Consider the following 144,179-nt stretch of genomic DNA (forward strand, 5'->3'; position numbering starts at 1 on the left):
TGTTGGATTGCAGTTACATAGGATTTACTCAGGGCTATCCGATTAAAAAAAGAACTTGGAAAATAAAATCCAACAATTTGGATAAGACTAATCTGTTAATCTGGAATAATAGAATGATCAGAAAATTGATCCTGAATAGGAAAGTTGGCTAGAAAAGGATAATAAAAACTAAATATACCTAAGGGTAAATTCAATTAAATCAAGGGAAAAACAGTTGCAGTTTCCAAAACATATATCCAGAGCCACCCTTCTGTTCATCACAAACTAGTACAACATAATCGAAAGTATATTTGTTTCATAAATATATTACTGTTTATATACATATAGATACATCCATCAAAGACAAGTTAAATAATTATTTGTATAGTTAATACTACTTAAGTTTTTTGTGTTTTAAAATTACACATTCTACTCAAATTATCAAAATATTTTAAAATACCAGGAATAAAACCAGTGGAGTTGCTTTCTTTTCAAGTGTTTCTAAATCTTATCATTGCTCATCCAAAACTCAGAGAAACATCGTTCATTCAAGGAAAGTTAACTATCAAAAACTTAATGACCTCCCCAATTTTAATACTTCATAACAAAGACGCAGGCATGTATGTATAAATAAATGTTTGGTTATATTACATAGTCTCATAAATGAATTTTTACAAAACATAAAGTTCAAGTTTCCACCAGTATCAAATATCTTATACCAGTGTGCAATTCTTTAGGTCACTGACAAACTATTAGGTTATAGAGATTTGAATAAAAAAAGGAGACTAAAAATTTCCCTATCACATGCATGTAAGGAAGAGATACTAAGGGCCAGTATTTGGCCAGCTGTGTATTATTCTCTCTGTAGCATGACACAGAGACAACGAACTGGCTAATTACTGTGTAAAGTACAGTCAATAATCACTTATTCAGGGGCAAAATTCCAATCCGATCCATTCTTTTCTATCATTTGGCCACTTTTGACAATTTTATCAATTGCTTACATATCTCTCTCCTGTTACTAGGAAGTCTGGTAAGACATAGGATTAGGGATAAATTTTTAGCTAAAAAAAGGTTTGGGATCAGCTTTGGATTTTCTTTTAATGATGGATTCTTTCACTTATTGCTTTAGGATAAGTTATGAGCTCTTTCTACCTAAAGTCTGCCAAGTAGCAGGTTAGGTTCATAAGCTTGAAAGCAACATTGGTGTTTTAAAAAAAAAAAAGAAAAGGAAAAAAGGAACAAATATCCACTTGGCATTAGAAAAATGCTATTTTTAAAACTCAATGGTACTGAAAAATTTCAGCAAGGGTTGTTCAGAGTTAATCATTTCAGGACAGGTGGCAGAAAGCTATGCTATCTCTCCAGAGTCTAAAATCCATGAAACAATGACAAACAGCTAAAAACATGAGGTCAAATCAAAGGTGTGATATACATTTCACTTAGGCTCTCATTTAAATAACTTTAGTGATGTTTGGCAGAATCTTTCATTAAAATGCAAAAATGAGAGGACATGGAAATGTTAAAAACCTTAAAATAATTTACACTAGAAAATCGTCTTAGAATAACTCTACTACACATTTGTAACTCTATTTGGCACTGGGTTAGCCCATACATCTAAACTTGTTCTACAGATAGTGAAGACAAAATCAAGAACAACTCCCAAGTGAGTAGGGTTTCTCTCAGACAACACTCAGATGGGTTTGTGCGGCAACCTCTGTATTCTCTGTGGGTACAGGCTGAGTGCCACACACACCTCAAAAACAACAGCAATAATTGTATAGAACACCACTTTCCTGAATTAAGTTTGCTGAACACGGTTCAGATTATTGGATATGTCAATATGCACAATGCCTTTTAGAAGCATTTACTGTATACCCAAATCCTACTTCATGCAACACACGGTGTCACATAAGTAGTGAAAATGTTATCCTAGTCAAAGGTGCTTGAACATTATTTTCAGGCAGCATTTTACCTTTATTTTAAGTTAATACTAGATAAATTGGAGGGGAAATAAAATGCCAATCAATTTATTGAATGTAGTTTCATCTAGAAAACTAAGACAGACACTTTTCTTTACCTACATTTTTACTTTTATTTTCTACCCTAGTCTAGACTTCAATTTTACTTCAAAAATTTTTGTATTTAAATAAGGGATAAAATGTTGCCCAAAAGTCTAATCATAGTTACACGTGTGTGTTTTAACTAGATCTACAAATCAAAATATTTCTTAGAGTTAAAAAGATACAATTTGTATCAACAGTAAAAGGTACTTTCTGGTATTTCAGGGCTTTACTTCAAACTGTAGCTTGTAGAATAGTCATATTACCAGGGCGTCTAGGCAGACTACAGAAACATTGAAGTGTTTCTATGACACAAAGTGAATTCAAAAACTGGAGGCAACAGTGAAATTATGTCATTCAACTGTCTGCCATTGATTGAAATATCTGTCTAACGAAAAGGAAATCGCATCTAGCAAAACCCATGACTTTGAAACCAGAAATATCCCTTACTAATACTAGAACAGACTTTAGTCTGCATCTAAAACTACACTATTTGTGGCAAGAATCTGGCCTTAATAATATAACAGGCCCCAAAAAAACTACCTTCAGGAAAATGGAAAATATACAGTATCTTACAAAAATTTTAAGTTACCATTTATACAACTCCTCCATTACCATTTCTATAGTGCAGTATCAATAATGTTGCATATCCTCAACACATAAAACCACTGCAGGCCAGCCTTGATAAATAGCAGGAAAGCTAGAGTATATTAAATATAAAAGTTGCATTGAGAATAATTAGATTCATTAAAAAACAGGCAGGTACTGTGAAAGGGTGATTTTATCCAGTATTTTTTGTGCCCCCAAACAAAAAAGACAAACACATAAAAAATACAAGTTAATGGGAATCTAGGAATTCAATTCCATTTCTATGGTCAGAAGCACATCATAGCTGGATAACAAAGCTCTAAACTGTAACAGTTAACGGCTTTTGCCTTATTCACTTAAAAAAAAAAAAGGAAACAATTTTTTTTCCCATTGATTGCATCTGCTTTCCTTTAAATCAATCATCTTAAATTAACCAATTAATTAAAAAAATTCAAACAAAAAATAATGAAAAGTGCCATATTATAAATCATCCTAGAATATACTGTTACCCATTTCAGCATTAACTGGTAACTTATATTTTGTTTAAAATATAAAGTCAGTGCTGTAGTTTATCTTTGTTTCTATAAATAATGATTAGAGCACAAGGAAGCCCACTTCCCCCAAATAAAAATAACTTAAAAAGCTGTAAAAGATTCCAATGAAGCTTGGCTTGAAAAAATAGTTTGCTAGGTCTAGTAAAATGTCCAACATTCTGAAGGTACTATTAATTGCTTGCTATTGATAGACAAACACCAAGTTAATAAAACAGGAAACAAAGATAAAAAGTGCTGCATTATAAACCCCTGATGCACCAAAGATTAATATCAAAGATCACAGAAACATCTATTAAATCAAACTGGAAAAATTTCCAGCCCAGGATATAGCTTTAAAAAGGAAATGTTAAAAAAAAGTTTGAATGTAAAGCAATCCGTGATACTTCGGCCATGTGGGGCTATACATACAGATTCCATGATACAGTATTTCACATAAATGGATACTATAGAACCTCCTTGCTGAGAAGGAGATCACATGTGCTATTGTAGCAAACCTCCCTCAGCATTTGAGCTGAACAAAAAACGACTAAACACCACAAAGATGCATCATCTTTCAATAACCCAGCTGTGATTTCTCCACTAAAATGGCTGCAGCTAGCTGCTGGGCGTCGGTCATGTGAGGATTCCTTTTCATGACAATTCTCACAAGGTCAGGTGGGAAGATGTTACACAAGTTGATATAGATCTTTTCTCGGTTGTCTTGATACCTCGGAGGATCTTGTGGCATTCCACAGTATGGTATTCGCCAGGTTGGCTCCTGTTGCTCAGGTAGGCTCTGGAAGGTGAACTGTTCATAACATGGCTGGGTGGAGTTATCGGGCAAGGAGTATGTCTGCCGATAGCCATAGGCATCAATCCCATAGCTCTGCCTATCCCAACTTCCCAGCCCATCCTGGCGGGAGTAAGGCTTTCTTTGTCTCGAAGGAGAGCTATCATACAGCCGAGAGTCCGAAATGCTGTCTATTCTTGTAGCCAACAAGGACCGCCCTAAATGTGGCGCCTTAGAGTGTGTGGAAATTGGGGGAGAGGGGTAATCGCCAGGACAACTGGACCGGGCGCCCACAGCTGGGTGCTGTAGATGCATAGCCAAATGTGGAAGAGGAGGTTTGTGATGGTACTTTGGTTCTTCATGACTGTAACTTTGCACTCGAGTTAAGGGGTCGTGGAAATTCTGCAGGAAGGGTTGGGAATTAAGGCGGCCGTGAGGGTGCATGTGTTGACACTTCAAATTCTCTTCGAGTTGTGGGTCAGGAGAACTGACATAGGACCGATCATTATACCCTACATATGAGTCACTACTCCCACAGCTCATGCTCCCTTCACTGCTGCAGTCAGAAGCTACAGAACTTATCCTATAGTCTGTGTCTAAGGAGAAACGCCTTTCAGGACTTCGTGGGCCTGAGATACTCATACTGGAGTATGCATTCAACATGGAGTAATACCCAATGTCAACAGGCGAGTCACATTTTGGATACTGTTCATAAGGCATTGGCGTTCCATGATTTTTGGTTGCCATTATCATTGGAGGATATTGGCCCTGTGGTCTTTGATCCTGAGGTGGGAAATGAACTCCAGATGGAAGGCCATTGCTTAAAGATGTAGTGCTTTGGGGTTTTGCAGTAGAAGTAGCCGGTATACTAACTAAAGAAGGTACAGACCTGGTTTCCAATTTGTTTTTGGTGGGAAGCTTTTCCTCGAGGTCTTGGTAGACTTGAGTCCTTATGCTTGGATCCGACTGCCTCTTTGGAGCTCCACGTTTAACATCAGAGGTGCTGTCTGCCTTTGTACTGCAAGGAACACTGTTGCTTTTTACGAGTCCTCCTTCATTTGAAGTTTTGGCTGCTGTGTTTCTAGACATGGCACGAAGTTCATCAGCCACTGACCGCTGAGGCTGACTCCCCCTTTCAGGATGATAGTATTTGCACTTGTGTCCATAGGTACACTTCTTTCCTATGAAAAGTAATATTAATTAGGTAAGGGGCCATATTCATAGATCCCCCAAACTCAGTTTAGTATTACCACTTTAATTTGGGAAGGAAAACACAGGCAGAAATGGGAGATATGCTGTGATATGCTATTTCTACACCTTATTTATGGAAAACATCACATCATTTGGTACTAGAAACAAGAATTAAAAACTGACTTAAATGCTTAATATTCACCTCCTGAGATGTTTGACTAGTACCTAGTGTTCTAAACTAAATCTTCCTTCTACTGGGAGTTTCTATTTAGGTAATATATAATTGGATGTAAGAAATTCAGTATTTTTATCTACCAGGAATTTAAATCAATCTAGCACAACTAAGTTTTTAAAACCATATTTTCATCAAGGGAAATAATTTGCATCAAGCCCAACTAGATAAAAATAATAGTAAGCACATATAGGTAAAAATGATTTTTTTCATGACCCAGACATTTTCTTAAAATTAAGCACAACCAATATAATTATATACCATGTTTTAAAATTATGTCTTTTTATTGACAAAGGATTAATATGTTGTGTTACAAAGGCATTACTGATATTCATAAAGAAAATTACCATATGGACAAGGCTGCTTTTTGTGTTCAGGAATAATAGGCTTCTTCCTCAGAAAATTATCCAGGCTTGGGCCATGTCTGCCGAGGGGGTCATCAGGGGGCATGAATCTGTCATATATAACACAAACTTATTAGTAGGTTGACAACTGAATTAATAAATAGGGCACAGAGATTCATTAATTATGAACATTGTTTTGAAATTTTAATCCGAGTGTACTTATTTATAACATTTATAAGATTAAAAAAAAGATAAGTCAAATTTGCTCCTTTTTTGGAGGTGGGACCTATACCTAGTGATATTAGGACTTCTTCCTGCCTACTCTGCTCATGAATCACTCCTGGTAATGATTGGGGGACTGTGTCAGCTACCAAAAAGGCAAGCACCCTTCTCTGTTGTACTATCACTCTATTTCAAGTTTTCGTTTCTTTTTTTTCTCTCTTTTCAATTTTTGGGCCACAACTGGTGACGCTCAGGAATCACTCATGGCAGGCTTGGGGGACCATATAGGATGCTGGGGATAGAATCTGGGTTGGCTGTGTGCAAGACAAACACCCTACCTGCTGTACTATTGCTCTGGCCCATCACATTTTTCGTTCTTAAGAAAACAAATTGAAATGTTCTAAATTGAGCTTATCTTTGCTTTAAATCAAATTAGTTTTGAGTTCAGCATATTCTAATGAATTCTTCTCAATTTTTAGGATTTAGTAAGGGCTTTAAAAAAGATCACAATGACATTTTAGGTGAGCTATATAAACATTCATCTTATATGTAGTATGAAGCAGCTGGGGTGAAGAGATAGAAAGTAACAGTAAGATTGAAATAGCCTAATACTATGTGTGAGATGTCTTTTCATTTTATTCTAACAAGTATCAGAACGGAAATATTAGATCTATTTTACTAGTTAATAGAACTATACTAACTTAAGTTTAGATGAAGTTATGTTATTTTTACTAAAGTTCACATTGTAAGTGAATATTCAATTAGGTTTAACTCCATAGTATACTGTTAGAAGAAACCTGCTATAGTTCTGGGCAAAATGTAGTAGCTGAAAGACATATTTATTTTTATGAAAGCAATATTACTGCAAGCAAATGATTTCACTTACTTGTCATTGACAAATGAATACATTAATAATCGCTCATCAATAAACTTCTTCCATTCTGGCTTTTCATTAGCCAAATCTCTGTAGTTATCATTGGACACAATTATACCATCAGATTCAAAAGCCAGCTTCACGATGAATCTGTCATCATAGCACACCACTCTCCTCCCCTGAACTCGTCGGGATGGCGTGAACACCAGGATTTTTTCCTTTTCCAGTTTCCGTAAAATTTCTTGATCTGTAAGAATAATCGGGGTAAGATTTATTGATACATATACGTGTATGTATGTGTATATATATATATACATTTGTGTATTATATAAACAAAACAGTAACTTCCATACAGTAGTGAGCTTTTGTAACATTAACTAGGTCTACTTAATTAGGAATTATAATTTACAATTTACAGAGAAAGCAAATTAGTAACTCACAATATTTGTTTCTCTAGAATACTCAATAAGAGACTTTAAAAGTAGTCAGTAGCTAACTCTGACACATAAAACGCTTAAAATTATCCTGAAACACAGCAAGTATATAAAAGTGTTGAATAAAACAATATAATTCTAAATCATTTACTTTCAGCAAAACTCTCGTTTGTTAATTCTTCGCTTAAGTATGATCTACACTATAGGATCAACCTTAATGGTGGCCTCATAAGCAAAGCTTTTCATCTATATAACTGTGTATGGTTTCCCAAACCCTGCCAGGAGTGATCCTTTTTGCAAAGCTTGGAGTAAATTCTGAGCACTGCTGGGTATGGCCTCAAAGAAACAAACAGAAAAGAAAAGAGAAATGAAAAGAAATGACTATCCTTGTCTCATATATATATATTTTTTAGTTTGAAGTCTATGTTGTTTGATATAAGTATGGTCACCTCACCCCCCCTTTTTTTTCACCTCACCCTTTTTAAGGGAGTTGTTTGCTTGTCTTCTAATCTTTGGCTTTGAGCCTGTATTTGCCCTGTTGTTCAAATGTATTTCTTGTTGGCAGCAGAAGGCTGAATTTAGTTTTCTAATTGACTCTGCTCCTCTGGTCTCTTAATTGATATATTTATGCCATAGCATTGAGTGAGATAATTTGCATGGATTTTTTTCTGCCATATATTTGTAGAAATTAGGTTGTTTGTGAGATGTCTTGTCTTAGGCCCCTTTAGTGCTTCATGTAAAATTGGTTTCAAGTTTATGAAGTTCCTGAGCTGTTGTTTATTCATGAACCTTCAAATTCTACATAAATATTTCAGTGCATTCTATCATATCAATATATATTAGCCTAAGAAACCATGTTTGTAATGAAAGTATATTTTGAATAATATTGCAGTGTGGCAATGAATCTTTGCTTATTTTTATAGATGTTCTAAAATTTGTTGATACTAAGGTTGAATCATGCATTATGCCTGAGTCTTCCATTTTTATGGTTTTTATAGCCCAGGGACTATTTATGTCTATGGATTTCACTATTATTCGAACTCTGCCATTACTAGAGTATCTAGTTTTTTTGTTGGTTTAATAATGATTTAATGACTATTGATAAAATTAAGTCTTAAAGGAAAATGACCTTTCCATTTGTTTTTGGTTAGAAATGTGGTGAAGTTTTCTTTCCAGATCCCTTTGTTTTTGTTACTGTTGAAATAGGATGCTGATTAATAACCCCTTGTACAAAATATTCAGCAATTATTATTTTTATAAATATATTCTCTAATCACTGTGATTACAGTAAAAGAAAAAGATATTTGTGATATACAATTATAGAGCTGTTCACGATTGAGTTTCAGTCATACAATGTGCAACTCCCTTCACCAGTGCACATTTCCTACCACCAATGTCTCCTCCCCCTTCCTGCCCTTTCTCAAACTTGCCTATGTGGTCAACATTTTTTTTCTCTTCCTTATTTTTCTTCTTTTTTATTTCTGTTTTTGGGCCATACCGAGTGGCACTCAGGGGTTATTCTTGGCACTGTGCTCAGAAATCGCTCTGACAGGCTCAGGGGATCGATCATATGGGATGCTGGGAATTGAACTCGTCTGTCCTGGGTCAGCCTTGTGCAAGGCAAATGCCCTACAGCTGTGATATCTCTCTGGCCCCCTTCTTTTTCTTTTTAGACACCGTGGTTTTCAATATTATTAGTGAAGGGATATCCTGCATATCACTTCTCCTTCCAGTACCCAGTTCTTGTCCAGAGTGATCATTTTCTACTATTATTATCATAAGGTCCCATTCTCTGCCCTAACTGCACCTCTCCTGCTATTTGTGGTAAGTTTACTACCATGGACTGGTCTTCCTGGCCCATTTCTCTATTGTCTTTGGAATATCATTATCATACTATCTTTTTAAAAAAAAAATCCCACAAATGAGTGAGGTCATTCTATATATATTCCTCACCCCCGACTCATTTCACTCAGCATAATACTCTGCATATTCATCCACATATAAGCAAATTTTATGAGTTCATATCTCCTAACAGTTGCATAGTATTCCATTGTGTAGCATACCAGTTTTTTTTTTTTACCCAATTCATCTGATTTCAGATGAATTTCAGATGAATTGGGTTGTTTCTGGCTATTAGTGAATAGTGCTGCAGTGAACATAAGAGTGCAGTTGGGGCCGGGCGGTGGCGCAAGAGGTAAGGTGCCTGCCTTGCCTGCGCTAGCCTTAGACGGACTGCGGTTCAATCCCCCGGTGTCCCATATGGTCCCCCAAGCCAGGAGCAACTTCTGAGCGCATAGCCAGGAGTAACCCCTGAGCGTCAACGGGTGTGGCCCAAAAACCAAAAAAAAAAAAAAAAAAAAAAAAAAAGAGTGCAGAGAGTTTTTCTGGATTGTGTTTTTGGGCCCCTAGCATATATTTCTAGGAGTAATGTTCATCAACAATTATCAATAATAACTGAGTTCCTTGCTTAAAATTCATATATTTAAAAGTTAGAAAATAATGCAAAATGTAGACACTTTATTGGGATTGTTATATTCTTTTACTTGATACCAGATAGCATATGACAAAAATTTCAGAGGGCTTAATGTTGGTTATTAAACTTTGATTGTACTTAATTTTATATAAGATAAGAAAATCTGAGTCTAAATGAGTTTGTTTTTTTTTTTTGTTTTGTTTCATTTTTGGGCCACACCCAGTGACACTCAGAGGTTACTCCTGACTATGCACTCAGAAATTGCTCCTGGCTCAGGGAACCATAGGGGATGCCGCGGATTGAACCCAGATTCATCCAGAGTCAGTTGCATGCAAGGCAAATGCCCTACTGATGCGCTATCGCTCCGGCCCCAGGAGTTTGGTGTATCCATTGGAGTTCTATGGTTAGTAAATGACAAAACTAGAATTTACGTTATTTGGGGGTGATGGTGGTGATGGCTCCTAAGCAATGCTGAGGGAGTCATTGGCAATTTGATGCTGCTCCAGTCCAGTGGTACTTGGGACCACTAGGACCATACCCAGTAGAGTGTGAGAGGTCCTAGTGATTGAACCTGGTGTCTCATTAAACAAGAAATGTGCTCTAGTCCTCTGAATGATCTTTTTATCTCCCAATGCCAGAATTCTAATGTAGGTTCTCCAACTCCTTGTATCTAACAGTCAGAACTTGACAAACTAGGAATTAAACATTCCCAGTCAATGAAGGCAAACTCCCTGAAATATGACCACTAGTTAGTTTTTCAAATTAGAAACCAACAGTAGTGGCCCCATTCCAGAAAATACTGTAGTCAAACAGATTGAGTCAACAGAGAGACATTAAGATATTGTTTAAACAATGCCTGATAGTGCAGGTAACTGCTTTAATTAAGAACTAACAGGGCTCACCTGTAATGAGAGCATCAGGTCGGGATTGCTCTTTTCTCCAAGCAGGAACAAAAACTGTTATGTCTTTGTGACCTCTTTCCAAAAACCAATCCACTGCTAATTTTATTCCTCGGCATGAAAATACTTCTTTGTTTCCATGGCTGAAAGATTATTTTAGAACACATAAAACACAGTTGACATTTGTAAAGAGAAATGATCACATAATTATAACAGTTAATAGGTTATTATTGAAGATGGAGTTGCATATGTCAGTAAAACAGGATAACCTAGGAGTTGAAAATGAAAATTTGTGAGAAAAATAAAAAAAAAGAAAATTGAAATGTTATTGTATTGAAAATAAAGAAAGGACAAGTTGTTCAATGTTAAGTTAAAAGCATAAGACACAAACTCTTTATGGTTAGATAGTTAAATATAAAAAGAACTCTACCATGTAAGAATTTCAGGGGCCAGAGTGATAGTACTGTAGGCAGGGTATTTGCCTGACATGCAGAAGATCTGGGTTTAGTTCCTGGTGTCCAATATGGTCCCCAAGCCTACCAGAAATAGTGATCCCTAAGTGCAGTCAGAAGGTAAGCCTTGAGTACTGCCAACTGCCCCCCACCCAATTCAGTCAGAATAAAAAAGTAACCAAAAAAATCTATAAAAACAGTGTATTGGACTACTTGAGATTTATAAGATTTCTATCTCAAAAGTTCTTATGTATGTATTCCAAAACACTGCTGAATGTATGGATTTTATTAGGTACTAAAAGGAGCAACTTTGATCTCTTCTTTCTTTTCTTTTCTTTTTTTTTATTTTTGGGTCACACCCGGCGGTGCTCAGGGGTTACTCCTGGCTGTCTGCTCAGAAATAGCTCCTGGCAGGCACGGGGGACCATATGGGACACCGGGACTCGAACCAACCACCTTTGGTCCTGGATCGGCTGCTTGCAAGGCAAACGCCGCTGTGCTATCTCTCCGGGCCCTGATCTCTTCTTTCTTAAGAGAAACTTCTTCCATGTCCTTCAGTGAAATGATACCTGGTTTCTGTTTACCAATATTTTGTTAGATAAGGATTAATGGTTACAAAAGGTATTCAAAATGAAAAAGAAAAATTTAACTAAGTGCATAGTCTAGCCATTCAATAAATATTTATCTAGCATTAGGATGTATCTTACACTTTAACATGATAATTCAAAAGAACATTTCCTCTATTTTTTTGAGCCACACCCTGCTGTGTTTGGCAGGGTACTCATTACATGTGGCTATGCTCAGGGACCACTGCTGAGAGGCCCAGGGAACCTTATTTGGTACCAGGGATCAAACCGGGTCAGCCTCCTGAAAGGCAAGTACCTTATCTTATCCACTGTGCTATCTCTCTGGCCCTAATGCTTTAAATGACACAGCTTCCTTCTCTGAATGTGGTAACTACATCCTTTAAAGAGTGAGATCTCTGTTCTTTTTTTTTTTTGTTTGTTTTGTTTTGTTTTGTTTTTGGGCCACACCCCGCGGTGCTCAGGGATTACTCCTGGCTGTGTGCTCAGAAATAGCTCCTGGCAGGCATGAGGGACCATATGGGACACTGGGATTCGAACCAACCACCTTTGGTCCTGGATCGGCTGCTTGCAAGGCAAACGCCGCTGTGCTATCTCTCTGGGCCCTCTGTTTCTTTCTTTTTTTTTTTTTTTTCATTTTTCATTTTTTTTTTTTGTGGTTTTTTGGGTCACACCGGGCAGTGCTCAGGGGTTATTCCTGGCTCCAGGCTCAGAAATTGCTCCTGGCAGGCACGGGGGATCATATGGGACGCCGGGATTCAAACCAATTACCTCCTGCATGAAAGGCAAACACCCTACCTCCATGCTATCTCTCCGGCCCCACTGTTCCATTTTTTAATCTATATCCAAAATAGATATTCATTATTTCTTGGACTGGAGGGTTAAATGGAAGTTAAACCAAACACAGGTGTATATTTTAATGGCCCTCCAGAAAGCACCAGTATCTCATAAATAAGGCTAATCACTTTAGAGAAAAACCAAAACAGATCAATTTGTATTGCAGTTAATGAAGACAAAGTAAACAACAGAAGACCCATCTTACTGTCTGGGGCAAAATTAGGTGAAATCTAATGATGCACTGGAAGTTTCACTGAAAGGAGATAAGAGTTGCTTGAGGACAGTTTTGTAGGTAAAAAGGTATACCTGATAACTGCCAGGAAATGCTACGAAGTAATGTTAGATTTCATGGAAAATACTGAAATTTAATGTTTCCTGAAAGACTATATAAAATGCTGGTATATACACTAGCTGTTCTAAACATAAAAACTTAGCTGTCCAAACCTAAATATATTATTCCTTTTTACTAAGGTTTTGTTAGTTGCTAATGATACTAGTTTATTGAGAATTTAACTGTTTCTGGCCTTATGAGAGAAAATATATAAGTATTTTCTTAAGATGATTTTATTTGGAATAGAAAGATTGACGATTCCAATTTCTCATTAAAGAAAGTACATACAGCTGAAAGTATGGTGAAGTAGTAGGTTCTTCTTGCTACCCCATTACTTCCTTTCTTTCACTTATGTATTCTGGGATCAAGGGTGAATCAAGTTATCCCCCTTTTATATTTTTCTTTTCCCTCATTCAGTTATTCTGTATATCACAGATCAGTGAGATCTGTATACTACAGATACGTTTTTCTTCTGGCTTACTTCATTGAACAAAATAAATTTTTTTTAATAAAATGACAAATATTATTAGAGACTAATGTGCTATTACATTGGCTGGAGTGATAGTACAATGGGCGGGGCGTTATCCTTGCATGCAGCTAACTCTGGCTTGATCCTCAACATTCCATATGGTCCCCTGAGCACTGCCAGGATTAATTCCTGAGTGCAAGGCCAGGAGTACCCCTGAGTAATGCCAATTATGGCCCCCAATGAATAAACAAAAATGCTATTTTACAGGAACAGGAGAAATACCATGTTGCCTCACACACAGCAACCCTTCAATCCCTGGAGTTGAATATATTTGTCTGAGCACTGCCAGAGTAACTCCTGAGCACAGAACCAGGAGTAAATACCAAGAGCACTAATAGATGTACTCCATCACAGAGGTAGTACATAATAGTGAAAAGGAAACAAGTTACAAGAAACCCAGTAATTATAAATTTACTTCCCATATGAGTAATGTGAAATATGACAGAATTATTAGAATAAACAATTCTTCAATCATACTGACAGACGAAAAGGAAAACATTTACCAAGAAAAAAATTAGTACAGTCAGCTAAAAGGTTTACCTAAAGGACATATATAAAATCCTGTACCACATTAGAGAAGAGGAAACCCACTCTACTATTATTGCTCCAGTCCCTGATGAAGTTAATTGTAACTTCATCACCACCACCAAAGTGCCCAAGACCCTCATCATTTTCAATTCTAGTCTTCATCATCCCTTCCCCCTTACTATTTGATAATCTGTTTTTCTTTGTTTTTGGTTTTTGGTGATGCTCAGGGGTTTCTCCTGGCTATGAGCTCAGAAATCGCTCCTAAGTTGGGGGACCATATAGGACACTGGGGATCGAACCCAGGTCCATTCTGGGTCAGCCCTGTGCAAGGCAAACGCTCTACCACTGCGTTATCACTCCAGCCCCTATAATCTGTTTTTCTATCAAGGGCCAGGATTTGTTTTCATTTTATATAGTCTACTCCCACTATAAAGGAATAATTTTAAACTTAAGGGTTTTTTGGGGGGCCACTCCTGACTGTTCTCAGAAGTTACTCCTAGCTCTTCGCTCAGAAATTGTTCCTGGCATGCTTGGGGGACCATATGGGATGTCAGAAATCGAATCCAGGGCTGTACTGGGTTGGCAAATGCCCTGCCATTGTGCTATCAATCTGGCCCCTTAAACTTAAGGTTTTTTTTTTTGAGGGGGGAGTGGGGTCACACCCAGCAGTGCTCAGGTTACTTCTAGCTTTGTGCTCAGAAATTGCTCCTGGCAGGCTCAGGGACCATATGGGAAGTCAGGAATCGAACTGGTGTCCGTCCGGGGTTGGATGCATGCAAGGCAGATGCTCTACCGCTGTGCAATCCCTCTGGTCCCTAAACTTAAGTTTTTTGTAATATATAGCATCACTGGTTTATTTTATGTTATTGGGGGGGGGTTGGGTCACACCCAGCAGCTCTCAGGGCTTATTCTTGACTCTGTGCTCAGGGATCACTCTGGGCAGCCTGGATGGGACTATATGTGGTGCCAGAGATGGAACTCAGGTCAGCTGCAAGCAAGGACCTTCCCTGCTTTACTTTCTCTTCAGTCCCTAAAAGGTAAATTTTGTTTTGTTTTGTTTTTTGGGTCACACCCGGCAGCACGCAGGGGTTACTCCTGGCTCTATGCTCAGAAATTGCTCCTGGCAGGCTCAGGGGACCATATAGGATGCCGGGATTCAGACCACCATCCTGCAAGCAAGGCAAATGTCCTACCTCCATGCTATCTCTCTGGTCCAGTGTCACATATTTTTAAAATTATAACTATGTATATCTTCAATAAAGATCAGAAAAGCAACCCTAAGGTGACATACAAACACACAAAGAAATATGTATAATGATAAAAGTAACATTCCAAATTAATGAGAAAAAAATGGATCCACCAACAAAGTGGTTCTAGAAAAACTAGTTATATGGAAACATTAGTTTTTTTTTTTTTTTTGGTTTTTGGGCCACACCCAGCGGTGCTCAGGGGCCACTCCTGGCTGTCTGCTCAGAAATAGCTCCTGGCAGGCATGGGGGACCTTATGGGACACCGGGATTCGAACCAACCACCTTAGGTCCTGGATCCGCTGCTTGCAAGGCAAACACCGCTGTGCTATCTCTCCGGGCCTGAAACATTAGTATTTTATCTCGTGCGACACATTAAAAAAATATAGAACAAATGTTTAAATATAAAAGCAAAGAAACATTGTAACTTTCAGAAGAATATCTCAAAAACATTTATATCAAGAAAGGAAAATATTTCTAAAGAAGAAATGCAACCAGATGCTATCAAGGAAAAGACATACATTTGACACACAACTTTTCTTTTTTATGTGAAAGGCTGGGCAAAGAGAAAAAATTACTAAAGATTGGAAGGAGATATTGCAAACAAATAGGATAAGACAGGATCAAACAATAGTACAGGTACATCACCAAAAGTTAGAATCTTAGAACTATAAATACAAAACCCTCTTTACCAAAAGAATAACTAGGGATTTTGTGTTTTGGGGGGAATGTTTGGGCGACACAGGGATACTCTGTGTCCAGGGATTTACTCCTGGGTATACTGGGAAACCAGGACTGGTCATGTGCAAGGGGAGGGCCTTATCTCCTGTACTATTTCTCTAAACCTACTAGTTTTTTTTATTAATATCTTTATTTAAATACCTTGATTACAGACATGATTGTGGTTGGGTTTCAGTTATGTAAAGAACACCCCCTTCACCAGTGCAACATTCCCATCACCAATGTCCCAAATCTCCCTCCTCTCCGCCCCACCCTGCCTGTACCCTAGAAAGGCTTTCTACTTCCCTCATTCATTCACACTGCTATGATAATTCTCAATGTAGTTATTTCTCTAACTGCACTCATCACTCTTTGTTAAACCTACTAGTTTTATTTTTATATTTAAGGCAAAAGATATATATGAATAGTGAGATGTTCAGTAGTGAAGAAATGTAAATTAAAGCCAAGTGAGGCACCACGTCACACCCATGAGAATGGAAAAAATAGCCTGCAAATACCAGATGTTGCCAAGGATGTGTGAAAGAAGGAACTCATACGTTACAGGTGGGAGTGTAAATTGGTGTAACTATTCTGGTATGAAATAGATTTTAGAAAAGTTGAAGGCGTGCTTTCTCTAAAACATAGTAAAATTTCATATCCAGGTGTAGTAAAAACCCCTCAGCAAGTTGAGATGAGATGAAATGCAATTAGCAATTGTTTTCATGCTCAGCAAGCCTTGATCTGGAAGGTGATAGCCTGTAACCAATTCCTATAGAGGGAGGAAAGTCAGGCAAATGGCAACGGGCACTGTGAGTCCCTGAGCCTCCAAAACACCTTTCCCAGCTTGAACTTGGCCAAATAAATGAATGTTAACAAGGAAATTCCCAGAATGGTTATTGTTGACTCAGAAGTCTGCCACTTAGTAGGGCTTAGAAATACCTTTAGTAATAAAGGCCTGAGTATATGTTATCAGGTAGCCCCCAACACTGCAGATAAGACTTGCACAAAGTAGGAGAGATTGTGGGAGACAAGTCATTTGAACCTTACAGAAGACTGGTAGAGGATGCTACAAATCACAGGGTAGGGTTTCTGATAAGTATAAAAACATCGAGCCTGATAGAAAAATTATGGAAAGCAAGATGACAAAGTAAATGATTTGCCCACTGGTATCAATTAACCATAAAAATGTAGGATGATGTTTAAGCATTGTAATTTTGGTCTCAGAGGTGTAGCTTAATAGCAGAGCCTTTGCCCTCCATGCCCAAGACATTGGTTTGGTCACAGGTTTTGATACAGGTAATACAGGTAGTGAACCAATGGGCACAATAAGAGTGCATACCCAAGTATATTTCAGGTAAAGTTATTTATAATATTATTTGGGCCACACACTGATACTCTGTGCCCAGGGATTACTCATGCGTATGCTGAAAAAACAGGACTGGTCATGTGCAACGTAAGGGCCTTAACTCCTGTACATTTCTTTAAAACTACTAGTTTTATTTTATTTAAGGCAAGAGATATATGAATAGTGAGATGTTCAATAGTGAAGACATGTAAATTAAAGCCAAATGAGACACCGCTTCACACACGAGAATGGAAAAAATAGCCTGAAAATACCCCTCTCCCATTAGCACTGCAATCCAAAAGGTGCAAGAAAGGTGTAGAAAGCCTGTTGGTGTGGAGTGAGGAGGAAGGACACTTGGGATATTGGTCATGGGAATGTTGTACTGGTGAAGGATTATATATATATATATATATATATATATATATATATATAAAATAAAAAAAAGAAAAGATAAGACCTCCCAATTCTTACCACAGGCTGTGTTCTTGACACTGACTGTATAGAAAGAGGAGGTACAGTAAATACACCCCATATACACCTCAACCCAAGCCCTTTACCTGGTCTGTATTGTGAATTGGGGGACAAAAAAAAGGTGCAAGTACCTTAACAAGATAGCCTCCTCTCACCACACCAACAAAGGGAAGGAGAAAATAATTTAAAAAAGTATAACAGAACTATACCAGTCAAGAATAAAATCAACTACATTTTATAGCCATTTATGTATTCAATCTTTTTGTTTTATTTCCTTCTCACCAATAAAGTTATTTTATATTCCTTTGGGTCTTAATATTTTTATTTTTATTTTTCTGGGGGATAACACCCTGCAGAGCTCAGGGATTACTCTAGGCTCTGTGCTCAGAAATCACTCCTGCATTATTGTAATAATGCCCAGAGACAATAGATAAGGGCCGGAAGGACCGCTCACAATATTTAAGCTCACCACAAACAGTGAAGAGCGCAGTTAGGAGAATGACTACACTAACGGCTATGATGACGATCTTTTTTTTTTTTGGGTTTTTGGGCCACACCCGGCAGTGCTCAGGGGTTACTCCTGGCTGTCTGCTCAGAAATAGCTCCTGGCAGGCACGGGGGACCATATGGGATACTGGGATTTGAACCAAACACCTTTGGTCCTGGATCGGCTGCTTGCAAGGCAAACACCACTGTGCTATCTCTCTGGGCCCTATGATGACGATCTTAATGAGTGAGGGAAGTAGAATGCCTGTCTCAAATATGGGCAGGGGTTGGGGAAAAGGGAGGGGGGCATTGATGGTGGGAATGTTGCACTGGTGAAGGAAAGAGTTCTGTTTATGACTGAAACCCAACTACAATCATGCTTTAATCATGGTGCTTAAATATTTTATAAAGAAAAAAAAAAAAAGAAATCGCTCCTGGCAGGCTTAGGGAACCATATGGGATGCTGGGAATCTAACCAGTGTCTATCTGGGGTTGGACACATACAAGGCAAATACCCTACTTATTGCTCTGCCCCCCCTCCCGTCTTAATATTTTTTATTCTAACAATTATTGATTATTAATAAGGAAGGTATAGCTCAAGTGAGTACTTTTAAAAGTTGAATTGGTTTGAAGAATTTTGGTTAAGTAAAGTAAGATTTTGAATGTTTGCTAAACATGTCTTTATTCACTTATGCCCAGCTCATTGGATTTGAGTTCCCAGAAAAATTCTATACTCTTAATGAAAATTTTGAGTTACTACTGAGCAAAATGGATAATTTTACTAGAAGGTCATCTGTAATTTACCTTTGGCTTTCAGTCTTTTCTTAAAAGAGTTATATATATACATATATATACACACATATATATGTATGTATATAAGATTTATATATATATACATATATATGGAATAGTTATACTTAAAATCCTGCTTTGCAGTAGTCAGAGGGAATTCATTTGAAGTATACAAATTTTTTATAAAGACTTTCAGAAACACCTATTTTAAACTAAAAGGATGATTAAAGGCCTACTATCAGGGATGTTGTTCATTGCCCAGCAAGCACAAGGATATGAGTTCAAACAGTGTTGTTGTTCAGCCAGCAATATCTGCTGATCTTCTAAGAAAAAAGGGCCCGGATGATAGCACAGTGGTTTAGAAAGCACCCAGAGCAAGTGTAAAGTTCTGAGCATAAATTTCAGTGACTCATATTCACTCCTGACACCCTCTACCTAGTGAGGATGTCACACAAAAGGGAGTAAAAAGACCCTTACCATATCAGTATTATTGGGTTTCAGAAAATGAGATAAAAGAACAGATTACCACAAAGAATCCATTAAGGGTCAAGAAAATTGCCTAGGATGTGCAGTGCCCAAGTTTGTTTTCTAATATCACATGGCCTGAACACTACAAGATGAGCAATGTAGAAAGTGGTTTCAGACCCCTCATTTGATTCCACTGGAGGTAGTACTTTACAAAAATTCAGAATCTGAAAATGCCTTTCTCTTTGACCAGTTTCTTAACCCAGGGCCTGCTTTTTCTCCTCTGGTTCCTTCTACTCCTAAATGATTCACCTGAAATATTTTTTTCCACTTTACTGGAATTAGACTAATAGATTATTTCTAACCATAACCTTCTGAGGTGGTTCTTCATTTCTCTATCCTGATATAATTAGGCAAAGGTATTATTATTATTTTTGTTTTGTTTTGTTTTTTTGGGCCACACCCATTTGATGCTCAGGGGTTACTCCTGGCTAAGCGCTCAGAAATTGCTCCTGGCTTGGGGGGACCATATGGGACGTCGGGGGGATCGAACCACGGTCCTTCCTTGGCTAGCGCTTGCAAGGCAGACACCTTACCTCTAGTGCCACCTCACCAGCCCCCTATTTTTTTTAATTAATCTTTTTCTCTTAGAAATTGTTCACAATCTAACCTCTATTTCTGATATAAGTTGATCTCCTTGTGTTTTTATAAAATTCTCTAGAGAAATCTTTATTTTTGTTTTGTTATCTCTACCATCTTTGGTGGTGCTCAGGGGGACCATGATGCACCAGGTATCAAATCCAAGACTTCCAGTTGCACCGCATCCTCTCTTATCTCTGAGTCACCTACCAACCTCTAGGCAGGGATTCTAAAACTAGGACTACTTGCAGCCTGCAAGTAGCCTGGTCTGCCTGGTGTTTTTGCCGCAGCTCTTAGCAGCAGACTCATCCCAGGCCTGCAGTGTGCATGTGTGGGATGTGTGCCCTAATCTCCGACTCCCCTCTTTCTATCTCTGGACTTCTCCTCTTAGTTTCGGGCAGGAGTCCTCAAAACCATGGCCACTATTGTTCACAGTATTTTTTTTTTTAAACTACAGTCTGGCCTTCCAATAGTCTGTGAGGGGCAGTAAATTGGCTCTTTATCCAAAAAGTTGAGGAACCCTCCAGGAGTGATTATTTCTTTTTCTTTTTCTTTTTTTTTTTTTTTTTGTTTGTTTTTTCGGGCCACACCCGTTAGATGCTCAGGGGTTACTCCTGGCTACGCGCTCAGAAATTGCCCCTGGCTTGGGGGGACCATATGGGACGCCGGGGGATCGAACCGTGGTCCTTCCCTTGGCTAGCGCTTGCAAGGCAGACACCTTACCTCTAGCGCCACCTCGCCGGCCCCTCTTTTTCTTTTTCTTTTTTTTTTTTTTTGGTTTTTGGGTCACACCCAGCAGCACTCAGGGGTTACTCGTGGCTCTATGCTCAGAAATTGCCCTTGGCAGGCACAGGGGACCATGTGGGATGCCGGGATTTGAACTACCGCCCTTCTGCATGAAAGGCAAACGCCTTACCTCCATGCTATCTTTCCTGCCCCAGGAGTGATTATTTCTAAATGTAAATTGAATGAGCAATTCTTGCCTGGCTTAAATTCTTTTGGTCATTTCCCCATCAATAAGAGACATGATACTTGCTTTCTTTTAGCTAAAAGTGGTTCACCTAAAATTATTAGCAAAGAAAATACTTATCCTAAATATTTTCATAAAACCAATCATTAGGAGATTTAATCTAGAAACTTGATTTACAAACAAGCAAGAATACTTGAAAAGATGGGGGTGGAGAGACAGCAAGAGAAAGGTGGAAGGTGGCTTTCTAATTGTTCATACTAAGAAGACATTTCTGTCAAAATAGAATTTGTACTTTCAGCATGACATAGAGATAGTGATAAAAGTTTGGAGAAGGGTCAGAGAGATGGCCCAAAGGGTTGGAGTATATGCTTTGCATAGTGGAGCCCTAATTTAGTCCCTAGCACAGAGTGGTTCTCCAGTCATAGGTAGGAGCAATCACTGGGTATGCATCTTCCACCCCTCAAAAAAGGATACAGCATGTTTTCTTGCTCATTACACTTGCTTTATGTTCTAATGGAGTTGAGGTGACTAGGTGATAGAAACGTCTGATAGTCAAGTTCTCATAATTCTTTCCCTGATGGTTTACAAGACCATACTCGATTATTAGTGGCATGATGATTCAAATGAACAACCATCATGGGGAAATAAATAGAGCACTGGATTTCATTAAAAAATAAAGAGAGAAAAAAATAAAGAGAGAGAGAGGAGAGAGAGAGAGAGAAAGAGAGAGAGAGAGAGAGAGAGAGAGAGAGAGAGAGAGAGAGAGAGAGAGAGAGAGAGAGATATTGGTACCAGAATGGGTAGGTCGCTTGCATTGCAAATAGCTGACTCACGTTCAATCCCCAACATCCCATATAATACCCTGAGTCTGCCAGGAGAGATTCCTGAGTGCAGAGTCAGGAGCAACCGCTGAGAATGTCTGGGGGTGGCCCCAAAACAAATAACCAAACCAAAAAAAAAAGTATTTTTAAACTTCTGGATACATGTGAATAGAGGAACATCCCACTGAACTACTTTAATGGAATCAGAGTTTGAACAATTGCAAAGCTTCTTGGATTAAAAAAATCACAGTGTCTGGAGCTAGAGAGATAGTACAGAATGTAGAGCACTTGCCTACAAGCCTTGGCTGGCTTGGGTTGGATCCCTAGCATCCCACATGGTTACCCAAGCACTGCCAGGAGTTATTCCTGAGTGTAGAGCCAGGAATAATCCTTGAGCATTGCCAGGTATAGTTCAATGCCCCCTCCAAAAAACAAAACAAAACAAAAAACCCAAATCTCAAACACAATATCAGTATCATAAAGAAAAACATTCAGAAATATGATATTATGACTTATTTCTGAATCTCTAGAGCCTATACATTTCATAGCATAACTGTTATTAAGTGTCTAATTAAAGAGACCTACTTGCATAATGAACATTTGCTAAATTATTGAGCTTTTTAAAATATAATTCAAGTTAACTGCAATTTTGGTCAGAATTTATTGGCCCAGCTTTACTAAATACGTATTTTATTTTTTTATGTATTTCAGAATCAGTACTTTCTGAATGCATAATATTTTTTGTTTTGTTTTGTTTTTTTGGGCCACACCCGGTGACACTCAGGGGTTACTACTGGCTATGCGCTCAGAAGTTGCTCCTGGCTTGGGGGACCATATGGGACGCTGGAGGATCGAACCGCGGTCCGTCCAAGGCTAGCGCAGGCAAGGCAGGCACCTTACCTCTAGCGCCACCGCCCGGCCCCGTGAAATGTATAACATTTAATATACATAAGTTTAGTGCTTTCTCTAAATTTGTTTTGCTTTGTCACATACTTTGTTCCTCTTTGCTCCTATATGTAACAGTGAAATATCTCTCAGAGATCATACTAGATTTTCAGTTATTTTTTTTAATCAATTTCTACTGAACAACTAAACTTGAGGAGTGTGCTCAGTGTTCTGTTAGTATGGCATATATATATATAAAAAAAAATGATACGGGCCGGAGAGATAGTACAACAGATGGTGCTTGCCTAGTGTGCTGATGACCTGGGTTCGCTCCCTAGCAACACATAAGGTATCCATGAGTGCAGAGCCAAGAGTAAACCCTGTGTGCAGCTAATTTTGGCCCCAAAATCCAAAGAAATACAAAGTGATACCATAGAAACCAAAGGGCTGCTAATGTCTTGTAGATCGAGGTACACTCACTGCAAAGAAGCACCAAACATGCCAAGTAGAAATGTGCTCAAAACTGTTATGTGGCTTTTTCCTATGCAGTTCTAGGGTTTACCCAAATCTAAAACTGTCTTTTTGTACTTTTGGTTTTGGGGTCACACATGGTTTTAGTCAGCACTTATTTTTGGCTCTGTGATTAGGGGTCACTCCTTGCAATGCTTTTGGAACTCAGGGATGCCAGAGATTTTGGGGAGCTAGTAGTTCCAGGAATTTGAACTGCAGTCATTTATGTGCAAAGTAAGCAAGCACCTTAATGCTAACTCCCATAGATCTCTTCGAACCATCCTAACTTGGGTTGAAAGAAGAAATGTTACAGAAGAAATCATTGTGAACTGCTGATCAAACTGAAATAAAAACTTAAATACAAATCATAATAAGATGGGCTTCCAGACTGCTATTTGTTAAATAATAAAATACTGGCTAAGTTTTTAGTATGTTAGTTACTATATTTGGTACTTTAATGTAATAATAACTATAATTTACTAAGTAAGTATCTACTGTATAACAGGCATTTGGTGTTAATTATCTCTAGTTCTAGTAACATGTCTTGCAAGAAAAACATTTCCCTTATTATAGCTTAGAAACTGAAGTTGGTGAGTTGAAGCAACTTATTCATTATTACAAAAATATTATGTAGGAGCCAGAGTGGTGGTACCAAAGGTAAGGCATCTATCTGTCTTGCAAGCAAGCGCCATGTAGGATGGACCCTGGTTCAGTTCCCCAGGCATCCCATATGGTCAACCCCAAGCCAGGAGCGATTTCTGAGTGCATAACCAGGAGTAACCTCTGCGAGTCACCGGGTGTGGCCAAAAAAACCAAACCAAACCAAACCAAACAAAAATATGTAGGGAATGAAACTTTTTTTCCCCTTTACTCTTCCCCACCCCATTACTTGGAATAAAACGTTTTTAATTGTTTGTTGGTAATGTGTTTGTTTTGGTCCACACCCAGCAATGCTCAGGGGTTACTACTGGTCACTCCTGACAGTGCTTAGAGAACCATATCAGATACGAGGGATCAAACCTGGGTCAGCTGTGTGTAAGGCATTACTTACTGTATTATTATTCAGGCCCTATCTATTTGGTAATTTTGATAAAAATGTCTTTGCTTTCCTTCTTTTAATTTACATTGAAAAAATCATTTATAGCAGTTCTATGGACAACATTTAAGTGAAGCTAAAATTACCTTATATCTAGGAATATGTGAGAAATTAGAGAAGAAATAAAATAGCATTTTATTCTTAGCCTATGCCCTCTTATTTACATTTGCAATTATACTACAGAACATTAATTTCAGATGTTAAACCATGTTTTATGTAACATGATTATTTCTTCTTTATTTATTAAATTAGGATTGTAGATCTAAGCAGATATAATTTAATTTTTTTGGTTTAGAACTTACAGATAATATTTTTATTATGAATTTTCATGAGTCCTGGCACTTTCAAAAGTTATAGATGTGGCACACCTTTTTTTTGTGATTGCCAAAAAATGCTGCTAAAAATTTTTCCCCTGTCAACTTGTTCTATTCTGAAATGCCTGAAACATTTTAGTTTGAAAGTCAGAGAATATTTTACATCCTTCCATATTAGCACCAAGGAAAAGAGGATAATGCAAAGTAGTGTGGAAGTAGGAATTGTTTTCATAATTATGTTAGATTGTTGAAATGCATTATTTGTTCAGTCTATTATTGTTTACAGTTTTCTTGTAAATAAATCTCAACACATGGGATAGTAGTCTAGAATCTTGGTTATCCAAATATTTTACAGTTTGTTAACTGGGTTTCAAATTATAGGGGAGGATGTGAGGTTGACCCCACTTTATTATTTTTCTAATGATACCCACCTTAACAATTCTTTTCTAAGAGCTGACAATTTTATACATTACATACTGTTTTCCTCCTCCATGAACTGTTTCTGTCCATCTGAAAATGCCAATTTATCCATGTGAACTTTTCTTGTTTCCTCCTTTAGAATTTTGCTTCAAAAATTAAAACTTATTACTACTCTTTTTTCTCTCCTGTAGAGACTTTCCTGTCCCCTCAGCTTATGTAGTTTCTTTTTTTTTTTGTTTGACCCAAGTATTATTCAGAAATCAAATGCTAGCTTTTGGAACTGATACCTAGTAGTTTGAATGTCTTGCCAGATTCCCTGAAGAATATAGCATGCCATTTCTTTGGTGATAGAAATATCTCAGTATGTTACTATATGCATTAGTAACAAAACATTCCAGGCAGCAGGCAGGCCATGCAACCTGAGGCCTGGGAATACAGGTTTTCTCATAGACTGTCACCCAGGGTGATTCCTGCAGCTATGTTTATACAGAAAAGTGTTTCTGTTTTAATTTACTACTGTTGTGTGGATGATACTCTCCTCTTTTGGAACAACTAAAATGTAAAATGAAGCCTACATATTGCTCTGTAATATAGCATCTAACTGTCCCAGAAAACAAAAATTGGGGAATTTCTTCTATGAAAATAAGGAATGTATTATATACTGCTGCTCATGAAGAGGCCTGTGGGAGTTCTGGGCTGTAGCCTCAATTTTATTTGTAAATATGTAATCATGTCTTAGCAGCTTTAACATTGACATACTAAACCAAATTGAAAATGAAACTTTCTAAGTGTGCATGTCATCATCTAAATTTCCAACTTTTGGAGAGTCAAACTAGGGTGTGATTAATAATAAATTTGGGCATTAAGCAAAAATTGGGGCTGTCATAGGCCAACCAGATGATATTATCACCCTATTCTGGTATTCAATATATAATGAATGTTTCTTGGGATTCAAGTGCAAATGAGTAATTGAGCATGTAAGTGACTTATTCACTGAGCAGACCAAAGTTTCTTGGCATGGCTGTTGGCTTTTGTTTTTAATTTATAGAACTTCCTATTTATACCTTTAGTTCAAATCTGACAAGAACTTATATCTTAGGAAATATAATGAGTACAACCAGACAATTTCACTAGAAAGTGGAAGATGTCACTGAGAAAAGTCCAGAAAGATAACCTGTGCTTGAGTATAATAAAGTTGACCAATATCATGGGCCATTAGATCCACTCCACTAATTTTAATCTAGTGAGGGTGTTTGTAGTTTCATTCTTAAAAAGAAAACTAAACAAAGTATGTTCTTTCTCCAACTCTTTCTCTTGTTTCTTCCTTTATTCTGTTAACTTTCTGGAACAGTCAAGTTCAATTCCTTTATTTCTTAATATTATGCAATTGAGTTTCTTTCTATAATATGATATGGCATTCTTGAAGATAGGACTTCCTCACTCTGGTCATCTGATCTCTTTCCAGTAATTTTTTTTTTCTTTTCAGTACAATTAACACAATTTTTCCCTTAAAGACTGAGACTGATGGTTTTTCTAAGTTTCTTGATTTGTGCAATACTATGCTTTGTTCTACTACTAGTATTTTCCACATCACTCTTTCCCCGAATTTTCTTTCTTCTGACTTGCTTTGATCAACACACTTCATGCTGAATAAGTCTCTATATCGTCATGCATTAGGAATATGTATTGTTGGGGATGGAGCGATGGTGCAGTGGTAGGGCGTTTGCCTTGAACGCGGCTGACCCAGGACTACCGTATATTTCCAGCGGATAAAACGACTTTTGAAACGAAAAAAAAAAAAAAAGTCAACCGAAAATCGGTGTCATCTTATAAGCTGAGTATATCCTGAAAAATGTTTCTATATGCCACTAAACCAAAATCATCTGGATACTGCCATGAAACGAATTTTCCAACTCGATCCTGCACCAGTCACTGCAAAGCAGCTTGGACCGCCTCTCTAACTCAGTCAATCCAAGCAGACTGGATTTTATGCATGCAAATTAGACAATGTTCTGGACCCGAATCTATACTGTAAAAAGCTTGCTCAGATTGGTCAGAGTCAGAGAGGAAGTCTATTACTGTATAATCTTTGAACTTTTGTTGTGATTGGCTCACTGTGATACATACAGTTGCAGCACAGGATAGTTCTGTCTTATACAGCGAATATAGGCCTAAAACTATGTTTTAACTGTAAAATTAGGGGGTCCTCAAACAATGTTCCCAAACATACAATCACCTTAATTTTGACAAAGAACAAGAAATCCTAAGTGGATCAGGGAAAACCTTCAACAAGTGGTGCTGGCAGAACTGGTTAGCCACTTGCAAAAAAACGAACATTGACCCCCAGTTAACATCATGTACGAAGGTAAAATCCAAATGGATTAAAGACCTTGATATCAGACCTGAAACCATAAGGTATATAGAACAACATGTCGGTAAAATACTCCATGACATTGAGACTAAAGGCATCTTCAAGGAGGAAACTGCACTTTCCAAACAAGTGGAAGCAGAGATCAACAGATGGGAATACATTAAGCTGAGAAGCTTCTGCGCCCCAAAAGAAATAGTGCCCAGGATATAAGAGTCACCCACCGTGTGGGAGAAACCCAACACCCATCAGATAAGGAGCTAATCTCCAAAATATACAGGGCACTGACAGAACTTTACAAGAAAAAACATCTAATTCCATCAAAAAATAGGGAGAAGAAATGAACAGACACTTTGATAAAAAAGAAATACAAATGGCCAAAAGGCACATGAAAAAATGCTCCTCGTCACTAATCATCAGGGAGATGCAAATCAAAACAATGATGAGATACCACCTCACACCACAGAGATTGGCACACATCACAAAGAATGAGAACAATCAGTGCTGGTGGGGATGTGGAGAGAAAGGAACTCTTATCCACTGCTGGTGGGAATGCCATTTAGTCCAACCTCTATGGAAAGTGATATGGAGATTCCTCCAAAATCTGGAAATTGAGCTCCCATTTGACCCAGCTATTCCACTCCTAGGGATTACCCTAGGAACACAAGAATAAAACACAAAAACCCCTTCCTCACACCTATATTTATTGCAGCACTATTCACAATAACCAGGCTCTAGAAACAACCAAGATGCCCTTCAACAGATGAATGGCTAAAGAAACTGTGGTACATATACATAATGGAATATTATGCGGCCGTCAGGAGAGATGAAGTCATGAAATTGTCCTATACATGGATGTACATGGAATCTATCATGCTGAGTGAAATAAGTCAGAGGGAGAGACAGAGAGAGACACAAAATAGTCTCACTCATCTATGGGTTTTAAGAAAAATAAGTCATTTTGCAACAATCCTCAGAGACAATGAGAGGAGGGCTGGAACTTCCACCTCACTTCATGAAGCTCACCACAAAGAGTGGTGAGTGCAGTTATAGAAATAACTACACTGAGAACTACCATAACCATGAGCATGAGTGAGGGAACTGGAAAGCCTGTCTAGAGTACAGGTGGGGGTTGGGTGGGATGGAGGGAGATTTGGGACATTGGTGGTGGGAATGTTGCACTGGTGAAGGGGGTGTTCTTTACATGACTGAAACCCAATCACAACATATTTGTAATCAAGATGTTTAAATAAAGATATTATAAAAAAATTAGGGGGTCATCTTATACGCCGGAAAATACAGTACAGCTGTTTGATCCCCGCGTCCCATATGGTCCCCGAGCCAGGAGCAATTTCTGAGCACATAGCCAGAAGTAATCCCTGAGTGTCACTGGGTGTGGCTCAAAAACAAAAACAAAAGTTATCTCGAGTCTTTTAAAAAAAAAAGGAATATGTATTGTTGTATTGCAGTTCCTAAAAGTGCAGTTATTTGGGCACTACTACTGCCTCAACTTAATTTAACTCGTCCAGAGTAGAAATTTGGAAGATGAATTTTTAAAATATAACTCTGATGATTTTAATATGTAGTATTGTAGTTGTAGTTATTCTTTCACATATTTTCACATATTCTTTCACATATTCCTTTCCCTGATCATTCTCTCAGCACTTTCATGGTCTTACATGTTATCACACTGCTAAAATAATCGTTCAATAATTCTGGATTATAAAATAAATAATTTGTTGGCAAATTTGGGCAAGATTAACCAAAGAAGACAATATTTAACTAAAGGAATTCTCAGTGTCAGACGCACACTTCATACTTTTATGATTAAGGACCATTATATTCAAGAATGATAGTCTGCATCTAAATCAATCTCCTAAATCCTGTAATCCACTTTACATACCACTGCCAGATGGTCAGTATAAGGCATAGTTCTATTCTTGATATTTTTTTTTCTCTTAAAAACCTTGAATAGTTGTCATATTAGAGCCAAGTTCACATTATCCAGTTTGGCTGTCAAGGCCTTATAGGCTCAACATTTTTTGATTTGTTTAGTATTTTATTTTTATTTTATTTGTTTAGTATTTTAATTACATAATGAAGTGTGTAGAAATTATGTCAGAAATATTTGGGTCTCCATTATGTTTTGTTTTGAGCAATTTAATTTAAATCCTGCCTCATTTGCTCATGAAAAAGATAATACCAGGGGCTGCAAGGTGGCACTAGAAGTAAGGTGTCTGCCTTGCAAGTGCTAGCCAAGGAAGGACCGTGGTTCGATCCCCCGGCATCCCATATGGTCCCCCCAAGCCAGGGGCGATTTCTGAGCACTTAGCCAGGAGTAACCCCTGAGCATCAAACAGGTATGGCCCAAGAAACAAACAAACAAAAAAGATAATACCAGGTTGACTTAAAAGGGTTATTTTGAGGATTACAAATTGGCCTTCTCATAATCAATGAAAGAACTTGTAAAAACAGTAATTCTCAAATTTCAACATGCATCATACCAGCTATTCATTATAAAATATGTTTTTGGGGGCCCGGAGAGATAGCACAGCAGCGTTTGCCTTGCAAGCAGCCTATCCAGGACCAAAGGTGGTTGGTTCGAATCCCGGTGTCCCATATGGTCCCCCGTGCCTGCCAGGAGCTATTTCTGAGCAGACAGCCAGGAGGAACCCCTGAGCACTGCCGGGTGTGGCCCAAAAACCAAAAAAAAAAAATGTTTTTGGGCTATACCTTTTTCTGGGAATTTTTACTTACCTCATTGCCACGTTGCTGCCATCAATAACTATTGGCCTGAGATTTTCCCCATCATCTGTTATATTCTCTTGCTTTGGAGATTCACACCTCTGAGATTCCAGGGAAGAAGTTTCCCGCATTATATTATTAATTGTAGTAACTGTTTGTTCAGCCTCACTTTTATTTCCAAGTTTGACAAGTTCTCCCAAAATATCATTGATTAAAGCATCAGTACCAAGTTTGTTTAACACCAGCTGAACCTGTTCTTCAGAATATCCTAGTTTAAGTGCAAACTCCAGTTTTGTTTGGTATTCTCGCACGACATCAGGGGGTTTCTTCACTTCCTTGGATGAAGTCTGGGACTCTTCAGGTTTAAAGTCTTGTAAAATTTCACTGCGTTTGAGTATGTGAGTCTCTAGACAGGGAGACCTACATAATTGTCTGTGAGTCTTGGTTAGTATGCATGGCTCTGCTGAAACAGTACTCAATTGTTCTGACTCATTATCAGAATTTGTGCTTTCTTCAGAGTCACCAGAGCTGGCATTTTCTTCACATACCTCTTTTCCTTCCTTCCCAGAATGAATTTTATCCATTGTTGGCTTTTCTACCATTGACCAAGGTGCGGATATATTTAAATGTGGGTCAGTGCTCTCCATATAAAGGTGGCCTAGGTCATGCCCCAGATGATTCTTCAAGCCCATGAAGCTGTTGCATGTACTTGACTCCACTTTGCCATTTTTTCTGTATTCCTGAATGCAGAGCACCCCGTATTCCTAGAGAAAAATAGAAAATGTTGAGGATTTTCTATTTACTGTTTCATTTCTGGTTTGGTAAAGAGGATGGACATGAATGACCAATTACTAAATACCTACTTTGTATTTTGTTTACAACCTTTATAACCTCCTTGCAAAATAGGATTATGCCTTACATTTCAGAGGAAGAATATACATCGCCATATTCCTACATGGCAACATTTAATTGTTTTTGAGTAAAATAAAGAAATGGTAGCACTGCCTTTTGCACCCAGTTTTCTCTAACTCCAAACCATGATCTTCCACTGTTAAGATATATAGGTTTTGAGGCTGAAATGACAGTACACAGAAGGCAGGGCATTTGCCTTGTATGTGCTGACCCAGGTTCAATCCCCAAGCACTACCAGGAGTGATTGTTGAGTGCAGAGCTAGTGGTAACCTCTGAACATAGCTGGTTGTGGTCCCCAAACATATATACATATCGTATATATGTTTCTAGAATCAAACAGAATATTTATCAGTCATGTTTTCCATATGCTGTGACCAATGAACTTTCATTTTTTTTCTAAATTAATTTGTAAAAATTTTTTGGGGGTTGGACAATTTAATAATTTAGATAGTTTAGATACTGTGATGAGAAAGCATATCACAAGGAATAACCAGGTATCAAATAGTTCCAAAGTAAATTATATTTAAGAGAGGAATTACTTTGTCCTAACTTTATTTTATAAATTCTATACATAGGGCCCGGAGAGATAGCACAGTGGCGTTTGCCTTGCAAGCAGCCGATCCAGGACCAAAGGTGGTTGGTTCAAATCCCGGTGTCTCATATGGTCCCCCGTGCCTGCCAGGAGCTATTTCTGAGCAGACAGCCAGGAGTATCCCCTGAGCACTGCCGGGTGTGGCCCAAAAACCAAAAAAAAAAAATTCTATACATAGTAATGATACATTTTTAGCATTAAAGTACACCATCGGGGCCGGAGAGATAGCATGGAGGTAAGGCATTTGCCTTGCATGCAGAAGGATGATGGTTTGAATCCTGGCATCCCATATGGTCCCCTGAGCCTGCCAAGAGTAATTTCTGAGCATAGAGCCAGGAGTAACCCCTGAGAGCTGCCATGTGTGACCCCAAAACAAACAAACAAACAAACAAAAAATAAAGTACACCATCATTTATGGAGAGAGGAAAGGGGGAACTATCCTTTTATTCTCTACACATTTACAGAAAGTAGAGAAATATTTCACATATAAGTAACAACAAATACACTGAATCTATCTTCATTTTTTGAAGTTTATGGTAAAGTATATGTCTGTTTTCGATCAGATTAATTAATGGTAATATGTATTTTGTTAGGAAGTCATTTTTTTATACTATAGGAATGCTTAAACTATTTAAAATACTTCTGTAATTTTAATATTTTACTAACAAGTATACTTCCAGGAAAATATTTGCTACTTCATTACCAGAACAGGTTAGCAAAACAAATTTTTCTCTTGTGCTCCATTGCAAGTGTTATATTCATAACAGTAGTTTACTTACTAAAGCAATCCCAGTGTTCGGTCCATAGATAACATGACTAAGCTAGTGCTATTTGAATTTTAAATCTGTCATAAAATATCTAATTAAATAACCTACAAAAAGAAAATTGGGAAAACATTTTATTCTAAAGCTCTTCAATATCTTATTTATACTAGAAAGAAGCTATTATATTAATGTTAAGAGATAATGGTAAGTAATTTCCTAAGATGTCACATATTTGAATGCATACCTGGTGAATTTTTATTAGAGAACAATATTTCTACAAAATAAAATGATTATATTAATGATGATAACTACTAGGAAGAGAACATAGACTCTTTAACTGAATAACAAGTCACTTTACAGCGGGTAGGGTATTTGCTTTGCAGATAAATATGCCAAGTTTGATTCTCTGCAACACATATTAGATGTAAACCCTCAACCCCGTTCCCAGCTTTAATAGGAATGAACCCTGAGTTAAGAACCAGGAGTAAGGGCCCGGAGAGATAGCACAGCGGCGTTTGCCTTGCAAGCAGCCGATCCAGGACCAAAGGTGGTTGGTTCAAATCCCGGTGTCCCATATGGTCCCCCGTGCCCGCCAGGAGCTATTTCTGAGCAGACAGCCAGGAGAAACCTCTGAGCACCGCCGGGTGTGGCCCAAAAAACCAAAAAAAAAAAAAAAAAAGAACCAGGAGTAAGTCCTGAGTATAGCTAGCTGTGTGTAGCCCCAAAACAACAACAACAAAAAACAAAGGGGGTGAAGAAAAACAAAAACAAACAGAAAAACAAACAGAATTCCTTCAGTGTGAACTCCTAGACACTTCCACAGCAGTTTCTTTAGTTTTTATTTCTCGAGAAGACAACTATATCACTGTTCCAAGATAGGACGGAGGAGTTACAAATTCTTCTTGGTCCTGATTGCACAACTATTAGATATATTCATTAGGAGCACTCTCTACATATCTACTTCATTATGAAGTGGCATCTATTTCTATTTTTTTTATTAATATGGATATGCATGAGTCCAATTATTTAGAATTAATTTTTTGAAAGCAAATCTTTACACTCAAGTGATTTATTAACTACTATAATAAACTGACATTATAATGCAAGTAACAAATCACAACAGCGTCCTATTAAAGGGATACAGTTAAAAGAAAAACCAGCACTGTGGCCTTCCTAGAGCGTCTACCAAAAGTGTCTTAAATAAGGGAAACCTATTGGAAGCTAGGCTGCCTGGCAACCAGAAGCTGGTTGCTAAGCTGCACTCTTTTAACATGCCATCATGAATGCTAGCACAGTGAAAGAATAATTTGGTATGAACAAAAGCCTATAAAAGAGAATGAGACTTAAGTGCGTCTGGTTTACCCTCCGAGAACAATGCAGCTGCCAAACCAATCTGGAAGCTCCAACATCATTGTTCTGTAAACCCCACAATCTGCTCTGACTGCAGGAAATATATGTAATGGCCAACATTTTTTATCTCTTATGAAAAATTTGAGTTTTGTGATATTTAAGATAATGATTCACTGACCAAGTCCCTAAGCTGAACTAGGAAATACTTCTTGAATACCAAAATACAATGTTTTTCCTTTTGGACTACTTCAGACACTTTATGAAGATGAATGAGCACTTTCCAAAAAGTACACCCAATGGGGAACATTAAAATAAAATGTTCTATTTCAGGAATAAGTAAAAAGTTTCCTAATTTCAACATTTTTCAAAGAAAAACCAAGTACTGTAAAGTTTTCAAGCTAAAAACTATTCGCCTTACAGAAATACTTTAATCTATGTCACTTCCAGTGAAAAAGAAAAGTAGTTGACACTTCATAAATAAATCTGCTCTGTGTGATTTTATTATATGACTAGCAGGAAGAAAAATTATATCAGGTGTTTATTTTATTTAGTATTAAAGCACGTGAAGTCATTTATATTTTAATATTAATAACATTAAATACATTATATACAAGTACAGTTAATAAACACCATATATCTTTAACTTGGGATAATTCATATATACACAAATTAAATTAAAATTTAAAATAGTTTGCCTAATTTGATTTTAATGCTAAAATAAATGTAAACAATTTATCTTTCGACTCGTAAAAGAGCTAATATATCATTTTGTTAGATAAAATATATTTTTTAAATGTTTCTGGTTAAAATGTTCCACACTTGGGGGCCAGTGAGGTGGCGCTAGCCAAGGAAGGACTGCAGTTCGATCCCCCGGTGTCCCATATGGTCCCCCCAAGCCAGGGGCAATTTCTGAGCACTTAGCCAGGAGTAACCCCTGAGCATCAAACAGGTGGGGCCCCAAAAACAAAACAAAACAAACAAAATGTTCCACACTTGATAGTTCTTTGTTAATTTTCCAAATTTAATTGGTTAACTCAGATAAAGTTATCCAATGGCTTGTCTAAACTAACAGTTAAATAATTTTGAGTTCCTATTATTCAATAGACTGAAAAGAAAACCGTATACATAAAAGAAAATTAGTTCAATTAATAGGTCTAAAATTTATATGTTCTTCATACATACAAATTTTAAATTAATAACTTGTATTGAGCCAGATGGTAAAGATTTAAGTTTTAATACTTTAATTTCCAAAATACTTTATTACCCAATAACTTGAGCTACTGTGACACTTAAAAATAATTTTGTTCTATCTTGAAATCACTTAATAAGAAAGCAAGTGCTAATCTTAAGATTTAAAAACAAAATATTTCACAACTGTTTATTTAATGTACTAATTTCGTATGTGAAGAATTAGTGTAAGAAGTTTTCGGATAAAAATAACATATAGCATGTAATTTCAGTACCTTAAAATGTTATTATATATAAAAATAGTAAAAACTCTAATAACATCAAAAACTTAATTTTACATGGAAATAGAAAATACCTTTCTCCTTATCTAAATTATTGGAATTTACATCCATTAAATGCATACATAAGTCATCTTTAGTTAATTTTTATATATTGGTAATTTTCTCAGCTATAATATAAAATTGGTAATTTATGAAGATCCAGCAGAAGCAAGTATTCACAAATAGATCAGAGTTTGTACTCTCATAACATCAAAAAAATTCCAGGAAATATGGTTTAACTTTAAAATTGGTATCAGAGATTCATTATAACTGACTTTTATATGCTATATTCATGAATACAAAAGGTATTGGGCACAATCCTAACACTTTGAAAACAGGTTTCTAGACTTAATAGATCTATCTAGATTTTCTCCAAAATAAGTACTGGAAACAATGCTTTTCTTACTAACGACCGAATACATTTGAGTTTATACTATTGATTGCATTTTTAAAATTTGTGCTAATTTTAGATGAAACGTAAATATTTTAATTGCCCAAAAGAAACTTTAGCAGACCTGTAGTGTTTATTTACTAGAAATTTGAGATATGCACATAAATTCCCTTTAGTGAACATTTTCTGAAAGTTCTTATTAGATGACCTGGAACATCCTTTATATCTAACAAGTCAAAAAGAAATTATATTGTAAGTATAATATTAATAGAAATTAGTCAGAACTAATATTGAAACTACTCAGATTAGGCTATTCACATGTTAAATCAATTCATTTATTTATAATATAAATTACAGTGCTCTAAAGTAGCTTATAGTTATACAAATGGTAATATTATGAGAACAATGAAAAAATGAATATGTAATAAATACCTACTTTTGTAGTCTCTGTGTATTTAATTACCATTGTATTTTAGCAAGTGCTGTTGTCTGCATCTCTCTAGCTAACAAAGAAAGGATGGCCCTTTGAACAGATTGGTTAATGCTCTGGGGCAACAGATGTCTACTGGAACTGCAGGAGACCAGCAACTGGTGGCCTGCCCATCTTCTGAAAACTTTCAATAGACTTATGCATATGTTCACACAATAGGCCATGTGAGAGAAATGAAAACTCTCTTTTTAACCCTTTATGTTCTTTCTTTCTTTCCCAACTGATAGTCTTTGTCTCTCCCTCCCTTCCTCATTACAAGGCTCTTGAAAGCAGTCATTCTGGAATGACATATTCAGTCTAATATTTGAAACTAATAACTGGAAGAAAAGTGGGAATTAGAAACTACATAAACATTAAAATACAGACAAGTTAATCAAATGCTTGTCATTTTAAAAACAAGTTGTTCAAAATGTCGGCATATATATGTACATATATAGACATATGTATAAATATTTGGTTTTTGGGTCAGGCCCATTGGTACTCAGAAATTACTCCTGGCAGGCTTGGGGGACCATATGGGATGCTGGGGATCAAACCCAGGTTGGCCACATGCAAGGCAAACACCCTACCTACTGTGCTATTGCTCTGACCCCCAACTTATAGTTTTAACCCCCTAAGTTAGCTTTTTAGGACAATGGAAAACTATCTGGCCTTACTATCACTTTGCAATCTTTAATATGAACAATGACATCATAAATACAAGAATTTGGCACGGTGAAATCTTATTGTTTATATAAATATCAGAGCATTCTAATTTATTTTTAAGTACCAAAGACTATCTACCATGACTAATGTTTTGCAAATGTCCAGAAGCTCTATTTAGAAACTTCAGACATATTTTACAAGAAAAATTAAACTTTCTGTTATTTTGGTATATGCAATAACTTGAAGTCTCTAAATTGAGTTGTTTTATTTTATCTTTAGAATTCAAATTAATACTCTATTTTTAGGCAAAGTTTAATTGTCCAAGGCATTAAATAGCACAGAGATACTCACGCTAGCAGGAAAATACAAAGACATTGGTTTCTGTAGCAGGGTCAGCAGTAACTCCTTAACACGGTTTTAGTTGCAGACTTCCAGGCAGGCAAGAAGAACAATGAATGGTAGAACAGATGGAATGGCAATGTCTTTGCTTAACCTATTACAGAGTGGGGTAACAGCCAATCATAGGCCAGAAAGCTCACAATTAGTTGATCAGGCAGATGCAAGCCAACCTCAGCATCCTGCATCAGGTTCCTAGGTTTCTAAGATAAGCAAGTTGATGTCATTCTCCAGTATGCCTGGGGCAGCATGTGCATTTAGGAGGGGGTGTGCAGCAACAATAGGCCATACAAAGCTGACTAGTAGGCAGCTGCTCTTTGAGAGCGCAGTCATTAGGGAACAGGCTGCCAACAAGAAACACCTGGCTTTGGCAGACTTCAGCTTTTCCTCCTTGTTTTGAATGCATGAAACAAAGACACCAATTATATCTTGAAGTAGTAAAAGTTACATATTCCAAAAAAGTTGAGACTGCAGTCTTAGCTTTTTATATAAGGGGGGGGGTAAAGAAAATGAGGTATATTCGAGTAATAATTAACTGCAGCAATCCCTTCTCTTTAATAAAGGGATTGGGAAAATGAAACAAAGTTATAGTGAAACTATTTCCCTGGAAATATTGGGTAATTGAAAATATTTGAAGGTATGGGTTACTCTGCTGTAAGAGAATTAAATTGAAAAATGATAAAATTAAAAATTAAAAAATATATAACTTGTGGTTTTTAAAGTTCTTTTAGAAGTATTACGAAGACAAGAGTCACTACAAGTCATAAAACAAGTCCAACATGAGTCATTTAAGCAGTACATGTACATAAAACTATTTAAGTTCACCTGAAAATTGCTGTAATGACTTGTCTAAAATAGTCTAAAAGAGTAGCAGTGTAAGATTCTTGCATAACATATTGTGTAATTAAAAGCAAAATTTTTCATTGTTTTAAATTTACAGAATATTATTTAAATATATGAATTTCATAAAATATGCAAGACGTTATGCTCAAACTTTAGTTTAGAAATATGTTACTTTTGGGGCCAGAGTGATGGCGCAACAGTAGGGCATTTGCCTTGCACACGGCTGGCTGACCCATGACAGATCAAAGTTTAATCCTCCCATGTTTCATGTGGTCCCCCAAGCCAGGAGCAATTTCTGTGCGCATAGCTAGGAATAATCCTGAATGTCACCATGTGCAGCCCCCCCCCAAAAAAAAAGTTACTGTTACAAATAAGATATATGGAAGGATGCTTTCAGCAGGAACACCGTGTTTTTTACCGTGTTTTTTTACGCCAAAAGTATTTTCTTATTTTCCCCAACTTTTGCTGCATCTATGTAAAAAAAAAACACCACCTTGTTTGTTTTATCTTTTAGATAGAGGTTCCTGCCTTTTTAATAGAACCTTGGGATACAAATTACTTTGTTTTACCTCATATTTCTGCATTTTTCTTTTTTTTTTTTTTTTTTTTTTTGCATTTTTCTATAAACATAAGAAGAGGGGGAAGAAAGGATGGGGGCCAGGGACCAAGAGGTCTCAGATCCATTGGTGGAAATTAAAAAAAAAAAAGAACAGCACTAAATATCCAAGCCAAAGTCAACACAACAGTGGCATCAAGAGACCCAAACTGGGCCCGGAGAGATAGCACAGCAGCGTTTGCCTTGCAAGCAGCCTATCCAGGACCAAAGGTGGTTGGTTCGAATCCCGGTGTCCCATATGGTCCCCTGTGCCTGCCAGGAGCTAGTTCTGAGCAGACAGCCAGGAGTAACCCCTGAGCACCGCTGGGTGTGGCCCAAAAACCAAAAACCAAAAAAAAAAAAAAAAAAAAAGAGACCCAATCTAAACTTAACATGGGCCTATTTTAATGGCAGGCCAGGGGACAAAGGGTGGTGTGTATAGGATGCACTGTGGGAAAATTGGTGGAGAGAGGTCAACACTGGTGGTTGGATCGGCCATGATACATTGTATGTCTGAAATCCAACTATGAGGAACTTTGTAAATCACAATGGTTTCAATAAAATAAAAGAGGATATACTGTGACATAAGTGACTGCTGTCATGGAAAAATAAATTTAATCCAAATTGAAACTTACTAGTACCATGGCTGAAAGAAAATGGAAACTTAGAGTTGACCTACTACCTATATATGTGACCTTGAAACATATACCAGCGGCATCCCTGTTGCATTTCACTAAATATTAAAAGAGTAAAACAAAAAGGTATTCTTAAAAAATAATTTTTTTATAAAAGCTGATTTATGTAGAATTTAGACATCTCCATTGTAATCATAAACTCAAAATAAAAACTTGGTAAAAACCTCCCAAACAATCTGAATCAAACCTTTTTCCACATACAATTCCAGAGACTACTCACAATTTAGGATCATTTCTGAATACTTGAATAAAAATATGGGACTCTTGGCCATATCTTTATTGTGCCCACTCAAATGTAAATGAGATATTTCTGTTTATAAAATGGAAGAAAGATCTATCCTCTGTGGGTAAATGTTTTCAGTTTCTCATTGAAAACATTTCTTATGCCTATTAAAAAGTCTACAAATGACTGCTTCCAGAAAACTAAATATAAAATATGATATTCTAGCATACTCTTTGCCACAATTAGTCCCTCATATCATTTCAATAGTGTATGAAGTATATCATTCCAAAAATGTAAGAAAATTTAAAAATCAAAAATATTGTTTATTGAGGGGCTGGAGCAATAGCATAGCGGTAGAGTCTTTGCCTTGAACATGGCTGAGCCAGGAGCGATTTCTGAGCACATAGCCAGGAGTAACACCTGAGTGTCACCGGGTGTGGTCCATAAAGCAAAAAAAAATTTTTTTCTTTCTGTATGCAGGTCTTAGGTTCATAATATCAAACTAATTATTTAAGTAAGAACTTTTTCTTTCCTGTCAAGATTTATAATACTATTTCTGCAAGAATCTTAATTTCATAAGCCCACCAGAAATCAACATAAAGCACTTTAATAGCTTATTGGAAATTACAAATTGAATTACAAAGGACTCATTATTTTAGTCTTGGGTAAGCTTATGAACATTATAGAAACAACAAAAGTTAGAATTTTTCTATGTATGTGTGGTGTGAGTGGTGCATTTTTAATTGATCAGTTAATAACATAATTGAAAAGTATTAGCCCTAAAAGGAGAAAGAAAGAAAAATAAGGACCCCTAGTATGACTCATAAATATACTTTGCCAGAAGCAAATAGACTTTACTAGTGTAAATAATAAAACTCTTTAAGTTTGATTAAATAAGAGAAAAAGACAGATCATCCATACAGAGTACTTCAACTAAAATCTAATAAAATTGAATTATGCCTATTGAACTATGCATACTGAATTCCAGAGGTCAATATTTATGAATTTTTTTTTGTGGTTTTTGGGTCACACCCGGCAGTGCTCAGGGGTTACTCCTGGCTCCATGCTCAGAAATTGCTCCTGGCAGGCATGGGGGACCATATGGGACGCTGGGATTCGAACCGATGACCTTCTGATGAAAGGCAAATGCCTTACCTCCATGCTATCCCGGCCCCTATTTATGAATTCTTTTGCATATAAAAAGGAAATGCCATAGTATGAATAGCCTTCTTTTTCTGTGGTTTCTTTTCTTCCTTCTCTTTTACCTCTTACTAATACTAGTTACTACTTTATGACTTTAATTTGGGAGGAGGAAACATCTCACTAATTCCTGCCACAGTGAACACAAAGAGTGAGAAAACTACCTAAGAACAACAGGAACCGTAGTGTCTATTACTAGATTAAGCATTTTTTTTTGCAAACAGCAAATAAAGTCAGTGATCTGAAAAAGTTAATAGTTCCTGCTGTGGATATTTAGATTATCTTGGCTGCTAGTATTGGAATAAAATTAAGCACATTAAAACATCTGTAGGTGAAAAGCCAGCCCTTGTCTGCTGTTCATAGTCTTAGGGAACAAATCCATTTCCCATTGAACAGCAAATACTTCCATGGTTGCTCTGCAATAAAACTGCCTGAGATTGTGTTGGGATCTCATGCTGTATTTCAGTTTTATAAAGCCATTTCTGTTCCACTCTTAAATCTTTTTTCTATACTGATGTCCATTGCAGTTTTTTTTTTTTCTCAGTTGGTTCAAAAAGGAAGCAGGAAAAAAAAAAAGACTTCCTTCAAAACAGTATTCAACAATATAGAGTTTTGTTATATGAAAATGAAAGAAAATTAAAGAAAAAAAATGATTAAGAGGGGCCAGACAGACAGTACAGGAGTTTAGGTGCTTGCCTTACTGGCTTACCCACTCTGGTTTTCTCCCCAGTACTACATAGCACTCTCCAAGCACTATCAGGGGGTCACTCTTTAACAAGGAGCCAGGAATAGTACTCAAAGATGAAGGAGGAAAAGAAGAGAGATAGTGAGAGGAAAGGGTAAAAGGGAGAAATAGAGAGGGTAAGAGGAAAAAGGGAAGGGAGGAGTGAGGAGAGAGATTAAAAAAACCCTAGAGTCTTGGGAACTGGAGTGATAGCAGAGTGGCAAGGCATTTGCCTTGCATGTGGCCAACACAGGACAGTCCCCGGTTCGAATCCGGCATCCCAAATGGTCCCCCGAGTCTGCAGAGAGAGACTTCTGCATGCAGAACCAGGAGTAATTCCTGACTGCCACTGGGTGTACCCCCAAACAAAAGCAAACAAACAAACAAAACCCTAGAAACTGATTATGGTAATATTTGTCTTGTTACTAATCAGACAACATTCAGTTATCTTTAGGCTTCAGAGACAAATATAACATTAGGGTCCTGATCAAAGGGCACATGAAAAATGCTCTACATCACTAATAATGGAGATGCAAATCAAAACAACAATGAGGTACCATCTCACACCACAGACACTGGCACACATCACAAAGAATAAGAACAATCAGTGCTGGCGAGGATGTGGAGAAAAAGGAACTCTCATTAACTGCTGGTGCCACCTAGTCCAGCCCTTAAGGAAAGCAATATGAGGTTCCTCAAAAAACTGAAAATTGAGTTTCAATATGATCCAGCTATACCACTCATAGGAGCATAAAAACACAATACAAAAATGCCTTCCTCACACCTATATTCATTACAGCACTATTTACTATAGCCAGACTCTGGAAACAACCAAGATGCCTTTCAACAGATGAATGGCTAAAAAACTGTGGTACGTATACACAATGGAATATTATGCAGCCATCTGGAGAGATGAAGTCATGAGATTTTCCTATACATGGATGGACATGGAAACTATTATGCTGAGTGAAATAAGTCAGAGGGAGAGAGATAGACACAGAATAGTCTCATTCATCTATGAGTTTTAAGAAAAATAAAAGACATTATTGTAATAATGCCCAGAGACAATAGAGACGAAGGCTGGAAAGACCGGCTTAAGATATGAAGCTCACCACAAAGAGTGGTGAGTGCAGTTAGAAAAAAAATTACTTTAACAACTACCAGGACAATGTTAATGAGTGAGAGCAATAGAATACCTGTCTTGAATATAGGCAGGTGGTGGGGGAGGAGGGAGATGGTGTCATTGGTGGTGGGAATGTTGCAGTGATGAAGGGGTGTGTGTGTGTGTTCTTTTTATGACTAAAACCCAACTACAATCATGTTTGTAATCATGGTGTTTAAATAAAGACATTATTTAAAACATAAATTCGGGACCTGAGGAAATAGTTTATGTGGTATAATACATGTGTAGTCGAGTTCCATTTCTAGTACCTCATGGCTGCCTGAGTACTTCTGGGTGTGGCCTCCATAAAACTGCATCATATAAAATTGGATCCATCACTAGACCTCTTTATCCAGAGAGAGTATAAATTCAGGAAAATTAAAACATGGTACATAGCAAATAAAGCAAAAGGAACTACAAACTAAGATTCAAAAAAATTAATTATAAACCTGACCTAAATACAAGTTTGTACTAAAGTCCAATTCTGTATTTTCTTTTGGAGCAATACAGTCCAACATTTGTGGTAACTTGACAGAATATAAATACAAAACAAATTTAAAAAAACACACACACAAAACCAAGAATTAGCCACAATTTCTGCTTTCAAAACTTAAGAGATCTTGTCTACAGCCTTCCATATCAGTTCATGTAGCAACTGTGTACACTCTAGATACCAGATGGTGGGGAAATAACAAGAACAAAGTCCATTTCACTGAGCTTAATGTTGTGCAGGTCTGGAGAGGGAAAGAGAATTAAAAGCAACAAAAACTGATGCCAGGTAATGGTAAGTGCTATAAATAAATTTGAATGACAGAAAAATTCTCCAAAATGGTGACAGATGTGCATATACCTAGTAAGTGTATACTAGGGAGACAAATGATTAAATACAAACTTCAGAGACGAAAATGTGATCAGGAAACTGCTCAATGGCCACTTTGGTGGCAAGTGAGCAAGGAATGGAGTCATGGGTCACAGTAAAGAGCTGGCTTTTATTCTGACTTAGGAAATCTCTTAGGGTTTAGAGCTACTAGTATGAAAGAACTTGATATCATTTTCTCTGCTCAAAACTGTTTAGCTTCAACATTTTCAGTTGTTTCATTGATCTTTGTCTAGTTCCATGCTCTACCATATATTATGTTGATTATAAAACAGATCTCCCTTGACTTATATCCCCATAATAAATTGAAAATATCATAAAATGAACGTACTATTGCTCAGGCCCAATATGATTGTTTTTTAATATAATGAGGTAATGTAAAACAGTACCAGCTATGAAATTATTTGTTTATTGTTAGGTTACACCTTATTTTACCTAAAACAAAGATTGTCCCTGGTTTCTTTGTAAGTTTTGTTTGTTTGTTTTTTGTGTTTTTTTTTGGGTCACACCCGGCAGTGCTCAGGGGTTATTCCTGGCTACAGGCTCAGAAATTGCTCCTGGCAGGCACGGGGGACCATATGGGGTGCCGGGATTTGAACTGATAACCTCCTGCATGAAAGGCAAATGCCTTACCTCCATGCTATCTCTCTGGCCCCTGTATGTTTTGTTATACCTTGGATTTACCTCAAAACAGAGATTGTTTTATTTGTAAACCTGGGTGGGACTGGCTCAGGATAACCTGAGATATCTGTCCTTACAGCCCCACCCAGAGGTGGTCTCTGTACTCAGTTAAAAGAGCAGTTCATTCAGGCAGCAGACACAATGTAGAAGACTGCAGACTACACATGTTTCACCTTTAGCCTGGTTTGGATTGTTTCATGTGTGACCCTGATTCAGACTCGTTCACCTGGGGTTGAAGATACGGTTGAAGATGGGGTGATTTTACAGTTTATATTTATACATACATACCAGCTCAAAGATAATATCAATTACAATTTTTTAAATTAATGACTATATATAAAACATTAATGACTATAGACAATGCTAATTTTATTAATATTTAATTTTTTTTTTTTTTTGGTTTTTGGTTTTTGGGTCACACCCGGCAACACTCAGAGGTACTTTCTTGCTCTGTGTTCAGAAATCGCTCCTGGAGAGCTCGGGAGACCATATGGGATGCCAGGAATCAAAGCTAGGTTTGTCTTGGGTTGGCCACGTGGCAGGCAAATGCCCTACTGCTGTGCTATATCTCTGGCCCCAATATTTAATTTCTAAGTACATTATTTTCCTGAATAAATTGGTATATTATTAGTTAGCTTTCTTCTAATATCTGTATAATATAAGTTATTTAAAAATTAAGGCAAATAATCTTGACTATTACTTAACAAAATTATTGACATGAAACATTTCTATAACTGAAGAATTTTGATGTTTATAATAATTTAAATATAGAAAATACCTTAGTTTTTAGATACTTTTACCTGTTAGCTAATTAACCAGTTTTTATTTTAGATTTGTGTAAAATCAAGGGGTGGAGATACAGTAGAGTTCAGGATTTGATTTCCAGCAACACATGGTCTCCCCAGCACCACACGGCCTGAGCAGTATAGCATCTTTGGGTCCTGGGGTCCCAGGTTCAGGTCTCCTGAGCACCACTCGGAAACACTCTCCAATAATAATGATTAATTTTGTACAATTAATAGTTTGGTCTTAGGACCATATGCAAAGAGGCTGCTTTATCTATTTATTTTATTTTATTTATTTAAAATAAAATAGTTTGTTTTGGTAGGTTATTTGTTGCACAGTGTTTGTGGGTTGACCCCAGAGGTGTTGGCAGATCATAGGGTACCAAAGATAAGAACCAGGGCCACTGCATGTAAGGTGTATGCTTTATCTTTTTGAGCTATTGCTCTCTGGTCACTACATTTTAAAGGCACTGAACTGGAGAGAGCGTACATGGGTTAAGCATTTGCTTTGCACAGAGTTGACCTAGTTCAATCCCAAATGCCACATATAGTTCCCTCTAGCACCAGGAGTGATCCCTGAGCAAAGAGATAGGAATAAGCCTTGCACACAGCTGGGTGTGGTCCAAAAACCAGTCCTTCTCACTCCAAAAATAAATAAAAGTATTCTGATGAAAAGAAAGCAAAATAACAGCAAGATCATCCAATTTAAAGGAATAGTTAAGCCAGTACTGAATTCATATATTCATGCAAGAAACAAAGTCAATACCATGAGAAAATGGTAATGGTAAGAGGAGAGTTCTGATATGTATATAGCTGTTCCCTTAAAGAATATAAAAATTAATATTGAAATTATATAAACAATAACACAATAAAAGTCTGTCAGAATTAATGCTATTGAGATAAAGTGAGATAGGCTTTGGCTCAGATTTAAGATAGTTTGAAAATATAGCATATGCACTGAAAAGTCGAATCAAAATGGATTAAAGACCCTGATATCAGACCTGAAATCAGAAGATATATTGAGGAAGAACTCTCCATGATATTGGAGGTAAAAGCATCTTCAAAAATGAAATACCACTGACCAATCCAGTGGAAGCAAAGATAAACAAATGTGATTACATTAAGTAGCTCCTACACCTCAAAGGAACTGGTGACTAGGATTCAAAGATCACCCATGGAATGGGAGAATTTATTCACTCAATCCCATCTGGTAAGGGGTTAATATCTAATATATATAAGGCACTGGTAGAGTTTAACAAGAAAAGAACATTTAATCACATGCAAAAAATGGGAAGATGAACAGAAATGTCCTCAAAGAAGAAATGCAGATGGCCAAAAGTCACATGAAAACATGCTCCACATCATCAGTCATCAGGGAGATGCAAATCAAAACAACAAGATATCATCTCACACCACAGAAACGAACACACATCACAAAGAACAAGAACCAGAGCTGGTGCAGATGCAGAGGAAAGACTTTCATTTATTGCTGGTGGGAATGTTGATTGGTCCAGCCTTTTTGGAAAACAATATGGATCTTCCTCAAAAAACTAGAAACAGAGCTTTTATATGGCCCAGCAACACCACTCCAAGGAATATATCCTATGGACCCAAAAACAATGTAGAAAAGCCCTCTGCATTCCTATGTTCATTGCAACACAAATACAGTAGCCAGAATCTGGAAACAACCCAAGTGCTCGAGAACAGATGGGTGAATAAAGAAACAATGGTATAACTACTAGAATACTATGCAGCTATTAATAATGTGAAATGATGGAATCTCTTATACATGAATGGACATGAAGAGTATTATGCTGAGAGAAATGAGTTAGAGGGAGAAGGATAACATAGAACGATCAGAACCATGTGTGAGACATAAAGAAAGACAGTATGGTAATATTATCCAGAGACAATAGAGATGAGGGCCAGGAGGCCCAATCCAGGATAGGAAGCTTGCCACACATAGTGGGAGTGCAGTTAGGGTACAGAAGGGTCCATTATCACAATGATAGTTGGAAATGATCAATCTAAATAAGAACTGGATATTGAAAGGAGATAAAGTGATATGTAGGATACCCCTTAAATAACAAACAGTATTGCAAACCACAGTGCACAGTGTCTAAAAGGGGCAAAACATGGGGCCAGAAAGGTGGCACAGCGATAGAGCTTTTGTCTTGCACGCGGCTGACATAGGACGGACTGCGGTTCAATCCCCTGGCATCCCTTATGGTCCCCTAAGCCAGGAGCAATTTTGAGCGCATAGCCAGGAGTAACCCCTGAGTGTCACTGGGTATGACCCAACAATCAAAAGAAAGGGGCTGGTGGTGGAAGAGAGAGATCAAACATGAACAACTTTGTAACTATATCTCAAAGTGATCCAATTATTTATTTGAATTTATTTCAAAAAAAGAAAAAGAAGAGTAAAAGTGCACCATGATGGTGATCACATCTCTTACGTTGGTGTACGTGTCTGTTATAGAGAAAAGATAGGCAGAGTAGGTAAGGTAAGAAAAGGATTTCTACCAGAGAAGAGGATCAAAGGCACAGATGTTTGAAAGATGATCAAGAAATGGACATAAACAATACTGCTGCTGATGAAATGTACTAATCACACAATATGAGTAATACAATGTGAGTAATACTGGGATTAATCAGAGACCTTCATTTAAAAAATATTTATTGTAGTTTAGGTAAGCTGATTACAATAGTGTTAACTTTTATGGTTTTGATGAACAGTTACTTCACCTCTAGCATTACCAAAGTGCAGAAAATCTTCCACCACTCTTGATGTTACTTTTTTTTTTTTTTAGCCAATTTTTGTTGAGGTAGCTTGATTTACAATAATAGCTCCATGAATACATCATTCTGCCAATGTTATTTTAGTCGGCCTCCCTTGGAAATCTCAGTTCTGCAAGCAAAGGCTAAGGGTTTGTCATCCTTCAATGCTTTCCATTCTCGTTTCTCTCTGCATAACACAGATGAATGAGGTAATCTGGTATTTGTTCTTCTCCCTCCATTTCACTTAACATGGTATAGAAGAGGTTTCCAAAAGCCATTGTCAAGTTTCAACTTTGGTACTAGAAGGCTATTGAAATTTTTTTGGAAAAGGGAATGATGTCTTCCTATCTACATTTTATGAGAATTCTAAATATTATGTAGACATACAAAAATTTATCTCAGGATTTTGATCAAAATGTAAATTTGATCCATGTCAAACTACCCTGATTATATAAGGTATTTCTCATCAAATTAGATTCCAATCTGAAAAAGCCACAAAATTTATGTACTCATTTGCTATCAAAGTAGGAAATACACAGTTAGATTTTCCTGTTCTTTTTTTTTTTTTTTTTTTTGAGGATCATTCAAGCCCAAGACTCAGCACCTGGTGGCATACTTGCCAAATTAGCATTCTGGCTTAGGGCTGTCACTTAGGAGTGCCAAAGTGCTCTCTCTGCCTGCCACATCTTCACTCTCAGGTGCTCTCACAGCATGGGATAGACTCAAAGCTAAGTTTCAGCCGCCAACCTGGCACTTGCTTTCCAGCCATTCAGGCCAAAAGTAGTAAAAACTGTTTGTCTCCACCAGATGCACAAAATTAGTTTTGTGAAATTTCTCTTACATCATTTAAACACTTATCACCTATAATTCTAGTTACTCTCAGTACATAAAAACTTCCTGATTCACGGATCAGAATTTGACTTCAAACATGAGCTGTATCATTCCCTTCTGCTGTTCTAACTCAAAAGGGGCATTTTAGGGGTGTTTAAAAGATACTAGAGCCAGTCAGTAGAGCTCTGTCTAGTGTAATCCTACAACCTGAAAGAACACTGGGGAAAAAATAGATTTAATGGGAATAAAAGGGCAGTGATCTGAAACATTTTTTCCTTTATATTAAAAAATATTCTTTCCTTATAGGAAATCACTAGAATTATCACCACTTTCAAAATTATGAAGTAATAACTATAAACTTTTAATCTTGGCTCATTTACCCTACTCAAAAGTCGATCCATTTAAATGATTTTATTTTTCATTTCCGAAGTCTTAAAATTCTAGGGATAAATAGTAAGTATTGAAAAAAAGCTTCCTGAAATACCACTAAATGGGTAAAGAACACAGTGGGAATCATTTTTTTCCCCCCAACTGTAGTTTCTCCAACTGTATAGGCTAGATCAACTTCTGGCTCCTGGGAAGCTCTAGAAAATACACAGAAGAGAGTAAACCAGAGCAAGCAGTGTGAAGACAGGAGGTGATACAGATACTAGGGTCCAAAAAGGATTGGGGCTCCAATCTTTTGAGCTATCTGTAAATTAGAATTCTCTTCCAAGTAATTGTGATTAAAGAAAAAAAAACTATTGTGAAATAAATGGCAGGCCAGTGAGTTCTGCATGAATCCATGTATCCACAGCAGCATCAGTGCAGCCTCCCTGCAGCCTCCAGCCTCCAGGCTTTGCACTGAACTGATAGTCCAGTTGGGCAACTAGTAACAGGAGTAAGTCCTGGGTCTCTTAAGAACTGTTTGGAAGGCCCCATTATAAATAAAAATTTGCTTCAAATAATGAAAAATTAATAAATATGCCTCAAAGATACTCAGGAATTTAGTAAAGTGAGGTAACTTCCTACAATGTTAGTTTATTGTTTCAGATTTCTCTCTCTCACTATTTTTAATTTTTATTGTGGTCAAAGTGAATTACAATTATTTCACAGAAATATTTAAGGCACATAGTGACAATGAATGAGGGGCATTCCCACCCCTAGTGTTGTCTTTCTCCTACCCCTGTTCCCAGCATGCATCCCATATCTCTCTCCTTTACCTCCCATGATGCTAGTGTAACTGTTCCCCACTTGTATAGCTTGTTGTAAATTTCTATATAATATTTTACAGATATTTTCTGGAAAAGGTGTTTATAAACCAGGACACCTCTGTTAGAAAACAATAGCCATTGGCTTTTAGAAGTGAAATGGTGGGCCGGAGAGAAAGCACAGCGGTAGGGCATTTGCCTTAGCACATGGCCAACCCACCCAAGACAGACCTGGTTTTGATTCCTGGCATCCCATATGGTCCCCTGAGCCTGCCAGGAGTGATTTATGACTGCAGAGCCAAGAGTAACCCCTGAGCAGCACTGGATATGATCCCAAACCCAACCCCCCCCAAAGTGTAAAGGTTGGGGGGAAAAAGTGAAATGCTGAAGAAGTTCCATTAAAATTAGAGTAAAACCCAGTGCCTAAAATTAATCAACAATTTTTTATTTAGTCAGAGCAATAAGGGGAGAAATGGAAAATTGGAAGATTGATACTAAGATTTTCCACTATATTTTCAAAATCAATAGTCTTACAATCTGACAGTACATACATAGAAGGGTCAGAGTTAGGTAGTTAAATGCTTAGATGAATGACCTACTTTTATACTAGCACTGTAAAAGAGTTATTCCAAGAGCAAAACTAAATCTCATTTATAATAAATAATACTAGCTAACTTATCTCTCAAGGACATTAGTGCTTCATTATTTGTCATCAGTTAATTTCTTGTAACACTAATTTCTTGACACTAATTATCAGTTGATTTAATCATAACAGATACCATTATCACTACTGTACAAAGAAACAAAGTTTAGGAAATTTGCCAAAAATCACATAGCTAGTGTTAGAACAGGGGCTCTCTGACTTTGCAGAATGAATTTGTATTACTGTGAATTTCTTTTTGTGCCAACTGAAAAGGCGAGCAAGTGATCTGCCACATCCAGCAGAAATCACTCATCACTTCTGGTGGGATGGTGGAAGATAGGGTCAATCTGTGGTGCTGGGGTGCATACAACTAACCTGAGACCCTACAACTATGTAAACACTAGCCCAAATACTGACTTTCTTAACTCTATCTCATACTCGTCTATCAAATTATAAAGGTTGTTTAAGAAAACAGTGATAGTTCCAGAGGATGGACACTCAGAAGTATTGCTTGGAATTAACTGTGCAGTTTTTGTAGGGAAACCTGATCACCCACTCAACAACATGAACTTAGTTAAATTTCAGAACTTAAATGAATATGCTGTATACTATCTAGTTAATACAAATAATTTTCAAAGATATTTACTGATATAGGAAAATAGGATATATTGAATGAAGAGAAAGATAAGCTATCCAGCATACATTTTTTTTCATACAAAATTTTTTGTTGAAAATGCTCAGCGCTTACTCCTGACTGTGCCCTAGGGCTCATTCTTTATTTATTTATTTTTTTTTTTGGTTTTTGGGTCACACCCGGCAGCACTCAGAGGTTACTCCTGGCTCTACGCTCAGAAATCAATCCTGGTAGGCTCGGGGGGCTATATGGGATGCCAAGATTCGAACCACCGTCTTTCTGCATGCAAGGAAAATGCCCTACCTCCATGCTATCTCTTTGGCCCTGGGGGTTCATTCTTGTGGGCAAAGGGGACTATTATATAGAATGCAGGGGAACTGAACCCAGATCAGCTGTATACAAGCACCTTATCTGCTGTACTATCACTCCGGCTTCTAACATATATCACTGTTAAGAATGTGTTTTACACACATGACAAACTTTCATAAATGATTTTCACTTATGTTATATAAGTATAATATTTTATACTTTATTTTAAAAATGAGACGAAACAGGTGTTTAAACACTTGTCTTGTACCCCAGTTTGATACCTGACACTGCTTGCTGTCCTCTAAACACTTCCAGAAGTGAACCCACCCTCCTCCAGGGAGCTGAATATTACCTGAGTATTACCAGGTGTGACCCAAACCAAGAAAATAAATTAAAATGTGTTTCATTGAATGTTAACATCAAACTCAAAATTTAATATTGTTTATTTTAACAATGACATCCATGATTAAAAAATTTAGACACTGATTTTCAAAGTTGTTACATATATGCCCACAAATTTTAAAATTTTTTTAATGCCTACAACATTATAAAGCACCTTTTAGCAAAGAGAAATAGTTCCTTGCTATAATTTTTTAAATGTACTGATCTTTTAAAATTACAGGAAAATTTCTGAAAATCTTTGATATATAAAATCACAACCCTAGTGGGACAATAGAAGATGACTTAAGGATAAACACTAAACAAAAAATCCAAGTCACACTGCTAAGTTGGCTCTGGTAATTTTATACTTATCTTGAATCAGTGGGAGCAACTCTAAAGGAGATAGTGTTTTATGGATAATAAATCAGAGAAATTGAATTTTGAGCTCACAGCCAGTTAAGGGTAGAACTGGGATTCAAACCCTGGTTTTGCTGATTTCAATGGCCCTACTTGCCCACTCTACACAAGAGCGATTTTGTAGTTCTCCAAAGTAGACTGGCAAAGCATCCTACAGGCCTTAATTCCCTGTGAAAATTATTTTATTTTAGATTATCAGATAGTATTGCCATTCAGTTTAGAGCAGTTATATGCTGCAAATTAGGAAGGAACAACAGTTTTAGCAAGAATAAACATTGAGGAGAAAAGACCAAAACTCATTTGTCAATAGAAATCAGAGTCCTGCTGCCTTGATTCTAAAAGCTCTTAGTTTAGGATCAATGAGAAATCTAATTAACCTTGGCTGAAATTTTACAGCTCATTTATTATCTGGAAGGTAGGTAAACAACAATATATATGGGCCACAACAGCAGCACTTAGGGTTTACTCCTGGCTCTTTGCTCAGAAATCGCTCCTGGCAGGCTTGGGGACTATATGGGGATGCTGGGAATTGAACCCAGGTCTGTCCTGGGTCTGCCGTGTGCAAGGCAAACTCCTTACTGCTGTGCTATCTCTTTGGCCCCATGACAACAATATTCTTTTTATTTATTTATTTATTTATTTATTTATTTATTTTTAGGATTTTGGGGCCACACCCAGCAGCACTTAAAGGTTACTTCTGGCTCTGTACTCAGAAATCTCCCCAGGCAGGCTCAGAGGACCATATGGAATGATGGAAATCAAACTCAGTCTGTCCAAGGTTGGCCTCGTGCAAGGCAAACGCCTCACCGCTGCACCATCGCTGGGGCCCCACAATATCCTTAATAGATCTTTACAGAATTGTAGTAAAGTAAAATTGATAATGTACATACATTAATACTGTGCATAGCTTAGAGGCAGTGCCCAAAAGGTTAGTTATTACACTTCTTTATAAGAAAATGATAAACTATATATTATTTAAACAATTTGTATTCAGGGTCTGTGATTTACAATATTGTTAATGATAATTTCTCATGAATAGAAGTTCAAAATAACATCACTAGTAAGCCACCATTTTTTCCCCAAGGACCCCAGTGTTTCTCCCTTTCAAATGCATCCCCAACTCAGCTGTGTGGACCAGTTTTCCTGTTGTGTTGCCTTTGAGTCTTTTTTGATACCTCGTTGTGTACCTTTAAGTCTTATTTAACGACAACTTGAGAAAAATAATTCTGTATTTATCCCTTTTCTTCTCACTTCACTCATAAGTTTAATATGAGTTTAACATAAGTTTAACACTGCCAGTGTTAGATGCCTATCTGAAGGTATAAAATGGTGGGGCTCAGGAATCTAGAGGTGGGAGATGAAAGGATGCCTGTACTGGGGCCTGGCCTTGCACTTGGCCAACTTGAGTTTGATCCCTGGCATCCCATTTGGTCCTCTGAGCCTGCCAGGAGTGATCCCTGAGCAAAGAGCCAGGAGTAAGCCTGAACAACACCAGGTGTGGTCCCAAAACAAAACAACTCACACTGACAGACAAATTTGTTAACATGCATTAGGTTACAGATGGCTTAATAATTAAAATTACTAACTAAAATAGGTACTCTACCCAAGTTGGCAGGGCTATGGAGTCGGAGGAAATTTTGAGTACATGGAGTCGGAGTCCAATTCCACAGCCCTGCAACTTGAAGTTGGAACTGGTTTCTACCATGATGAACTATGAGACCTGAAGTGAGTGAATGATTTGGATATTGTGGTTCAATTTCCCCATCAGAAAAAAAATGGTGCTGGCATACTTCATAAAATAACAAGTATTAATTGCATGAGTCCAAGTTGAGCATTTAGAAAACCATTTGCACAATAAGGGTGACTTACTGCTAATCAATCTTAAACCACAATAGAGTAAGACAAGATTGAAGTTGAGTCTAAGAGAATTGTGCACCAGGCAAAATGTTGAGAAAATAGGAGAAAATGGTCTAGGCAAGCAGAAAGACATTGGCTTGGGATTTTCTATTTCCTATCCACTCTGACAGACTTGATAATTATCTTAAAGACAGGTCACTTGGAATCATCTGCTTATAGATTTTTGCTTATAATTTAACACTGTACATTTAAATCTGGTGATTAAGATTACTGGTGTTTTAAAGTTTTCATATTTCATATATTTTAAAGTTTCATAAAACTTAGAAAATTACAACAAAGTACACTACATTTCTATAGTCAAGGATAGGACCTGTAAAAACTAGCAATTATTGGGGCTGGAGAGATAGCACAGCGGTAGGGCGTTTGCCTTGCAAGCAACGGACCTAAGACCTTTCATGGTTCGAATCCCGGCATCCCATATGGTCTCCTGAGCCTGCCAGGCGCGATTTCTGCATGTAGAGCCAGGAGTAACCCCTGAATGCTGCCAGGTGTGACCCAAAATCAACCAACCAAACAAAAATCAACTACCAATTACTGATCTTAGTAGATTGGAGTGCCTTTAGATTTATCTTATCGACCTAATAGCTTTAGTAAAAAAAATGTAGTGCTTGCCTTCAACCTTTCTATCCAGGTAGGATATCTGCATTGTCTAGTTATTGGAGGACTTTTTCAGGGACAATTTCCAGGGGGTGGAGTTATTACGGGTTATTGCGCTTCACTTGCATGCTGCTGACCCTGGTTTGATCCCTAGCACAGCATATTGCTCCCTCAGTATTCCCTGAGCACCTTGGGATGTGGCCCAATCCGCCCCCAATGTATAATTTCTATTAAACACACGGGGTCCAAATTGACAGACAGATGTAATCCTTGAAAACGAATCTCCAGAGATGCCATTAATATAAAAGAGGATATTTTTATTTGCCTGGTAAATTAAAAATAAAAGTAAAAGGAAATGACTAATAAACTCCCATCAGCCTGCTAACATTCCAAGGTTCTGTTTCCTATTCTCCAGCATTTTCCATTATAAGAAAATAACTTCATTAGTCTTTCTATTATTGAAGCAGATTTAAAAAGTACTGACCTTTTTCACTGGTTTCATTTAAAATTCATTTTAATTTGCTTATGATAGTTCTTTTGTGATAAGATGCTAGAGGTAGAGCTGTAACTTATTTTGTGAGTAAAATATTTTAAAAAAATAGTCTAACCTTCCACATTATAAATAACAGCTATTAATCCATCCTAATTATTGGGGGAATGTAATTAGGTAACTTAAAATAAAAATGCCTACTTGAAAGAACATGTGAATTGAGAGGGAAGTCTGAAAATGGTTTCTCCCTGGATTATGACAGTAAGAGAATTTTTATATTTGGTCCAACTATTGTTGTATTAAATATTAGATAACACCAACGTTGAGTGACTGCTAATAAAATCGTCTAGTTGATTAAAATGAATTTTGTTTTCTAACCCCTCAATACAGTAACACTTAAAATAATAACACATTGGATTTGTGACTTAAGGTTTGTGCGAAGTCAGAAACTGTTTGAGGCATATCCAATGTTTTCCGCTTATAATCATTGGTACTAGAAAAAAATTAAAGGAGGAAGTAAGCAAGCGAAGGTCTGAAAAACTTTCCCAAATTCCTAAATATAGTCTTTGCTTCTATTCTAAGATGATTAAAAAAAAAAAAATCACTAAGTGCCTCATGGGTCTGGGACTACTCCAGCACGGCCAGGCAACCAATGGGCAGGAAACTTTCCCTCAAACTGGATCAGTATCTCAAGATCCCCAACAGTACACAACAAACCAGGATAGTTAACGGTTATCGCCCAAATAGCCAGAAACCGGTATTCCCGATCTTTTTCTTTCCTCTTAGAGGGCTTTAAGGGGTGCAGAGAGGGTTGGGGGTAGGCAGGGGATTCATTTTCTCTAAGTTAAACGTGGAAGAGAAGAGCCCTTTGTGGGGATTTTGGGGGAAAAAAAAATAGGTCCCAGCAACGCTGAAATAAATGAAGGCAGGGTGAAAATGGGGTTCTATCTAGATGGCTGGGACCGGGCAGAGAAGAGTGGGGGAGACGAGGCGGGCCTGGACCTGGGGAGGAGGTTCTCGCTAGGGCCACCCCGGAGTGGTGTGGGGGGCAAGGGAAGTCTGGATGCAGGAATGGATGGGAAGAGCTAATGGCAGGGGGCAGGATCCGAGATGTCGGGGGATGCCTCACCCCAAGATCGCGCGATGGTCCGAGCCGCTGGAGCGGGGCGGTGGGTCGGTTTCTATCGGGGGGCGCCCGCGCTCACCTCCAAGTTCAGCAACAGCAGCAGCAGCCTTTGCCCCGGGGCCGGCCGGAGTGGCCGGGCCGTCCTAGTCCTAGGCCGCGGGTCTGAGCGATCGGCCTTCCCATTCCCGAAATGACGGCTCTGCCTGGCCTCGGGGTGGGGGTACACCGGGACTGGACACTGGGCCCGATCCGCGCCCGGGAGCTCCACCACCGGCCTCCAAGGGGGTCCCCACCCTCCGGGGCCTGTAGATCAGCCGGCTGCGCCGGGCCTCAAGGGCACCCCCACTCCCCAAAGACACCAACCAACCTGGGGGGCCGCTCCCCGGCGGGGCCCGCAGTTCCAGCGCCCAGCACGGTCCGGAGCCGCACCCAGTTGCCCCGCAGGCTCGCTTTGAGCCTCGCCGGGCCTGCCTGCTTGGCCCCGGCCCGGTCCCCCGTCCCCGGTCTGCACCACTCGCACCCCGGCCTGGCGCGCGCTCCCCAACCGAGCTGCGGCTCAACCTACTTGCAGCCTCTTCTCCGCAGCCATCACAGCCTGCCCGGAGACCGATCGGGCAGCCCCGGGGCAGCCTCCTCCCGCGTCCGTCCTGTCCTGGTCCTGGGCCGCCGCTAGGGCGAAGGTCCAGCTGGAGGCTCCCCCATTTTGCCCAGCCGGGGGCCCTGGGGTTCGGCTCCAGCGGGCGACAGCGAAGCCGGCTTGGCCGCCCGCAGCCCAGTGGCTCGCCCGCCCGCAGCCTCCACCGCCGCCCCTGCTGCAACTGCTGCTGCTGCTGCACCGCTTCCTCCTCCTCCCCTTCCCGCTTTCCCTTCGCCTCCCCGGGAGCCCAGGGTGGCGAAGCAGCACCTGCTGCTGGAGATGGCCGAGAACTGAAACAGGAAACCCCGGGCCGAGGGGGGAAAACCCGGGAGGCGTGGATGCAGCGAGCGGGCTGGGCTGGGGAGACCTGCTGGAACCTGTCGACCTGTCTGTCCACCGCGCCTCCCCACCAGATCTTCTTTCCGATTCAGGGGCGCAGCCTAGCTTGGGGTCTCCACCTTCCCCTTTCACCCCCACCCCCGCACCCCAACCCCTCGGCACTACCCCAACTGGGTCCTGGAGGGCGCCCGTCGACTACACCGGGCCACCCTAGGGAGCATTTTCCTCTTCTGGGCAGGCATTCAAGAAATCGTCAGGGCGGCCTGGCCTTCCCTGGATGAGTTTCCCGAGGTTATTTGCTTATTATCCATCTCCAAAAAAAAGCCACACCCGACCCTCCTAGCCAGACCTCAATCAGGGCATTTAAGCAAATGAAGCTGTTTGGGATTTTACCTAGGAGCAGGACTGATTTTTTTTTTTTTTCCTGCCTGCAAGGAAAACCAACCGGCTTTGTTGGAAATGGCAAGATGGCCAAGATGTCAACATCGACGTTAAGCCCAGGATGAAGCCAGATCTCTCACTCTCTGGGAGGATTTGGAGGCTGAGTTAGGCCCCTGCGTGGCCAGGGTGCAAAGCAGCAAGAAGGCAGAGCCTTTTCTTTCTTTCCACTTATGCAAAATTCACAGCATCCAACACCAGCTAGGCCAACTTTTTCTGAGATAGTCAAATAATTTCATTCAACCTGCGTGGGGAATTGTCACAGGCCCCTCTTCTCAGAAGGATACAGCTGCTTTTGCTCTGGGAGTGAGGGGAGATCACCCCCATCTTTGTGAATGGGGTCCCTCTCTGTGCCACAGGCTTAGCGTCATGCTTTAAATGAATGGTCTCATTTACATGGCCCCACAGCCATGTGCTTTGGGGTTTTATAATCCTTTGTGTCTATCGGAAAAAAACAAGGTTGCACGTTTTCCAAAAGGACACAGTTAAATATGAAGGATTCTGATCCGTCTGCCTCCAAAGCAGCTATTTGTTTTCCTGCTGTGGATGACAGTTTTCACTTTTAATAAATGTGTTCCTTGCCTCTCTGAACCACAGTCAATAGGAAACATATTGTGTTTGCCTCGATCTGTTGACTTGCCTGGCCTACTCAGTGGTGGTAATATCCATCATGTTTACCTGGCTTAAATCTTATCTTTTCCAGTGCAATATTCTTTTATTTAATAAATGGAAAATAGGGTAGAGAAATAGTACAAGGGTTAAGGCACTTGCCCTATGTGGTCTTGACCTGTTTTGATTCTCTGGAATCACATGGTCCCCTGAACATTGTGATAGAGCCCTGGTGTCCCCTGCATGCCCCTGCTTGTGACTTTGTAGTCCCCCGAGGGCCAGGATGGCAGGGGTAATCCACACACCCACAATGGGATTATGCAGACACTGTGAACTGGCCCAGTTGGTTGAGAATTGTTGGGAGGAGTCCTAGGAGCACAGCCTTGGAAACTAATAAGTAATAATAATAACCTAAATAAATAACCTGTTATTGGGGCTCAGCTGAGCAGTACAGCTCTCTCAATCTCTTTGGTGAGCATTTGTTGCTAATAGAATCCAACCTAAGTCACTGGTGCTCCTGGGCACTTTTGCACCATGAGATAGCAGGGGTGCATTGTTCTGAGTACCTGCTTTCCTTCAATAGCAAGTGTAGGCCTAGAAAAGAAAGTAGTGCCAGGTAGGTTTCCTTTGGGGCTTATGAGTGCACTGTTTCATACCTTTAGCACATCTTCAGAACTTTGGCAGCTTTCACCCAGGTCACTTTTATTGGTAGGAGGGAGGAATGCTTTGATAAAACAACTCTTATTTATAAAGCCAGACCCTTCAAAGTCTGTTGAGCAGTTTTAGGGAGTGTCAGGGACTAAAAAGAGCCTGGCTGGCTGACAACAAGAAGTGATGCCATCGATGGCATAATTTTAGTGATGTCAGGAAGTTCCAGGTTCACAATATACTGCCCCCCCCAGTCTTTCTTTTTTCATCAATTGACTCAACCAAAGTACACTCAATATAAAGCATAGTAATAAGTCCAGGTCCTACATTATGTTGCAAAAAAATTTAAAACCTGAGTAGTGGTGTAACTGCTAACACTTGGTGATTCTAAGCATTTTGCTTGTGTTCTTTCACATAACACTCACAAAACCTTATGGAGGAATAACTATCATTATTTCCATTTTACAGATGAGAAGGCTGAGACCAAGAAATGTAGGTGGCTTGGTTTCAGAATTGGGCCAATCAGCTGAAGAAGATACAATAATTTACTTTCATTACCTTCCCATGTATTTGATGAGATAAAAGCAAAATGAAATAAAACTAAGAAGAGGCGGGACTGTACAAGTGCTAAACACATGCAGTGGCACGTGAGAGGACAGAGAAATAACTTTAGGTGGAATACTTGGGATAACTTACAGAGAGGATTATTTAAGAGGTTAGAGAAGTAGTTCAGTGGTAAAGAACATGTTTTGCATAGGTGAGATCCTGGGTTCTGATCCCTAGCACCACACACACACACACACACACACACACACACACACACACACACACACACACACACACACACACACTCTTAATCTGGACAATGATTATCAGTATTTTAAAAGGCAAAGAAAGTGATGAACAGTATATTAGTAGAACCACACAAAGAATGCTTAGAAAAGGTTTGAGAATAAGGATTTTGTTTAAAACTAGAGAGAAAGAAAAAAATGGACCTAATAAGCAGAGAGCCTTTCAATATAAAAGGGATAAATACGGAGTGCAGAGAGTGGAAACTCCATGTATTCTCTGTGGTCAGTGGAAAATCTGTGAAAGATTATTGAACATAAAGTAAAATGGATAATACCTTATTTTAGGAAACCTAATTTTGGTGATGTTATTGGATGATTTGGAATAGAAAGGGATTGCAGCACGAAAACAAGTTTGAAATTCAGTATGGGAGAACTATGCAATAGATGGAATAATGAAGTAAATAGTGAAGTTTGAAAAGTAAAGAGTGGTTTTACATTGCATACAATATACTCAATGATGAGTCCAATGTAACAGTATGACTATTATAATACTGTGTAATAATAGTGACTGAAAAAATGGGGAAACTTTAGGGCAGGGGTCTCAAACTCGCGGCCCGAGGGCTGTTTGTGGCCCTTGGTACAACACTTTGTGGCCCGTGGCCGGCCTTCAAATATCGCAGTATTCGCGATTATTCGCTTACCAAATAATCGCAATAAAAATCGCATTAGTAAGAAAAAAATTGCATTAAACATTCGCATACTCTGAGCAGTTTTGTTCGGGGTATGCAAATGTTTAATGCGACATTTTGCGATTTTTTTCTTACTAATGCGATTTTTTTATTGCAAATATTAGGTAAACAAAATCCCTTATGCCGCTCTGCCTCACCCTGACTTTGCCTCCTGCGGCCCCTAGGTAAATTGACTTTGAGATCCCTGCTTTCGGGTAAAGAAACTACTTGTTTGAGCAAATGTTTAGAATTTAGGCATGTAGCTGTGTAACAGTGGTATATGCGTGTAAAATGTTTTTAGTGAAAAAGGCAAATAAGTATGTAAATGAAACTCTTACCTACTGATGTAGTAAGATCAATGAAAAGAAAATTTATACAAAAATAAAATTCTACACTTAAATAAATGAAACATCTCTGGGAGAAATGAACGTTAAGGAATTTCTTTTCTATCAATTCTCACATAGTTAATAGGAAAGACAGCCATTCAGAGGCTTAAAACAATGATATTTATGTAACATGACTATTTTTTTTTATTTTGCAATGACATTCAAGTGTCTAATATTAAAACTTCAAAATGGCATTAGCAAATATGACATTCAACTTTTTTTTTTTGTTTTGTTTTTTGTTTTTGGGTCACACCTGGCAACGCTCAGGGACTACTCCTCGCTCTATGCTCAGAAATCGCTCCTGGCAGGCACGGAGGACCATATGGGATGCTGGGATTTGAACCAATGACCTTGTGCATGAAAGGCAAAAACACCTTACCTCCATGCTATCTCTCCAGCCCGACACTCAACTATTTAGAGTAGCCAGTTTTATTTTCGGTTTTTGTCTTCAAGCCACACCCAGTAGTGCTCAGGGCTTACTCCTGACTCTCTGTTAAGAGATCATTTTCCAGGGCTGGGAAGATGGCGCTAGAGGTAAGGTGTCTGCCTTGCAAGCGCTAGCCAAGGAAGGACCGCGGTTCGATCCCCTGGCGTCCCATATGGTCCCCCCAAGCTAGAGATGATTTCTGAGCACATAGCCAGGAGTAACCCCTGAACGTCAAACGAGTGTCCCAAAAACCAAAAAAAAAAAAAAAATAAGAGATCATTTTCCTCAGGGCTTACTCCTGACTCTCTGCTAAGAGATCATTTTCCTGTCTAGGCTCAGGGAACCTACACAGTATCAGAGATCAAACCAGATTCAGTTGCATATAAAAAAAGTGGCTTACCTTTTTATATCTCTCTGGCTCTCCAATAGCTAGCTTGTATTTCAGTTACAAAACCTAGTCTGGAACTCAATTTGTGGCTTTGAATTATAGAGAATGAAAAAATTCCAATGACTGCATGGAGACTTCAAAAGTGATGCTCCACATTTGGAGGTTACTCTCAGGTTCAAAATGGGCACCCTTTCCCACTTGCCATTACTTCTACTTCTATGCAGAACTTTCATGGTGCTATTCATTGGGATTTTTTCATTGAGAATGGGCAGTTAAGGGACTACAGTTGGGGGTGCAAAATAATTTTCTCTTGCTTTTGCATTTCCTGCCAAAAGACTCACCTTTGGTGAAATGAATGCCACTAGTCCCAGTGATTCACCTTCATTCAGCTCTCTGACCAATGCTTGAGTTCCTGTAGTTGAAGAGCTTCCGAGCACAACCAGGGTACCAATGTGATTTTTCATTCACAGTTTCTCTTTTAGAGAAGTTCTGGTTAATTTATGAAACTGACATGCTGCCTACTGCGCTAAGGAGGCAACTAAGTTCTGGCTAACTTAAAGCCTCCTTAATATTACTAGCCCACACATACAATAAATTAAAAAGGACAGACACTGAAGGAGAAAAAATTGCTCCTGTGCTTCAGTGACTTTTAGGACTGCCTTTTTTAAGACAGTTTTAGGGAAAGGAAACTGGAGGGCATGAGATATGTGATGCTGGCCCATCCCAATTGCTTCTTCCTTTGTTGAGTTACCACAGGAGTCTATCTCAGTATGACTTTGTTTTTTCAGCAGTATGGGAGGTCACCAGAGAGCTAGATAGCAATATGCTTGTGTTGTATTCTCATGTGCTTCAGTTCTACCTAAACCAGACAGTGTGACAGCCCTACATTCACCACGTTTTCTTGGTACAGGAATCTTGAGAGAAATGCTTAATAGAGAATTAAAAATGTACTTAGGGTGGCTATTTGCCATCTTGACAAAGATTATACTTGTTATTTCACTTCATAGTGCCTAGAAATTTAAAAGTTTTGTTTCAGCATGAAATTTGAAGTCCTCCTAAAACATCAAGTCTGTAATTGCTTGTTGTTTTAAAAGCAAATTAGTCAATGTATTATAAAAATACAAAATGGAGATAGTTGAAAACTAGCATACATTTTTATGTTTAAAAGGCGATTACAACCAGAATATTAATTGCAGTTTTATTTGCACAGGCAAAATATCATAACCAACCTCAATGCCCATACATATCAGACTGTTTACATAAGAGTATCACCATATATTAATATTATACTTATTAATTAAATAGTGATGGCTTTCTATATATTTCTTTATATATAAAAACTCCAGGGTTCATTTTTTTATGATAAAAGTAAAATTCAGATCCACGTTTATAGCATGATACTCTGTGTGGGTAAAAAATATATTACACATTTGCCAATTAATGCAAAAATATTTTTTGAGAAACATATAATTATGATAATGTGATTGATGATGGTTTTCCCAGGTCAGTGAAATTGGATGACCAGGAAAAAAAGGTGGAGGAGGCTCACATTTTTATTTCAGCATTTAAAAATTTTATAGATTTTGGATTTTAAATTGGGTCCTTGAGTTAGAATCACAAAAAATGAAGCTACATTTTTTTTTAACATTGCTATAATGCATGCTTTTCTATTTGCGTCTGCAAATAAGCAGATACTTCTTTCCTGAAATAGAATACCAACTACCAGGAAGAGGAAGTTGAGGGAGTCCTATGAATTGCACATGTGGAGTCTGGGGCTTCCCAGTCAAGGGAAAGATTATTTATGATCATGTGGAAGGGGAGATCCCATAATTACTAATAAATTCCTGCATTAAAAAGAGTAGTCATTGTTTTTTACAACCTAATTATCAAATATCTAAACTTAGACTTTATGAAGAAAGTTTTGATGGGAACTGCTTTGACTCAGGGAGCATTCAGCCGCAGATACACATGAAGTTCATATAGACATGGTAGGTAGGTAGCAGGTCAGCAGCAGGCACAAGCAGATGAAGTAGTTCTTTTCATACATACCACCCTGGTATTATGTTGCTTGCTTGTTTCATTGTGTCTCTTCCTCAGAATGCCAACCTCAGGAAATTAGAAGCTCTCTTTTGCTACCTGCAGATCTCTCAGTTCATCTGTGTCATGTCTGTAGAAGTCATTTAGGTTGACTCAGGACTGGATCATTCAACCTTAAGTTACTGGAACTGGGGAGTACCACATCTAATGACTATTCACTATGATTTCTTATCAGTTGATTAAGGATAGGGATTTATCAGGGTTGAGAACGCTAATCATTGAAGTTATGAACAAAGTAAGTATTAAAAAAATTTTTTTTGCTATACCTGGCATTGCTCAAGGCTTTCTTCTGGCTCTGAGTTCAGGGATCATTCCTGGTGAAGCTCAAGGGACCATATGAGATGCTGGAATAGAATCCAGGTCTACCACATACAAGCAATAGTATCCACTGTATTATTGCTTGGGCTCCATAATTAAAATTTTTTTTTAGTATTTTACTAATTTTGATGTTTAGGTAGCATAGTTATAATAGTGTTAATTTTCATGGTTGTACATTGATTTATATTGGATTTTGGCTACATCCAGCAGTGCTTAGGACTTATTTCTGGCTTTGTGCTCGATCTCTTTTCAGGGCTCAGGCTATAATATTTGGTGGTGAGGGTTTTAGCAGGGTTGGCTGCATATAAGTCCTCCTTATCTACTTTACTATCTTTCTGGTTCCAGTTTTCCAATGAGTTTAATATTCAAAGTTACTGTTCTTTCACTATCACTCAAGTACCATAGGCTCTCCATCACTATCTTTATATCATTTATATCATTTATAAAGTCCTGAGCACTTAATGACAAACAGAGGGAAAGAAGACAATGAGCCAACTAGCACAAGGTGTGTGTTTTAATAACCAACTATCAAACACAGTTACAAAATAGAAAAGATAATAACACAATTAGGCCTGTAGTTTCCTGGAAAAAATTATCCCCAGAGTCAGTATAATGATACAGCAGAAGAGTTGGGTGAGTGAGAGGAGCAAGCCACATGGATTTAGAATCTAGGCATCCTCAGAGTTTGAGACGGAGAGATAATCAAGCCTAATTGCTTAGGTGGCTTGAGGTACTCACTTTGATCTTTTATTTATTGATTTTTTTGATAACACAAAATAGTTTTTATCGAAACTTTTATAGGAAGATGGGGTGGGCGAGAAAGAGAGAAGTATGTGCTTGAGAGAAAACAAAGGCTTCTCCAGAGTAGAACTAAACAAAGACACACAGAGACAAGCACCAGATAGCATGCTCAAGGAAGAACACGGGCTTGAAGAGCAAGCCCTCACTCCCATTTTTATAGTGAAAGTCTTGGAAAATTTACACTCTTGGATATTATTTACTTATATGCAGAAATACTGATATTGGATATGAGTCCAACCAGGTTGGAAAAGCATTACTCAACGTCTTGGGTATCATAGCAAATGCTACAGGTCTAGGTATGAAATAATTGAAGTTAAAGTGATAGAAAGGAACTATCTGAAGGCTTTTCATGGTTTATATAGGGCAAAGATTCACATTCAGTGGAGCTACATCCTGATCTTAGAGAAACAATCTTCCCTTTTAAACTGTCTTAATTTGTCAGGCTATAGGGCAGAAATATAAACTTGTAGGCAGAACAAACAGTAGGCCATGCTTGAGATCCTGTAGGTACAGTCATCAATTCCCTTTGTCTCTTGGCCTTTCATTTTGGTCAAACCATTTACCTCTTCTTTAAATTAGAAAAAAATTTTCTTTTGGTTTGTTTTTTAGACCACACTTAGTGATGCTCAGGGCATACTCCTGTCTCTGTGCACAGGGATTATTTCCTGTGGCATTTGAACCGTATATGGTGCCAGAGAACTGATCCAGGCACATGGAAAGCACCCTTCTCACTGTATTATATCTCTCCAGTGTCAACATTACCTATTTAAAACAATGTCAGAAAACCCCTCAAATGTCTCTCCAGCTCATTAATTGTCATGTGACATTTGATTTAGAATTTTAAAAACATCACCTTGACTAGAAGTGGTAGGCCTAGGCCTTTTGGGTTATTATAAATTTCTTCTTTTCGGGCCGGGCGGTGGCGCTAAAGGTAAGGTGCCTGCCTTGCCTGTGCTAGCCTTGGACGGACCGTGGTTCGATCCCCCGGTGTCCCATATGGTCCCCCAAGCCAGGAGCAACTTCTGAGCACATAGCCAGGAGTAACCCCTGAGCGTTACCGGGTGTGGCCCAAAAACAAAAAAAAACAAAAACAAACAAAAAAAAATTTCTTCTTTTCCTTTTTTTTAAGTGAGCATTATTTGTCTTTGGAAGTTTCTGCTTTCTTTTTTGAGGGGTGGGTGGGGAACTTTCTACTTTCTAATGGAGATTTTGCTAGAGAAATTCAGAATCTTAATTGTTTTATTTTAGATAATTAATTACAAAACCAGTTACATATTCAGTAAGCTTTGACAGGGAAAACTTGCATTCAGGAAGACACTGTCATGATCACATGAAATGATCACATTTCAGGTTTTTGGGGGTTTTTTTTTGGGGGGGGGGTCACACTTAGTGATGCTCAGGGGTTACTCCTGGATCTGTGCTCAGAACTCACTCCTGGCTAAGTGGATCATATGGGATGCTGGGGGATCGAACCGTGATCCGTTCTGGGTCAGCTGCATGTAAGGCAAATGCCCTGCCACTGTGACATTGCTCTAGCCCCTCAGTTTTCTTTTTTAATGATGCTAAAGATTGGATCCAGGGCCTAGCACATGCAAATTATGTACCCTACCACTTGACTCATTTTCCTGACCTGCATGGATCTTGAATTAGGTGGCTTTTATTGACTCTAATATCTAGTACCTCATGGTATTCTAATGAGCTATTTTAAATGAATACATGTTCTTACAATATAAGGCATCAATAGCATTTTGTGCCATTTGGTAGAGACAATCCTGAAGTACCTTTCTGAGAGATCTGGAAAGAGCACACCATGAAATCTGTAATCACCAACTTGGAGATGCTCTCATTAGTGTCCACAAGAAGTGGTATTTAAAAAAGACTTCCCCAAAGCAGCTAAAGATGATTCAAAGGTTTCTGGCCAATAACTATAGCTCTGGACCTGGTAATTTTAGTTAAGTAGATTGACTTGTGGATGTTGACCAAGATTGGAAAGATTGGATCATCCCAGGAATCAGAACTGAGATGAGCTGGTGCAATGGTCAGGGAAAAGAATCCAATGAATCCAATTAATTTTGTACCCAAAATTCATTAGGAGTGAAGTCTACCTGAAGTGGAACTGGAACATCTATGCCAAGTTTTCGACAGTGCTAGGCTAATTGCTGAAGAATCTGACTTTAATTTTTGAAAGCACAGAGGTTAGGAAGGTTCAAGAAATGGTTCAGGACCTTCTAAAAGGCAGGAGAGATAGTGCAGCAGTAGGGCATTTGCCTTGCATGCAGTTGACCCAGAACGGATGGTGGTTCCAATCCTGGCATCCCATATGGTACCCCGAGCTTGCCAGGAGGGATTTCTGAGTGCAGAGCCATGAGCAACTCCTGAGCACCGCCGAGTGTGACCCAAAATAAATAAGTAAATAATAAATAAATAAAATGAATAAAAGAACCTTCTGAGACCAGTATTATAGACAAATGCATAAGGCGCAGCAGTCATGCTTCTTGTGGACTTTCAAGCTGCCCTCCATGGCCTCCTGAGCCAGAGTGGACACAAAACTTGGTCTTTTCCATGAAGGCATGGGAACACAGAAATGTTCAGACATGGTTCATTTCTCTACTATATCATGACGCATTGTTCCTGTCTTTCTTCTTTCGCTACATGTGAGCAGCATTTCAGCTTTTCAGCACTATTTGCCATCATTTGGTAGGTTATTTTGAAACTGGACATGTCCACAAAATTTTATTTTTCTTCTTTTGTTTTTGGAATATAATTGGTGATGCTTGAGGATTAATTATGTTGATGCTCAGGACCATGTGGAATGCCAGGGATTGAACCAGGGTTGACTGTATACAAGGCAAATGCCCTACCTGTTGTGCTCTGCCCCTCCACAATTTTTTTTTTGTACATTAATGGTCATTGCTTTTTCATTTTATGCCAACCTGGCTTTGTTTCAGAGGAACTTTATACTTTTAGACCACTGAAGAAACCAATAAATTCATTCACAGATTCTTAGGATGCATGTATGAATGGAAAATTTTTTTGAAATTTGAGGTGCAGGAAAGTTTATTTGAATGAAGAAAACAGAGATATCACTATTTTTTAAAATTTGAGGTGCAGGAAAGTTTATTTGAATGAAGAAAACAGAGATATCACTATTGAGGCATCTCACAGGAAACCCAGGCATACAGTAGATACTTAGGTTAGGTTTACTTTTTTAAGTTCTCAAATGGTCTCAACAGTGAGATAAAGTAATAGAAGTCTAAACTACCCAGGTTGCTTTGTTTCGTAAACAGCCAGAAGCAGATTTTCTATAGGTTGCAATGTATAGGTCAGGGACTCTGAGCACCTTTATCTCCTATTAACCACTTTTCTTATGTTTACCATTTCTTCCCTCTTAAATCCTGGTCAGTCTCTTCAAAAATTCTCTTATTTTTTTTTTTACTCCATCAAAAATTATCTGTAAAAGAAAGAAACTAACATGTTTATGGGTTTGTTGTAAACCTAGATGAGATAATTTGCTTAAAACAAGGCATGGTAGACACTGAGACTAATAGTTATGTTTGAGCAATGGAGTTATGTAGAGGAAAGTGTGAGGTTTGAAATCTGTGGCCTAGTTTTGAGTCCCAGAAATTAAGGGTTTTCTTTGGGATGTTTTACATAAATTGTAACCAACACGAATCATCGAGATCCTAAATAAATTTGTTATTCAGTAGAAGAGATGATTTTTATTGCATTTTGAAGTCAATTGCTAAAACTTTTGTAGGAATATGACAAAGATTTAATATAAATAAAATATAAAATATAAATAGGGGCCGGGCGGTGGCGCTGGAGGTAAGGTGCCTGCCTTGCCTGCGCTAGCCTAGGACGGACCGCGGTTCGATCCCCCGGCGTCCCATATGGTCCCCCAAGAAGCCAGGAGCAACTTCTGAGTGCATAGCCAGGAGTAACCCCTGAGCGTCACCGGGTGTGGCCCAAAAACCAAAAAAAAAAAAAAAAAAAAAAAAAAAAATATAAATAAAATATTCTCTTCTTGGGGCCGGAGCGATAGAGTGTTTGCCTTGCACGCAGCTGACCCAATGCTGACCTCAGTTTGATCCCTGGCATCCCTAAGCCAGGAGTGATTTCTGAGCATATATCCAGGAGTAACCCCATAGTGTCACAGGGTGTAGCCCTAAAACGAAAAAACAAACAAGAATATTCTCTACTTTCAGAGTTCTTGGAAGAAGAAATGTATTAATACAGTTGAAAGACAACTTAAAAGTAGGCCTTAAAAGTAGGATAAAATGGGGTGAAGGGAGAATTAATTTAGGTTGTCACAGAGGAATATATCATCATAAGAAAATATAACAGCAATGTGAAGATGATGACAATGAATAAAATAAAGGTAAGTCCAAAGGAACAAGAAATTTTTCATAGATGATAATTACCCCCCAGTCAAGTACTCTCAATGTACAAGTCAGGGTGAAGTGTACAGACTGAAAACCATTGTATGGTGTGACAGTCAGAGAAAACCTACTAAATGACTCATATCACAGATCCATGTACAGTCATTATTGCCTGAAAAGTACATTCTGAAATTTAAAGTCAGAGAGCCCTAAATTAAGAGCAAATATTTTTGCAACAGCAGCCAACTACTTTGTGGCACTTATGTTTTCTATTCTCTTCTTTCATAATATAGAATAAATGATGTCTCTGCTCAAACTACAAATTAGAATAATGTATCCATAAAGTAAATAAATGCAATAATTAGGATTCTTATCTCATAAAATACATTTATAAAAGAATAGTATATAGCTGATATAATCTCTAGAAGGGCTTGAAAACTAGACTTGGAGATTAGCTTGCCCAACATTTACCACAGAGGCATCCTAGGTCAATACCAATATCTTCTGTTGATAGGTGTGAACACTAAAACATGTCTTATCTATAGCTCTATTCGATTGCGTTACTAGATGTCATTGCTAGAATCTGTGTTTGCTGCATCTGGAAAACAAACATAACCTCTGTCCCTATCACATCTTTTGACCAGAATGGACTCTTAGGGACTTACTCTTCCTTTGTTCATTAGTTCTTTAATGTCTGGCAAGTGTGCCTAGTTAGAGGAGTCTAGAAAGGTTGGGCTGCAAACTACATGGAAGTTAGGCAAGCTGGTACCTGGTTTCTTTGGCTTCTGTGTGCTAATGTGAGTTGTGTTTCATAAGGTTTCTTAGGTATAGAATAAACATCTTGCATGCTAGGGAACTCAAAACCCTAAAAAGCACATGAGATATATAATCTAAAATTGCTTGATTTTTGGTTAACATAGTCTTTATTTAATTTTTACTTTTTTTTTAGTTTTCGGTCCACCCTGGGTTGTGCTCAGGGATTACTCCTAATTTTGCATTTAGGGATCTCTCCTAGCAGGGATTTTGATCTAGAAATGTTGGATCTACGTACGCAAGGCAAGAGTCCTTCCCATTGTTCTATCTCTATGGTCCCAGCATTGCTTTTATTTAAAGAGATGTTTTAATGTGCATTTCCCCATGTTAGAGATATGTCTGTTTAGTTCCAAGTTCTTGTTGATAATTCCCAAGAAGCCACAAGAAAGTGATGGTAATAATGATTCATTACATTCTTTGCTTAAGTAAATTTTTCTTTACAAAAATGACATGTTTTTGTTAATAACTTTAAATATTGACTAGCTTTAAAAATCAAAATATTTTTGTTGCACAAATATAATGAGAAATATATTTTTTGGTGGAGTGCACACCCAGGGATGCTCAGGGGTCACTTCTGGCTATGTGCTCAGAAATCACTCCTGGCTTGGGGGACCATATGGGATGCTGGGGATTGAACTAAGGTCTGCCCTGGATTGACTGCATGCAAGGCAAACACCCTACTGCTATGCTATCGCTCTGGCTCAATGATTAATATATTGAATAATGATGGTGCATCAAAATAATAAGTTAGCTGATAATTTTATGATTATGTGATACTGTTGTATTTCACACAAGCTGCCAAAATTAGGTATTATTACATGCTTGCGATAATAAAAATGATGATGACGATATATAATGAAGAGTAGCATACTGACTTTTTGGGGGGTGGGTTTCCTCAAAGTAGCACTTAAGTGATTTGGGGGCTACTCTTAACCAACCAGGCCAGTGATTCAATGTGAGGAACCAAAGATGCTAAACTAAATTTTTTTTTTTTTTTTGGTTTTTGGTTTTTGGGCCACACCCAACGGTGCTCAGGGGTTACTCCTGGCTGTCTGCTCAGAAATAGCTCCTGGCAGGCAAGGGGAACCATATGGGACACCGAGATTCGAACCAACCACCTTAGGTCCTGGATCAGCTGCTTGCAAGGCAAATGCCGCTGTGCTATCTCTCCGGGTCCTAAACTAAATATTTTTAACCTTTTATGTTTTTAGATTCCTGTTCATACTTCTGACATATATATTCACATAAAAAGTTCCATTCTTTTTGTCACCAGCATAATTATTTTGTTTTTAACCAGACTATAAATAACAAGCTCTTTTTGTAAAGCTAATAATTATTTTATAATTGGTTTAGCAATGCTCACCATGATGCAGAGACATGTCCCATTTAAAAATTTCAATCTATCCATTGATCCTGTACCTCTTTTCCCCCACTCCTCCCAATTCTTAGTGCAGCTAATTTAGATATTAGAAAATTTATAAACCAGTTTGTAATCAGACTATTCTTAAAAGCCTTGGAGACTTTTTTTTTTGTCCATATGTTATGGCTGTCTCTCAGAGTGACTTCATATTGTCCTAAATGATGTTACTGAAGGGATGAGTGGACTTTCGTTGGTGCTTACTCAGCTCTTTGTCTTTCCTGTGAGTCATTATTGTTTTCCAGCAAGCTGCCGTGGCACCAGCCTGGCTTCAGTGTGTCATTTTTATTCATTTGGAAACTAAAGAGCTGTGCTTTGCATCACACGCTGAATGTCAGCAAAAAGCCAGCTCTCAGTTGAATTAAAATGCAGAAATGTATTTGCAGCTAGTTCAAAGTGTTGCAGCTGCCCATTTGAGACAAGCAGCCATGTGGAGCCTGTTCAAGGCCCTTCAGAAGGACTTGAGAACTGGATGCCTGGGGCTAATAACATGTCAAGGCCATCCACGGTGAAAAACTGCCTTTGTAACTGCAGATTCAGAATGGCACGTAGGGAGTTAAAGGCTGATAGAATTTGCTATAAAGCTGTAAAATGGTCACATAATATTTAAAGTCTCCTATGGTTTCTGTGCATGGGAAAGGTGCCTTGTAAGGAATAAATATATGACTATTATATATTATACATTTGTACATGTATGTATATATGGGATATGTATATATGTACCTAAATGGCTATATATATTTTTTAGAAGATACTTAAATCATACATATATCTCATTTGGTTTTTACAACAGCTCTATTCAAATTAGAGAGCCAGGTTCAGAGATACAAAGTTACCTTTGAATCACAGAAATCTTGGAGCTACAATTCAGATCCAATTCTATTTGACTAAAGAACATGTAAACATTACCAGTTAGCTCAAATTCAATAACTAGAATTATATTCTGTTGGTAACAGGGAAAAAGTGCTAAAATCCATTAGAAAAAAGTGTGAATTAAGAGAATTTCCCTACTGTGGTGCTTAGATAAAAGACCCAGACCCCTCTAAACAGATGGTAAGTTCTAGAATAAAGTCCCTCAAGCTAGCTATAGCTAGAAGCCATTTAAAGCTATAATGAGGGATTCTGTTGACTTTAATATTTTTTCAGTGTATTTACACTTTCCTCAAATTACCTAACTATAAAAAAACAAACCCACAGGTGTGGAAAACTGAGTGTATAATAATAAAAGGAGACAGAATTTAAAATGTCAGGATATGATAACCCCTTAGTGGTAATAATTATGGTGCTCCAACAGATGTGCAGTGGAAGTCCTTAGAGTTCATCTCTGGTAATGCTTTTTGTGCAGAGCACAGATTACCTGCAGCAAATAATTTAGTTCTTTCTGATCACAATAAAAAAACTTTATACATGTATGGTTTTAACAGGTGTTTAGAATAAACCCGGATCCTTCAGGCAGAGACATGTGGTTGTAGAAAACAGACTTACGGCAGTGAATCTTAGGATACTGCAGATAATATGGCCTCAGGTATCCATGGTTTCTACAAGACATTTACATTGAACTAGATCAGCTTCTAGGACTGCAAATATTTTAAAGAATAACACTGCCAGGGAATCTGAGTTTGCTCAAGACACTTATGTCACTTCTCTCCAAGAATGCTTGGAGTCTGTTATTAATGGTACTAGGAAGTTGCTTCTGAAATGCTGATTCATAATTAATTATGAAGGTTTTAGGTAAATCCCGTGCCTACCTGATCTTCTAACTTCAGCCAGATAATAATCTCACTGGGTACAAAAATTGCATAGGAGACTCTCCTTAAAATTTCACATGGCATATTGTTTTGTGTACTATTACCTGTGACCACACATAGATTTTATTTAGGGTTAGATAACCTGAGGAAAGGTTTTTTTTTTTTTTGCATTCCACTGCTTCGCATAATGGAAGCACTTCTTATTGTTGAATTATGAAAGTAAAGTCATAAAGGATAGCAAGGTTTCTGTTTGTTTGATTGGTTCTGGGGATCAAAGCCAGGGTCTTATGCACTTGAGGAAATTTTTTTAGAAATCCTCAGTGGAGTGGCTGGAGCGTTGGAGCAGCACTATGGCGTTTGCCTTGCACATGGCCGACCCAGGAAGGACCGAGGTTTGATCCACGACATCCCATATGGTCCCCCAAGCCAGGAGCAATTTCTGAGCACATAGCAAGAGTAACTCCTGAGCGTCACAGGGTGTGGCCCAAAGCAAAACAAACAAAACCCCCCCCCCAAAAAAAAAACCCCCCAACCCCCCCCCAAAAACAAAAACAAACAAACAAACAAACAAACAAAGAAAATTCTCAGTGGAACCATATTCCTGTCCTCAAAGAATGAATGAGAAGTGTTTAAAAGAGGACTTGGGAAGGTTAGGGCTCTAATTGTAATCAGTGCCTGTATGAATTATTTAAAATTCTTTTTAAAATAATAATATATTTATTTAAGCACCCATCATTACAAACATGTATGTAGTTGGGTTTCAGTAATAAAAAAGAACACCCCCTACACCAATGCAACATTCCACCACCAAAAATAACAATACCCCCCCTATATCCCTCCTTCTACCTTTCCCCTTGCCCTTCCTGTATTTTAGACAGGCATTCTATTTCTCTCACTCTATTACCATTGTCATGATAGTTGTTAGTGTAGTTATTTCTCTAATGCACTCACCACTCTTCGTGGTAGGCTTCAATTTTATGGGCTGGTACTTCCAGCCCTCATCTCTATTGTCTCTGGGTATTATTACCATACTGTCTTTTATTTTTCTTAAATTCCAAGATGAGTGAGACTATTCTGTGTCTATCTCTCTCCCGATGACTTATTTTCACTCAGCATAATAGTTTTCATGTCTGTCCACATATAGGACAATTTCATGACTTCATTTTTCCTGATGGCTGCATGGTATTTCATTGTGTCTGTAACACAGCTAAGAAGCCACTCATCTGTTGTTGGGTATCTGGGTTGTTTCCAGATTCTGGCTATTGTAAATAGCACTGCAATAAATATAGGTGTGCAGAAGGCATTTTTGTATTGTGCTTTTTGTCTTCTAGGGTATATCCCTAGGAGTGGTACAGCTAGATCATATTAGAGCTTACTTTCCAGTTTTTTGAGGAATCTTTATATTGTTTTCCATAAAGGATGGACTAAATAACATTTCCACTAGCAGTGAATGAGTTTCTTATTCTCCACATCCCTCCTAGCACCGATTGTTCTTGTTTTATTGTTTTTTTATTTTGTGGTGTATGCCAGTCTCTGTGGTATGAGATAGTACCTCATTGTTGTTTTGATTTGCATCTTCCTGATAATTAATGATGCTGAAATTTTTTTTCATGTGTCTTTTGGACATTTGTATTTCTTTTTTGAGGAAGTGTCTGTTCATTTCTTCTCCCCATTTATTAATGGGGGTTAGATTTATTTTCTTGTTAAGTTTTATAAGTACCTTGTATATCATAGATGTTCGACTCTTATCTGATGGGTATTGGGTAAATAGTTTCTCTCATTCTGTGGGTGACCTTTGTACTCTAGTCACCCGTTTTTTTTTTTTTGAGGTGCAGAAGCCTCTGAGTTTAATATAGTTCCATTTGTTTGTCCCTGATTCCCCTTGTTTGGACAGTGGTGTTTCCTTCTTGAAGGTGCCTTTAGTCTCAATGTCATGAAGTGTTTTTTCCTACATGTTCTTCTATATACCTTGTGGTGCCAGGTCTGATATTAAGTCATTAATACAATCGCAGAAGTTTTAGCAAGATTTTTTTAAAGATAAGAGATAAAAATACAATATAAAAGGTGTGTGTGTGTGGGGGGCAGTTGTGTTATTTGCACAGGCACAGCAAAATATGGGGAAATAGAAAGGAAATACCTTTGGCCTGAAACAGAGAGAACTTACCTGTGATAGTATAAATTGGCATAAGACCAACTGCAGACTCTAGGCATACTAAATTGTCCAACTTCCAAAGTCTTGCTCTGTTGGTTCCAGAAAAAAGCTCTTCATAATCATGGTTGTTGACAGTCAGGTTTCTGTACTTAAGATCCTGATTTCTGTACAGATCCTATGTCGATGTCAGGGTGATGTGGAAGTGTCTTTTGGTTTCATCTGACCATTAGATGACAATGCAGATAACCCTGCCCTGAAAGCAGGTTGTTGCTGTTATCAAGTTGTCAGGATGCATAAGAAACCCACTCTAGAGTAGTCAATGCCAGGACAGCAGTAGGGCCTGCCTACTGCTACTGGTAGAAGTCTGATTTCTGGTGATGGTGTAGAAAAAAAACCATTGTTGTTTGCATAGATGTGATCCAATGTTCAGTGGTGAATGGTCCCAATGTCCATTCTTCTGACGCCTAAGCCAGATCACTATGTCAAGTGTTCAGGGTGTAAGGCCCCACTGCAGTATAAAATGTATGTATTCCTATCTCTATTAAATAAAAACTTGTTTGCACATGTAAGATTCCCCATTGTAATGTGCTGATGCAAAAAGGAAACAATTCCACAAGGTGGTGTATATGGGGGCAAAGATAACAAGCTCAACAAGCCCTCTAATCTGGTTCTAGCACAAACTCAAAAACACTAAAGAAACATATCTACTAGAATTCCCTACTAACAGATCCCATGGGGGAAATTTATGAGGGAAATTGCTGCTACATAAGAAGATAGACAATAAAGGTATACCTATTAAGGAAATACAGCTAAAGAAGTATTCAAAGGAGATAAACAAGTCCCCTTTAGTCTTTTGAAATAGACAGGGGAGGGTATTTAAAACCAGGCACACAACTTCAGCCTGTGATTTGGCCTTGTGGAGTCTAAAATATTGAATCCTATCAACAACACTGGTAATGGAAATACTGCACTGGTGAATGGGGGTGTTCTTTACATGACTGAACCCAACCACAATCATGTTTGTAATCATGGTGTTTTAAATAAAGATACTAATTAAAAAGTCTTTATATATTTTTCTGTCTTTAATTAGATGTTTTTTGCAAATCTTTTCTCCCAGTTTTTAACTTGTCTTCTCAATCTTTTGAAAGGTGTTTTGGAGAAGTGGATATTTATATTATAAATAAATAATAGTTTAGCAAAAAAAATGAATCCCAGAGTTACATATCAGATTATGATCTGGAGCTGGGGGATTCTCAGAAACTGAATCTTATAGCAAGCAACAATCCACAGCAAAAGGAGGTGAGGAAAAAAGGGCCATGAGAAACAAATCATTATCAGCAGCAGTGTCTGCTTGTTCTCAGGTTGAGAATCTGTCTTTTTACTTTGGGAGCTGGTTGGTAGCTGTCTCGGGTGGAGATAATGTTCTGCTTCATGATGAGTTAAGAACTCAGAGTAAAAAAGGATTAAATGGGGGGAATAACAGATTGGAGTTGAGAGAGTGAAGGATTAGAAAATAATTTGTTTTTTTTTTTTTTGTTTGTTTGTTTTTGGGCCACACCCGGTAACGCTCAGCGGGTTACTCCTGGCTATGTGCTCAGAAGTTGCTCCTGGCTTGGGGGACCATATGGGACACCGGGGGATCGAACCGCGGTCCGTCCAAGGCTAGCGCAGGCAAGGCAGGCAACCTTACCATTTAGCGCCACCGCCCGGCCCCAGAAAAGAATTTGTAAGGTGGTAAGCAAAAGGGGGATGGGAGGACCTATATATAACAGGGGGAAGGGCAGTATACAACATAGACAGACATTATGTATATTACAGATGGCATTAGACAGACATTGAGGTGGCCAACACATACACTCATGTGCAAACATAGATAGGCACTGAGGATTCATCCATGGGTTACAGTTGAAAAGCTGACCCTGGGCTTAAAAATTATAAAGCCATGGTGCCAGAGCAGTGGCGCAGAGGTAGGGCATTTGCCTTGCAAGTGGCTGACCTAGAACGGACTGTACTTTGATCCCCCAGCATCACATATGGTCCCCCAAGTCAGAAGCAATTTCTGAGTGCAGAGCCAGGAGTAACCCCTGAGCATCACTGGGTGTGGCCCAAAAACAAAAAACAAAACAAAAAAAAACTTGTAAGGCCGGCAAGTCAGATGGAAAGTTTTTCCATTTTCTAGGTCAATCATGATTGGTGAGGGTAAACTTTACTGAAGAAAGGCTTCATGGATTAGATTTTGTACACAGCATTTTTAAAAACAATTATAATGTTCAAGTCTAGAAAATTAAGTGATATGGTAATGAGCACTGTCAGAGGAGTCTTGTCAGCATTGTCTGTGGGACTTGGGCATCCACCTTCCTTTCCTGAAAACAATCTAAAATCATGAGTATTATGGTATAATGGTAAACTACCTACAATTGAAAACAGATTACAATAATATATTCAATGAATGAGCTCGGTAACAGGAGTTTATGGCATGCAGTTGCGTATTCCATTGCTATTGGTGGACTTAAACTTTAGATTATATTGGCAGGCATAATCAAGTAGAAAATTAATAGATTAGAATTTTTGTCATGACATTATCATAATGAGTCGTTTCTTCTGAGTCTAATATCCATTGACATTTAAGGAAACTACTGACAGAAAGGGCTGTTGTGCCATCGTATTGTGTAGGGCTGTTGTTCCAATTGAGGATCTGGTTTTTTTTTGTTTTTGTTTTTGTTTTTTTTGTTTGTTTTTTGGGCCACACCCGGCAGATGCTCAGGAGTTAATCCTGGCTGTCTGCTCAGAAATAGCTCCTGGCAGGCACAGGGGGCCATATGGGACACCGGGATTCGAACCAACCACCTTTGGTCCTGGATCGGCTGCTTGCAAGGCAAACGCCACTGTGCTATCTCTCCGGGCCTGAGGATCTGGTTTGTGTAATTGCTCTTTGAGTAGCTCATTTAGGGTCGGTTTGGTTAGCACAAATATTGTGAGTTCTTTTTTTCTGAGAATAATTTTAACTCTCCCTTCCATGTAAATGAGAGTTTGCTGGGTAGTGGACTCTAGGTTAAAGTAGTAGTTTGAATATGTCATTCCACTCTTCTCTTGCTGGATTGTTTCAAATGGAAAATCTTGTTTGATTCTTATGTTGTTTCTTTTATACTTGAGGTTTACTTTCTCCCTACTGTTTTAAAGAGTAGATATCTCTTTGTTTTTTTGCCATTTGGATTACATTTTGTTATGTTCTATTTTTGTCTGGCACTCTTTTTGCCTCTTGCATTTATAGAGAAACCTCTTTCTTTAGGGTAGGGAATATATCTACTATTTTTATCTCACACTACTTGTTCTTCCCCTTTCCTGTTTTCTTTCCCTTCTGGAATTCCTATAATTTGGAAATTATTTTTCTTGTCTTTGTTCAGTAAGTACCTTATATTTTTTCCAGGTTTTGACTCTCCTTTCTTTTTTTGACTTCTTTATCACAGCTGGCTTGTAATTTGTCTTCAAGTTCTGCTATGTGAATCTCCACCTGAGTAATTTTACTATTATGGCTTGTTAACATGTTTTTTAGTTTCTTGAAACCATTTGTGTGGATTCTCTCATCTTTTGAAAGAGTTTTTTTTTTTTTGAGTTGGTTGCACTGTTCATCTATAGATTTCTTAATTTTGCAGGCTAGTGACTCTTTGATTTCCTTTGCTAACCCATTAAGTGTTGATTCACATCCTCTATCAGATTCAGGTGTTTCGGTGGATGTGGACATTTGCCAGAATTTCTCTCCATATCCCCCACAGTAGATGTCTTCTTTAGATTCCCCATTGATCTTTGCATTTAGTGGTTTGGAGAGCTAGATTTTCAGGGTGGTGTGTAAGAAGTGCTGCATAACAGTTGGAGTATTGCTTGCTTTTTTTTTTTGGTTCACACTCGGCAGCACTCAGGGGTTACTCCTGGTTCTGTGCTCAGATATCGCTCCTGGCAGGCATGGGGGACCATATGGGATGCCAGGATTCAAACCACCATTCTTCTGCATGCAAGGCAAAAGCCTTACCTCCGTGCTATCTCTCTGGCCCCGTATTGTTAGTTTTTGATAACCCCCAAAACCTTTTGTTGAACTATATAGTTAAAAAAATAAGATTAGAGGGACCGGCAAGATAGTACAGTGGTAGGGCATTTGCCTTGAATGTGGCCTATCTAGGACAGACCTTGGTTCAATCCCTGGCATCCCATATAGTCCCCCGAGCCAGGAGCAATTTTTGAGCACATAGCCAGGAGTAACCGCTGAGCACTGGTGTGGCCCAAAAAGAAAAAAAAAGATTAGAACATAGGAGAATAGCAGGAGAGTTGGGAAAAGTGGCTTGTAAATTTGAGGACAGTAAAGACAGTAAAGTGGCACTCTTACTTGGTAAATGACTAGTCAGCTACTGGACATTATTCCAGAATAGCCAAAACTTTTAGAATTTTTTTTTAATTTGTGCCCCTGTTAGTAAGGACTAGATTTAGAATCTTATATAAGCAGGTCTTTTACACTGAGGCAAAATCCTAGTTTGATTTTTAAAAACATTTTTTTAGGCCACACCTGGTGTGCTCAGGGGTTACTCCTGGTCTTCTACTTAGAAATAACTTCTGGAGAGCTCAGAGGTATATGTGGGATACTGGGGATTGAATCCAGTTATGGTCAAGTGCAAGACAATGGCCCCACCTACTGTATCTCTCTATCATCATCTTCTTCATCTTCATCTTCTTCTCCTTCTTCTTCTTTTCTTCTTCTTCTTCTTCTTCTTCTTCTTCTTCTTCTTCTTCTTCTTCTTCTTCTTCTTCTTCTTCTTCTTTTGAAGATAAAGACTACACATGAATCTTTCTGTTAGGGATGCTCATCAATGGTCCTAAAGACTTTTAAAATAGGAAATAAAATAATGCGTTTACTATAACTGGTTTTTTTTTTTTTTTTTACAAATTTTGCTGATAAATAATTTGTCTGATAGTTTTGCTTCAGCACTATAAAATAGTATCTAGAAGAATAGATGCATTTCATATCATAATATATTTCTAAATAGTATACTCAGTGAGGATCATGCAGGAAGTAAATAATGCTGAGATTGCCTTATCTGTCTAGGGTCTGATGCATCAGTGGTCTTCATGGCTAGACAAGATCAATATATGCTTTGAAAATAATAATTACCAAGGTCAAGTTGTTACCCTATTATTAATACACAAGCTTCTTCTATGCACTCTTGGCTGATCATTCCTATCTCTACATGAAAGTGGACCACAAAATAATAATAAATACATTAGCTATGAGATATAGAGGGTAGAGGATAGAGCCTATTCTTTACCAACCAATATTTCAGGATTAAATATAAATTTAAAATATAATAGAATCATCAAAAACACACATAGTTAGCAATGTAACTTGTAAAGCACATCTCAGGGTTATATTTATTCTCATTGACACAAAAAATTTTATCTTGCCCTTCATTAAGATAGAAAATTATAAAATCAGAAACATCTTGCTACAACTATACTAATAATGACAAGTCTAGGCCATCATCACTTTATATTATCCACTTATATATTAGTGTGGTATTCTTAAATACCACATTCTTAGCATTTCGTACAGAGCTTGCACAATTTTCTTCTCTTTTAACTTGTATAACATAAGTTGGTTATAGTTTCTTTCCTAGTATCTCATAGACCTGAAATACTTTTGAAGCAAAACTCTTTCTCTTTCTAACATAGCAAAGAAAAATGATCTCTATTGATTTTTCCTTGTATGATTTTTCCATTGCAACATTTGTTTAAGAATTATTGGAGAACAGGCAGAATCTGATACTAGAGACTAGATACTAACAAAAATGGACAAATCGTGCCCAAAATATAAGTATATATATGTATATACTTATATATATCTTTTTTCACAATGAAAAAATCCAGCCATAGAGGCTAGATTGATAGTACAATAGTTAAGGCACTTGCTTTGCCCAGTTCAGGTTTAATTCCTGGCATCCCATATGGTCCTTGAATATTTCCTAAGTGCAGAGTCTTAAACACTGCTGAATGTGCCCACTCCTCCAAATTCAGTGATATTATTCAACTCTGATAGTTTATACATCTAAAAGGGACATTAAAATGTTCCCTTTAAAAGTATTTTGACCTACTCTGTTTCATTAATTCATTAGATCCTTTATTTAAAAACTTATTTGGGGCTAGATATTCTATTAAGAAGTAGAGATTCAAAGACTAATAAAAGACAAACTCCTTTGGAGTTCATGATTTAGCTGGGAGATACATTAAAAACAAGTGACTTAATGAAATAAAATAAAACTAGTACTATGTATTTCAGGGCTGGGGAGAGTATGGCTCTATTTCTGCTCAGAGAAATTAGAAAAGGCTTTGGAAAACAATTCTAATTAAGGACTGAGAGTTCACTTGGCAAACAATGTAGTGAAGAACATTTTAGAAACGAGCATATCAAGAGCAGGAAATTATGGTACAGAGGAAGAAGGCAGATATATCAGAATGGTTGGGTAAAAGATAACTATACAGGGATGTACCTGGAATCTATTATGCTGAGTGAAATAAGTCAGAGAGAGAGAGAGAGAGAGAGAGAGAGAGAGAGAGAGAGAGAGAGAGAGAGAGAGAGAAAGATGGAAAATGGTCTCACTCATCTATGGGTTTTAAGAAAAATTAAAGACATTTCTCAACAATTTTCAGAGACAAAAGAGAGGAGGACTGGACGTTACAGCCCACTTCATGAACCTCACCACAAAGAGTGATGAGTTTATTTAGAGACATAACTACATTGCGAAATACTCTAACAATGAAAATATATGCGGGAAATAGAAAGCCTGTCTAGAGTACTGGTGGGGGGGGGGAGGGGAGGAGGGATATTTGGGACATTGGTGATGGGAATGTTACACTTGTGATGGGGGTGTGTGTCATCTTATATGACTGAAACCCAACCACAATCATGTTTGTAACCAAAGTGTTTAAATAAAAAATATTTAAAAAAAGAAGAGTTGTAAGTCAGAAGTTTGAAAAAGAGGGTTGGGGTAAGTGCATGAAGGAATTTATCTTATCTGCCATGAGATGAATGTTCAGACTCATCTTGAAGACCATAGGGAGTCATTAAAAATTTTAAGCAGAAAGAAAGAAATTTCATTTTAGAAAGACAAATCTGGCTTTAAATTATCAATTGTCTTCATGAGATATTTTCCATGATAAACTTATGATAAAATGTATCTTTGGATCAGGGGTGAGGAACTCTTTATTCTGTCAGTGGCCACTTGGGTATTAATAACATTGTCTGCCATACAGTACAGGCAGAAGGCTTCAGGCTGCCAACAAGAAGCATATGTTTGTCCCTTCATGCCAGACCTCAGATTTCACAAACCTTATATGGCCCAAGGGCTGGATGTTCCCATCCATAGTTAAACTGTAGATTTCAAAGCCATATGGGTTTGTGTAACTGAATGTGGGGGTTGTGAAAATTTTGACAACAGTAAAAGGTTTCTGAGCACACAGTGACTAATAATTAATTCAAATCAAACATTAAATAAATTTAAGGTACTTCTTTCTGACTGTACTCATCCATGTTATATTTCTGGGACAAAAGAGGTCATAAGTGGAAAAGTTTTAAAAAGCCATATTATTTATAAAAAATCAAACAGTTCGGGGCCGGGTGGTGGCACTAGAGGTAAGGTGCCTGCCTTGCCTGTGCTAGCCTTGGATGAACCGCGGTTCGATCCCCCGGCATCCCATATGGTCCCCCAAGCCAGGAGCAACTTCTGAGCCCATAGCCAGGAGTAACCCCTGAGCGTCACCGGGTGTAACCCAAAAACCAAAAAAAAAAAAATCAAACAGTTCATGATAAGTGTTTATTTAATGTTAAATTTTGGGCTTAATTTTAGAGACTGGTAGACAATGCATTTTGCTTGAGCACAATTAATTATGAGCCTTTCTTTATGGAAAGATTCAAGAACCAGTTGCTTATGAATTCACCTACTGGTTAATAATAAAAACTTATAATAGAAGCTAGATATCAGTAGAAGGGTAAGGTGCTTGTCTTGGACATGGCTGATTGTATTTGGTCCTTTGAACAAAGACTGGAGTAGTTATCCTTGAACGCTAAATCAAGTGTGGCCTCAAAACAAAAAACAATAACTTGTAGGAGGGTGAGTGCCTTCCTAATATATAAGGAAATGGTCATTGTCCAGATCACCTAAAATGATCCCAATTTAGAGAAATTAAAAGCAAGTGGATTCTGAGTGCATATGCCACTGAATGCCGTCTGACTAGTCAGGAGACCACTTATGCCTGTCTTTTGGTGTGTGATAAAATAACAAGGGCTTAAACTAAACTCCTCTAACATGGCCCAGAGATTTCTTTTGCCTCCAGAAGGAAAGCCTGCTGTAGCTTCAGAGTGCAAACATGGTGCTCGTTACACTCGCTCTTCTTGTGTTGGCTTAGATGGAATGAGAACCTTTTTGGGAAGACCCATATATTCTTTTTTTGGGAATAAGACCCACCTATGGACACATTGTCCCCTTTTCTGTCTTTTCTGACATGGGCTTCTGACCTCTCCTCTAAAAGTGGCCACTCTAAGTCTTTGCATTCTCCTTAGAGCACCCAACTTTAATTCCGACTGTTCCTTCATGGTCCAAGGGCAGCAACACTAATATTTACCCCTTCACAAGGGTGTTCACATGGAGAACGAGAAGGGGAAAAGTACTCATTTATTCTTAAAAAGCCTCCACACTCCTACATTTTTCTTCTTTCATTTCTTTATATGAGAGCATAACAGTCAGTGGTGGAGCTGAAATTTAATGGCTCCATGACAAAGGATAGACAGGAGTGTGTTCAGATGAATTGCAAGACCAGTGACCCCGTCTAGACTGACATCAGTGTTGAATAAATGAAACTTGGGGAACCTGAGATAGAGTCAATTTAGGACTGTAAAGTTGGAAGAAATAGGCTTTTTAGAACTTAATATTGGTTTGTGTTTCCTATACATTTTCCTGATTTCCTACAGTAGAAATTTAATAATATCGTATAAACATCTTTGTAATTATTTATATAAACCAAGGATGGGATCTCTTAGCTTGATTTACTATCTTATGAACTATTAATCAGAATTTTTTATTTATTATGTGCTAATATGCAGTTAGTTTGACTAACTTTTTCAAGTTACAAAGACCTTGTAAAGACTAACTTTTTGGGTTTGCTCAATGGGCCTAAAAATTGATAAAATAATGAACAGAAATTCTGCTATTGTGGAGTTCCCTCCTTTGTTTACTCCCTGACCCCAATTTTACACTCCAATCTTGAATGTTTGTTTATTTTTATTTTATTTATATTTTTGGTTTCTGGGTCATACCCGGCAGCGTTCAGGGGTTCCTCCTGGCTCTACACTCAGAAATAGCTCCTGGCAGTGTCGGTGGACTATATGGGAAGCCAGATTCGAACCACCAACCTTCTGCATGCAAGGCAAATACTTTACCTCTATGCTATCTCTCCAGCTCCTGTTTATTTTTATTTTTATTTTATTTTTTGGTTTTTGGGCCACACCCGATGACAGTTACTCCTGGATATGCTCTCAGAAATCGCTCCTGGCTCGAAGGACCATATGGGACTCTGGGGGATAGAACTGACCTCCTTCCTAGGTCAGCCGCATATAAGGCAAACAGCCTACCACTGCGCCACCGTTCCGGCCTGGATATTTGTTTATTTAATTAATAAATTAGTGACGGCTGCCTTAGAAATGCTCAGAGAATACTTGTTACTTTATGCTCTGGGGTCACTGTCAGTAGTATTCAGGGATTTGTGTGGTCCCAAGACTAAAACCTGGGTCTACATCCTGCAAAGCCTATCTCAGTCTGTTGAACCATCACTCTGACTATATTTATTATGCATGCATGTTTATACTATGCCAGATATCTAACCCAGGACCCCATATATGCTGAGTATATGACCTACCCTTGAACTACATCGCTGGTCCTGCTTTCACCTCTAATGCCTTTAATGAGTAAACTTGGGGCAAATGACTTGACCATGATGCATATTGTATTCTCCCTTTTGCCTGGCTAATCAGGTTAGGTTCACGTCATTGTCTGCTAGTCTTTTCCAGACACCTGTATAAAGAGAATATGATTAACAACCCTTCAATAGCAGGAAGGAAAGAGCATAGTAAAACAGGAATTTAAAGCTCTTCTGATTAAAACAAAAAAATTTTAAATAAAAATACAGCACCATTTAAACTTAACTTTTTTTTTGTTTTTGTTTTTCGGGCCACACCTGTTTGATGCTCAGGAATTACTCCTGGCTAAGCGCTCAGAAATTGCCCTTGGCTTGGAGGAACCATATGGAACGCCGGGGAATCAAACCGCGGTCCTTCCTTGGCTAGCGCTTGCAAGGCAGACACCTTACCTCTAGTACCACCTCGTCGGCCCCTAAACTTAATAACTTCTGATGTTTACTAGGGCAGTGGTCTAAGTTGGTAAAGGTTGTAAGTTGCTCAAAAGGGTAGAGGATTTACTTTTAATTCACCTACATATTTGTTTTTTATTTGTTGCTTATATCATTTCATTAACTTTAATGTAAAATAGAAATTTGTGATTTTATATTCAATTTTTTACTCTAAGTATAGTTATAAAGCATAGAAATATATTCATAAATAAAATGTGAGAAACTGAATTACAAACAATAGCACACCCATATCTCATTTCTCAAAGTAGAACTCTGACTTACAATCTGTAACACTCTTTCCTGGGAACCAAATCTATAGCTGTCAGTTCAGGAAGCCAGGATGTCATAAATCATATTTGCAAATAGATTGCTATCTCTAATAACAAGTCGGGAAATTACAGTAATAACTTCTGGAATGAGCTGATTTTTGTCTCTAATTACAACTTCAGAACAGCCAAAGAAAGCCAAATTGTGCAAATCTAACCCACAACGTGGATGTGTACTTGAGCCAACCTGCCTATTTCAACAGCCTCGTTAGGCCATTGAAGCCTGCTTTAGACAACTTCCTCACTTGCTCCTGCCTAAAGTTTTGCTGAAATGATAGTAATGGCGCTTACTCCATGTCTCTTGGAATTGGGAATAAATAAGCTTTGCTTTTCCTCATTTTGAAATTTAGACCATATAAAACCAAAACAGGGCGTAAGAGCTATCTAAAATTATACAACCCTCAGATAATCTTTGATAGTTATTATTTTCAAGTATCCTTTCATAAGTCTTAATATAAATATCTATGTGCATGCATTATATTATATATTCTTTTTAAATCATGTACACTTATCCTACCCTATCTATATTTTATATCCCATTTCCTATCCTTGACCTTTCCAAGGGACTCATATTTATACTTAATATGTCAATCTTTTGTACATTTTATCAACACTTATGCAATTCTATATGTCTATTATGCCTACTTATAGGTTTTTAATAATAAAAAATTGGGAACAAATTATATCATACAAGGGTTCTTTTAGGGGGAGGACATCTACTTTAACAACAGTCTGTGAATTCTTCCCTTCCATCTTGTCTTGCTCTAGGTTATACTTTGTAATGGCTGTGTCACACATTAGTCATCTCCCCATCTTGATTGGCTTTCACTTTATTCTTGGTTCCAATCTCTTACATGGCTTCTTTTTTTTTTTTTCCCGGCCACACCCAGCGGTGCTCAGGGGTTACTCCTGGCTGTCTGCTCAGAAAGAGCTCCTGGCAGGCACGGGGGACCATATGGGACACCGGGATTCGAACCAACCACCTTTGGTCCTGGATCGGCTGCTTGCAAGGCAAACACCGCTGTGCTATTTCTCCGGGCCCTGGCTTCTTTTTTAAACATAATTTTATTACCAAAGAATAGATTTCTAGAAATGGGGCTGCTGAATTAAATATTATGTGGAATTTTAATTTTTATAGGTGTTACCAAGATATTTTCCCAGAAAGCTGTAATACTTACAATTTTATCTGTTAGATATTTCTGTAATTTTTTCTCTTTTATCTCCCCAAATGTTAGAGGATTGAAAAAAAATCAGTGAAATTTAACCAAGACTTTTGTTATCAAGGGACTGCCATTTACTAATATTTGGTAGAACTTAGCAGATTTGGTGGAGGATATTTTTCATTTAGGTTATGAATAATTCTTTTTGGGAAAGTGGTCCATGAAACATAGAAGCAACTCTCTTGGTCCTAATTGTATTTTGGAAAGATCTTGGCAACCCAGATACCAATTTTTAAAACTACAATATTTAAACATGATTATCTTTTATTCAAGTCCAGGCCCATGAACAATTAATCATTGTGTGTCCTAAAGGGGGAAAATTGAACATGTTTATCTTAATGAAGGACAGAATCAGATGGGGGAGAAATGGCCCAACTGTAGGGTATTGGGAAGTGAATGACAGACTGCTGCACTGACTGAAGTTAAGTCAGTTAAATTGGTTCTTTCTTTGTCATTTTCTTCTCCAAGCAAATTTAAAAGACCAAAATTCCTGGAAATGAATTTTTCTATAATTGAAATTGGTCAGTAGCAAGCGAGAGAAAAACACATAAAGTCTCTGATTATATTTTAGGAGGTATATATTTTCATTTGTTGGAATGCTAAGGACCTCCTGAGTCTGGGGATACAGCCAAGAACCCTGTGAAGCTCAGGGATGAATGGGCCTTTGCTACTGGACTGCAAATGTAGGTATGTGGTATGTTGTCTCTCTCTCCTTGGTCGAAAGGGACTTCTTTTCAGTCAAATGTTTAATGCAAAAATGAGATAGTAAGACTGAGCATAACAGACTAGTAATAAGATAAAGAAAATCATTGACTGTAGGATGGTATGCTAAAAACAATGCAATTAAGTCAAAAGATTAAGAAATTTACAGTGTTAAAATCCTTTAAATTGAAAGTGAAAGAAAAATGAGAAATAAAGAAAATGTTTAGGATTAACATCTAAATATAAGACACATCTATGAGTTTCAGAGATGAGATCATGAGTAAGGCCTCTGAGAACTGAAGGTGAATAAGCTATGGTCTTGAGCCTGCCCTTGTCCCAGTGGTTCTGTAGTGTCTGCCCTGGTCGCTGCTTTAGTGCAATGGTATAGCTGTGTTTATTTACTGTACACAGTACCTGTTCACTGCCCAGTAATTTGGTGCATGGTGCACTAGTAACAACAACCTTTGGTACTGGACAGTGTTGACAAAGATTTAGTTACAGAACATATTCTAAAGATATCAAAGAGATAGAAATAATGCTTTAAAGGGCATTTAAGAGACTTTAGGGTTCTTAATTCATGTTATCTATTTGTGTCATGAAGTTGTCAGACCCAATTGGTAAAATCTAGTAATGTCACTAAGTGTACTCTAGGCCTCTAAACATGTTTTCTTTCTTTAGTAGAAGAGTGGGCTGAGCTATTACCAGATAGAAGAGCTTGAAAAAATTCTGGGAATTTTATGTTCCTAACCTTTAGAGAGGCACAGCAGAAAACTCAGAAAAGCAATTGATGGCTGGAAATCAGTGTGTAATTCAGATCTTTCAAATATATTCCAGCTCAGTCTTTCTTTCTTTCTGTTTTTTTTCTTATTTCTAGATACATTTATTTTTTTGCATTAGTACTTAATAGTTAATGCATTGACCTAAATTTAAATGATTTCCAGTAATAGCTATCTGCCTGAATCAAATCTCAGTTGACTTCAGAGAGTTTACTTCCAGTCATGGAAAAATGCCAAATAATGTCACTTCGTTTGTACATGTTTTTGTACTCAGATGGCTTTACATATGCTGTATGCATAAAAATATTTTCTGCCAGTTTTATTTTGGATACACATCTATAGTTACAATTTTAGCACATTGCATATTTTTGAAAATTTTAAGGATTGTTTATTGGTTTGGGGGCCATACCTGGCAATGCTGAGGGATTGCTCCTGCCTCTGCACTCAGAAATCACTCCCAATGGTGCTTGGGGGACAATATGGGATGCCCAGGATCAAATCTGGGTTGGCTGTGTGCAAAGGAAGTGCTTTACCCTCTGTACTTTCTCTCCAGTCCCAATGTATGTATTTATTTTTGAATAAAATAATACAAAGAAATGCATTTTGTTTTTGAATCTGTAATTCCCAAGTGATATTTTTCATTAAAATAAAAACCAAAAGCCTTTTGAGTGAGCTTCTGTGATTTAAACAATATTGTAAATGATAATTTATACATAACTATGCACATAATTCCATCATACACATCCATCATCAGTGTACTCACCTCCCTCCCTCGAGGACCCCAATGTTCCTTCCTTTCAACTTCACCCTCCTCAACTTCAATTGTGTGATAAATTCTCCCTCAAGGGATTCTTTAAAGATGCATTCAGGTTTTTGGACCTGAATATTGAAATGACTGTTACATTACATTTGTAATGCCCCTGATTTATTGTCATTCCTGGTTAGTGATCTCGCTTTGTAATTCCTAAAAAATTGCTGCAGATGTGAAGGGGTATAGCAAACTCCTCCACTCCATTTACCTCCTTAACCTTCACCTTTGCCATAAATTCTGCTTCCTCCCCTCCTCTAAGCCACCCCAGGTTTACAAGTAAGATAATCTCTGTTATGGGGGTAAATCCAAGTTGTAAACACACATACAAAGGAACAGGGAGGTAAAATAAGGTAAAATAAAGTGTAATCTAACAGAGGTGGTTGACAAGGGATAGAGTTGGGGGTAGTTAATGGTCTTATTTTACACTACATTTCTGGCCTTTGTTCCTGCTAGAGAAAGGGGTGAGGGAGTGTAATGTCCAATTTTCCCTGGACTGCAAACGAACCAGGTAAGGATCTTAGAAGTAGCAAATTGACTCTTCCGAATTCCATCATTGGTTTGATTGTATGCCAAGAACTTTTACCACATCTCAAGAGTTTATTGCCATACCCTTGCCTGCCTACCCCTAACAATATTCATTCGTTCTTTCATTCAGCTATGCTGAATATCACCTTCATTCTTGCAGATCCAGGTTGTTTGCTTAGTGAGGTGTCCAGATGAAGGTAGCAGTGCCTTGGCCTCAGGAATGTTTTTTTTTTTTTTTTTTTTTTTTGGTTTTTGGGCCACACCCGGCGGTGCTCAGGGGTTACTCCTGGCTGTCTGCTCAGAAATCGCTCCTGGCAGGCTCGGGGACCATATGGGACACCGGGATTCGAACCAACCACCTTTGGTCCTGGATCGGCTGCTTGCAAGGCAAAAGCCACTGTGCTATCTCTCCGGCCCGGCCTCAGGAATGTAGGGGAAATTAATTACACCCTCCCAACTAAAAGGGAAGTTAGAGACTGGAGAAGTTCTTTCAACTGATCCCTGTCTATAGAGAATTTCTGTCTGACCCACAGAATACTTTGAGCTCAAAGGACAAGCAAAGTCTTTAAATGTTCTGGGGTTCGCACCATTGTAAAAGGAACGTTACTTACTTTTCTTTGATGATAAATGAATGAGAGTTTAGATGATCTGGAAGCAGATTTATTATCTTTGGCTATTAATATCTTATGTGATTAAAAAAAGAGAAGATTTTTTAAAAAATTCTATTTCCTTAGGAGTGTTGTACTTCACAGGTTGAGGAGTTGTGGAGGAAGTTCTTCGTATCTAAAACATGAGTAATATCTATGAGTAAATCAGCTATGTAAATCAAGGTGCTTTAGTAAATTTTTTTTAAAAAGAGAGTCATCAGGGCCCGGAGAGATAGCACAGCGGCGTTTGCCTTGCAAGCAGCCGATTTAGGACCTCAGGTGGTTGGTTCGAATCCCGATGTCCCATATGGTCCCCCGTGCCTGCCAGGAGCTATTTCTGAGCAGACAGCCAGGAGTAACTTCTGAGCACAGCCGGGTGTGACCCCCCCCAAAAAAAAAAAAAAAAAAACAAAACAAAACAAAAAAAAGAGTCATCAGACAAACATTTTTTTAATTAGGAGATTTATATTTATGACCAGAAGTACACTGAACAAGAATCTTTCTTTGAATACCTTATACCTAACAGAACTTTGTATATGAACATCTTCATTCATTATATGTTTTTGCATATCAGGGGAAAGAGTGTCTGTCTTCTTCCCACCGTTTTTCATATAGGTTCCCTTTGTTTAATAGTAGCTTAAAACAAAAGCATTTGACAAAACAAAACAAAACAAAACAAAACAAAAACCAATCACCTTGAGATTGTGGGATATTTTTTTCTCTTTACTGGTCTATATAGGAATGATAACTGGTCTACATAAGAGGTGATAAGTTAGTTTTTTAAAAGTCTGATTATAAAAGGACAACAAAAGAGGAGATTGAGTTAAAGGGCAAACTTTTAAAATAGGGTGGGAATAGACTCATTGGATATATAGGGTCTAAGGGGAGTAAGTTGAGAGGAAAATATTCAGAATGTATAGAAGAGAATGGAAATAATAGAGCACAAACAAAGAATTAAATTAATATATGGGAAGTATTAGGGGGAGGAGTAATGGAAGAAGAAGGTTTGAGGAGTATTGTAAAGGCATATATTAGATCCTAAATTAATAGGGGACTTGTCCTTTACCAAGACCCATGCTTAGAAATAATTTAGATCTATATTGATTGCACATTTTTCATTCTAAAATCACTTCATACTTAAAAAATTACAAAATAGCACACAACTGCTGTTTATTTTTAATCATTTAAACCAATGTTACTATCATACCATATTTGCTTTATTATTTGATAGCTCTTTTTATATGTGCATAATTTTTTTGGATATTTTTAGAATGAGTTGACATAAAATGACACTTTTCCTTTTAATATATTAATGTACGTTTCCTAAAAGTAGAACATGCTCTTATATAAAACCACAGAGTAATTATTAAAATCAGTAAATTAACATCAATCTAATGCTGTTATTTATCCTGCAGACACTATTCAAATTAACTTTGATGAACATTTTATAAAGTGAGTTATTATACCTCTCATCTTTGTATAGACTATAAAGAGTTTTTAGCTAAGATTATATAGTTTAAAAAATCAGTACAAAATGATAAAAAGTATGATTAAAATTGAATGACATTTATAACAAGTATATTCAATTGAGAAAAAATGATTTAAAATTGTTTACAGCAGACAAATGCAGTTACCATGTTTGAACTGGGCCAACTCCATAGACTCACTTTTTTCTTGATCAAGATGTAAACTGAGGGGCCGGGCGGTGGCGCTCGAAGTAAGGGCCTGCCTTACCTGCGCTAGCCTAGGAGACGGACCGCGGTTCGATCCCCCGGAGTCCCATATGGTCCCCCAAGCCAGGAGCGACTTCTGAGCGCATAGCCAGGAGTAACCCTGAGCGTCACAGGTGTGGCCCAAAAACCAAAAAAAAAAAAAAAAAGAGTAAACTGAACCATGAAAGATTATGGCTATATGACCCACATAACACAAAGCTAGTCAACTCAGGAGGAGAGGGTGGGACAAGTCCCTACCCTGTTGAAGCCATGCTTGCTGCCTCCATCACCCAGAATCACCATTTCCTTGTTAGCCCTGCCTCATCACTGACCCTGTATGATTTCCTGCAGGGACACCAATCTGACTACACTTTAGTTATGCCAGTTGTTGGGCCAATATAGCCGGCTGCTGTTTTGGATCAAGTGCAGGCGCCTTTCCCCTGTATCATCCTTTTTCCAGGAAGCCTGGCAACTGAAATTATGTCCACAAATGCTGCAGCTATGTTTGAACTGGGACTTCTTCCAGAGTCGTTGCAGCTGAATATATGTCCCTAAAATTTGTAGAATTGTAGTTTTGAATGTATAGACTACTTCATTTATTTGATGTTGCCTCCCTAAAGGAACACCTTATTTAACAGACGGAACCTTGGGAAGCCATGTGAATGAAGGTGAGCAGGCCCAGCCCACGAAGGGTGAAGTCTGATCCCCGCCTCATGCTTTCCAACTCAGCCAAAGACCCACGATTGCTGATTGATGCAGGGACCAACCCTGCCCAGAAGAGCCACGGAAGCCACATGAAAATAGATAAAATGACTATGCCACATGGTGGAGCAAGAGGAACCGGGACACTCCACCTTTGCTCTGCAGTCACACATCTCCTAGTCCAGGGATCTGCAACTTTTAAGACAAAAAGACAGGGGTTTCTTCTGGTTCTATGCTCAGAAATTGCTCCTGGCGGGCGGAGGACCATACCAGGATTTGAACCACTGACCTTCTGCATGCAAGGCAAACACCTTACCTCCATGCTATCTCTCTGGCCCCATGGACTCATTTTCAAAGGAAAAAAAAAACCCTGGAAGCCACAAAACCATTGAGACATTTAAAACAAATATAGTACTGCATACATTGTTTCTTATCTTAATGCTATATCCAGGATCATGCAGTTAGATGTCGATTTGAAGAAATAAAGAACTTTTTCACTCAACAATGTAAAATATATTTGTGCAAATTAATAGCTAATTAAAATATTTAATTTTTTTGTTTAACTTTTGCTCCTGAACCTCAGTGCACAGTGTTTGCACATCAGGGCTGTAAGACATTACCTTCATTTCAGACAGGCTTGTAAGCTATCATCTGTGAGGCATGATTGATATTTGTTTTTAATATAGTTAATGTTGGAGAAAACCTGCTCACATACATATATGAATATAAAATGTAAATAATAATTTGATTTATTTATTTAAAAATATTTTCATAGGGCTGGAGCAGGGATGTAAGTCATAAGGCTGCCTTGCCCAAGCTAGCCTAGGATGGATCACAGTTTTATCCTCTGGCATCCCATATGGTCCCCCAAGCTAGGGACAATTTCTGAGAGCATAGCCAGGAGTAATAACCCCTGAGTGTCACCGGGTGTGGTCCAAAAACCCCCCCAAAATATTTTTTTAATATAATAGCCACAACTTTTCTACAGTATCACCTTACTAAAGGACCTGTCTCCCAGGCTTAACCAACAAGAAAATTTAGTATCTGCTAATTTTTTAACCTGGCTGCTGTTTTTTCTCATTTAGACTCTTGTTCTCCACTCACTGTACTGGCCTCACTCCCAGTAATAGTCACACTGCAGGCCCTCTCTTTCTCGTACTCCAGTCCTCTCTGTCCTTTGTCTTCTTTTTCCTTCTCCCTTTTTTCTCTTATTTGCTTTTTCATTATTATTATTTTTCAGTGTCCCCTCTGTCAGCACTTCTTTTTTTTCTCACAGCAGTTCCTCCTCCTCAGCGCAGAGGTGTACACTTAGCATGTTCTCAGTGACATCACCCTGTCCTCCTGCTATTGGCCCTGCTGTCCTGGCAAAGCTTTAAAAGAGCCGCAGGTTGCCAACACCTGTCAATGAGCCCTAGCACAACACGCAGAAAACATCACACTCTAAGTATGATAATGGGAAACAGTGCAGGTCAACACCATGCATAGAGAATGAAGATGGCAATTCTGATGACCTGAAAAGTGCTACCACCTATTAGCTTCTTAGATAAAATGTTTAGGAAGAAATATGGAGGATACTCATAGAAGTCAAGGAAAACATGGATCGAGCAAAAAAAAAAACCACACAAAAAAAATCAAGTGGATATAAAATAGAAATGAGAAAACTTCAAACTGAAATAACAACTGAAAAACTTGGTAGGCAAAATGAAAAGTTCACTGGAAATCCTCTCCAACAAAGTAACAGCAGTTGAGGACTGAATCAGTGAGTTGGAAGATGAGTGCACAACAACTGTATCCAACAGAAGAGATCGGAAAAGAGCCTTAAAGCAAATGATCAGACAATGGAAAAAAATCCTCAAATGAAAATCCTCAGATGAAAATAGAAGTCTTTGATAAACAGAAACAGAATGCCATTTAGTCGGGCCTTTCTAGAAAACAATATGGAGATTTCTCAAAAAACTGGAAATTGATGTATGTCCCTTATAATTCAGTTAACCATTCCTAGGGATATGCTCTAGGAGCACACCCCCTCCCAAATTACAATATAAAATGATACCTATATTCATTGCAGCACTATTTACAAAAGCAGAATCTGGAAATAACCCAGATGCCCAACAAAAAATGAGTGGCTAAAGAAACTGGGGTACATATACACAGTGGAATATTATGCAGGAAAAATGAAGTCATGACATTTTCCTATACATGGATGGACATGGAAACTATTAAGCTGAGTCAAATGAGTCAGAGGGAGAGATATAGACTCAGAACAGTCTCATTCTTCTGTGGGATTTCCATAAAATAAAAGACAGTATGGTAATAATACTCAGCGACAATAGAGATAAGGGCTGGAAGGACCAGCCCACAATATGAAGCTTACCAAAAAGAGAGTGGTGAGTGCTGTTAGAGAAATAACTACATTAACAACTCTCATGACATTGGTAGCGAAGGACAGAAATAGAATGCCTGTCTTGAATACAGGCAGGGGTGGGATAGGAGGGCAATGGGGGCTTTGGTGGTGGGAAGGTCACACTGTTTAAGAGGGTATTCTTTTTTATGACTGATACTCCAACCACAAACATGTTTGCAATCATGTTGCTTAAATAAAGATATTATAAAACCTGAAAAAAAGTGAAAAAACCCAGGGACTGTAGAGATAGCACAGTGGTAAATCATTTGCCTTGCATGCGGCTGACCCGGGATGGACCCTGGCATTCCATATGGTCCCCTGAGCTTACCAGAAATGATTTATGAGCACAGAGCCAGGATCAACCCGTACGCATCGCCAAGTGTGGCCCCAAAACCAATCAATCAATCAATACCTTAAAAAAGTGAAAACCTCCCTTTTTGGGATAAATCTTTAGAGGTCATTGATTTTGTTATTATTTCCATATAACTCAGTTACTTTTGAAAATTATTGGTGGAGGTGTAAGGTAGTAAGTCACATTATTAATATTTTTGCAAATTATTAGTTTTTATTTTCTTTTTTTTTTTTTTTTTGTTTGTTTGTTTTTTTTTTTTTTTGTTTTTGGGCCACACCCGGTAATGCTCAGGGGTTACTCCTGGCTATGCGCTCAGAAGTTGCTCCTGGCTTGGGGGACCATATGGGACCATATGGGACACGGGGGATCGAACCGAAGTCCGACCAAGGCTAGCGCAGGCAAGGCAGGCACCTTACCTTTAGCGCCACCGCCCGGCCCTAGTTTTTATTTTCTTTTTTTTTTTTTTTTTTTTTTTGTGGTTTTTGGGTCACACCCGGCAGTGCTCAGGGGTTATTCCTGGCTCCAGGCTCAGAAATTGCTCTGGCAGGCACGGGAGGACCATATATGGGACGGGATTCGAACCGATGACCTCCTGCATGAGAGGCAAACGCCTTACCTCCATGCTATCTCTCCGGCCCCTAGTTTTTATTTTCAACATGGAAAAATATTAATAAGTTTCTGAAGAGGACTGACCAATGCCACAGTTACTTTAGAAGTAATTGCCAACAAGTTCATTTTACACTCTGACCCCAGCAATATTTGAGAGCTCTAGTTGTTCTTTTTCCTTGACAATATTTGGTATACCCAGTCTTTGATGAAGCCGTTTTAATGTGGATGAAATGCTATCTCATTTTGGTCTTAATTAGCATTTTCCTGATGACAGTGAACAGTTTTGCTTGAGCTTGCTTTGACTTCTCCTGTATCTTCTTATTTTGAAGCCACTATTTAAATTGCTCTTTTTGGAGTAAGTGTTGCTAGGGAGAGATGTTCAGGTTTCTTCCTGCTCTGTGCTTAGGGGTCACTTCTGGGTTGTGCTTGGGAGACCATTTAATGCTTGGGTTTGGCGGGAGCTGATTGGAAGGAGACACCTTATCCAGTGGTGTTCAGGGGCTGTTCTCTGCTCTTGTGCTTTGTTTCTAATGATGCTCAGATGGTCATATCTAAGTCACAAGCTTTACTTTCTGTACTGTAGTGGCCCTGTACACATTCTGTTCATAATTGATTACAGCTTTGCTCTTCTCAATATTAAGCCTTTAATCTCTTTGTATTCTTTATCTATTGTTTTGGACTTCCCACCTTCTTTTTTTGTTTTTGTTTTTGCTCTATACCCGGGCTTACTCCTGGATTTACACTAAGGAAACATATGGGATGCCAGAGTTTAAATTTAGATTGGCCACATGCAAGGCAAGTGCATTATCTGCTGTACTGTTGTTCTAACCCCTTATATTTTAATAACATCATTTCATATATTTAAATTTCTGCTATGAGAAAAATAACATGATTGGTATGTCTTACTGTGTTTTTAATTGGACCACACCTTTAAAATTATGTTTCTATAGAACATAATATTTTATTTTGAATTTATTTTTATTTATTTTATGTTGAATTTAAATATATTATAATATGGTTTAAGGTACATTTACATTGTCAGGCAACTACCACCATCTGTTTTCAGAATTTCTTAGCATCTCAGAATGCTGACTCATTCTACCCTTACCCATCCCATTTCCTGACTATAAAATTTTTTTTTTTTTGGTTTTTGGGCCACACCCAGTGACTCTCAGGGTTTACTCCTTGCTATGGGCTTAGAAATCGCCCCTGGCTTGGGGGACCATATGGGACTCTGGGGGATCAAACTGCTGTTTGTCCTAGGCCAGCCAGGTGCTTTTGCGCCACTGTTCCAGCCCCACTGACTAGAAAATTTCTACTTTCTGCTCCTATGAATTTGACTTGTCAAGATGTGTTTTTGAGTGGAATCATACAATGTTTGCCCATCAGTTTTTTTTCTTAACACAATATCCTCAAGGATTATCCATGTTTTGACAGATGTCAGAATTTTTTTTTAATTTTTTATTTGTTTACAGGCACTTGGGGTTGCTGCTTTATCTAAGATATTGATAACAATGCCACTTTGAACATGGAGATACAAATATTTTAAAATATAATACATTCTTTTGTTTTCTTTCTTTCTTTGTCCACACATAAAAATACTCAGGGGCGGCTGGAGAGATAGCATGGAGGTAAGACGTTTGCCTTGCATGCAAAAGGATGGTGGTTCGAATCTCGGCATCCCATATGGTCCCTTGAGCCTGCCAGGAGCGATTTCTGAGCATAGAGCCGGGAGTAACCCCTGAGCACTGCTGGGTGTGACCCAAAAACAACAACAACAAAATGATCAGGGACTACTCCTGGCTCTGTGCTCAGGAGTCACTGCTGGCAGTGAACAAGATATCATATGTAGTGCCAGAGATTGAACCTGCAAGACAAGCACTCTATGTTCTGTACACTCACTCTGTATCATCTGCTTTCATTCTTTTGATTGTATATTCAGAAGTGGATTTTTTTTGGATTATATGGTAGTTCTTTAACTTTTTGATGAAGGCCATCATTTTTTTCCATAGCTATTGTAACATTGTATATCACCAGAAATCCACGGACTTCAATTTCTTCATGTTTTTGCCAGTACTTGTTATTTTTGTGGTTTTTTTGTTTGTTTTTGGGCCACACTCGGTGATACTTATGGGTTTCTCCTGGCTATGTGCTCAGAAGTCGCTCCTGTCTCAGGGGACCATATGGGACTCCAGGGATCGAACTGTGGTTTGTCCTGGGTCAGCCGTGTGCAAGGCAAATGCCCTACTGCTGCCCCACCACTCCAGCAGTAGTGATTTGTTTGTTTGTTTGTTTTTAATATTTACCATCTTAAGGGTATGAAATCTTTGATTTGCATTTCATGATGACTAAAAGGTAAATGTATTTTTATTTGCTTATTGCCATCTGTATAACTTAGTCATATGCTTTACCCATTTTTTTATTTCAATGGTTTTTTAGTTGTTGCTGAATTGTGGAAGTCATATATATTCAATCTGTATATTTAATCCTTTCAGGTATTAGTTGCAAAATATTTTTCGATTTCATAAAATTTTCTCTCTTGTTTATTGGTAGTGTCCTTAGAAATACAAAAAATATTAAAGTTTGATAGTTTATTTTATTTACTCTTTTCTTTTTTAGATATAACATTTGTGCTTCTGGTGTCATAATTAATAAGTTATTGCTAAATAAAATGTAATTAAGCCTACATTGTATTTTAAGACATTGTTTATTTAATTTTGAGGCCACAACAGGTGGTGTTCAAGGACTACTCCAGATCTGGCACTTTAAGGGTACACTTCTGGCAGTGCTCTGAGACCTGGTATAAAACCCAGGATTTAAGATTCATGTATGTACTGACTTTTGAACCTCATCCTTCCCTTCCCTTCCCTTCCCTTCTTCCCTTCCCTTCCTTCCCTTCCCTTCCCTTCATCCCTTCCTTCCCTTTTCCTACCTTCCTCCTTCTACCTTCCTCCCTTCCCTTCCTCTTCCTCTTCCTTTCCCTCTCCTCTCTTTTCTCTCCTCTCTTTTTCTCTTCTCTCCTCTCTTCTTCTCTTCTCTTCTTTCTTCTCTTCTCTTCTCTTCTCTTCTCTTCTTTTCTTCTCTTCTCTTCTCTTCTCTTCTCTTCTCTTTCTTTCTTCTCTTCTCTTCTCTCTCTCTATCCTCTCCTCTCCTCCTCTCCTCTCCTCTCCTCTCCTCTCCTCTCCTCTCCTCTACTCCTCTCCTCTCCTCTCTCTCTCTCCTTCTCTCTCCTCTCCTCTCCTCTCCTCTTCTCCTCTCCTCCTTCTCTCTCTTTCTCCTCTTTCTCTTCTTTTTCTCTTCTCTTCTCTTTCTTCTCTTCTCTTCTCTTCTCTCTTCTTTCTCTTCTCTTCTCTTTCTCTTCTTCTTCTCTTCTCTCCTCTCCTCTCCTCTCTCTCTTCTCTCTTCTCTTCTCTTCTCTTCTTTCTCATCTCTCCTCTCCTCTTCCCTTCCCTCCCTTCTCTTCCCTTTCCTCCCCTCTCTCCTCCCACCCCTCCCCTTCTCTTCTCTCTTCTCCTCTCTCATCTCCTCTCCCTCCTTCTCTTTCCTTTTCTTCCCTTCCCTTCCCTTCGCCTCCTCTCACTTCATTTCCATTAGTTAGTGTGATGATAAAATTTACCCACCTGTGCTCGTTGGAGGGAGAGGGTCATCATACACAGTGCTCAAACACACTTGATTGGGATTCACCAGAGATCATACATTATGTTGTGGTTCTGGGATCTAAAGTTTATATTGTTGGATTATATCTTTAATCACTAGGGCATGGTATGAAATGCTAATTTGTAACATGGTCCTTGGATTTTGCTTTGTTTGCTCCTTGACTACCATAGAAAAACTAAATGGAAAATATGACATAGAAATAACAGCCACTAGTAAGGTGTGGGAGGAGGGAGACAGATGGAAAAATGATCAGAGTCGGGAGATTGAAAATACAAAGAGACAAAAGCAGTTTTAAGTCAGAATTGATGCATTATTGCTGGTAGTCCAGCCCCTCTAGTACTGCTTGGGAGGCCCTCACAAATAGAACCCTATATTAAGAACCTTTGTTGTATCTATATTTTAATGAGTACTAACAATATTTATTTCATGGTATAGTAAGATTCCTAGCCACCACATTGGAAGAGAGGAAATTATGACACTTTTTATGCTTACTAAGATTGGGAAGTGGACATATAATCTAGAAAGATATTTATTTATTGGAGGACTAGAGAGATAGTACAGTGGGTAAGACTCTTGCCTTGCACATGTCTGACCACAGTTCCATCCATGGCATCCCATATCATCCCTGAGTCTGCCAGTATTGATTCCTGGATACAAAGGCAGGAGTAAGGCCTGAGTACTGCCAGATGAGGTATAACCCCCAAGGCATTGAAGAGTAATTTTTAGAAATTTAAAAAATGGGTCTGAGTCACCACAAAAGTAAATGACTTCTGTATTTAATTTTTAAACTTTTATAAATAATTAAGGATCAGCATCAGGAACTGCACAGTAGTGATAATGACTTGATAAGATGTTAATGGAAATCAACTTTATTTGCGGTGACAGGAAAGGTTTAGAAAGGACAGCAAAAATCATGCTCCTGCAATTTAGTTCGTTGACTGCTTCTGTTAAATAGCAAGTCCCATCTTGTTCTCCTAGAAAATATGAGGATATCTATCTACCTTCTTGGGAAACTGGAAAGCAAAGGGGATTTTGTTGTTTTTTTAAATCACGGTGTGAAATTTCTTGGAAAGGATGCCCAGCATAAGGATATAATTGATTTTTGGCATCTGGTGGATGCCTCTGAATTGCACTCTGCTTTCCTTTTTTCCACCGAGAATACTGTGAAAGACGTTCAAGGCCAAATGAACATTTACTAGTGAATTACCACCTGCCATGAACACAGAAGAAATAGTGATATTAAATAGAGTCATTTGAGAACTCAAGTAGGGGAAAGTGTATGAAACCATCTGAGAGTTGTTCCTAGCCAAGTTTCAGAAAGGCAAACTTGAACTTTCTTGAAGAAATTAGCACAGGTCTAGATGGCACATTATCTGGTCGTCATCCTTTACTTATTTTGGTGCTATAGAACAAGCCTTATGCAAGTCATGAATTCTGATACTTACATCCCCAACTGGAATCACATTCTCTAATTTCTGATGAAAAGTAGCATCGTTTGTTCTTCTCTAGGTAGGCCAGTTGAAAACTAGTGGACACATTTTAAGAATTCACTCTGGAACTTATTTCCCAGAGAGATGAGGCAAAGCCTTATGATGAGACACAGAAAATTGCATATATAAAGTCAGAGACAGAAGTTGGTGAATAGGAAGATTCTGTGGGAACAAAGATCATTTTCCTATCTTTTGGAGCATAAGGTAGCAATGACAGAGACAGAAGGAGGGAAACTGAGAAAAATCAAGCCTCTACCCCCTGCAGGCAGATGGGCATTCCAGGCATTATTCTATTAAGTGACTTCTGGATCGACAGGTACTTAATGGATGGTTGCCCTTCTGCTTGCCAACCTAGTTGACATAATGACCTCTCTGTGCAGCAGTCTGTCTTGTATCCTTAGTATTGCAGAAATGCCAATATAATGTACTTAACTTCTTCAAAATCCAAATTGCCAAGATGAGAAGATATTATCAATATTTCTGCATAAGCGTTAACTGTATAAATGCTACTGTACCTTTAAGGGGTGATGACACTATAAAACACCCCCCTCCCCGTAACTGTATAAAAAAGGGAAACCTTTTATAAAAAGATTAGAACAGCAGGGAGGGGCCCAGGAAGAAATGGACTTCTCTCTCTTTCTCTTCATAAGAAATGTAGCAGTTTGGTCCTGGAGCTCCACCCCCCCCCCCCAAACTCTGGCTCTTGTTCTCAGTTTTCTCTGTCTCTCCTCCACACCCCTCCCTCACAAAGCATTCTTTCCTTTTCTTTCTCTGACTGTTTCATTACACATAAGGAAGACTTTTCCTTTTAATTGTTATTAAGAAACCATGCATTAAGAAGTTATTTATAATAGAGTTGTTTTACGTATATGATGTTTCAACACTAGTCTCACCATCAATGTATCTTTCCCTCCATCAATGTCACCAGGTCACCACCACCCCCCTTTGCTCCCTTGGCATGCATATAACAAATTTATTTTGTATTATTCATTTCAACAAAACTCAAAGGAATAACAAATGGAATTATCAGGGTATAAACCAGTAAAAGTCAATTTGTAGTGATTGATTGCTATGTGAATACATACATACAACCTATGTAAATACATTCATTTAACAGTATATAATGCTTATTCTCATTTACATAACTAAGTTTTCAACTCTGGCATCTAAAATAAATGGCATTAAATTTTATTCTGTATTTGGATCTGATTGCGGAAATTATCATGACTTCCCTGTTATAAATAAAATGAAAACAACTCTGTGATAATGGGACCAGAGCTAAGTAGCACAGCCGGGTAGGGCATTTGCCTTGCACATGGCTAACGAGAGTTCTATCCTCAGCATCCCATATGGTTCTCTGAGCCTGCTCCAGCTGTCATTCCTGAGAACAAACAGGAGTAACCTCTGAGTTCTGATGAGTGTGGCAAAAACCAAAACCAAACAAACAAAAACAAAAATCCAAAACGGTGATAATAAAGTTCCCATAGATAATAATAGATAATAGAGTTCCCATGAAATAGGCAAAATCTACAGATGTAAAAGTTAGTAAGAATTAAGAGGATCAAGAAAGCTTAAATAGGCAAATATGATTAAGGTCTATAGAAATGGGGACTTCAGAGCATAAAAACCGGCTAAGCTTTGCAAAAGCCGGCTCCCTGTGTGTGACACCAGGCGGGGAAAATCCGCGAAAGTACACCGGCCCAGTGGGGCTCAAATGTGAAAGACTGTGAGTGTGACCTGTCTATGTCTGTCTACTGTCCTCTTGCGTGAAACTCTTGCGAGTGGGGCAAGGAGAGGCTCCAGAAACCTCGCTCGCCCAGACGCCATTTTCAGGGAGGGACTTCAGAGCATAAAAACCGGCTAAGCTTTGCAAAAGCCGGCTCCCTGTGTGTGACACCAGGCGGGGAAAATCCGCGAAAGTACACCGGCCCAGTGGGGCTCAACTGTGAAAGACTGTGAGTGTGAACTGTCTATGTCTGTCTACTGTCCTCTTGCGTGAAACTCTTGCGAGTGGGGCAAAAAGAGGCTCCAGAGGAGCACGGCCGCTCCGCTTCGCTAATCGGCCATGCACTCTTTCTAAGGAAAGAACTCCATTGCAACAAGAAGGAAAAATCACACTAAGAACGGCGCTATATCACAGAAGCAAACATTTCTCTCTGGACTGTCTTCTCTGTTGCATGCTTGGGCCTAAGATTTGACCCAGTGTGAGGCTTCATCCACGGAGGACTCCCCTCCCTTAGAGGCAAGTCAGCCCATCCAGAAAGGGAGGAGCCAGAGGAGTGTGCTGCCTACATCATATAGACAATGAATACCACCACAACACATAGAAAAACCCACAATACAAGTGTGACAATGGGGAAACAACTCAGGCCAGCATCAGACATAGAGAATGAAGATGACAATTCTGAGGACCAGATAATGACTGACTAACTAATCAACCTCTCACATAAGGACTTTAGACTAGCAATATGGAAGATACTCAACAGACTCCAAGAAACCATGGATCGAGTTGAATAGAACACTAATAAGAACCAAGAAAATATGAAGGCAGAAATCACAAAACTCCAAACTGAAATAACATGTCAACTAACAGGACTGAAAAAGTCAGTAAACGAAGTGAATGACAAAATGGATAAGCTCTGGGACAGGGTATCAGAAGCTGAGAATAGACTTGGTGCTGTGGAAGATGAGATACATAACAATTCCAAACAGCAGGAGAGATTGGACAAAAAACTTAAAGCAAATGAGCAGACAATGGAAAAAAATAGTCAACAGAATGGAACAAGACGAAAATAGAAGTCTATGATAAGATCAACAGAAACAACTTAAGAATCATTTGGAGTCCCAGAGACCAGGAAGAAAATTTCCAGGAAGAATCCATGGTCAAGAACATCATTAAAGAGAAACTTCCAGATCTAAAGAATATATGTTGATCAAATCCTGCATGCCCGAAGAGTACCAACCAAAAGAGACCCCAGAAAACCACCACCAAAACACATCCTAAGACCACAATGACAAATCCCACAGATAGAGACAGAATTCTGAAAACAGCAAGATCAAAGGGGAAATCACGTTCAAGCAAGCTTCCCTGAGATTTACAGCAGACCTGTCACCAGAAACACTCAAATGCCAGAAAGCGTGGTGGGATATTGTGACAAGACTGAATGAAAATGAATGCTTCACCCAGAATACTATAACCAGCAAAACTCACTTTCCGGTTTGATGGAAGAATACATGGTTTCACAGACAAAAAACAGCCAGAAACTTCACAGACACAAAACCAGTCTTAAGAGAAAAACTGAAAGACCTAATCTAAGGACAAGACTACCCAAAAGACACACCAAATTTTGAAATAAAGATGGCGTTAAATCCCAGGACAATTCTTTCTCTCAACGTCAATGGACTAAATGCACCAGTTAAGAGACACAGAGTGGCTAAATGGATCAAAAAAAAACTCAATCCAACCTTCTGCTGCCTACAAGAAACGCACCTGAATAGTCAGAACAAACATAGACTCAAAATAAAAGGCTGGAGAAAAATTATCCAAGCAAACAACACCCATAAAAAAGCTGGAGTGGCCATACTAATATCAGATAATGCAAAACTTTATACTCAGGAAGGTTGTAAGGGACAAAGACGGACACTTTATATTAATTCAAGGGGTACGTAGAGCAGGAAGAATACACTCTCCTAAACATATATGCACCAAATGAGGGGCCAGCAAAATATTTAATACAACTGTTGACAAATCTGAAAAATAATATCAACAACAACACAATAAATGTGGGGGACCTTAACACGGCTTTGTCAACACTGGACAGGTCAACCAGACTGAAACCCAACAAGAATATACTAGACCTGAGGAGAGAAATGGAAAGAAAGAGGGCCTAGTGGATATATATATGACCACTCCATCCCCAGAAACCTGGATACACATTCTTCTCCAATGTACATGTGACATTCTCCAGGATAGAACTACATGCTGGGCACATAAAACATACCTCCATAAGATCAAGAGATAGAAATTTTGCAGACTACCTTCGCTGACCACAAGGCTCTGAAATTATTTGTGAAATCCAAAGGGACTCAGAAGAAACACTTTAACACCTGGAAGTTAAACAGCCTCATGCTCAATAACCAGTGGGTCCGAGATGAAATCAAGGAGGAAATAAAAAGGTTCCTGGAAACAAATGACAATAAAGACACAAACTATCAGAACTTATTGGGACACAGCAAAAGCAGTACTGAGAGGAAAATTTATAGCTTTGCAAGCACACATCAGGAAGGAAGAAGGAGCTTACCTGAGTAGCTTAATGACACAGCTAATAGAACTAGAAAATGCTCAACAAAAGGACCCAAGAATAGGAAGACAGAAGGAAATAACAAAGCTGAGAGCAGAAATTAAGGAAGTGGAAACTCAAAAAACAATCCGAAAGATCAACGAAAGCCGAGGTTGGTTCTTTGAAAAAATGAACAAGATTGATAGACCACTGGCAAACCTAACAAAGAAAGAGAGAGAGAGAAACTTGATAACTCGTATCAGGAATGAAAAAGGAGAGATCACTACTGATATGACAGAGATTCAAAGGGTAATCAGAAACTACTTTGAAAAACTCTACGCCACTAAGAAATGAGAACCTGGAAGAAAATGGATAAATCTTGGACTCTTATAATCTTCCACGGTTGTAAGGAAGAGGATGTAGCATATCTAAAACACCCCCATCACTATTGATGAAATTAAAACAGTAATCAAATGTCTGCCGAAAAAACAAAAGCCCAGGTCCAGATGGATTCACTAATGAATTCTATCAAACTTTCCAAGAGGAACTACTAGCCAATCTTGGCAAAGACTCCTTTCATGAAATTGAACAAACAGAAACACTTCCAAATAGCTTTTATGAAGCCAACATCACCTTGATACCTAAACCAGACAGGAGACGCTACCAAAAAAGAAAATTACAGACCAATATCACTGATGAATTGCAGATGCAAAGATCCTCAACAAAATCCTGGCAAATAGGATTCAATGCCTTGTTAAGAAGATCATCCACTACGATCAAGTAGGTTTCATCCCAGGAAATGCAAGGCTGGTTTAACATCCATAAATCTATCAACATAATACACAACATCAATAACAAGAAAAATAAAAACCACATGATCATATCAATAGATGCAGAAATAAGCATTTGATAAGGTTCCAACACCCATTCCTTGATCAAAACTCTCAGCAAGATGGGAATGGAGGGGAACCTTTCTCAATATAGTGAAGGCCATCTACCACAAGCCAGTGGCAAATATTATCCTCAATGGAGAAAAACTAAAAGCCTTCCCTCTAAATTCTGGCACAAGACAAGGCTGTCCTCTCTCACCACTCCTATTCAACATAGCACTGGAAGTACTTGCTATAGCGATTAGGCAAGAAAAGGATATCAAGGGAATCCATATAGGAAAGGAAGAAGTCAAGCTCTCACTGTTTGCAGATGACATGATACTCTACTTAGAAAACCCTAAAGACTCTATCAAAAAGCTTCTAGAAACAATAGACTCATATAGCAAGGTGGCAGGCTACAAAATTAACACACAAAAATCAATGGCCTTTCTATATACCAATAGTAATAAGGATGAAATGGACATTAAGAAAACAACCCCATTGACAATAGTGCCACACAAACTCAAGTATCTTGGAATCAACTTGACTAAATATGTTGAAGGACCTATACAAAGAAAACTATAAAACTTCTGCTCAAGAAATAAGAGAGGACACATGGAAATGGAAACGCATACCCTGGCTCATGGATTGGCAGGAATAACCATCATCAAAATGTCAATACTCCCCAAGGCATTATACAGATTTAATGCCATCCCTCTAAAGATACCCATGACATTCTTCAAAGAAGTGGATCAGACACTTTTGAAATTCATTTGGAACAATAAACACCCTCGAATAGCTAAAGCAATCATTGGGAAAAAGAATATGGGAGGAATTACTTTCCCCAACTTTAAACTGTACTACAAAGCAACAGTTATCAAAACAGCGTGGTATTGGAATAAGGATAGGTCCTCAGATCAGTGGAATAGGCTTGAATACTCAGAAAATGTTCCACAGACATACAACCACCTAATTTTTGATAAAGGAGCAGGAAATCCTAAATGGATCAGGGAAAGCCTCTTCAACAAGTGGTGTTGGAACAATTGGATAGCCACTTGCAAAAAATTAAACTTAGACCCCCAGCTAACATCATGTACAAAGGTAAAATCCAAATGGATTAAAGACCTCGATATCAGCCCCCAAACCATAAGATATATAGAACAGCACACAGGCAAAACACTCCAGGACATTACAGGCATCTTCAAGGAGGAAACCTGCCACTCTCCAAGCAAGTGAAATGCAGAGATTAACAGATGGGAATATATTAAGCTGAGAAGCTTCTGCACCTCAAAGGAAATAGTGCCCAGGATACAAGAGCCACCCACTGAGTGGGAGAAACTATTCACCCAATACCCATCAGATAAGGGGCTAATCTCCAAAATATACAAGGCACTGACAGAACTTTACAAGAAAAAAAGTCTAACCCCATCAAAAAATGGGGAGAAGAAATGAATAGACACTTTGACAAAGAAGAAATACACATGGCCAAAAGACACATGAAAAAATGTTCCACATCACTAATCATCAGGGAGATGCAAATCAAAACAACGATGAGATACCACCTCACACCCCAGAGAATGGCACACATCACAAAGAATGAGAATAAACAGTGTTGGCGGGGATGTGGAGAGAAAGGAACTCTTATCCACTGCTGGTGGGAATTCTGTCAAGTTCAACCTTTATGGAAAGCGATATGGAGATTCCTCCTAAAACTGGAAATCGAGCTCCCATACGATCCAGCTATACCACTCCTAGGAATATACCCTAGGAACACAAAAATACAATACAAAAACCCCTTCCTTACACCTATATTCAATACAGCTCTATTTACCATAGCAAGACTCTGGAAACAACCAAGATGCCCTTCAACAGACGAATGGCTAAAGAAACTGTGGTACATATACACAATGGAATATTATGCAGCTGTCAGGAGAGATGAAGTCATGAAATTTTCCTATACATGGATGTACATGGAATCTATTATGCTGAGTGAAATAAGTCAGAGAGAGAGAGAAAAACGCAGAATGGTCTCACTCATCTATGGGTTTTAAGAAAAATGAAAGACACCCTTGTAATAATAATTTTCAGACACAAAAGAGAAAAGAGCTGGAAGTTCCAGCTCACCTCAGGAAGCTCACCACAAAGAGTGATGAGTTTAGTTAGGGAAAGAACTACATTTTGAACTGTCCTAATAATGAGAATGTATGAGGAAAATAGAGAGCCTGTCTAGAGTACAGGCGGGGTTCGGGTGAGGCGAAGGGAGACTTGGGATATTGGTGATGGGAATGTTGCACTGGTGATGGGTGGTGTTCTTTACATGACTGAAACCCAAACACAATCATGTATGTAATTAAGGTGTTTAAATAAATTAAAAAAAAAGGTCTATAGAAATATAAAAATTTTTATAAGAAAGGGAATATTGGTTTCATATCAGAATATGTTATAGGTACTGTGTGTCTGTAAACTATCAGTAAATATTACATTAAAATATTGTAAAATGTTACAATAAAATATTACAATAGGTAAAACATTACAATAAAAATTCCTTGATATTAGAAAAAGAATAATCAGATATACATTAAGAAATATAAATGCGGGGCCAGGCGGTGGCGCTAGAGGTAAGGTGCCTGCCTTGCCTGCGCTAGCCTAGGACGGACCGCGGTTCAATCCCCAGGCGTCCCATATGGTCCCCCAAGCCAGGAGCGACTTCTGAGTGCATAACCAGGAGTAACCCCTGAGTGTCACTGGGTGTGACCCAAAAACCAAAAAAAAAAAAAAAAAAAAAAAAAGAAATATAAATGTGGTCTTAATTTGTTGTTGAAAATGTATAAAATCCTTTAGCAAGTTAGGAGTAAACATACTCTTCTTTTTATTTTAAATAATATCTTTATTTAAGTATAATGATTACAAACACATTTGTAGTTTGGTATAAGTCTTAAAATACCACCCTTCACCAGTACAACATTCCCACCACCAGTGCCCCCATTTTTCTCCTCCCTCACCCCCTGCCTGTATTTGAGACAGGAATTTTACTTCTCTCACTCATTAACATTGTCATGATAGTTAGTCTAGTTTTTTCTCTAACTGCACTCACCATTCTTTGTGGTAAGCTTCATATCATGGGTCATTATTTATGATTCTTTTTTTTTACAACCATGAAAATTTATTAAAAATATGTTGATAGTTGAGTTTTGATCATCATGCAATGTTCCAACATCCAACCTTTCATCATCTACTAGTTTCTCTCTCTTTTTTTTAAATTTATTTAAACACCTTGATTACATACATGATTGTTTTTGGGTTTCAGTCATGTAAAGAACACCACCCATCACCAGTGCAACATTCCCATCACCAATGTCCCAAGTCTCCCTCCTCCCCACCCAACCCCCGCCTGTACTCTAGACAAGCTCTCCATTTTCCTCATACATTCTCGTGATTAGGACAGTTCAAAATGTAGTTATTTCTCTAACTAAACTCATCACTCTTTATGGTGAGCTTCCTGAGGTGAGCTGGAACTTCCAGCTCTTTTCTCTTTTGTGTCTGAAAATTATTACAAGGGTGTCTTTCATTTTTCTTAAAACCCGTAGATGAGTAAGACCATTCTGCATTTTTCTCTCTCTCTCTCTGACTTATTTCACTCAGCATAATAGATTCCGTGTACATCCATGTATAGGAAAATTTCATGACTTCATCTCTCCTGACAGCTGCATAATATTCCATTGTGTATATGTACCACAGTTTCTTTAGCCATTCGTCTGTTGAAGGGCATCTTGGTTGTTTCCAGAGTCTTGCTATGGTAAATAGTGCTGCAATGAATATAGGTGTAAGGAAGGGGTTTTTGTATTGTATTTTTGTGTTCCTAGGGTATATTCCTAGGAGTGGTATAGCTGGATCGTATGGGAGCTCGATTTCCAGTTTTTGGAGGAATCTCCATATTGCTTTCCATAAAGGTTGAACTAGACGGCATTCCCACCAGCAGTAGATAAGAGTTCCTTTCTCTCCACATCCCCGTCAACACTGTTTATTCTCATTCTTTGTGATGTGTGCCATTCTCTGGGGTGTGAGGTGGTATCTCATCGTTGTTTTGATTTGCATCTCCCTGATGATTAGTGATGTGGAGCATTTTTTCATGTGTCTTTTGGCCATGTGTATTTCTTCTTTGTCAAAGTGTCTGTTCATTTCTTCTCCCCATTTTTTGATGGGGTTAGATGTTTTTTTCTTGTAAAGTTCTGTCAGTGCCTTGTATATTTTGGAGATTAGCCCCTTATCTGATGGGTATTGGGTGAATAGTTTCTCCCACTCAGTGGGTGGCTCTTGTATCCTGGGCACTATTTCCTTTGAGGTGCAGAAGCTTCTCAGCTTAATATATTCCCATCTGTTAATCTCTGCTTTCACTTGCTTGGAGAGTGCAGTTTCCTCCTTGAAGATGCCTGTAATGTCCTGGAGTGTCTTGCCTATGTGCTGTTCTATATATCTTATGGTTTGGGGGCTGATATCGAGGTCTTTAATCCATTTGGATTTTACTTTCGTACATGATTTTAGCTGGGGGTCTAAGTTCAATTTTTTGCAAGTGGCTATCCAATTGTTCCAACACCACTTGTTGAAGAGGCTTTCCCTGCTCCATTTAGGATTTCCTGCTCCTTTATGAAAAATTAGGTGATTGTATGTCTGTGGAACATTTTCTGAGTATTCAAGCCTATTCCACTGATCTGAGGACCTATCCTTATTCCAATACCATGCTGTTTTGATAACTGTTGCTTTGTAGTACAGTTTAAAGTTGGGGAAAGTAATTCCTCCCATATTCTTTTTCCCAATGATTGCTTTAGCTATTCGAGGGTGTTTATTGTTCCAAATGAATTTCAAAAGTGTCTGATCCACTCCTTTGAAGAATGTCATGGGTATCTTTAGAGGGATGGCATTAAATCTGTATAATGCCTTGGGGAGTATTGCCATTTTGATTATGTTAATCTTGCCAATCCATGAGCAGGGTATGCGTTTCCATTTCCATGTGTCCTCTCTTATTTCTTGGAGCAGAGTTTTATAGTTTTCCTTTTATAGGTCCTTCACATATTTAGTCAAGTTGATTCCAAGATATTTGAGTTTGAGTGGCACTATTGTGAATGGGGTTGTTTTCTTAATGTCCATTTCATTCTTATTACTATTGGTATATAGAAAGGCCATTGATGTTTGTGTATTAATTTTGTAGCCTGCCACCTAGCTATATGAGTCTATTGTTTCTAGAAGCTTTCTGATATAGTCTTTAGGGTTTTCTAAGTAGAGTATCATGTCATCTGCAAACAGTGAGAGCTTGACTTCTTCCTTTCCTATCTGGATTCCCTTGATATCCTTTTCTTGCCTAATCGCTATAGCAAGTACTTCCAGTGCTATGTTGAATAGGAGTGGTGAGAGAGGACAGCCTTGTCTTGTGCCAGAATTTAGAGGGAAGGCTTTCAGTTTTTCTCCATTGAGGATAATATTTGCCACTGGCTTGTGGTAGATGGCCTTCACTATATTGAGAAAGGTTCCCTCCATTCCCATCTTGCTGAGAGTTTTGATCAAGAATGGGTGTTGGACCTTATCAAATGCTTTCTCTGCATCTATTGATATGATCATGTGGTTTTTATTTTTCTTGTTATTGATGTTGTGTATTATGTTGATAGATTTATGGATGTTAAACCAGCCTTGCATTCCTGTTGCATTCCTGGGATGAAACCTACTTGATCGTAGTGGATGATCTTCTTAATGAGGCATTGAATCCTATTTGCCAGGATTTTGTTGAGGATCTTTGCATCTGCATTCATCAGCGATATTGGTCTGTAATTTTCATTTTTTGTAGCATCTCTGTCTGGTTTAGGTATCAAGGTGATGTTGGCTTCATAAAAGCTATTTGAAAGTGTTTCTGTTTGTTCAATTTCATGATAGGGTCTTGCCAAGATTGGCAGTAGTTCCTCTTGGAAAGTTTGATAGAATTCATTAGTGAATCCATCTGGACCTGGGCTTTTGTTTTTCGGCAGGCATTTGATTACTGTTTTAATTTCATCAATGGTGATGGGGGTGTTTAGATATGCTACATCCTCTTCCTTCAACTGTGGAAGATTATAAGATTCCAAGAATTTATCCATTTCTTCCAGGTTCTCATTTTTAGTGGCGTAGAGTTTTTCAAAGTAGTTTCTGATTACCCTTTGAATCTCTGTCATATCAGTAGTGATCTCTCCTTTTTCATTACTGATACGAGTAATCAAGTTTCTCTCTCTCTCTTTCTTTGTTAGGTTTGCCAGTGGTCTATCAATCTTGTTTATTTTTTCAAAGAACCAACTTCTGCTTTTGTTGATCTTTCGGATTGTTTTTTGAGTTTCCACTTCGTTGATTTCTGCTCTCAGCTTTATTATTTCCTTCTGTCTTCCTATTCTTGGGTCCTTTTGTTGAGCATTTTCTAGTTCTATTAGCTGTGTCATTAAGCTACTCAGGTAAGCTCCTTCTTCCTTCCTGATGTGTGCTTGCAAAGCTATAAATTTTCCTCTCAGTACTGCTTTTGCTGTGTCCCATAAGTTCTGATAGTTTGTGTCTTTATTGTCATTTGTTTCCAGGAACCTTTTTATTTCCTCCTTGATTTCATCTCAGACCCACTGGTTATTGAGCATGAGGCTGTTTAACTTCCAGGTGATAAAGTGTTTCTTCTGAGTCCCTTTGGATTTCACAAATAATTTCAGAGCCTTGTGTTCAGTGAAGGTAGTCTGTAAAATTTCTATCCTCTTGATCTTATGGAGGTATGTTTTATGTGCCAGCATGTAGTCTATCCTGGAGAATGTCCCATGTACATTGGAGAAGAATGTGTATCCAGGTTTCTGGGGATGGAGTGTCCTATATATATCCACTAGGCCTCTTTCTTCCATTTCTCTCCTCAGGTCTAGTATATTCTTGTTGGGTTTCAGTCTGGTTGACCTGTCCAGTGTTGACAAAGCCGTGTTAAGGTCCCCCACATTTATTGTGTTGTTGTTGATATTATTTTTCAGATTTGTCAACAGTTGTATTAAATATTTTGCTGGCCCCTCATTTGGTGCATATATGTTTAGGAGAGTGTATTCTTCCTGCTCTACGTACCCCTTGATTAATATAAAGTGTCCGTCTTTGTCCCTTACAACCTTCCTGAGTATAAAGTTTGCATTATCTGATATTAGTATGGCCACTCCAGCTTTTTTATGGGTGTTGTTTGCTTAGATAATTTTTCTCCAGCCTTTTGTTTTGAGTCTATGTTTGTTCTGACTATTCAGGTGCGTTTCTTGTAGGCAGCAGAAGGTTGGATTGAGTTTTTTGATCCATTTAGCCACTCTGTGTCTCTTGACTGGTGCATTTAGTCCATTGACGTTGAGAGAAAGAATTGTCCTGGGATTTAACGCCATCTTTATTTCAAAATTTGGTGTGTCTTTTGGGTAGTCTTGTCTTAGATTAGGTCTTTCAGTTTTTCTCTTAAGACTGGTTTTGTGTCTGTGAAGTTTCTGAGCTGTTTTTTGTCTGTGAAACCATGTATTCTTCCGTCAAACTGGAAAGTGAGTTTTGCTGGGTATAGTATTCTGGGTGAAGCATTCATTTCATTCAGTCTTGTCACAATATCCCACCACTGCTTTCTGGCATTGAGTGTTTCTGGTGATAGGTCTGCTGTAAATCTCAGGGAAGCTTGCTTGAACGTGATTTCCCCTTTTGATCTTGCTGTTTTCAGAATTCTGTCTCTATCTGTGGGATTTGTCATTGTGACTAGGATGTGTTTTGGGGTGGTTTTTCTGGGGTCTCTTTTGGTAGGTACTCTTTGGGCATGCAGGATTTGATCATATATATTCTTTAGCTCTGGAAGTTTCTCTTTAATGATGTTCTTGACCATTGATTCTTCCTGGAAATTTTCTTCCTGGGTCTCTGGGACTCCAATGATTCTTAAATTGTTTCTGTTGATCTTATCATAGACTTCTATTTTCATCTGTTCCCATTCTTTGACTAATTTTTCCATTGTCTGCTCATTTGCTTTAAGGTTTTTGTCCAATCTCTCCTGCTGTATGGAATTGTTATGTATCTCATCTTCCACAGCACCAAGTCTATTCTCAGCTTCTGATACCCTGTCCCAGAGCTTATCCATTTTGTCATTCACTTCGTTTACTGACTTTTTCAGTCCTGTTAGTTGACATGTTATTTCAGTTTGGAGTTTTGTGATTTCTGTCTTCATATTTTCTTGGTTCTTATTAGTGTTCTGTTCAACTCTATCCATGGTTTCTTTGAGTCCTTTGAACATCTTCCATATTGCTAGTCTAAAGTCCTTATCTGAGAGGTTGAGTAGTTGGTTGGTCATTATCTGGTCATCAGAATTGTCATCTTCATTCTCTATGTCTGATGCTGGCCTGCGTTATTTCCCCATTGTCATCCTTGTACTTTGTGTTTTTCTATGTGTTGTGGTGGTATTCATTGGCTATATGATGCAGGCAGCACACTCCTCTGGCTCCTCCCTTTCTGGATGGGCTGACTTGCCTCTAAGGGAGGGGAGTCCTTCGTGGATGAAGCCTCACACTGGGTCAAATCTTAGGCCCGAACATGCAACAGAGAAGACAGTCCGGAGAGAAATGTTTGCTTCTGTGATATAGCACCATTCTTAGTGTGATTTTTCTTTTTTGTTGCAATGGTGTTCTTTCCTTAGAAAGAGTGCATGGCCGCGTAGCAAAGCTACGCAAAGGCTCCACTGGAGCCTCTTTTTACCCCACTCGCAAGAGTTTCATGCAAGAGGACAGTAGACAGACATATACAGGTCGCACTCACAGTTTTTCACAGTTGGGCCCCACTGGGAAGGTGTACTTTGTGGATTTTCTTCACCTGATGTCACACACAGGTAGCCGGCTATCGCAAAGGCTTGCCGGTTTTCATGCTCTGGAGTCCCTCCCTAAAAATGGCCTTTGGGCGAGCAAGTTTTCTGGAGCCTCTTTTTGCCCCATTCGCAAGAGTTTCACGCAAGAGGACAGTAGACAGACATATACAGGTCACACTCACAGTTTTTCACAGTTGGGCCCCACTGGGCAGGCGTAATTTCGTGGATTTTCCCCGCCTGATTTCACACACAGGGAGCTGGCTTTTGCAAAGGCTTGCCGGTTTTCATGCTCTGGAGTCCCTCCCTGAAAATGGCCTCTGGGCGAGCAAGTTTTCTGGAGCCTCTTTTTGCCCCACTCGCAAGAGTTTCACGCAAGAGGACAGTAGAGAGACATATACAGGTCGCACTCACAGTTTTTCACAGTTGGGCCCCACTGGGCAGGCGTACTTTTGTGGATTTTCCCCGCCTGATGTCACACACAGGGAGCCGGCTTTTGCCATTCTTTATGATTCTTATCTCTATTGTCTCTGGGCATTATTAAAACAATGTCGCTTATTTTTCTTAAATCTCAAAGATGAGTGAGACTATTCTGTGTCTATCTCTCTCCCTATGACTTATTTCACTCAGCATAATAGTTTCTATGTTCATCCAGGTATAGGAAAATTTTATAATTACATTTTTCTTTATAGCTGTATAGTATTCCATTGTGTATATGTACCCCAGTTTCTTTAGAAATTCATCTGTTGAAGGGCATCTGGGTTGTTTCCAAATTTGAGCTATTGTAAATAGTGCAGCAAGAATAAAGTATGCAGAGGGATTTTGAATTGTGTATTTTGTATTCCTAGGGATATCCATAAGAGTGGTATAACAGAATCATATGGTAGTTCAATTTCCAGTTTTTTTTTTTTAGGAATATCCACATTGTTTTTCATAAAGGCTGGGTTAGAGGGCATTCCCACCAGCAGTGAATGAGAGTTTATTTTTCTCTACATCCCTGCCAGCACTGATTGTTCTTGTTCTTTGTGATGTGTACCAGTCTCAGTGGTGTGAGATGGTACCTCATTGATATTTTGATTTGCATCTTCCTGATGATTAGTGATGTGGAGCATTTTTCTTGTGCCTATTGGCCATTTGTATTTATTTTTTGAGAAAGTATCTGTTTATTTCTTCTCCCCATTTAGTGATAGGGTTAGATGTTTTTTTTTTTTTTGTTAGGTTCTGTCAGTACCTTGTATATCTTAGATATTAATGCTCCTTATCTGATGGGTATTGGATGAATAGTTTCTCCCACTGTGCCGGTGGCCTTTGTATCCTAGTCACTATTTCCTTTGAGGTGCAGAAGACCCATCTGTTGATCTCTGCTTCCACTTGTTTGAATAATGAAGTGTCCTCCTTGAATATGCCTTTAATCTCAATATCATGGAGTGTTTTGCCTACATGTTCTTCTATATGTCTTTTGGTTTCAGGTCTGATATCAAGGTCTTTAATACATTTGGATTTGACCTTTGAGCATGGTGCTAGCTGGAGGTCCGAGTTCGCTTTTTTTGCATGTGGTTGAAGAGTTGTCCCAACACCACTTGTTGAAGAGGATTTCCTTGCTCCATTTTGCATTTCTTTCCCCTTTATCAAAGATTATTGATTGTATATCTGGGAAAAATTCTCTGAATACTCAAGACTATTCCATTGATCTGATACCTTGTCTTTATTCTAATACCATGCTCTTTTAAAGAATATTGTTTTGTTTGGGCCCAGAGAGATAGCACAGCGGCGTTTGCCTTGCAAGCAGCCGATCCAGGACCAAAGGTGGCTGGTTTGCATCCCGGTGTCCCATATGGTTCCCCGTGCCTGCCAGGAGCTATTTCTGAGCAGACAGCCAGGAGTAACCCCTGAGCATCGCTGGGTGTGGCCCAAAAACCAAAAAAAAAAAAAGAATATTGTTTTGTAATACAATTTAAAGTAGGGGACAGTGATGTCTCCTATATTCTTTTTACTAAGGGCTGCTCTAGCTATTTGTGGACGTTTATTTTTCCAAAAGAATTTATTGTTCCAAAAGAAGTGTTTGATCCACTTCTCTAAATAATTTCATGGATATCCTTAGAGGGGTTATATTAAATCTGTACAATGCTTTGGGGAGTATTGCCATTTTAATGATGCTAATCGTCCCAATTCATGAACAGGGTATGTGTCTCTATTTCCTCGTGTCTTCTTTTATTTCTTTTTTCCTTTATTTAAGCACCATGATGACATACATGATTGTAGTTGGATTTCAGTCATAAAAAGAACACCCCTCCCTTAACCAGTGAAACCTTCCCACCACCAATGCCTCCATACCCCTCCTCTCCCCCCCCGCCTATATTAGAGACAGGGATTTTACTTCTCTCACTCATTACCATTCTTTTGATGGTGTAGTAATCTCTGTAACTAAACTCACCACTTTATGTGGTGAGCTTCACATTGAGTGTCGGTTCTTTCAGCCCTCATCTCTGTTGTTTCTGGGCATAATTACAATAATGTCTTTTGTTTTTCTTAAAACCCATAGATGAGTGAAACTATTCTGTGTCTATCTCTCCATCTGACTTATTTCACTCAGCATAGTAGATTACATGTACATCCATGTATAGGAAAATTTCATGACTTCATCTCTCCTAATGGCTGCATAATATTTCATTCTGTATATGTACCACAGTTTCTTTAGCCATTCACCTGTTGAAAGGCAGATGGTTGTTTCCAGAGTCTGGCTATTTTAAATAGTGCTGCAATGAATATAGGTGTGAGGAAGGCATTTTTGTATTGTGTTTTTGTGTTCCTAGGGCATATCCTAGATGTGGTATCCTAGATGTGGATCATATGGGAGCTCAATTTCCATCTTTTGAGGAATCTTCATTTGTTTTCCATAAAGGCTGGACTACACAGCATTCCCACCAGCACTGAGAGTTCCTTTCTTTACACATTCCTGCCAGCACTGATTGTTCTTGTTCTTTGTGATGTGTGCCAGTCTCTGTGGTGTGAGATGGTACCTTATTATTGTTTTGATTTGTATCTCCCTAATGATTAGTGACGTGCAGCAATTTTTCATGTGCCTTTGGCCATTTGTATTTCTTCTTTGAGCAATTATCTGTTCATTTATTCTCCCCATTTTTTTGGTTGGGGTTAGAGATGTCTTTCTTGTTAAGTTCTGTCAGTATCTTGTATATCTTAGATATTAGCCTCTTATCTGGTGGGTATCGGGTGAATAGTTTCTTCCATTCTGTGGGTGGATTTTGTATTCTAGTCACTATTTTCTTGGAGATGCAGAAGCTTCTCAGCTTAATATGGTCCCATAAATTTATCTCTGCTTCCACTTGTTTGGAGAGTGCTGTTTCCTCCTTGAAGATGTCTTTGGTTTCAATGTCATGTTTTACCTACATGCTGCATTTTGAATTTTTTGCCTATCAAAAATTAATGATTATATATATGTGGCAAATTATCTGAATACTCAAGTTTATTCCACTGGTCTGAGGGTCTGTCATTATTCCAGTAACATGTTGTTTTAATGATTATAGCTTTGCAATACAACTTTAAGTTGGGGAAAGTGATGTCTCCCATATTCCATTTCCCAAGGGTTGCTCTAGCTCGTAAGGGATATTTATTGTTCCAAATGAATTTCACAAGTATTTGATCCACTTCTTTTCAGAATGTCATGGATATCTTTAGAGGGATTGAATTAAATCTATACAATGCTTTGGGGAGTATTGCAGTTTTAATTATGTTTATCCCACCAATACATGAGCAGGGTCTATGTCTCCATTATTGTGTGCCTCTTTTATTTTTTGAAGTAGTTTTCTTTGTATAGGTCATTTACCTCTTTAGTTATCTTCAAGGTATTCAAGTTTGTGTGGCACTAATGTGAATGAGATTATTTATTGTTCATTTCTTCTCTATCATTATTTGTGTATAAGAAAGCCATTGATTTTTGGGTGTTAATTTTGTAGCCTGCCACTTTGCTATATAAACCTATTGTTTCTAGAAGCTTTTCGGTAGTCTTTAAGGTTTTCTAAATATAGCAGCATGTCATCTTCAAACAGTGAGAGCTTGATTTCTTCCTTTCCTATCTGGATGTCCTTGATATCTTTTTCTTGGTTAATTTCTATAGCAAGAACTTCCAGCACTATGTTGAATTGGAGTTGTGAGAGAAGGCTGCATTGTCTTGTACTGGATTTGAGAGGAAAATCTTTTAGTTTATCTCCACTGAGAACAATATTTGCCTTTGGCTTGTGGCTGATGGCCTTGACTATATTGAGAAAAGTTACTTCCATTCCCATCTTGTTGAGAGTTTGTATCAAAAAAAAAAAAGAGTTTTTTTATTTCTATGAAATGCTTTCGCTGCAACTTTTATATGATTATAGGTTTTTATTTTTTCTTTCATTACTATGATGTATTATGTTGATTGATTTATGTATGTTAAACCTTCTTTGCATTTCTGGAATGAAAGCTACTTGATCATGGTGTATGATCTTCTTGATCAGAGTCATTGGATCCTATTTGCCAGGATTTTGTTAAGGATCTTTGCATCTGTGTTCATCATGGATATTGGTCTGTAGTTTTCTTGTTTTGCAGCATATCTGCTTGATTTTGTTATCAGTGTGATGTTAGCTTCATAAAAAATATTTAGGAGTGCTTTGTTTCTTCTGTTTCTTTAAAGAGCTGGAAAAGGATTGGTAGTAGTTCCTCTTGAAAGATTCAAAAGAATTCTTTAGTGAATCCATCTGAGCCTGGAATTTTGTTTTTTGGGAAGACTTTGGACTGCCATTTTAATTTCCTCAATAGTGATGGGTCTGTTTAGATATGCTAGATCATCCAAGTTCAACTCTCTTATAATTGTTCAAGAATTTAATTTTTTCTTCTAGGTTCTCATGTTTTGTGGCATAGAATTTCTCAAAGTAGTCTCTGATTATCTTTTGAATCTCTGTAGTATCTCTAGTGATTTCTCCCTTTTTAATTCTCATTTGGTTTATTAAATTTCTCTATCTTCCTTTTAAACACACCTTATTTATTTATTTATTTATTGGTTTTGGGGCCACACGTGGTGGTGCTCAGGGGCCATTCCTAGCTCTGCACTCAGAAATTGCCCCTGGCAGGATGGATAATCATATGGGATGCCAGGAATCGAACCATGTTCCTCCTGAGTCAGCTGCATGCAAGGCAAATGCCCCATGCTGTGCTATCTCTCCAGTCCCTCTCCATTTGTTTGTGAGTTTTTCTAAGTGCTTTATCAATCTTGTTTATTCTTTCAAAGAACCAACTTTTGCTTTCATTGATCTCTGGGTTAATTTTGGATTTCCACTTCATTGATTTCTGCTCTATGCTTTGTTATTTCCTTATGCTTACCTATTTTTGGTTCCTTTTGTTGATAACTTTTTAATTTTATAAGTTGAATCTACGAAGTCCTTCATAGTTGAATCAGGAATCAGGACCAATCCCACCACCTCCCTCCATCTTGTTCCTAGAGTATATCCCAATCACCACCCTTTACCCCCCACCCTGCCAGATCAACAGGCCCATTTAAAGTTTGATGGTTAGAGTTTGGGTTTCTTGGTTGTACTGTTGTTGATTTTGGCTTGGATATTTAGTTCTGTCCTTTCTCTCTCTCTCTTTTTTTGTTCTCCACCAAAGCCCCTAGATTGCTTGCTCTCTGGACCCCATTCTTTCTTATTTGTGTTTTTCCTACATCACTTATTTTCTTTTCTTCTCCTTGCTATACTCTGGGGATAAGGGTTTCCAAGATAACTTCCATTTAGACCATTTTATTTCTTCACGCAGTTATTTTAAATACCACATATAAGTAATATCATTTAGTATTTATCCTTCTTCATTTAACATAATATCTTTCAGTTTCTTCCATGTTGCAGTGAATTGAATGATTGCATCATTACTCACAGCTATGTAGTGTTCCACTGTATATATATCACATCTTCCTGATCCACTTGTCTGTTGTTGAACATCTAGGTTGATTCCAAGTCTTAGTTATTGTACTGAGTGCTGCAATGAATAGCAGTGTGCACACATCCTTTTGGATGAATATTTTTCTGTCCTGGGGATAGATACCCAAGATAGGAATTGCTGGGTTTTATGGCAGCTCAATTTTGAGTTTACTGAGACTCCTCTAAACTTGAATACTCCTGTCTGAGCTTTTTATCTAGTACTATCCACTTGTCGATCCAATTCAAATTTAGAGACTGTCCTGTTTTCTGAGTCAGCCCTTTTAGCCTTTTTCTTAAGCCTAGTTGCTTGTACAACATGCCACCCTCACCCCTTTACAAGTGGATTTGTTTGATTACTTATCTTTTGGTTTGAATTAGTCTTGGTTCATGTCTCCCCACCTCACTCTCATATATACACTGCTCTCTTCTGGTAGGCAGTAAATCCTTCTAACAAATCCCTGTAACACCTTCACATCTGACAGATAATTATAAATGTTTATATGTTTATGTGATCAATAGCATAAGTAAGGTTTCTTAGAAAATGCTCAATGAAGCATAGGCTTGGTGATGTTTGTGACTGCTCTATGCTTCCTGTCATGCTCCCTACAGGCAATTCCATTAGGTAAGGATAAACTATTGTTTCTACCATGGGAAATTAAATAAGCCCCATAAAACCTGCCAGGAAGTCAAACAGAGCACAAAGAAATACAACTACTTTTTCTTTAAACAGTCCGAACACCATTGGAAGAAGAAGACCCATCACCACTATGGTGCCTGACCATTACTGAGATGGTGGTGTCAGAGCATAGTCATTTTACTTCTCTTTCCTGCTTGAAAAGCTGCCTGCTGCTTACAAAGATGTTGGGTCATTAGCTGTGACCAGCATGTTGACTCCTTGTGGCCTTCAGCAGCACAAAAGACAAAGACGTTCTCAGGAACAGAGGCTGCAAGGGAGGGCGGAAAATGGGATGGAAGCTTTGCATTGAAGTTGGAGAATAAAAAGGAAATGCACGGCAGCAGATGTTGGCAAGGAAGAATACGAAATGTTGGTGAATAAAAGGGAGCTGAAACTCTCAGAAACAAAGAAAAGAGAAAAATACTGGCAAGGAAAAGAAAAACCTAGATGATGGATCAAAGAGGAGAGAATGAATATAAAAGTAGTTAGGAAAAACAGGTGAAGTGCAGCTTAATGGGAATATTATATATTTACTTGTAAAAAAAAGTAGCCAATTTTAGATAATATTTTGGATCTTCAGAATACTTGGTTAAGAATAGGCAATAACAATGTCTTTAATGAAATTTGACTTAAACATAAACTTAAAACACAGAATATTAACTTAAAACACAGAATATTAACTTTAGTCATGAGTTTTTGTAAACATAGAACAAAGCAACATTTAAAACTTAAAATTCTTCTCTGTTATTGTAATAAATATATCTTCATAAACATGTCTATTTAGGGCAACCAATGGGTTTTTACTGAAATTTATAATAGTAATGAGACAGCTTCTATAATGTTATGATACACCAAAACTAATGTGAATAACAAAATGTAGATGAGAATATTTTCTTTTTAAGGCTTTCTGCAATGCAGACAAATATTTTTTAAGTTAGCACAGTTAGCTCACAAAGTTGTATGATCTACAGTTGTGAAGCATTCGGTAAGTAGCTTTGCTATTCTCTTTGTCTCCAAATGCAAATTGTAAAGCATACTGTAGAAGGGAAATTACAAAAACTATTTGTAAAAGCTAAAAGACATTCTACTCTTATTGAGAGCTCAACCAATTTTTAGTGAGAGAGGAAAACTTATGTTTTCATTCTGCCTAGGGCTTTAGGGTCCCTGTACAATCGATTTCTGGACCTCCTATTGCCCTGCTGGGCAGTCAGAAGTGGTTAGTACTTACCTTGTTTTCTGGGTGAATCAAATCAAGGAGTGTGGTTAATATTATTGACACAATCAAAGTTATTTTGTTTTGGGACACATACCTGAAAACGCTCAAGACTCACTTCTTTTTGTTTTTGTTTTTGTTTTTGGGCCACACCCGGCGGTGCTCAGGAGTTACTCCTGGCTGTCTGCTCAGAAATAGCTCCTGGCAGGCACGGGGGACCATATGGGACACCAGGATTCGAACCAACCACCTTAGGTCCTGGATCGGCTGCTTGCAAGGCAAACACCACTGTGCTATCTCTCCGGGCCCTCAAGACTCACTTCTGCCTTAGGAATTACTCCTGGAAGTCTCTGACTCTATGGGGTGCCAGGGATCAAACCCAGGTCTGCCACATTCAAGCCCTACTTGCTGTACTATTGTTATGGTTCCTATTTTGTTTTGTTTACAATATGCTTTGTTCATTCTGGTGGTACTAGTGAAATTAAAAAAGTTATTTTTAGAAATTAAATCTAAAATTACCCCATTTAAAAGAATTAATGTAGGCATCTCTCCCAAGACATTCAAATTGATAGCTAGCCAGATATATAAAAATGTTCTTAAACTATCATAACAATATGAATGAATGAGGGAAGTAGAAAGCCTGTCTAGAGTACAGGCGGGGGTGGGGTGGGGAGGAGGGAGATTTGGAACATTGGGGATGGTAATGTTGCACTGATGAAGGGGGGTGTTCTTTACATGACTGAAACCCATCTACAATTATATTTGTAATCAGGTGTTTAAATAAAGATATTAATAATAATAATAATAATAATAATAATAATAATAATAATAATAAAGGGCTACTTTAAGCTGGTCCTTGAGCCCAAGATTCTTTCCAAGGGGCATGATCTGGAGCTCTGGGTCAGCAATGGCAGAGGTGCCTCTTAGGGGATTCCACAAGAAACTTTAGCTTCTGAAAAAAAAAAAAGAAATGACATGTACATGTTTAAATAAAATATGCAATTAGTCATAAAAATGTTCTTAGGTCACTAATCTCTAGGGAAATGCAAATAAAAGCTGCTATGAAAAATTACCTCAAGGCGGGAGAGATATGCAGCCAATTCAGACTTGATTTCAGTACTATATGTGATCCCTTGAGCACTGTCAGGACTGATTTCTGAGCACAGACCAGGAATAATTTTAGAAATTCTGGGTTTGGTTTCAGATTCTCTTACTCCCTGAACCACCTCAAACAAGTTTGAATAAAAAAGTATAGAAGTTTTTCCAAAAAAAAAAAAAATGAAACTACCACGTAATTCATCAGTTCAACATTTGAGTATTTTCCAAAATAATTTTAATCAACATATCTAAGAACTATTAAGACCCCTTATCCAGTGTACCACTAATTATAATAGCTAAGATGTAGAAACAAACTAAATATCTATTGACAGGAGAATGAATAAACAAAGTATACTTGAATATGAACAATATACATATTTATATATTTGTTCTTTTTTTTTTTTTGGACCACACCCGGTGGTGCTCAGGGGTTACTCCTGGCTGTCTGCTCAGAAATAGCTCCTGGCAGGCACGGGGGACCATATGGGACACCACGATTTGAACCAACTACCTTTGGTCCTGGATCGGCTGCTTGCAAGACAAACACCGCTGTGCTATCTCTCCGGGCCCATATTTATATATTTATATATACATACAGAACGGACTACTACTTTGTTTTTATAAAGGTAAATTCTATTCAATGTGGCAAATGTCTAAACTTTTGGAATATTATGCTTAGTGAAACACACAAATACTGTTACTGCATCATTTCACTAACATACAGTACCTAAAGTAATCAAAATAACAAAATCAAAGAATAAAAAGGTGGATCTCAGGGAATAAAAATAAAGGGAACTGGGCAATTGCTACTAAGGGGCATACAGTTTTAATTAGGCAAAATGAATGAACTATAGTAATCTTCTATAAAATATTGTTCATGTAGTAAAAATACTGAATTATATGCTTGAAAATTTGTTTAGTTAGTAACTCTAAATTTGTACTTTTAGCACAATAAAATGCAATTAAAAAGGAATAGGGGAGATAGTTCTAAGGAATGAACTTCTTTTTTTTTTTTTTTTTTTGAGTTTAATTCCAAGACTGGGTGGCCCCATTGGCATCACTGGGTCTGACTCTGATTGTCCCCAACTTTGACAGGCCAAAGCATTCTGTTTGACCTACCTGGCTGAGTATTGCTAGTACTGATCCCATAAACCCCTAAGTATTGATGGCAACTCCACCCAAATGAAATAAAAATGAACCAAAAGACGAAGATTTGTACACTTCTACAAAATTTTAAATTGATGGCACTTTTAAAAAAATATAAATTACAAATATATTTCAGAACTAAAGAAAATTCTTTCATATCTTTAAAACAATTAGAGATGAGCTTTAGCATGGTAAACTACCAAGTGTCTGTCCACCAACAAACTAAGTGATTTTGTTGAGTTACCACACTGTTAGACCTCATGGTACATTATCTATTGTATGAATATAAAGCCCTTGGGAATTTTTTTTATTAGGAATTTTCTTTGTTGATAATGTAAAACCCAATGTAGTCACCCTAAAATATAATTGGTATCATTGGTCATACTTTTGTACTTGTTTACGAAGCCCTAAAAGTTCCTGGAGGAGGGAATTGCTAATAGGCCTCATGAGTGACTCATATTTTTTAATACCAACTCCCACCCTCAGTAGTTCTGATAAGGTTTTTACACCAAATACTGTAAATCCCTAAGAGGGGACTTCAGAATATATAAAAATATAGGTATTTGTAACTATGTTGACTTATCATATTTATTGGCTAGGAAGAGTGGGGAAGGTTACATTGATGGGGAAGATTACAGATTTTTTTAGAATTTTTTAGAATTCAGGGACTAAGTTACTTACAATAGATAAAATAAGTAAAGAAATTAGTAAAAGTATTAGTAAAGAAAGCCTGTGTATATTTCTTTCAACTTTTGGTTGGAGCTGAGCTTACAGTTAAGGCATTTGAAAAGGTTAAGAAATTAGCTCAAGGTTGCAGCTAGTCAGAGATAAAGCAACACTAGGTTTTTATCACATAGCTTTTTTCTTTATGCCCACCAAAAATATTCGCAGGGTGTGTGAGGAATCAATAAAGAACCAATAAGATAATGTCCCTAATGCCACCCTTGACCTTTAGTAGGTGGTCACTCAATATTGCACTTTACTCACAACTTATCTTTTCAGTCATTGCCTGCACTCCTGCTGTCAGGGCAGGAGGCATTGAATAGGGCTCTTCCTGAGAGAATGACCAGTGCTACTTTTCATCAAAGCACAGGGAGCTGCGTTTGAAAAGACTCCATACTTGTCTTAAATGGCATGACCCTTACTCCTGAGACACATTTTTCACTGTCATGTCTTCCTTGTAGCCTGCATCAAGACAGTGATTCATTTGAGTTTTTCACACTATCTCTTTTATTATAAGAAGAATCCTTAGGCCATTTATAGTTGAGACCTTGGCCTTTCTCAGACTTTATTTATTTAGAAAAAAAATAGATGAACACTTTCTTAGTTCAGAGGAAGCCTGGCTCATTTTCACCCCCATTTCCTATTTTCACAGGTCAGTATTTTTATCTTTTTATTTCTCATGGGTTACTTTTTTTTTTTTTTTTTTTTTTTTGGTTTTTGGGTCACACCCGGCAGTGCTCAGGGGCTACTCCTGGCTCTATGCTCAGAAATCGCTCCTGGCAGGCACGGGAGACCATATGGGACGCCGGGATTCGAACCACGGACCTTCTGCATGAAAGGCAAACACCTTACCTCCATGCTATCTCTCCGGCCCCTCATGGGTTACTTTTTTTTTTAAACATATTTGATAAAAAGAAGCTTAAAGAAGAATTTTTAAGGACTTAGTTTATTTAATTACACTCCTGCTTTATTCAATTCCATGTAGCCATGAATTTTACTTACCCACTTTCCTGTTTTTTTTTTTTTCTATATAGTATTTTTCTTATGTTAAGTACATTTACAGGAAATAAATTCAGCCCAGAGAAAGACAAGTCAGCTGCAACTACAGGTGCTTGGTACATAAATGAGTTGTCCTCAAAAGTTGTGAGCATCTTTGGAGGCATGTAAATTATGCACTTGTTATGGTAAAGTGTTAAAGATAATGGTAGAATCCATGCATCAGATTTGGGAATAGCTCACTAATAACAAATGTTTGAATATTTTTATGCTAATAATAAGAAAGTCAAAGATAATGAAGACAGTCTAGTATAGTTATATGAGAAGATCCCTAAGGTCTCTTTGTATCTTATATCTGTATGCCTATATTATAACTTTTTTTTAAAGTGTTAAATGTAGGATGCTTCATGTTCTTAATCTGAAGAGATCTCTAGAGATCAATAATTTTGTTTGCACCTAACATTTCCTAGTAAAAGAATAAAATTAGGCTTTAAGAAGTTAAATTGTTTTTGAAAAATTTATGTAATTTTTGTTTGTTTGTTTGTTTGTTTGTTTTGGATCACACCCAGCAACACTCAGGGGTTACTCCTGGCTCTATGCTCAGAAATTGTGCCTGGCAGGCTCAGGGGATCATATGGGATGCTAGGACTTGAACCATTATCCTTCTGCATACAAGGCAAACACCTTACCTCCATGCTATCTCTCTGGCCCCTAATTTATGTAATTTTTTTCCTTAAAAATCGATATGTTTCATGTGTCACATAATAGATGAACCTTATGAGAATCATTCTGGATTCCCTTCTGATTGGGGTTAGGAATTCTTACTTCTAGCTACTGTTGTACATGCAGTTTGGAAAAGACATTAACTTTGTCTCTCAGTATAATATCCTGATTCTTGAAGCATAAGGTATGAAAGAAATGGCTTTCTGTTAAGCTCTCAGAAACATCCAAACAGAAGTAGTGTAGCAATAAGCATAAAGTCTGTCATTTTTATGATGTGATTTAAGGGAGTTGACACTCAGTAGAGCATTGTTAGTCATCTTTCTGTAAGAGTTATTTTATTGTTTTGGGTTTTGAAAGGGTTTGTAGTCTGTTTGTTTTGGGAACCATACCTAGCAATATGTATAAAGGGGCAAGAGCGGTGGCGCAAGTGGTAAGGCATCTGCCTTGCCCACACTAGCCTAAGACAGACCACGGTTAGATCCCCAGGTTTCCATGCAGTCCCCCAAGCCAGGAGCAATTTCTGAGCACTTATCCAGAAGTAACCCCTGAGCATCACCGGGTGTGCCCCCAAAACAAAAACTAACAAAAAATAATGTGTCTATGATCTTTTTTTTCCAAATTAAAAATCCAAAAAATTAAAATTCAGCAATATTAATTCATTGCAAAAATAAAAAGCAAATTGAGTTTCTTCTCAGCTAGAATCTATTTGTACTATATTGGCTATGAAAGACTCAATTACTTTCTTTTATGATGGGACTTTCCAATTTAGCACAAGAACTCTACTTAATTATACTTAACATGATTTGACCATATATTTATCATTGAAACCAAAGCACTTCGAGTTCCAGTCTATACCCAAAGCCTTGTTACAGTTCCTCTTTGTGTCCTATGATTAACAAATGAAAGAGAAATCATAAACTTTACTTCCTCTGGAGCAGAGATTAGAAGATCAAGAATACTAATGTGAAGTTTACTCTGTATGTGAACTTAAAAACCAGATTAGTTGAAGGAAATAGAGTGTTGGGATGGGAGAAAACAACATGTGAAGTTACATTTAAAATAATTTATTTGAAAATGATTTTATATTCAAACTGAAACCTTGCAAGTACAAAGATCTCTGAGATTCCCCTCACCTAGATTCCTCAAGAAAGATTAATTCTCTTTCTCTCCCTCTTTCTACCTTTCTCTTTCTGTCTCCAAACCTCTCTGTCTCTCTTTTTCTTTTGTTCTGTTTTCCTATCAATTTGGACAAATTAGGGGAAATTACATTCTTCTTATAGGAAGGAAACCACCTGGAAGACTGGAAAACTGCTAAATAAAAAAAGTAGGAAACTAGAGGGAAAAATTACATTGAAGGTAGCCGTAACATACAGGCCACTATGCAAACTGCTCTGTGAACGCTCTTAAATCCTTGGCATAATTTGCTGAAATAGATATTACTTGTAATTTGCAGATAAGAAAGCAGGGATTGGGCAGGGTTAGAAAAGATAAGCAATTTGTCCACAGCCACAAGCTATGACAGTGTATTGTTTTAAAGTGTTTCTTTCTGAAACTGTGGTACATATACACAATGGAATATTTTATAGCTGTCAGGATAGATAAAGTCATGAAATTTTCCTATACATGGGTGGACATGGAATATATCATACTGAGTGAAATAAGTCAGAGGGAGAGAGATAGACACAGAATTGTCTCACTCATCTATGGGTTTTAAGAAAAATGATAGACATTATAATAATGCTCAAATTCAACAGAGACGAGGGCTGGAAGGCCTGGCTCTGATGTGAAGCTCACCACATAATGTGGTGAGTCAAGTTAGAGAGATGACTACACTAACTCTCCTGACAATGTTAATGAGTGAGAGAAGTAGAATGCCTGTCTCAAATACAGACAAGGGGTGTGGAAGAAGGAAGATGGGGGCATTGGTATTGGAAAGGTTGCACTAGTGAATGAATAGTCAATGAGGGTGTTCTTTTTTGGGGGTGGCACACACATTTGATTCTCAGGGCTATCGCTCAGAAATTGCTCCTGACTTGGGGGGACCATATGGGATGCCAGGGGATCGAACCATGGTCAGTCCTAAGCTAGCGCTTGCAAGGCAGATGCCTTACCTCTAGTGCCATCGCTCCGGCCCTGAGGATGTTCTTTTTATGACTGAAACCCAACTATAATCATGTTTGTAATCATGGTGTTTAAATAAAGATATTAATAAAAAAATAGATGACATTAAATCGTATGACAATTATCTCTCTCAATGTCAATGGACAATATACACCAGTTAAGGACACAGTGCTGGTTTACACTTTATTTCATTCAAAACAAAGATCATCCGTGGTTTCTTTGTATATTTGTTTATAAATTAGATTTATACCGAAACTCAGATTGTCTTACTTGTAAACCTGGGTGGGTTTACTGCCCCAAACAGGGGTGATCCTTGTACTCAATAAAAACGGTAGTTCTGGCAGGCAGAGGGGCCCCATACTAGGTAGAAGACTGAAAGACTATACATGTTTCTCCCTCAGATTTGTTTGGATTATTTCATGTGCACCCTGATTTAGATTCATTCACCTGGAGCTGGAGATACAGTGTGTGGGATGATTTTATAACTGGCTCTTGAAACTGAACTCTGGACCCTCAGATCTCCAGCTCCAGGTGAACAAGTCTGAATCAGGGTGCGCATGAAATAATCCAAACCGGGCTGAAAATGAAATATGTATAGGCTAGCAGTCTTCTACTAGTATGAAGCTCCTTCTGCCTGCCAGAACTACCGTTTTTATTGAGTACAGGAACAAGCCCTTGTTGGGCTGGTAAACACACCCAGGTTTACAAGTAAAGCAATCTGTTTTGGGGGTAAATCTACGTTGTAAACAAACATACAAAAAACCAGGAAGATCTTTGTTTCGGGTAAAATAACCCAACACACAGAGTTGCAAAATGGATGAAAAAGCTGAACCCAACATTATACTACCTAAAGAAATAAATCTAAATAGTCAGAACAAACTGACTCAAAATCAAAGGTTGGATCATCCAAGCAAACAACTTCCTTAAAAAAATGCTGGAGTGGCCATATTAATATCAGATGACACGAACTTTAGACTTAGAAAAGTTATAAGGGACAAAGATGGACATTTTGTAATAACCAAGGAGTATGTATGACAGGAAGAATTCTCATTCCTAAACATATTCACACCAATGAGGGACCTGCAAAATATTTAATACAATTGTTGACAAATATGAAAGAAGACATCAAGAGCAACATAATAGAAAGTAGGCCAAATTTTTTTTTTATTCCAAAAAGAAGCAAAAATAGGTAGGCAGAAGGAAATAACAAAGCTTAGAGCAAAATTTAATGAAGTGAAAATTCAAAAAACAATCCGAAAGATCAATGAAAGCAAAAGTTGGTTCTTTAAAAAACTAAACAGGGTTGATAAACCACTAGTAAAACTTACAAAGAAAGTGAGAGAGAAACTTAATAAACCGGATTAGAAATGAAAAGGGGTATATCACTACAGATACTAGAGAGATTCAGAGGGTAGTCAGAGACTACTTTGAGAAACTATGCAAAGAAACAAGAGAACCTGGAAAAAATGGATAAATTCTTGGACTCATAATCTTCCATGGTAGAACGAGCATGATCTAGCATATGTAAACAGACTATTGAGAAAAATAAAATGGCAATCAAAGTCTTCACCAAAACAAAAGCTTAAGCCCAGATGGATTCACTAAAGAATTCTTTCAAACCTTTCAAAAGGAACTATTACCAATCCTTTTTAGGCTCTTCCAGGAAATTGAAGTAGGAGAAACACTGCCAAATATTTTTTTTTTAGAGTTAACATCACACTGATACCAAAATCAGACAGATGTTGCAAAACAAGAAATATACAGACCAATATCCATGATGAACACAGATACAAAGATCCTCAACAAAATCCTGGCAAATATAATCTAGAACCTTATCAAGAAGATCATACACCATGACCAAGTAGGTTTTATTCAGGAATGCAAGAATGGTTTAACATATGTAAATCAATTGACATAATACACCATATCATCAAAAGGAAAAACATAAAAACCATATGATCATAAAAATAGTTGCAGCAAAAGCATTTGAAAAGGTCAACACTCATTCATGATAAAAATGCTCAACAAGATGGTTATGAAAAGAACTTTTCTCAATATATTTAAGGTCATTTATTACAAGCCCATGGCAAATATCATACTCAATAGGGACAAACTTAAAATCTTCCCTCTATAATCTTGTACAAGATAAGGTCGTATCCTCTCACCACTCCTATTTAACACAGTATAGGAACTATTTTGCATAGCAGTTAGGCAAGAAAAAGATGTCAAGGGCATTTAAATAGGAAAGGAAGAAGTCTAGTAGTTGACATGCTACTATAGAAAACCCTAAAGACTCTAACAAAAAACTTCTAGAAATAATAAATTTATATAGCAAAGTTACAGGCTACAAAATTAACACTAGAATCTATGGCTCATTCAGAAGTCAATTTCTTTTTTTTGTGACAGTTTTTTGTTTTGTTTTTCATAGTATTTTTTTATTTAAGCAACTTTATTACATACATGATTGTGTTTGGGTTTCAGTCATTCTTTGTGATGTGCGCCAACCTCTGTGGTGTGATTTGATTTGCATCCCCCTGATGATTAGTGACAAGGAGCATTTTTTCATGTGTCTTTTGGCCATTTGTATTTCTTTTTTTTTTTTTATCAAAGTGTTCATTTCTTCTCCCCATTTTTTGATGAGATTAGATGTTTTTTTTCTTGTAAAGTTCTGTCAGTGCCCTGTATATTTTGGATATTAGCCCCTTATCTGATGGGTGCTGGGTGAATAGTTTCTCCCACTCGGTGGGTGGCTCTTGTATCTTGGGCACTATTTCTTTTGAGGTTCAGAAGCTTCTCAGTTTAATGTATTCCCATCTGTTGATCTCTGCTTCCACTTGTTTGGAAAGTGCAGTTTCCTCCTTGAAGATGCCTTTAGTCTCAATGTCATGGAGTGTTTTACCGACGTGTTGTTCTATATACCTTATGGTACCAGGTCTGATATCAAGGTCTTTAATCCATTTGGATTTTACCTTCGTACATGATATTAACTTGGGTCTATGTTCGCTTTTTTGCAAGTGGCTAACCAGTTCTGCCAGCACCACTTGTTGAAGAGATTTTCCCTGCTCCACTTAGGATTTCTTGCTCCTTTGTCAAAAATTAGGTAATTGTATGTCTGCGGAATAATGTCTGAGAACTCAAGCCTATTCCACTGATCTGAGGGTTTGTCTTTATTCCAATACCATGCTGTTTTGATAACTATTGCTTTGTAGTAGAATTTTAAGTTGGGGAAAGTAATGCCTCCCATACTCCTTTTCCCTAGGAGTGCTTTAGCTATTCTAGGCTGTTTATTGTTCCAAACAAATTTCAAAAGTGCCTGATCCACTTCTTTGAAGAATGTCATGGGTATTTTTAAGGGGATCACATTAAATCTGTATAATACCTTGGGGAGTATTGCCATTTTAATGATGTTAATCCTGCCAATCCATGAGCAGGGTATGTGTTTCTATTTCCATGTGTCCTCTCTTATTTCTTGGAGCAGGGCTTTATATTTTTCTTTGTATAGGTCCTTCACGTTTTTGGTCAAGTTGACTCCAAGATATTTGAGTTTGTGTGGCACTATTGTGAACGGGATTGCCTTCCTGATGTCTATCTCTTCCCTATTATTATTGGTGTATAAAAAGGCCATTGATTTCTGTGTGTTGATTTTGTAGCCTGCCACCTTGCTATATGAATCTATTGTTTCTAGAAGCTTTTTGGTAGAGTTTTTAGGGTTTTCTAAGTAGAGTATCATGTCGTCTGCAAACAATAAGAGCTTGACTTCTTTCTTTCCTATCTGGATTCCCTTGATATCTTTTTCTTGCCTGATTGCTATAAGAAGAACTTCCAGTACTATGTTGAAGAGGAGTGGTGAGAGCGGACAGCCTTGTTTTGTACCAGAATTTAGAGGAAAGGCTTTTAGTTTTTCTCCATTGAGGATAATATTTGCCATTGGCTTGTGGTAGATGGCTTCAACTAGATTGAGGAAGGTTCCTTCCATTCCCATCTTGCTGAGAGTTTTGATCAAGAGTGGGTGTTGGAACTTATCAAATGCTTTCTCTGCATCTATTGATATGATCATGTGATTTTTATTTTTCTTCTTGTTGATGTTGTGTATGATGTTGATAGATTTATGGATGTTAAACCATCCTTGCATTCCTGGGATGAAACCTACTTGGTTGTAGTGTATGATCTTCTTGATGATGCATTGGATCCTTTTTGCCAGGATTTTGTTGAAGATCTTTGCATCAGCATTCATCAGGGATATTGGTCTGTAATTTTCTTTTTTGGCAGCACCTCTTCTGATTTTGGTATCAAGGTGATGTTAGGTTCATAAAAGCTGTTTCAGAGTGTTCCTGTTTTTTCAATTTCATGGAAGATCCTGGCTAGGATTGGTAATGTCTCCTCTTGAAATATTTGAAAAAAAAATTCATTATGAAATCCATCTGGGTGTGGGCTTTTCTTTTTGGGTAGATGTTTGATAACAGTTTCAATTTCCTCAGTAGTGATGGGGGTGTTTAGATATGCTACATCCTCCTTAATTAAATGTGGAAGGTTATAAGCATCCAAGAATTTTTCCATTTTTTCTAGGTTCTCATGTTTAGTAGCATAAAGTTTCTCAAAGTAGTCTCAGATTACCCTTTGGATCTCTGCAATATCTGTTGTGATCTCCCCTATTTCATTTCTAATACAGGTTATCAGATTTCTTTCTCTGTCTTTCTTTGAGAGTTTTGCCAATGGTCTATCAATCTTGTTTATTTTTTCAAAGAACCAACCTTTCCTTTCGTTGATCTTTCGGATTGTTTTTTGGTTTTCCACTTCATTGAGTTCTGCTTTCAGCTTTGTTATTTCCTTCTGTCTCCCTATTTTTGGTTCCTTTTATTGGTCATTTTCTAATTTTTTGAGCTGCATCATTAAGTTATTCAGGTATACTCCTTCTTCCTTCCTGATGTGTGCTTGTAGAGCTATAAATTTCCCTCTCAGGACCGCTTTTGCTGTGTCCCATAGATACTGGCAGTTTGTGTCTTCATTATTATTTGTTTCCAGGAAAGTTTTGATTTTCTTTTTGATTTCATCCTGGACCCACTGGTTGTTCAGTAGCAGGGTGTCTAATTTCCAATTGCTAAAGTTTTTCTTCTGTGTGGCTTTGTAGTTCACATCTAATTTCAGAGCCTTGTGGTCAGCAAAGGTAGCCTGAAGTATTTCTATTCTCTTGATTTTATGGAGGTATGTTTTATGTGTCAGCATGTAGTCTATCCTGGAGAATGACCCATGTACATTGGAGAAGAATGTGTATCCAGTTATTTTGGGATGGAATGTCCTGTATATATCTACTAGTCCTCTTTCTTCCATTACTCTTTTCAGGGCTACTGTGTTTTTGTTGGGTTTCAGTCTGGTTGACGTATCAACTGTTGATAGGGCTGTGTTGAGGCCCCACAATTATTGTGTTATTATTGATTTTTTCTTTCAGATTTGTCAGTAACTGTATTAGATAATTTGCTGGTCTCTCATTGGGTGCATATATGTTTAATAGTCTGAGTTCTTCCTGTTGCACATATCCCTTGACTAGTACATAGTGTCCATCTTTGTCCCTTACCACTTTTCTGAGTATACATTTGCTGTCATCAGATATTAATATGGCCACCTCAGCTTTTTTGAGGGTGTTGTTTGCTTGGATGATTTTTCTCCAGCCTTTGGTTTTGAGTCTATATTTGTTCTGACTATTCAGAAATGTTTCTTGTAGGCAGCAGAAGGTTGGATTCATCTTTTTGACCCATTTTGCCACTCTGTGTCTTTTAATTGGTGAATTTAGTCCATTGACATTGAGGGAGATGATTGTCATAGGATTTAATGTCATCTTTGCTGTGTTTGTTGGTCTCTCTTGTCTTAGAGTAGACCTGCCAGTTTTTCCTTCAGGCTGGTTTATCATCTGTGAAGTTTCTGAGCTGTTGTTTATCCATGAATCTATGTATTCTTCCTTCAAACCTGAACGTGAGTCAGGCTGGGTGCAGTATTCTCGGTGAGGCATTCATTTCATTCAGTTTTGTCACAATATTTCACCACTGTCTTCTGGCCTTGAGAGTTTCTTGAGACATCTGCTGTAAGTCTTAGTGATGCTTCTTTGAATGTTATTTCCCTTTTTGTTCTTGCTGCTTTCAGTATTCTATCTCTATCTATGGGATTTGTTATTATAACAAGGATGTGTTTTGGGGTGTTTTTCTTTGTGTTTCTTTTAGCTGGTACTCTTCGGGCATGCAGGATTTGATTGCATGTAGTCTTTTACTCTGGAAGTATCTCTTTGATGATGTCTTTGACAGTTGATTCTTCCTGGAGATCTCCTACTTGGGTCTCTGGGACTCCAATGATTCTTATTCTGTTTCTGTTGAGTTTATTAAATACTTCTATTTTAATCTGTTCACATTCCTTGAGTACTGTTTCCATTGCCTGTTCGTTTGTCTTAAAGTTCTTTTCCAATTTCTTCTGTTGTGTTGAGTTTTTCTGCACCACATCTTCCAGTACTCTGATTCTCTCCTCAGTTGCTGATACCCTGCTGGTGAGGCCATCCATTGAGGTTTTCAGTTGAGCTACCATGCTTTTCAGATCTGTTATTTCAGTTTGGAGTTTTCTGATTTCTGTCTTTGTGTTCTGTTCAGATCGATCTATGCTTTCTTTGAGTTCTTCAAACATCTTCCATATTACTATTTTAAATTCCTTCTCCGAGAGTTTAATCAGGTGGTTGGAATTTATTAGGTTATCCGAGCTTTCGTCTTCATTCTCAGTGCATGGTGTTTGCCTGTGAGGTTTCCCCATTGTCGTGCTTGCAGTGTGGTTTTTTCCTCCGTGTTGTGTTGGGGTTCATTGGTTAGAAAGAGTGTATGGCCACGAAGCAAAGTGAAGCGCTCTTCTTCTGCCTCTAGTTGACAGTTTTTTTTTTGGGTGCGCTCCCTAGGCCTGTGAGGAGACCTTCAGGTATTTAGAAACACAGGCAGACAGGGGCAGGAGAAGTTTCCTTTGAAGTCCTCAGAGTGAACAAAGGCACAGCAGGGCAGAGCCTCTGCAGGCCAGAGAGCTCAGCTTATTGGATGGCAACCCACACAGCCAGAAGTTACTCATTGGGCAGCTTCAAAATGCAGTTTTTTGGGGGTGCACTTTCTATGCCTCTGAGGAGACATTCAGGTATTCAGAAACACAGGCAGACAGGGGCAGGAGAAGTTTCCCTTTGGGGGTGTGTGTACTTTTTGTGACAGAAACCCAACTGTAAATGTTTGTAAGCATGGTGCTTTAATAAAGATTAGTTAAAAATGAATTAACTTATCTGGAGAAAAAAGAAATGAGACTTAGAGGGTATTTAACTTAATAGCAAAATAGTGATTTCTTCCTGTTCTTTAGGTTGTTTGAAGCTTCTTTAAAGTATCTCTTGGACCTATACAGAAACCAATCTCTATAACTAGTTACCTGACAACAACAACTATGATGGTGAAAAGCTGACCACCAAGAATTGTGGGAGACTGCTGGAACCATACACAAAATGGAATCTCAGACATATCCTAGCCCAACTACCTACGTGCTTTGAGGCACATATGCCCCAGAAACAAAGGAGATAACTAACTGAAATCTTTGCAGCAGGGTGGCTGGGCCCCATGGACAGGGGGAAGCAACCTTGATATACAAGCCTGTCTTTGTTCCAACGTTTTATCACTCAGAGTGCCCCAAAGAACATGTTGTTTTATAAAGGTCCACATTTTCTCTGGGAAAAATTGTTCCTCCTTGCCTAATATGGAAAGAACTTTCTTATTCAATCAGAAGCTGTCACAGTTGCCTCTTGGTCTGAAACCTTGCTCTGTTTATAAAAACTAGCCCCCTACCTCAAATAAATGCTTTTGAGCAGTGTGATGTTGCCTTGAGCCTCTTTCTTTTTAACCTGTTGAAGCTTTACTTTTAGGCCGGCTCTGCTCGAGAAGACCTGCGAATTACTAGCAACCCTCATTCCTACATCCCTGCGGGTCAGGGGTCCCCCACCGGAGGTCACAAAGAATAAGTATGGGGTTGGATAACCTAATATGCCTGGAGCCTTGAGTTGGTCTTATGCTAAAATACTTTGGGGTGTAAGATCTCCCTGTTTTTTTTTTAAGCCAAAGGTCTATCTTTCCATTTTTTCCCATATTTTCTGTGCCTATGCAAATGACATCTGCCACACACACATAAACACACATTTTTTTATATTTTATTTAAACACCTTGATTACATACATGATTGTGTTTGGGTTTCAGTCATGTAAAGAACACCTCCCATCACCAGTGCAACATTCCCATCACCAATGTCCCAAATCTCCCTCCTCCCCACCCGACCCCCTCCTGTAATCTAGACAGGCTTTCCATTTCCCTCGTACATTCTCATTATTAAGACAGTTCAAAATGTAGTTATTTCTCTAACTAAACTCATCACTCTTTGTGGTGAGCTTCCTGAGGTGAGCTGGAACTTCCAGTTCTTTTCTTTTTTGTGTCTGAAAATTATTATTGCAAGAATGTCTTTCATTTTTCTTAAAACCCATAGATGAGTGAGACCATTCTGCGTCTTTCTCTCTCTCTCTCTGACTTATTTCACTCAGCATAATAGATTCCGTGTACATCCATGTATAGGAAAATTTCGTGACTTCATCTCTCCTGACAGCTGCATAATATTCCATTGTGTATATGTACCACAGTTTCTTTAGCCATTCGTCTCTTGAAGGGCATCTTGGTTGTTTCCAGAGTCTTTCTATGGTAAATAGTGCTGCAATGAATATAGGTGTAAGGAAGGGATTTTTGTATTGTATTTTTGTGTTCCTAGGGTATATTCCTAGGAGTGGTATTGCTGGATCGTATGGGAGCTCGATTTCCAGTTTTTGGAGGAATCTCCATATCGCTTTCCATAAAGGTTGAACTAGATGGCATTCCCACCAGCAGTGGATAAGAGTTCCTTTCTCTCCACATCCCCGCCAACACTGTTTATTCTCATTCTTTGTGATGTGTGCCATTCTCTGGGGTGTGAGGTGGTATCTCATTGTTGTTTTGATTTGCATCTCCCTGATGATTAGTGAAGTGGAGCACTTTTTCATGTGTCTCTTGGCTATTTGTATTTCTTCTTTGTCAAAGTGTCTGTTCATTTCTTCTCCCCATTTTTTGATGGGATTAGATGATTTTTTCTTGTAAAGTTCTGTCAGTGCCTTGTATATTTTGGAGATTAGCCCCTTATCTGATGGGTATTGGGTGAATAGTTTCTCCCACTCAGTGGGTGGCTCTTGTATCCTGGGCACTATTTCCTTTGAGGTGCAGAAGCTTCTCAGCTTAATATATTCCCATCTGTTAATCTCTGTTTTCACTTGCTTGGAGAGTGCAGTTTCCTCCTTGAATATGCCTGTAGTCTCAATGTCCTGGAGTGTTTTGCCTATGATACACACACATTTTTAGCGTATCTCCCATCTCAATAAAAAAGGAGTGTACTAAAGTTTTGCCTATTGTATTAATGATTTTATGGTGATACAATAATTTTCACAAATATAACTGCTAATTAACTCTCTTCCCTTCTTTTTTCATCTTTTTTTAATTCTCTATTTTTTCTTATTTTAATACCTTCACTTTCGTTCATACTGAAACAAATGTATTATCATCAGTTGTGTCAACTATGTGATACATTTTCTTTTAATAAATTAAAAAATTCTAAGTAACAAAAGTAATTTTGCTGAAATGTTTAACCTAATACAGTAAATACGTTATGTCTATTTAATAAGGTAAAATTTACCACTATGCTAACATTGGTCTTTATGGAGTTATAAGTGACTTTTTCATTTTAATATTTCTGTATTTTCTAAATTTCCCAATAAACATCAGCTGATCAAAGAAAAGTATCTCTTGGCCTTTGAGATTTTGTTTCTTTTTTTCTAATCTAGTTACAGTGCTTGGATCTTTGGTGTTGAAGAAATTCTAAAGCATAAAGGTTGAGAACACGTCTAAAGGATAAATTGAAGGAATAAATGAAAGGAATTCACTTTTATCCACAACTTGATTTTTAGCTAACCCTTGATCAAAATGTGCCAGGGTCCTGTACCCTCAACTAGTGGTCATTAGTAATTGTGTGCCTACGAAATGTATGGACTAATTAAAATCAGTGACTTCTTAGGTCCAAACTATTAAGAATCTGCAGTTATTGAATTCCTTGTAATTGATTGACATCTGCATAGTGTTCTCTCATAGGTGTCACTCTGTCCCTCTGAAGGGTGTCTTTTTTTTACTCATGAGTTGTTTAGTGCAATTGAATCAGTGCTATTGAAATCAGAGGTATATGCTTAAATTCTAGTTCTAACTAGCTCATGGTGTAATCTTTGAAATTTCTCAAATCTATTTGTGCTTAATATTTCTCATTTTTAAGGTAGACATAGAAGCATAAATAACATTGTAGAATTTTTATAAAGTACTATAAAATGCTTGTAACATAAAAATGCACAATGTGTATATGCTAGTATTTTTTATTCACTGTCAACTGTGTGTCTATGTCCACTTACTACCTTGTATATATATTTTTTAATTTTACTTTCTCTGAGTTAGCTCATTGTCTGTGAATCAGTGATTACAATATACTGAAAATATGTCTGAGGAAATTGGAAGACACTAAAACCCTGGTGCTAGTTACTTAGTGGCAGTGCTGTGATCATATACTTAGTTTATATGTCTAAACTTCATTGTTTCTGGCTTTCATTTTTTAGAAAATATATGAGTTACATTTTTTATGATATTTTATTTTTTTAGAATAGATTAGTTGGGCATAAGGGCCTAATTTTAATGTGGCAGCCTTTCAGCTTGATATGTTAGCTTTCCTTTTGTTTGTATATTGTAGTAGAAGAAATGGCTTCTATTTATAATTTTTTCAAAACCATCACTCACAATGATGAGTGTGTGTAAAATGCCCGCAAACTGTACTTTTATTAACTCTGGAGAAAGAACTTGCTTAAAGGAAGTCCCCTAGATCTTTTCTTCCAGGCCCATGTCCTCTTTTGACCACATTTCTCTGACACATTCCTCCCAAAAGAAATCCCCTAAATGCCACCAGGAATGTCATTTTTATTTATTTACCAAAACTGATAGAATGTTTTAGAGTTATCCTTACTTTAAAGTAATAATTTAATCTCTCACCAACTCTATGATGTTAATACTTGATTTAAGTTCTAGCCATATTTTTGGTTTTTGCCTGTTTGGTTTTTGTTTGGGAGTGGCAGATGTAGCGGTGTTCAGGGCTCACTCTTAGCTATGTGCTCAGGCACTATCTGGTGGTGACCAGAGTCAGCCCAGTGTAAAGCAAGTGCCTTGACCCTCATACTGTTGCTCCAGAACCTGAATCCTGGTTTAATAACAGTGATAATTGAGGCACTTGTGTGAAGAGAGAAGCAGAATTATACTTTGAACACGAGTGAATATCATGCTCCCAGAATCTGTGGTTAACCATTCTGCTTCCTGAATAAATAATCATCTTTAATTTTTTTTGCTGCTAGTATTTTTTATTCACTGTCAACTGTGTGTCTATGACCACTTATTACCTTGTATGAGTTTTTTTTTTATCTTATTTTCTCTGATTTAGCTCATTGTCTGTGAATTTTTTTTGTTTATTTTTGTTTTTGTTTTTTTGGTCACACCCAACAGTGCTCAGGGGTTATTCCTGGCTCCACACTCAGAAATCACTCCTGGCAGGCTCAGGGAACCATATGGGATGCCAGGATCCAAACCACCATCCTTCTGCATGCAAGGCAAACGCTTTACCTCCATGCTATCTCTCCGGCCCCTGCTGCTAGCACTTTTATGTGACTTTTTTTTTTTTTTTCAGTAGAACTCTCAATCTAAAAGGAAGGTCAAATTTACTCAGAGGCTGTGGATTCTTTTATTTTACTTTTAAAAAGAACCCTTAAATTGTGTGGTTCTGTGGCTTTTATGTTGGTTTACAATTTTTAATTTGGAACCTTATATTGAAAGAATCTATTGGTTTCTTAAATCCAATTTTCCAGTTTCCTTGCAAAAACACTTAAGGATAAATTAGCAAGGCTTAAGCCATGCCTAAATATGATAAAAATATAAAAATGATTGCTAATTAACTAGGTTCACATATCCCCAAGAACAATGGGAGGTTTGGGACTTAGAAACATCACTTTGCCTAGATTTAATATACCTTTAAATTGTATCATGAAGATAGATAATTCTTCCCCACTGTCTGGGTATAACTTCTATTTGTGTGTATAAGCTTTCTTTTATGGCCATGTTTTTGTGTTTCAACTTTTCTATTATAGGGAAGCAAAATTTTGTTATCTTAAAATATGCCTTGAGCAAGACTTATTTTATGCAAGGGGCCCTGAATGCACAATGGCGGTTGCCTTTGGGCAAGTTATTTACCAGTAAATATACTTATCTGAGAGCATTTCTCCAGCTGTTTCAGGGAAAAACGTTTCCACCTTATCTTTTTTCTGAAGAGTTGGCAGCACTTTAATGTACATTCTTTTGTTTCCTGTGAAAACTTCCCGGATAACATCTCTACCAACTTTCCCTTCCTCTTAGTTTCCCTTGTATCTTAAGAGATGACTGGTGACAGAGGGAGAGAAACACACACAGAATAGGCTCACTCATCTATGGGTTTTAAGAAAAATTAAAGACATTGAAATAATTCCCAGAGATGAGGGCCGGAAGGACGGGCTCAAGATATAAAGCTCACCACAAAGAGTGGTGACTGCAGTTAGAGAAGTAACTATGCTGAGAAATATAACAATGTCAGTGAGTGAGGGATGTAAAAAGCCTGTCTTGAATACAGGTGGGGGTGGAGAGGGAAGAGATGGGGGCTTTAGTGATGGGAAGATTGCACAGTGAAAGGGGTGTTCTTGTTATGATGGAAACCCAAATACAATTATGTTTGTAATCACGGTGTTTAAATAAAGAAATTATTAAAAAAAAAAGAGATGACTAGTGAGAGATGTCTGGTTTGCCACATACGCAGAAGACATAACATATTATTAATACTTTTTTCTCTTTATCTTATCAAAATTGAGCTTATTTATTTGCTTATACAGTCTGAAGAACTGAGAAAATACAGAACTTCCTTGATAGATGAAATAATGTGGCAAATTGTAATATAGTATAAGAAAAACATTAGATTTTTATATAAGACTCTCATTAGGGGCCAGAGTGGTGGCACAGGTGATAGGGCATCTGCCTTGCACGTGCTAACATAGGATGGACTGTGGTTCCATCCCCCAGCATCCCATAAGGTCCCCCAAACCAGAAGCGATTTTTGAGTGCATAGCCAGGAGTAACCCCTGAGCATCACCAGGTGTGACCCAAAAAGAAAAAAAAAAGACTAATGATTTATAGTATATTATAAGCAAGAAAACCCTACTTTAAAGTGAAGAAATGAAAGGAAGATATGTAGAAGTCCTACAAAGAGAGCCAATGAGACTCTGGATCAATTCACACTTCTCAGTACAAATGAACTGGGAATTAGGAATTAGTCTAGTTTATAAAATATAAAACCAACTTTTATACATCCATTAAACTTGACCAAGAAGTATTTAACTTTTATATTCCTTCATTTGCTCATTAGTATATTCTATGAAATTTCCCATCTTAATAATCAGTAGACTTTTTTTGGGGGGGGGCATATGCACTCAGAAATTGCTTCTGGCTTGAGGAACCATATGGGACACCAGGGGAATCAAACATCAGTCCATCCTAAG

At 38.0% G+C, this 144,179-nt stretch overlaps 1 protein-coding gene and 1 non-coding gene across 2 annotated transcripts; one reads left to right on the forward strand and one right to left on the reverse strand.

Annotated features, from left to right (window-relative positions):
- Positions 1–1,052: 1,052 nt before the first annotated feature.
- On the reverse strand, positions 1,053–57,093 carry ZC3H12C (zinc finger CCCH-type containing 12C). Its single transcript, XM_049778641.1, has 6 exons — positions 56,889–57,093; positions 30,190–30,941; positions 10,626–10,765; positions 6,829–7,063; positions 5,724–5,830; positions 1,053–5,134 (listed from the first exon to the last, which is right to left on the reverse strand). Exons 1-6 carry the CDS (start codon positions 56,910–56,912, stop codon positions 3,738–3,740), a joined length of 2,655 nt encoding a protein of 884 aa, XP_049634598.1. The 5' UTR covers positions 56,913–57,093; the 3' UTR covers positions 1,053–3,737.
- LOC126016511 (small nucleolar RNA SNORA51) lies at positions 17,650–17,782 on the forward strand. The gene has a single exon (XR_007498306.1). It is a non-coding gene; the product is annotated as a small nucleolar RNA SNORA51 (small nucleolar RNA).
- Positions 57,094–144,179: the final 87,086 nt, after the last annotated feature.

Source organism: Suncus etruscus, chromosome 8, assembly GCF_024139225.1.
Source record: "Suncus etruscus isolate mSunEtr1 chromosome 8, mSunEtr1.pri.cur, whole genome shotgun sequence".
NCBI classification, from domain to species: domain Eukaryota; kingdom Metazoa; phylum Chordata; class Mammalia; order Eulipotyphla; family Soricidae; genus Suncus; species Suncus etruscus.

What these genes read in the sequence shown, in the direction of transcription:
- ZC3H12C (XM_049778641.1), bottom strand. Translation starts at nt 56,912, where the DNA reads ATGGCTGCGGAGAAGAGGCTGCAA. An exon ending in CTGCGGAGAAGAGGCTGCAA is followed by an intron (nt 30,942 to 56,888) that starts GTAGGTTGAGCC and finishes ATTTTTCTCTAG; the next exon opens with GAATACGGGGTGCTCTGCAT. An exon ending in AAAGCAGCCTTGTCCATATG is followed by an intron (nt 5,135 to 5,723) that starts GTAATTTTCTTT and finishes TACTTTTCATAG; the next exon opens with GAAAGAAGTGTACCTATGGA.